The 144,179-nt window shown below is 40.4% G+C and overlaps 7 protein-coding genes and 1 pseudogene across 9 annotated transcripts in view; 2 read left to right on the forward strand and 6 right to left on the reverse strand.

Moving 5' to 3' along the window:
• Nucleotides 1–8,654: 8,654 nt before the first annotated feature.
• On the reverse strand, nt 8,655–22,285 carry LOC135507015 (neuropilin and tolloid-like protein 1; annotated as a pseudogene).
• LOC135507989 (cerebellin-2-like) lies at nt 16,044–26,178 on the forward strand. Of its 2 annotated transcripts, XM_064927859.1 has the most exons (4): nt 16,044–16,054; nt 25,349–25,604; nt 25,694–25,813; nt 25,902–26,178. In XM_064927859.1, exons 2-4 carry the CDS (start codon nt 25,353–25,355, stop codon nt 26,097–26,099), a joined length of 570 nt encoding a protein of 189 aa, XP_064783931.1. In that variant the 5' UTR covers nt 16,044–16,054; nt 25,349–25,352; the 3' UTR covers nt 26,100–26,178. The 2 variants fall into 2 exon arrangements, with proteins under 2 accessions (XP_064783931.1, XP_064783921.1); XM_064927849.1 differs by lacking the exon at nt 16,044–16,054 and having other exon boundaries at nt 25,353–25,604.
• A 7,708-nt stretch (nt 26,179–33,886) lies between these two features.
• On the reverse strand, nt 33,887–38,128 carry LOC135513677 (suppressor of cytokine signaling 6-like). 2 transcript variants are annotated; one of them, XM_064936544.1, is made up of 2 exons: nt 38,018–38,128; nt 33,887–37,158 (listed from the first exon to the last, which is right to left on the reverse strand). In XM_064936544.1, exon 2 carries the CDS (start codon nt 37,077–37,079, stop codon nt 35,538–35,540), a length of 1,542 nt encoding a protein of 513 aa, XP_064792616.1. In that variant the 5' UTR covers nt 37,080–37,158; nt 38,018–38,128; the 3' UTR covers nt 33,887–35,537. The 2 variants fall into 2 exon arrangements, with proteins under 2 accessions (XP_064792616.1, XP_064792608.1); XM_064936536.1 differs by lacking the exon at nt 38,018–38,128 and adding an exon at nt 37,466–37,960.
• A 6,670-nt stretch (nt 38,129–44,798) lies between these two features.
• On the reverse strand, nt 44,799–56,769 carry LOC135513690 (cysteine-rich secretory protein LCCL domain-containing 1-like). The gene is made up of 15 exons (XM_064936556.1): nt 56,531–56,769; nt 55,789–56,108; nt 54,064–54,182; nt 53,673–53,805; nt 53,458–53,573; nt 53,201–53,301; nt 52,933–53,103; nt 52,726–52,786; nt 51,217–51,283; nt 50,481–50,611; nt 47,911–47,954; nt 47,748–47,820; nt 47,588–47,657; nt 47,341–47,474; nt 44,799–46,891 (listed from the first exon to the last, which is right to left on the reverse strand). The coding sequence occupies exons 2-15, from the start codon at nt 56,044–56,046 to the stop codon at nt 46,840–46,842; spliced, it is 1,530 nt and encodes a 509-aa protein (XP_064792628.1). The 5' UTR covers nt 56,047–56,108; nt 56,531–56,769; the 3' UTR covers nt 44,799–46,839.
• A 1,466-nt stretch (nt 56,770–58,235) lies between these two features.
• pi15b (peptidase inhibitor 15b) lies at nt 58,236–61,603 on the reverse strand. The gene is made up of 7 exons (XM_064927869.1): nt 61,318–61,603; nt 61,032–61,164; nt 60,519–60,807; nt 59,928–60,046; nt 59,625–59,757; nt 59,297–59,412; nt 58,236–58,979 (listed from the first exon to the last, which is right to left on the reverse strand). The coding sequence occupies exons 3-7, from the start codon at nt 60,783–60,785 to the stop codon at nt 58,844–58,846; spliced, it is 771 nt and encodes a 256-aa protein (XP_064783941.1). The 5' UTR covers nt 60,786–60,807; nt 61,032–61,164; nt 61,318–61,603; the 3' UTR covers nt 58,236–58,843.
• A 12,852-nt stretch (nt 61,604–74,455) lies between these two features.
• On the forward strand, nt 74,456–99,910 carry LOC135513695 (junctophilin-1-like). The gene is made up of 6 exons (XM_064936569.1): nt 74,456–75,047; nt 85,065–85,827; nt 96,989–97,107; nt 98,429–99,117; nt 99,298–99,394; nt 99,612–99,910. Exons 1-5 carry the CDS (start codon nt 74,669–74,671, stop codon nt 99,376–99,378), a joined length of 2,031 nt encoding a protein of 676 aa, XP_064792641.1. The 5' UTR covers nt 74,456–74,668; the 3' UTR covers nt 99,379–99,394; nt 99,612–99,910.
• An 11,613-nt stretch (nt 99,911–111,523) lies between these two features.
• Nucleotides 111,524–114,505, reverse strand: LOC135508010 (transmembrane protein 70, mitochondrial-like). Its single transcript, XM_064927882.1, has 3 exons — nt 114,231–114,505; nt 112,285–112,396; nt 111,524–112,170 (listed from the first exon to the last, which is right to left on the reverse strand). The coding sequence occupies exons 1-3, from the start codon at nt 114,426–114,428 to the stop codon at nt 111,722–111,724; spliced, it is 759 nt and encodes a 252-aa protein (XP_064783954.1). The 5' UTR covers nt 114,429–114,505; the 3' UTR covers nt 111,524–111,721.
• A 9,334-nt stretch (nt 114,506–123,839) lies between these two features.
• LOC135508015 (potassium voltage-gated channel subfamily B member 2-like) overlaps nt 123,840–144,179 on the reverse strand; it is a 21,423-nt gene continuing 1,083 nt past the window's right edge. The window contains exon 2 of the mRNA XM_064927895.1: nt 123,840–125,723. Within this exon, the coding sequence (XP_064783967.1) occupies nt 123,840–125,723 (1,884 nt within the window). The remainder of the gene's footprint in view (nt 125,724–144,179) is intronic.

Raw genomic sequence — 144,179 nt, forward strand, 5'->3', positions numbered from 1 at the left:
GTGGTGTTTGTGGAATTACAATATGTCCCTGATGTGTTCCTCTTTCTGTTTTGAACGACTGCATCATATACCCACACAGTGCCTATTTCTTCTCCAGTGGTGCCATCAGGTGCCCCCGGTTGGGAAAGAAGAAATGGCAGGCCACCACTTTAGCTGCGCTCTGTAGTTCTGCCTGCAATTTGACCTCCAATTGATCCATCTGTGAAGTCATACAATCAAACATCCTATTGAGGGTCATATTGTTGATGCAGTGCCATGCATGGTGGCATTTACAAAATAACAAACTACCATTATTGTTATCAAGACTGGCAAAGAATAAAGCGTTCAAATCTCTCCATCTGAGGTACTCCAAGTATGACAACAGTCTAGTAGGCCTACTGAGCAAAACTGACCTGAAATGGGAACCAGGGCATAACTATAAATGAAAGACCAAACAGTTGTTCCCTGTATTGGGTATTGGCTACATTTTCTTAAAAACAAGAAAATAGTGTTGTCTGATTTGCTTAATATAAAGAATTTGAAATGATTGATACTTTTACTTTTGATACTTAAGAATAGTTTTGCAATTACATCTACCTTTAATTCTTAAGTATATTTAAAACCAAATACTTTTAGACTTTTACTCAAGTAGCATTTTACTAGGTGACTCACTTTAACTAGAGTTATTTTCTATTAGGGTATCTTTACTTTTACTCAAGTATGACAATTGGATACTTTTTCCACCACTGGGTACATCATTTACAAAAAAATGTGCATGTTAGCGAGACAGCAGATCTGACCCTCTTGCTTACTGCTAGGGTCGGACAGACTTCCTATGTAGATTGAGACACCGTGGAGCTGGCGAGAGATATGGCTCGGAAAATGTATCTCGATCCAGGGATGAGAAATGCGTTGTCCCCCGAATTGTCCCATAATCCCAACTGTTACACCAAGAAAATTGAACAACTGCAAGTTTCATCTTCTTGGTGTAACAGTTGGAATAATATGACAATTTGGAGTACAACAGAATTCTTATCCCTGGATTGAGGTACGTTTTCCGAGCCATGTATCATGCCGGCTCTGTTGTGTCTTAAAGGGATACTACGTGATTTTAGCAATGAAGCCATTTATCTACTTCCCCAAAGTCAGATGAACTCATGGATAACATATTTATGGCCATGTCTAGATTTGAAAGTTCATGTAGCTTTAGTATTCTGATAATAGAATTCTAATCTTGAAATTCTGAACTCGTCACGCCTCTACACCTACATTTAAATGTGTCTACCGTGTCCACAGCATGTCCGGGTTCCCTTTTCCCGCACTATATTCAAATGCCAGTAAGTAATCTACAAACGGTGGAATAAACAAAATATGATAACACAACAATAACTGAATGCAGTAGCCAACTAGCCAGGTAACCTCTGCAGCTAGCCACCAAACTCGCAAGCAACGCTAAAGGTATAGCAAACAGGTTAACATATTCGCTAGCTGACTAGCATTTATGAGCCCAGCAAACACATTCCTCACACGCTAGGAGCATATTTTCTCCGACGGTATAATGAGGGCTGATGACATCACCCACTGTACAGTGGGGCAAAAAAAGTATTTAGTCAGCCACCAATTGTGCAAGTTCTCCCACTTAAAAAGATGAGAGAGGCCTGTAAGTTTCATCATAGGTACACTTATACTATGACAGACAAAATGAGAAAATCACATTGTAGTTTATTTGCAAATTATGGTGGAAAATAAGTATTTGGTCAATAACAAAAGTTTATCTCATTACTTTGTTATATACTCTTTGTTGGCAATGATAGAGGTCCAATGTTTTCTGTAAGTCTTCACAAGGTTTTCACACACTGTTGCTGGTATTTTGGCCCATTCCTCTATGCAGATCTCCTCTAGAGCAGTAATGTTTTGGGGCTGTTGCTGGGCAACACAGACTTTCAACTCCCTCCAAAGATTTTCTATGGGGTTGAGATCTGGAGACTGGCTCGGCCACTCCAGGACCTTGAAATGCTTCTTACGAAGCCACTCCTTCGTTGCCCAGGCGGTGTGTTTGGGATCATTGTCATGCTGAAAGACCCAGCCACGTTTCATCTTCAATGCCCTTGCTGATGGTAGGCTTTGTTACTTTGGTCCCAGCTCTCTGCAGGTCATTCACTAGGTCCCCCCGTGTGGTTCTGGGATTTTTGCTCACCGTTCTTGTGATCATTTTGACCCCACGGGGTGAGATCTTGCGTGGAGCCCCAGATCGAGGGAGATTTTCAGTGGTCTTGTATGTCTTCCATTTCCTAATAATTGCTTCCACAGTTGATTTCTTCAAACCAAGCTGCTTACCTATTGCAGATTCAGTCTTCCCAGCCTGGTGCAGGTCTGTTGTTTCTGGTGTCCTTTGACAGCTCTTTGGTCTTGGCCATAGTGGAGTTTGGAGTGTGACTGTTTGAGGTTGTGGACAGGTGTCTTTTATACTGATAACAAGTTCAAATAGGTGCCATTAATACAGGTAACGAGTATTAACTTCTTCTTAAAGAAGAAGTTACAGGTCTGTGAGAGCCAGAAATCTTGCTTGTTTGTTGGTGACCAAATACTTATTTTCCACCATAATTTGCAAATAAATTCATTAAAAATCCCACAATGTGATTTTCTGAAATTCTTTTCTCATTTTGTCTGTCATAGTTGAAGTGTACCTATGATGAAAATTACAGGCCTCTCTCACCTTTTTAAGTTGGTGAACCTTCACAATTGGTGGCTGACTAAATACTTTTTTGCCCCACTGTATGTGCTTTTGGTAGCCTGATTGCATCCAGACTGAGGAGAAATGTGCATACAATGCATCCATAACCACCTCCTGAAGTGATAAGCCAGATCTGAACACAATCAGACCACAAAGCAACTTTTGTGCATCTAGACTGTTTTCTTTTTTTACATTTTTTTATTATTATTTTTACCCTTTGTCTCCCCAATTTCATGGTATCCAATTGTTTAGTAGCTACTATCTTGTCTCATCGCTACAACTCCCGTACGGTCTCGGGAGAGACGAAGGTTGAAAGTCATGCGTCCTCCGATACACAACCCAACCAAGCCGCAATGCTTCTTAACACAGTGCGCATCCAACCCGGAAGCCAGACGCACCAATGTGTCGGAGGAAACACCGTGCACTGCGCCTGGCCCGCCACAGGAGTCGCTGGTGCGCGATGAGACAAGGATATCCCTACCGGCCAAGCCCTCCCTAACCCGGACGACGCTAGGCCAATTGTGCGTCGCCCCACGGACCTCCCGGTCGCGGCCGGGTGGGAACCCTGGTGGCACAGCTGGCGCTATAGTACAGCACCCTTAACCACCGCGCCACCCGGGAGGCCCTAGACTGTCTTTTCCATGTGCTCTTTGTATTCTGATAGCAGTGTCAAGTGTAGACACGACCTCTCTGCATCCAATATGAAGGAACGCTATCAGTTACCATAGACTTCTAGTCATTGCGCTAACAGTAGTTTGCAATTGCACTAATGCTAGTTAGCAACTTCCTTAAAATTGCACGCGAACACTTAAAAACTATATCCACTAGGTCATCTTGCCAAAATCCCGAAGTATCCCTTTAATTGAGACAGGAAGCCTGTCTGACCCTAGTGCAGCTTTAAGCAAGTGGGTCGGATCTGCTGGCTACATGCTAGCTAACCCATCGCCAACCTTAACCCCTAACCTAGCTAATTTTAGCCATGACACATTGGAATTCGTGAAGATAAGTATTTAAAATTCGTTACATATGGTGCGAATTGCAATTGATAACATATCATATGAATTGCAATTCGAAACATATCATACAAAATGTATGATGGTCATCCACAAATGAATACATACCTTTTTCCACATTTTGTTACGTTACCGCCTTAATCTAAAATGGATATAATATTTTTTTCCACATCAATCTACGAAGAATATCACATAATGACAAAGCGAAAACATTTTAAGAAATTGAAAACTGAAATACCTTATTTACATAAGTATTCAGACCCTTTGCTATGAGACTCAAAATTGAACTCACATGCATCCGGTTTCCATTGACCATTCTTGAGATGTTTCTACAACATGATTGGAGTCCACTTGTGGTAAATTCAATAGATTGGACATGATTTGGAAAGGCACACAACTGTCTATATAAGGTCCCACAGTTGATGGTGCATGTCAGAGCAACAATCAACCCATGAGGTCAAAGGAATTGTCTGTAGAGCTCCGAGACAGGATTGTGTCGATGTTTTGGAAGGTTACCAAAACATTTCTGCAGCATTGAAGGTCCCCAAGACCAAAGTGGCCTCCAAAATTCTTAATTGGAAGAAGTTTGCAACCACCAAGACTCTTCCTAGAGCTGGCTTCCAGGCCAAACTGAGCAATCGGGGGAGAAGGGCTTTGGTCAGGGAGGTGACTAAGAACCCGATGGTCACTCTGACAAAGTTCCAAGAATTCCTCTGTGGAGATGGAAGAACCTTCCAGAAGGACAACCATCTCTGCAGCACTCCACCAATAAGGCCTTTATGGTAGAGTGGCCAGAAAGAAGCCACTCCTCAGTAAAAGGCACATGACAGCCTGCTTGGAGTTTTCCAAAAAGGCATCTAAAGGACTCTCAGACCATGAGAAACAAGGTTCTCCAATGAAACCAAGATTTTACACTTTGGCCTGAATGCCAACTGTCACATCTGGTGGAAACCTGGCACCATCCCTACGGTGAAGCATCGTGGTGGCAGCATCAGGCTGTTGGGAAGTTTGTCAGTGGCAGGGACTGGGAGACTAGTCAGGATCAAGGGAAAGATGTACAGAGCGAAGTACAAAGAGATCCTTGATGAAAACCTGCTCCAGAGCGCTCAGGACCTCAGACTGGGGCGAAGGTTCACCTTTCAATAGGACAACGACCCTAAGCACACAGCCAAGACAATGCAGGAGTGTCTTCGTGACAAGTCTCTGAATGTCCTTGAGTTGCCCAGCCAGAGCCCTGACTTGAACACGATCGAACATGTCTGGAGAGACCTGAAAATGGCTGTGCAGTGACACTCCCCATCTAACCTGACAGAGCTTGAGAGGATCTGCAGAGAAGAATGAGAGATACTCCCCAAATACAGGTGTGCCAAGCTTGCTGCGTCATAACCAAGAAGACTCAAGGCTGTGATCCCTGCCAAAGGCGCTTCAATAAAGGTACTGAGTAAAGGGTCTGAATACTTAAATGTGATATTTTTTATATAAGTTATATAAGTTTGTTATTTTTAGATTTGCAAAAAAAAAAGGCAAACTATTTAATCAATTTTAGAATAAGGCTATAATGTAACAAAATATGGAAAAGGTCAAGGGGTCTGAATACTTCCCAAATGCACTGTACATATTTTTGTACAGTGCATATCATTGTGGTTTGTGAATTATTATTATTTTTTGTAAAAAAGAAAATAACATGGTGATTTGATCTCTGATGTCCCCTTGATTTTAATTCATGTATGTTGTGAATATGTAGTGTTTTAATTTATCCATATTACCTATTGTATATGTTTCTTGTACACAGTCAATCTAAATGTGTTTGCACCTGTTATGATTTAATGTTTAGCTTTTTATTGTTGCATGGTGTTGTGTGTATTTATACAGTGTGTATTAATTTCAGTTATCATTTATCTGCAAATACTTCTGTTTTGTTATTAAACTAACAAATGTATTCTCAAATTTTATATCAACATTATATTATTAAAAGCTTGGTTTTGTAACACATATGGAGCTTGTAAAAGGGTTGTATGTTGACCAAACGTTTGTGAAAAGGAAAAGGCAAGTCGATTGAGTGGAATTAGGAACTAAGGAAACTGCATGTTGTATCAATTCCGGACAAACGATGTGCAGCATACCTTGGTGCAGAACGAGGTTTCACTTGTAATACAGTATTTTTGACTTGTTTGACTTTCAAATGTCATGCCAGTTCGCTATTTTCTAATTTAGCTACATTCCCCGTGTTTAAGTGTACTTTCAGAGTATAGTCTCATAATTTCTACATGTTCTTGATGTAGCTATCAAGGCATGTCCTTGAATGAGTAGCTACTGTGGGAGGATTCGTTTCCAGCAGCTCGCAGCCGTCAAACATCATTGATCCAAAGTAGCGAGTCATGACACAACACAATCTACTGGAAACGGAGGCGATATAATTTAACGTTAATGCTAAAGACAGAGGCTTCAAAAAAGTTTAGAAATTATCGCAACTGGGATTGTTGGGGGTCATAGCTAGCGCTCTACGCTGTTGCAGGACCATTTGTTGCACCTGCTTTGAGAAGGGTGTCTACCTTATGTCTCCACAACCACAGCACAGGTGGAAAATGTCCTGAGAGTGCTGCAGGCGAGATCCCTCGTGGACATCGAAGTGGGAATGGAAGACGACCAGCCATTTTACGACCAGCCATTGTCTGAATGTATGCTTGTGAAGTTAGATCCTTCGGTTTGTGCAGTTAAATGTGCAGTCTTAACTTCAATTTGCAGAGGCTGCACACTCAACCTGGACTCAGGCGTAGACGTAACATAGTAAACGTTAATCTGTCTCCTTCCATTTAGTAAGATACTGTGCATTTGGAAAGTATTCAGACCCCTTCACTTTTTCCACATTGTTATGTTACAGCCTTATTCTAAAATGTATTAAATAGTTTTTCTCCTCATCAATCTACACACAATACCCCCTAATGACAAAGCAAAAACAGACTTTTAGACATTTTTGCAAAATTATACCAATTAAGAAACCGAAATATCACATTTACATAAGTATTCAGACACTTTACTCAGTACTTTGTTGATGCACATTTGGCAGGAATTACAGCCTCAAGTCTACAAGCTTGGCACACTTGTTTTTAGGAAGTTTCTCTCATTATTCTCTGCAGATCCACTCAAACTTTGTCAGATTGGATGGGGAGTGTTACTGCACAGATATTTTCAGGTCTCTCCAGAAATGTTCTATCGGGTTCAAGTCCAGGGTCTGACTGGGCCACTTGAGGACATTCAGAAACTTGTCCCGAAGCCAATCCTGCATTGTCTTGGTTGTGTGTTTAGGGTCATTGTCCTGTTGGAAGGTGAACCTTCACTCCAGTCTGATGTCCAGAGCGCTCTGAAGCAGGTTTTCATCAAGGATCTCTCTGTACTTTGCACCACTCTTTCCCTCGATCCTGACTAGTCTCCCAGTCCCTGCCGCTGAAAAACATCCCCACAGCATGATGCTGCCACTACAATACTTTACCGTAGGTATGGTATTGGCCAGGTATTGACCAGAGAATCTTGTTTCATACTTACCTCACTATTTGTGATGTAAATGGAGTATATAGTATGCATATTAGTCATAGAATGGATATAGTTAGTATGCCAAAAGTTCCTGGAAGTTGTACTAAATTCACCAAAATCCGAAGTATACAAGCAGTGGACACTATTTCCATGCTTTTAGGGTCCAAAATGCAATTCTTCAGAAAATGGGCGTGGCTTTACATCGTTTTCAGATTATTATTCTAAAAATGTTTTACCTTTATTTAACTAGGCAAGTCAATTAAGAACATATTCTTATAACACTTGAAGAAAATGGCGGAAAATATGCAGCCGAAGTCCAACGAGAGCGGATTTAAATTCATTGCTTTAACTTTTTTTTATGACAAATGTGAAGAAAATGTTGAGCAATGTAATAAAGTAATGACTTTTCAAATTACTTGCCTCACACGTTATGTTGGCTGACAATTTGTTAGCTACACTATCCTTACGAACCACATAGCATATCATTACAGCAGTATGTTAGCTTGCTACTGTCATAACGTTAAGGGGCTACTACATCAAACTTGCCAAGCAGCATATTAACTATATGCTATCTAACCAACTACCCAACTTGATTATTAACGTAATTCTTAGCTAAGTGGTAGAGTCGTTGTGCGTTCTAAATGGGCATTGTAAATTCTGGCTATCTACTTCAATTTCAGAGCACTCTCGTCTCATCTGTGTGCCAGAGCGAAGAAAAACTGATGAATTTACAAAGGCTCAACATGATATTGGCCGGTGTCAATAAAAGTCTGCAAAAAAAAGCTGAATTAAATTGTTGCCAGGAGCACACTTACAATGCATTTTCAAACATTTCTAAAATCTACAGCTGTGTAGATTGATGAGGAAAACAATTAATTTAATACATTTTAGACATGGTGACAAATTTTCTAAAACAACGTAGTATGGTAGAGAAATTAACATTAACTTCTCTGACAACAGCTCTGGTGGACATTCCTAAAGTCAGCATGCCAACTGCACACTCCCTAAACATTTGTGGCATTGTGTTGTGTGACAAAACTGCACAATTTAGAGTGGCTTTTTATTGTCCCCAGCACAAGGTGCACATTTGTAATGATCATGCTGTTTAATCAGCTTCTTGATATGCCACACCTGCCAGTTGGATAGATTATCTTGACAAAGAAGAAATGCTCACTAACAGGGATGAAAACAAATTTGTGCACAAAAGTTGAGAAGAAATATGCTTTTTGTACATATGGAACATTTCTGGGATCTTTTATTTCAGCTCATGACACATGGGACCAAAACTTTACATGTTGCGTTTATATTTTTGCTCAGTATATATATTTTTTTAAATGGAAAAAGCAAAGAGAAACAGATCATTTTTGTGGTTGTGGGGCATGCATGTTCCTCATACCTCAGAATTCATTGGATATTGTCCGGTGGGCAGCCAGGACATGGTGGCTGGTGGTGGGACAATCATCCGCGTTGTCATCTTGGTCACAGCCATCCTGCCCGCCCTTTGAGTAACTGTGCTTCATCATCAGTATGTTCCTGCGGCTGTCGGTTGTGGTGGGACTGGGAGAGAGGCACATCTGATATGATGGCTGCGTCCTGCACATTCAGGTTACTTTGGCTGACACTGGACACCTGGGAGTGAGGACCGCCGCAGTTGTGGTCACGGATGCATTTGGACGAAGATCATCTGAGTTTGTTAAACTTCTCAAAGTTCATGTGATCGGCAGAAGGTGCCCTCCGCAGGGTACACAGTTTGTAATGTGGAGGTTTAAAGTCCTCGTAGTACAGTGTGGCCTCAAAGTCATCTCTTCTGATGATGTATTTTTTGCGTGGCTGTTTGACTTGAATGATAATTGCCACAATTAGAAGGACAACCACCAGACCACAAGTGACTAGAATGATTGTGACATTGGTGTGGCCAAGATTGTCTAAGATGCTGGCTTTCCTCTTCTCTGGGGACAGTAAACATGACATACCATCAAGTTTTCTAGACTTGAATAGTGTGATGAAAGTCACACAAATAAATTTAGATTTATCAAGATTACATTTACATTGCACCATTAACTTGTACTTTTGTCTTACAGGTAAACCTAAAACATTGAACCATGATTCATATTTGTCATCTCAAGATCCAAATGGAGCAGGTGTCTCACCTTTGCAGTTGTTCTCATACCAGGGGTAGACACAGTTCTTGATCCCGTTGCACACTAAACTGGTGTTGATACACATGTTGCTATGGCAGAAGAAAGCCTCTCCTTCACATGGAGCTGAAAACAAGGGGAATGTAACTTTACTCCCTAACATTAAATAAGGTTTGAAAATCATACATTTAGATTGAAAAGCAACTAATAAGGCTTAAGCTGGTTGCACACTGCACACTGTCAGCATACGGAGGCCGAGTGCAAGCGACTTTAGATCAAGGTCGGTCCATGAGTGTTGTTTCTTCTCTATAACCCAGAGAAGAGAACTTTGTATTTCCTGCTGCTGCCTCTCCTTACAAACTAATCGGAACTTTTCAAACTGTGTGTCAACAACTGAACATAGCTGTAGATTGGGTTGAAATTCCGTCAAATGAATCCACTAACTCTCTAGGAAGGTTGTGAAAAGAATCCGGTAGCAGCTTTCTCGGCTGCCCACATTCGCATGACCCCCACCAAGGTCACCAACATTACACCGTTGACCACTTTGCTGCAGAACTTGTTCTTCCGGTGCTCCACTGAGCTACTTCCGTCATACACAGCTTACGTTATGGGTGCACTCATTGGAGTTGCACATCTCATATTCTAAAAATCACAAATAGATCTGCAAATAAAGGCATGAAATAACTGGTTTTCAACCAAGTAAATGGGAACTTAACTTGTGTATATTTTCTAATTATATTGGATAATGTAAGTCAGGGACATTGAACTGCACTGAAGTACAGTTTCGGAAACTCTTGTTATATCTGGAGTACTTCTCCTGTCCTATCCGGTGTCCTGTGTGAATTTAAGTATGCTCTCTCTAATTCTCTCTCCCGGAGGACCTGAGCCCTAGGACCATGCCTTAGGACTACCTTACATGATGACTCCTTGCTATCCCCAGTCCACCTGGCCATGCTGCTGCTCCAGTTTCAACTGTTCTGCCTGTGATTATTATTATTTGACCATGCTGGTCATTTATGAACATTTGAACATCTTGGCCATGTTCTGTTATAATCTCCACCCGGCACAGCCAGAAGAGGACTGACCACCCCACATAGCCTGGTTCCTCTCTAGGTTTCTTCCTAGGTTTTGGCCTTTCTAGGGAGTTTTTACTAGCCACCGTGCTTCTACACCTGCATTGCTTGCTGTTTGGGGTTTTAGGCCGGGTTTCTGTACAGCACTTTGAGATATCAGCTGATGTACGAAGGGCTATAGAAATACATATGTTCAATGACATATGGATCAATCAACTTCACAAGTGAAGAAACTGCCATAATTTAACAAGGATCTGAAATCTAAATCAGAGCATCATTTGATGCAGGTAAATGATGGAGAAACACATAATGCATTGTGGTCCATAGTTCAGCAGGTTGGGGGTCCAGTCCATTTCCAGTCAATTCACAAAGCAAACCTAATTCCAAATGTTCAGGCCAGTCCATTGCACAGTGTGCTGTTACAATGGGAGACGTATATACTGTATGTTTACATAGGTGATATAAGAACAACTGTGTACCTACAAGGCAGAGGAGGTAGGGCACCCATGTCTTTAAATTCAATGTCTGAAAAGAGAGCACACAACAGTAAACCTATTGTATAATCATTCTGCCATTTTACAAATTACATGTTCAGTGTCGGAAAGGGTAAAGGCCAACAATGCATCATCTTGATCATGTGAGCCCTGTGCTTAGTTTAATCCATAAGGCAATCATAAACTTGTTCTTCATTAAAAGAAATAAAGAATGTAGAGACAGAGAGAACAGAAAGGGTTTCACAATTATGATTTGTAGATGGATTAATCCTTTTTAGACCAGCTTTATACAGATTAGGCTGTGCAGGCAATACGAACCCGAGTAATAAAATGGGACTTCTAAACAATGTTTCATGATAACCCTCATCGTTTTGGATTTTGAGGGAGAATCCAGTTTGCTAAAATAAAACAGTTATATTTAGAGGCAGATCATTGCAAAGAGACAGTTGAACTCTTAAACCGAAAATAACCCATTAATCCTTATTAATCCTCTTGTTTCTTACCTCTGCATCATGGATTATTAACATTGTGTGTATGTGTGAGGGTGTATTTACGCATGCATGCATGTCTGTGAGAAAATGTGTCAGCATTTAGGGAAAATGTACTGACATACAGCACCAGTCAAAAGTTTGGACACATTTACTCATTCCCAGGTTTTTCTTTATGTTTACTATTATCTACATTGTAGAATAATAGTGAAGACATCAACACTATGAAATAACACATATGGAATCATGTAGTAACCAAAAAAAGTGTTTAACAAATCAACATATATTTTAGATTTTAGATTCTTCAAAGTAGCCACCCTTTGCCTTGATGACAGCTTTGCACACTCTTGGCATTCTCTCAACCAGCTTCCCCTGGAATACTTTTCCAACAGTCTTGAAGGAGTTCCCACATATGCTGAGCACTTGTTGGCTGATTTTCCTTCACTCTGCGGTCCAACTCATCCCAAACCATCTCAATTGGTTTGAGGTCAGGTGATTGTGGAGGCCAGGCCATCTGATGCAGTACTCAATCACTCTCCTTGGTCAAATAGCCCTTACACAGCCTGGAGGTGTGTTTTGGGCCATTGTCCTGTTGAAAAAACAATAATAGTCCCACTAAGTGCAAACCAGATGGATGGCGTATCGCTGGATGGCGTAAGTGTGCTTTGAATTCTAAATAAATCACAGACAATGTCCCCAGCAAAGCACCCCCACACCATCACACCTTGTCCTGCATGCTTCATAGTGGTAACCACACATGTGGAGATCATCTGTTCACCTACTCTGCGTCTCACAAAGACACGGCGGTTGGAGCCAAAAATCTCAAATTTGGACTCATCAGACTAATGGACAGATTTTCACCGGTCTAATGTCCATTGCTCATGTTTCTTGGCCCAAGCAGGTATCTTGTTCTTATTGGTGTCCTTTAGTAGTGGTTTCTTTGCTGCAATTCAACCATGAAGGCCTGATTCACACAGTGTCCTCTGAACAGTTGATGTTGAAATGTGTCTGTTACTTGAACTCTGTGAAGCATTTATTTGGGCTGCAATTTTTGAGGCTGGTAACTCGAATGACCTTATCCTTTGCAGCAGAGGTAACTCGGGGTCTTCCTTTCCTTATGAGAGCCAGTTTCATCATAGAGCTTAATGGTTTTTGCAACTGCACTTGAAGAAACTTTAAAAGTTCTAGAAATGTTCCGCATTGACTGACATTCATGTCTTAAAGTAACGATGGACTGTCGTTTATCTTTGCTTATTTGAGCTGTTCTTGCTGTTCTTACCAAATAAGGCTATCTTCTGTATACCACGCCTACCTTGTCACAACACAACTGATTGGCTCAAATGCATTAAGAAGGAACAAAATTCCACTAATGAACTTTTAACAAGGCACACCTGTTAATTGAAATGCCTTCCAGGTGACTACCTCATGAAGCTGATTGAGAGAATGCCAAGAGTGTGCAAAGCTGCCATCAAGGCAAAGGGTGGCAATTTTGAAGAATCTCAAACATAAAATATATTCTGATTTTGTTTAACACTTTTTTGCTTACAACATAATTCCATTCCATAATTTTGATGTCTTCACTATTATTCTACAATGTAGAAAATGGTAAAAATAAAGAAAACCCTGGAATGAGTAGGTGTGTCAAGACTTTTGACTGCTATTGTATGTCCATCTTGTGTTTCAAACTTGCAATTTAAAACAAATATTTACTGCAATCACTCACGCTTATGTAATAGTGTAGTAATAAGACGACATCAGGTCAATTAATTATCCTTCCACTGATGAGAGGAATTAGAACAGATTAGCATTTGGGGCTAAAAGATTCATTACTTCTTAGGTAAACACTGGGTAATCAGCATCTATCTAGTAGTACAGGCCTGTAAAGTTTTCTATTGGCTAGAGCAGGGATGGGCAAATGGCGGCCCGTGGCATGACCCCCTTTTGTAGGCTCACGGACCAGTAAGTTGAGACCCAGGAACTCAGTCTGGGTCTCAATCTATTGTTGAGAGTTGGAATAGTAGAAAGCAGAAAGTGTAATTTAGAAATGTGGTTGTACATCAGCAATTTTTCTCTTGTTATGTCAGTCATTGACAGTCACTTACCCATGTCAGCTAAAAAAAATTTGATTAGTCTAAACTTGTAGTAATCGTGGTCGAATTATAGACTGTGGGGCCCCCATGGATATTGCTCGTCACTCTCATTAACATATCACATTAAAAACAGCTAACATTTCTCTCTACCCTATGGCAAAATGGGTTGAAATTCAGGAAATTCACTGTAAAACTGCACGTTTTTCTTCTCTGCTCAATGGCGAAATGCAGGAAATCCACTGTAAAACTGCTTATTAGTTATAAAACTGCTAAATCTTCACTCTGCCCCATGTAAAGATTTGTGGATTTGCAGCAAAAATGCTTTAAAACTGCAACAGTCTCTCCACACCCCATGGCAAAATGTGTAGTATTGGAGGAAATGTGTCTAAAACTGTCAAGAAGGGGTCTGACAATATTTTGCTTAGGGCCCCCAAAGAGGCTAGAGCTGTCTCTGACTGCATGTGTAGGTATGGATGTGGGTACGCAGACAAGAGAGCCACCGCTGCCCCTCTAGAGTTCTTATGGCTCCATCCCGCTCAAAGTTGCCCATCCCTGGGATAGAGTATTGCTGTATAGATACTTTTTGTTGTATTGGTCCTGCAACAGGTACCCTGTCATCCTCACTCATTCCTGAAAACGGGCCACCATTTTTCAGGGAGAAACTAGCTGGGAATCTATTGCTATCAATATATATTCATATTTCATATTTTGCCACTGAATTATCTCATTGGAATTTGTGCATGATACACTCCCACTTTAGATCTTGACTCCAATGCAGGGCAGGCAGTGACATCGTATTGAAATAGAGATAGCTATGTCAAAACCTTCACAAATAAAGTCCCTTCTTCAAATCTATCTGTTGTTTAGCCTGTATTTTTAGTCTGCAGAAGGTGAACAAGAATGTGAGGTTACTGAGACACATTTTTTTTTTTACAAATATTGATATGGTGAACTGCTTTGATGGGGGAAAAGGGAAGCTGATTAATCTTTGCTCCTATTAGGTAACCTATAAAATCTGCTAGTAAAACATTCTCGACTGCATGTGTACCCCATGTGTATGCCTTAAGCCGAGGCTCAGAGCTGACAAGCTGTACTCCCCTGAAGACAGGCTTTCATTAACTGGGCTGGGTGAACTGGGTGAACGCCCTTGTCACCAGTTAGCCTTGAGCCAGGCGCATCTCCCGGCTAGCAAACAATATTACTCCAGCTACATTATCTCTTTTGCCAATTGGCCTGGACCCTTTGTCGACACAAAGCCCCGCAGATCCATCACGACTGGTCTGCTGACGTAATTCCATCCGATGTGCCCTCAACCGGCCTTTGTCGGACGAAGAAGACGATGAAGACGTTTCTGCTAGCCCCGGCCTGCTAACTTTATGAACGCCGTGTCTCCCGTTTGCTAGCGAAGTAACGGCTTCCCTGTTTCATCTACTGCTGTTCACTGGACCCTATGATCACCTGGCTACATAGCTGATGTCTGCTGGACTGTTCATTAATCACGGTAGTCCATTTAGTTTGTTTTGTTTATCTGTCGGCCCCAGCCTTGAACTCAGGCCCTGTGTGCAGTTAACTGACCCTCTCTGCCCATTCATCGCCATTTTACCTGTTGTTGTTGTCTTAGCTGATTAGCTGTTAATGTCTTACTCGTTGTCTTAGCTTGCTCTCCCAATCAACACCTGTGATTGCTTTATGCCTCGCGTTATGTCTCTCTCTCTAATGTCAATATGCCTTTTATATGTTTAGGGTAGTTAACATTGTTTTATTTTACTGAGGAGCCCCTAGCCCAACTCAACATGCCTCAGATACCTCTTTTGTCAACTCAACATGCCTCAGATACCTCTTTTGTCCCACCTCCCACACATGGGTTGGCCTCACAGTGGGGAGAACAAGTATTTGATACACTGACGATTTTGCAGGTTTTCCTACTTATAAAGCATGTAGATGTCTGTAATTTGTATCATATGTACACTTCAACTGTGAGAGACGGAATCTAAAACAAAAATCCAGAAAATCACATTGTATGATTTTTAAGTAATTAATTAGCATTTTATTGCACGACATAAGTATTTGATACATCAGAAAAGCAGAACTTAATATTTGGTACAGAAACCTTTGTTTGCAATTACAGAGATCATACGTTTCCTGTAGTTCTTGACCAGGTTTGAACACACTGCAGCAGGGATTTTGGCCCACTCCTTCATACAGACCTTCTCCAGATCCTTCAGGTTTTGGGGCTGTCAATGGGCAATACAGACCTTCAGCTCCCTCCAAAAGATTTTCTATTGGGTTCAGGTCTGGAGACTGGCTAGGCCACTCCAGGACCTTGAGATGCTTCTTACGGAGCCACTCCTTAGTTGCCCTGACTGTGTGTTTTGGGTCGTTGTCATGCTGGAAGACCTAGCCACGACCCATCTTCAATGCTCTTACTGAGGGAAGGAGGTTGTTGGCCAAGATCTCGCGATACATGGCCCCATCCATCCTCCCCTCAATACGGTGCAGTTGTCCTGGCCCCTTTGCAGAAAAGCATCCCCAAAGAATGATGCTTCCACCTCCATGTTTCATGGTTGGGATGGTGTTCTTGGGGTTGTACTCATCCTTCTTCCTCCAAACACGGCGAGTGGAGTTTAGACCAAAAAGCACAATTTTTGTCTCATCAGACCATATGACCTTCTCCCATTCCTCCTCTGGATCATCCAGATGGTCATTGGCAAACTTCAGACGGGCCTGGACATGCGCTGGCTTGAGCAGGGGGACCTTGCGTGCGCTGCAGTATTTTAATTCATGACGGCGTAGTGGGTTACTAATGGTTTTCTTTGTGACTGTGGTCCAAGCTCTCTTCAGGTCATTGACCAGGTCCTGCCGTGTAGTTCTGGGCCGATCCCTCACCTTCCTCATGATCATTGATGCCCCACAAGGTGAGATCTTGCATGGAGCCCAGACCGAGGGTGATTGACCGTCATCTTGAACTTCTTCGATTTTCTAATAATTGGGCCAACAGTTGTTGCCTTCTCACCAAGCTGCTTGCCTATTGTCCTGTAGCCCATCCCAGCCTTGTACAGGTCTACAATTTTATCCCTGATGTCCTGACACAGCTCTCTGGTCTTGGCCATTGTGGAGAGGTTGGAGTCTGTTTGATTGAGTGTATGGACAGGTGTCTTTTATACAGGTAACGAGTTCAAACAGGTGCAGTTAATACAGGTAATGAGTGGAGAACAGGAGGGCTTCTTAAAGAAAAACTAACAGGTCTGTGAGAGCCGGAATTCTTACTGGTTGGTAGGTGATCAAATACTTATGTCATGCAATAAAATGCCAATTAATTACTTACAAATCATAAAATGTGATTTTCTGGATTTTTGTTTTACATTCCGTCTCTCAAAGTGGAAGTGTACCTATGATAAAAATTACAGACCTCTACATGCTTTGTAAGTAGGAAGACCTGCAAAATCATAGGAAAACCTGCAATATCAAATACTTGTTCTCCCCACTATAGCATAACTAGTGCCTCCAGAGATGCAACCCCTCTTGTCATCACTCAATGCCTAGGTTTACCTCAACTGTATCCGCACCCTACCGTACCCGCACCCTACCATACCCGTATGTACATTATGCCCTGAATCTATTCTACCACGCTCAGAAATCTGCTCCTTTTTTTCTCTGCCCCAACGCACTAGACAACCAGTTTTGATAGCCTTTAGCCGTACCCTCATCCTACTCCTCCTCTGTTTCTTGGGTGATGAGGTTAATCCAGGCCCTGTGTGTCCCCAGATGCTCTCATTTGTTGACTTCTGTAACTGTAAAAGCCTTGGTTTCATGCATGTTAACATCAGAAGCCTCCTCCCTAAGTTTGTTTTACTCACTGCTTTAGCACACTCCGCCAACCCTGATGTCCTTGCCGTGTCTGAATCCTGGCTTAGAAAGGCCACCAAAAATTCTATTCTGAGATTTCCATCCCCAATTACATTTTCCGTCAAAATAGAACTGCCAAAAGGAGAGGAGTTGCAATCTACTGCAGAGATAGCCTGCAAAGTTCTGTAATACTTTCCAGATCTATGCCCAAACAGTTCGAGCTTCTAATTTTAAAAATAAATCTCTCCAGAAATAAGTCTCTCTGTTGCTGCCTATTATAGACCCCCCTCAGCTCCCAGCTGTGCTCTGGACACCATATGGGAATTCATTGCCCTCCATCTAGCTTCAGAGTTCATTCTGTTAGGTGACCTAAACTGGGATATGCTTAACACCTTGACCGTCCTACCAACTAAGCTAGATGCCCTCAATCTCACACAGATCATCAAGGAACCCACCAGGTACAACCCTAAATCCGTAAACATGGGCACCCTCATAGATATTATCCTGACCATCTTGCTCTCCAAATACACCTCTGCTCTTTTCAATCAGGATCTCAGCGATCACTGCCTCATTGCCTGCATCCGTTATGGGTCCGCGGTCAAATGACCACCCCTCATCACTGTCATACGCTCCCTAAAACACTACTGCGAGCAGGCCTTTTAAATCGACCTGGCCCAGGTATCCTGGAAGGATATTGACCTCATCCTGTTAGTTGAGGATTCCTGGTTGTTCTTTAAAAGTAATTTCCTCATCATCTTAAATATGCATGCCCCTTTCAAAAAATGTAGAACTAAGAACAGATATAGCCCTTGGTTCACTCCAGCCCTGACTGCCCTCAAGCAGCACAAAAACATCCAGTGGTGTACTGCACTAGCATCAAATAGTCCCTACGATATGCAACTTTTTAGGGAAGTCAGAAACCAATACCCACAGTCAGTTAGGAAGGCAAATGCTAGCTTTTTCATCCTGTAGCATCCTGTAGCTCTAACTCCAAAATGTTCTGGGACACTGTAAAGTTAATGGAGAATAAGAGCACCTTCTCCCAGCTGTCCACTGCACTGAGGCTAGGAAACACTGTCACCATCGATAAATCCACGATAATTGAGAATTTCAATGAGCATGTCTCTAACCCTGGCCAACAGTTCCACACCTCCACAGCTACTTTCCAAAGCCTCCCCAGCTTCTCCTTCACCCAAATCCAGATAGCAGATGTTCTGAAAGAGCTGCAAAACCTGGAACCGTACAAATCAGCTGGCTAGACAATCTGGACCTTCTCTTTCTAAAATGATCCTCCGCCATTGTTGCAACCCCTATTACTAGTCTGTTCAAACTCTCTTTCGAATCGCAGAAGATTCCTAAAGATTGGAAAGCTGCTGCGGTCATCCCCCTCTTCAGAGGGGGAGACACTCTAGACCCAAACTGTTACAGATCTATATCCATCCTGCCCTGCCTTTCTAAAGTCTTCGAAAGCCAAGTTAACAAACAGATCACTGACCATTTCGAATCCCACAGTACCTTATCCGTTGTGCAATCCGGTTCCTGAGCTGGTCACAGGTGCACCTCAGCCACGCTCAAGGTACTAAACGATATCATAACCTCCATCGATAAAAGTCAGTACTGTGCAGCTGTCTTCATCGACCTGGCCAAGGCTTTCGACTCTGTCAATTACCGTATTCTTATCGGCAGACTCAACAGCCTTGGTTTCTCAAATGACTGCCTCGCCTGGTTCACCAATTACTTCTCAGATAGAGTTCATTGTGTCAAATCTGAGGGCCTATTGTCTGGACCTCTGGCAGTCTCTAAGGATGTACCACAGGGTTCAATTCTCGGGCCGACTCTTTTCTCTGTATATATCGCTTATGCTGCGGGTAATTCCTTGATCCACCACTATGCAGACAACACCATTCTGTATACATCTGGCCCTTCTTGGACACTGTGTTAACACACCTCAAACGAGCTTCAATGCCATACAACACTCCTTCTGTGGCCTCCAACTGCTCTTAAAAGCTAGTAAAACTAAATACATGCTCTTCAAACGATCGCTGCCCGCACCCACCCGCCTGACTAGCATCACTACTCTGGACGGTTCTGACTTAGAACATGTGGACAACTACAAATACCTAGGTGTCTGGCTCGACTGTACACTCTCCTTCCAGACTCATATTAAGCATCTCCAATCCAAAATTACATCTAGAATCAGCTTCCTATTTTGCAACAAAGCCTCCTTCACTCACGCTGCCAAATATACCCTTGTAAAACTGACTATCCTACCGATCCTCGACTTCGACGATGTCATTTACAAAATAGCCTCCAACACTCTACTCATCAAACTGGATGCATTCTATCACAGTGCCATCCGTTTTGTCACCAAAGCCCCATTTTCCAACCACCACTGCGACCTGTATGCTCTCGTTGGCTGGCCCTCGCTACATATTCGTCGCCAGACCCACTGGCTCCAGGTCATCTATAAGTCTTTGCTAGGTAAAGCTCCGCCTTATCTCAGCTCACTGGTCACAATAACTACACCCACCCGTAGCAAGCGCTCCAGCAGGTATATCTCACTGGTCATCCCCAAAGCCAACACCCACTTTGGCCGCCTTTCCTTCCAGTTCTCTGCTGCCAGTGACTGGAACGAATTGCAAAAATCACTGTAGATGGAGACTTATATCTCCCTCACTAACTTTAAGCATCAGCTATCTGAGCAGCTTCCCAATTGCTGCAGCTGTACATAGCCCATCTGTAAATAGCCCACCCAACTACCTACCTCATCCCCAAATCGTTTTTGTTTACTTTTTTACTCTTTTGCACACCAGTATTTACCAGTATTTCTACTTGCACATCATCATCTGCACATCTATCACTTCAGTGTTAATTTGCTAAATTGTAATTACTTCACTACTAAGGCCTATTTATTGCCTTACCTCACTCTATTTGCACACACTGTATATAGATCTTTCTATTGTGTTATTGACTGTACTTTTGTTTATCCTATGTGTAACTCTGTGTTGTTTTTTGTCGCACTGCTTTGCTTTATCTTGGCCAGGTCGCAGTTGTAAATGAGAACTTGTCAACTGGCCTACCTGGTTAAATAAAGTTGAAATAAAAAATAATATTTAAAAAGCTGAAGGAGGAGACCACCCCCATCAGCTGCATCATGTATGCCTGCACTACAAAGGCAGCAGCTGGACAATTCCACAGAAACAGAATGAAGATTTATGCTGTGTGTCCATATCAGCTGGGCAATTCCATGTGTACAGAGTTACGCTGAGACTAAGATATTTCATATTAAAATGTATGCCAAAAAAACTCTATATGGTTTGTTAAACTTTAAAATCAGTGTTTTTTAAAATTTGATATACATTTTAAAGTGAAAAATCAGTCTCAGCGTAACTCCGTTCACATCGAATTGCCCAGCTGATATGGGCACACAGCAGAAGTCACCACACCAGTCTCCTATAGCTGAAACTCAGAGTCACTGAGCTGTGACTGTTTAACTTTTCTCTCACTGTCCTTTCAGCTGTTTGTCCTGAATTTGAATGTGTACAACTTTATGTGAATATTGTGTGTGTCTGCATGCGTTCTTGTGTGAGGTAATCAGTTATCCTATTGGAGTCATATATTTGTCTACTGTATGTTTGTTTTACTCCATGTGTAACTCTGTGTTGTTATATGTGTCGAACTGCTTTGCTTTATATTGGCCAGGTCGCAGTTGTAAATGAGAACTTGCCTACCTGGTTAAATAAAGTTAAATAAAAATGAAATAAGTCAAATAAATAAATATATTCAATAACCTCAGAATAACACCAAAAAACACATAATAAATCAATGTATTTGAAACAATACCTTACCTTGAGTGAAGTTATATCGTGCAGAAAATCCAATTGCCTCCAATTCCCTGTCTACTACAAACTTTATATGTAGGTATCGCCCACTTGATTTAATATACAAAGGGCTTTCCTGGCTACAGTATCGACCAATTAATGTGGAGAAGGAAAAGTGCCCATCGCGGACTTCAATGTGGTCAAATTTTCATTCCCATGAAGCCTCTATTGAAAACTTCTCGCCAAAGAAGAGGTTGATGCATTATCTTGGTGAAGCTGAGGGAAAATAGCGGGGAAATGTAAGCAAAAGTAACACAACATCCAATAAAAAAACTCTTAATTATTGAGATGGTGTTAATATGTCTTACCCTCAACGATGTAAATTCACATTTGCTCTGGGGGTAGTTGGGAGAGGTAAACCGACCTCCTTCAGCCTCCTTTATCCAGATGCCAAATTGACCAATTGCGGTCACCCCTGAATTGTTCGTCACTGAAGCACAAGAGTCATTTTAACGTTTCAATCAGACAGAACATTTCTGTTCCATTATACCATTCAGCTTTGTTTAACATGAAAAATGTGTCAAATGTATTTTATTGGTCTAGTGTGTCATAGTCTTCTTCGCAGCACATTCATTAACACTCATTTTCACAGGTGTAGATTTCAACAAAACAGACAAAAATAAATAGTTATGTGTATAAGCTAATTCAGTGTTACCTGCTTTCTTTTCAGGTGTACCAGGCAACCCAAGAGTGATTAGACTTGCAACTACTGCTGTAAAAATCAAAGGAAATTAATGTTGTATATTAAATAAAATCACAGTAAAACAATTGGCTACAAAAATTGTGTCTGTTCCTAAACCGCCAAATAAAATGATGTTCCACAATAGCCAGAAATTACAATTTCATTTCATAGCATATTTCAGTCACATTTAGCCTTTATAAATAATGTGTCACTGCTGGAAAGTCCAATGGCAAGCATTAATATAAAGTACTACAGTTGAGCATCTATCTATGAATTTGATGAGATGCAATACAAAAGACTGAATTTACCAAGAGGCAAGTCAAATTTGTCCACCATGTCTAGCCTAATCATCGCTGTATTTCCAAAACCAAATGACCGAATCATTATTTTGTGTAATGGGACAATTCAACAATGTATCGGAGAAATTATGCCCACGATATTCCGATTTTATGTCCACATAAACACAGAAATACAAAGGTACCGGAGGAACAACTGTCTCAATCCATCTGCTGCTGCTGCTTTGAGAGGTCTAAACGTTCTCCTGAATACTGATTTCCATCTAAGTGCAGCGATGACAATTCGACCGATTGACAGCAACCTTCAATCCTCCAATGAGTAGCCCAGCCATAGCGATATACCATGTGTTCTGTATATATGAGCCTAGACTTCACGCGTGAAAATTTTCCGCGTTAAATCTACCACATGCCTTAGTAGTCCTAGTGCACATCATCATCAGTGCTTGTGGTGTTTATTTCCCGTGGACATTCTGCATAAAAACGGTCTAGACACTAATTCAAGAAACATTTTCCTCTCAAATATACAATGAGTAAACAAAACATTAAGGACAACTGCTCTTTCCATGACATAGTCTGTCCAGCTGAATCCAGGTCCCCTATTGATGTCACTTATTATGTCCACTTCAATCAGTGTAGAGGGGACCGGTTAAAAAAATATTTTTAAGCCTTGAGACAATTGAGACATGGATTGTGTATGTGTGCCATTCAGAGGGCGAACGGACAAGACAAAATATTTAAGAACTGCAACGTTGCTGGGTTTGTCAACAACAGTTTCCCATGTGTATGAAGAATGGTCCACCGCCCAAAGGACATCCAGCCAACTTGACACAACCGTGGGAAGCATTGAAGTCAACATGGGCCAGCATTCCTTGGGAAAGCTTTCGACACCTTGTAGAATCCCAATGAACTGATGCTGTTCTGAAGACAAAAGGGGTGCAACTCAATATTAGAAAGGTGTTCCTAATGTTTTGTACACACACTCTGTATTCAGACCCCTTTACTTTTTCCACATTTTGTTACGTTACAGCCTTATTCTAAAATGGATTAAATCGTTTTCCCCCCTCATCAACCTACACACAATACCCCATAATTTCAAAGCAAAAACAGGTTTTTAGAAATTTGGGCTAATAAATTAAAAATTAAAAAATGAAATATCACATTTACATAAGTATTCAGACCCTTTACTCAGTACTTTGTTGAAGCACCTTTGACTGCGATTACAGCCTCGAGTCTTCTTGGGTATGAAGCTAAAAGCTTGGCACAGCTGTTTTTCGGAGTTTCTCACATTCTTCTCTGCATATCTTCTCAAGCTCTGTCAGGTTGGATGGGGTGCGTCGCTGCACAGCTATTTTCAGGTCTCTCCAGAGATGTTCAATCGGATTCAAGTCGGGGCTCTGGCTGAGCCTCTCAAGGAAATTCAGAAACTTGTCTTTGGCTGTGTGCTTAGGGTCATTGTCCTGTTGGAAGGTTAACCTTCGCTCCAGTGTGAGGTCTTGAGTGCTTTGAGCAGGTTTTCATGATGGATCTCTCTGTACTGCCAAGAGTATGCAAAGCTGTCATCAAGGCAAAGGGTGGCTACTATGAAGAAACTAAAATATAATATATATTTTGATTTGTTTAACACTTTTTTGGTTACTACATGATTCCATTTGTGTTATTTCATAGTTTTAATGTATTCACTATTATTCTACAATGTAGAAAATTGTAAAAATAAGAAAAACCCTTGAATGGGTAGCTGTGTCTGTCACGGATCCTTCCAGAAACTGTCATTACGCACACCTGGCCCCTATTCCCATTGATTAGTAATTGTATAAGTGGGCCCTTTGTTCACCATTTGTCCTGTCGATTCTTGTTACAATGTCTGTTGGTCGTGTGAGTACCTGTGCTTTGTTGTTTTGGCTTCCGTGCCACTTGTTGTGTGCAGATCATTACGGGTTTTGTCCCATGTGGAATCATTGTGTATGTTACGGGTCTCGCCCCAGTGTATTTATTTGAGGTACTCATCGCTCTTTTGTTTGGGTCTCAACCCTGTGTTTTGTATACGTGTTTGTTTGTTTGGTCTTTGTAAATTTGGGTAAATAAAAAAACCTATTACGCATTCCTGCGCGGTCTCCCGACCCTTTATGCCAACGGGACAGTGTCCAAACTTTTGACTGGTACTATAGATGTTTTGAACAGCTAATTCGTTAAATTTGATCCATAGCTAATTGTTATGCAAATATTTTTGTTAATCATTCAAAGTGTTTCTGTGATACTCAGAGGCTGATCACTTGGTGATTGAGCTAATCTGATATACCGGTACAACCTAAGATAGCCATGAGCACTGGTGCAGACCCCTGCATGCACAGTCTAGCCAATCCGAGACCCCTGCATGTACACTAAGTATCACATCTGTAATTACACAATATTATCTGTATGGAGCCACATGCAATTGCAGCAAGCTTGGAATATCAGGGAAAGTGTGGTGTATCTTTCAGGAGTCCCTCCACTCTCCCCACTAAACATTATTATGGAGCTAATCCAAAACCAGAGATTGAAGTCTTGTTTTAATAGACTTCAGAGATTTGAGAAGAAACAAAATTATTGCCAGACATGCCATCTGTTTCAATATGGTAAGCAATCATTTTAAGAATAAAAAGTAGGTCATATTGAGTGTAAATGTGATATAATACAGATCAGTCTCCATTGGACATTCTATGAATGTCAGAACATTGTGTTATACCTACACACAGAGACAATGAAAGTCTGCAGACTGGATGAAGGATTCAGAGCTCGACTGGGGCCAAACTGAGGGGTAACGTTGTTTGAGAACAGACTGTTACTACCATATATTGTCAACTCCTTTTATATAGACAAACTTGCAGGCCTACATGTTTGTTGCATTTGTCAGCCACTTGATGGTGCAAGTGTAACTCATATCACAGCATTGACACTGCACAATGCGTACTGTGTGTGTGTGTGTGTGTGTGTGTGTGTGTGTGTGTGTGTGTGTGTGTGTGTGTGTGTGTGTGTGTGTGTGTGTGTAAGGAGAGAGAGGGGTGAAGGGGGACTGATTGCCTGAAGCAGAGCAGTCGCACCCAATAAACTGTAACAGTCGATCTTGTGCCATGCTGCCGTTGGTCCTTCTCGGTTTTGGCGTTGCCTTTTCCTTGGGACAGAATGACACGGGGCCTCTTGTTTTGGAGGGAAAGTGTCTGGTGGTTTGTGACGGGAACCCGTCTGCAGAGAGAGCGCTCACCTCTTCGTTCGGGATATCTGTCCGGGCAGGCGATGCTAAAGTGGCTTTCTCTGCGCTCAGAGGAACCAACCACGAACCTTCTGATATGAGCAATACGTCTCTGACCATCTACTTTGATCAGGTCAGGGATTAATTCTGTCCATTATTATTTGTGTTTACAAATTAGCATAATCTTCATAATGTCCGTGTGTACTATTGTATTTTTTTCAGTTATTAGTAAACATTGGCAACCATTTTGATCTGCAAGCAAGTGTATTTCAAGCACCAAGAAGAGGCATTTACAGTTTCAGCTTCCATGTGGTGAAGGTTTACAACCGGCAGACTATACAGGTGAGCGCACAGAGGTCTTGATTTAGTTGAGACACCAATTGTGGACTTGTTTTTTTGTATCACATATCCATGGCATTGCATTCTGCAGGTGAACTTGATGCACAACGAATACCCTATCATATCAGCTTTCGCCGGGGACCAGGATGTCACTCGAGAGGCTGCGAGCAATTCAGTTCTTCTGCAAATGGAACGGGAGGACAAACTCTACTTGAAGCTTGAGCGGGGAAATCTAATGGGTGGATGGAGGTACTCCACATTTTCTGGATTCTTGGTTTTTCCACTCTAAGTCTCAAAACAAGTGATTCTTATTTTATTCAAGGACGTTGGCCACCCTTTGGGCTTTAATTATGAAGAAATGTATAACTGACTGAGATAAAGTAGGCTATTTTAGTAATTTATTATGAAATTATTCTGTGCTATAATGTTGGGATTTGTATTGCTGAATGTGACTGATTGTTGGTATGATATTATATAAACTAGTTCAAGCGAATGTCAGTTGCACTCATTCAGTAGCTATCCAAGGTCCTGAATCCGCAAACACAGATCTACTCGGTAGCTGTCAGTGGTGCTGAAATCGCAAAGCGCATCGAGCCAACAGGTGGCGATTGAATGTTGGCTCTGGTATCAAAGTTGTTGCAGTAGTGTAATTGAAATACTGTAATAATAAAAACAATTTCCTCCTCATGCTGGCAATTGGACCTATTCTGCACATTGAGATTATGTACTGAACAGTTTAACCTCTAAATAAAACGACTGACGAGAACCTGTGTGTGTGTGTGTGTGTGTGTGTGTGTGTGTGTGTGTGTGTGTGTGTGTGTGTGTGTGTGTGTGTGTGTGTGTGAGATGAGACAGAGAACATAGTTTTCATTACACCTACAGTTGAAGTCGGAAGTTTACATACACCTTAGCCAAATACATTTAAACTCCGTTATTCACAATTCCTGACATTTAATCCTAGTAAATATTCCCTGTTTTAGGTCAGTTAGGATAACCACTTTATTTTAAGAATGTAAAATGTCAGAATAATAGTAGAGTGATTTATTTAATCTTTTATTTCTTTCATGACATTCCCAGTGGGTCAGACGTTTACATACACTCAAATAGTATTTGGTAGCATTGCCGTTAAATTGTTTTACTGTTTGTACCTGTTTCCTTGATGTGAATTGAATTGAATTTCCTTGAATTGTGATACAGTGAATTATAAGTGAAATAATCTGTCTACAATTGTTGTAAAAATTACTTGTGTCATGCACAAAGTAATGTCCTACCCGACTTGCCAAAACTATAGTTTGTGAAGAAATTTGGAGTGGTTGAAAAACAAGTTTTAGTGACTCCCAATCTAAGTGTATGTAAACTTCCAACTTCAACTGTATCTATACACACTTATAAAAAAGGTTATCTAGAACCTAAAAGGGTTCTTCAGCTGTCCCCAAAGGATAACCATTTGAAGAACCCTTTTTAGTTCCAGGTAGAACCCTTTTGGGTTTCATGTAAAACCCTTTCCACAAAGGGTTCTAAATGGAACCCAAAAGGTTCTTCTATGGCGACAGTTGAAGAACCCTTTTGGAACCCTTTTGTGTATTAGGATGACACATGTATCATTTACATTGACATTATAAAATCACTCTTTCTTTCTCTCTCTCATTCGTGGTGATATCCCTCTTACCCCAGCAGCAGTCACGTCTGGTGAGCGTGCACCCCTGTGCCTTCAGGATAAAGTACTCAGATTGTGAAAAGCACCAATTGAACAGCTCCTCAGCGTGTGACCATGGCTGTAGCCTTTTGATGTCTGTCCTCTGCCTCTGAGTTCACACAGAGAGCAGTAGAATGACCAAGGAAAAAAACTATCTGCACTATGCTGACAACTGGCATGTAAAAGTCCATAATCATTCCTCTTTGAAACATCATGTGGATTTGCCCTTTCTTGTTGAGATGGAAAGTATCCTTTTCCCAAAAACCCAGCCGACCTTGATCCTGGCTGTACCTAGTAAACCCTGACTTAACTCTCTTGGGAATCACTTGGTACACAGAATGCTGGTTATTCTTTAACTGGCTTCAAAAAGGTATCATAAACTGCGTTTACACAGGCATCCCAATTCTGATCTTTTGACAGATTATTGAAAAAAGGAGATTGGTCAAATGATCAGAATTAGGCTGCATGTGTAAACGCAGCCATAGACATTTACACTGAGTGTACTAAACATTAGGAACACCTTCCTAATATTGAGATGAACCCATTTTGACCTCAGAACAACCTCAAAACGACAAGGTGTCTAATTCTTTCCACAGGGATGCTGGCCCATGTTGAGTCCAATCCTTCCAACAGTTGTATAAAGTTGGTTGGATGTCCTTTGGGTGGTGGAACATTTTTGATACACACAAGAAACTGTTGAGCATTAAAAACCCAGCAGTGCTGCAGTTCTTGACACACTCAAACTTTCTACCATACCCGGTTCAAAGGTACTTAAATTATGCCCATTCACCCTCTGAATAGCATACATACACAATCCCTGTCTAATTTGTCTCAGGGCTAAAAAAAAATCCATATTTAACCTGTCCCCCTTTCCTCTACACTGATTGAAGTGGATTTAACAAGTGACATCAATAAGGGATCATAGCTTTCACCTGGATTCACCTGGTCAGTCTGTCATGGAAAGAGCAGGTGGTCATAATGTTTTGTATACACAGTGTATATGACCATTTCTTTGCCATTATTATATTCATATTCTTCATTAGATCTTACTGAATTAATCACAAGCCCATTTCCGCATGGCAACTCTAACATGTAAGTTGAATCCCAGCCCCCGTCCCCACAGGAGGCCTTTTGCCTCTTGGTAGGCCGTCATTGTAAATAAGAATTTGTTCTTAACTGACTTGCCTGTTTAAATAAAGGGGGGAAGATAATTATTTGTATATATTTACAGTTGAAGTTGGAAGTTTACATACACTAAGGTTGAAGTCAATAAAACTAGTTTTTCAACCACTCCACAAATTTCTTGTTGACAAACTATAGTTTTGGCAAGTCGGTTAGGACATCTACTTCTGTCACGCCCTGACCTTAGTTCCTTTATTATGTCTCTATTTTGGTTTGGTCGGGGCGTGAGTTGGGGTGGGCATTCTATGTTGTTTTTCTATGTTTTCTTTTCTATGTGTTTGGCCTGGTATGGTTCCCAATCAGAGGCAGCTGTCTATCGTTGTCTCTGATTGAGAACCATACTTAGGTTGCCTTTTCCCACCTGGTATTTGTGGGTAGTTGTTTCCTGTTTTCACCTTTCAGGACTGTTTCGATTTTAATTTCTTACATTCACTTTGTTATTTTGTATTTTCGTGTTCTGTTATAAAAAAATAATCATGGACACTTACCACGCTGGGTTTTGGTCCGATCCTTCCTACTCCTCATCCGATGAAGACGAAGATCATTACAACTTCGTGCATGACACATGTAATATTTCCAATAATTGCTTACAGACAGATTATTTCACCCAATTCCAGTGGGTCAGAAGTTTACATACACTAATTTGACTATGCCTTTCAACAGCTTGGAAAATTCCAGAAAATGATGTCATGGCTTTAGAAGGTTCTGATAGGCTAATTGACATCATTTGAGTCAATTGGAGGTGTATCTGTGGATGTATTTCAACACCTACCTTCAAACTCAGTGCCTCTTTGCTTGACATCATGGGAAAATCAAAAGAAATCAGCGAAGACCTCAGAAAAAAATATTAGACCACAAGTCTGGTTCATCCTTGGGAGCAATTTCCAAAAAGCTGAAGGTACCATCTGTACAAACAATAGTATGGAAGTATAAACACCATAGAACCACGCAGCCGTCATACCGCTCAGGAAGAAGACGTGTTCTGTCTCCTAGAGATGAACAAACTTTGGTGCAAAAAGTGCAAATCAATCCCAGAACAACATGAAAGGCCCCTGTGCAGATGCTGGAGGAAACAGGTACAAAAGTATCTATATCCATAGTAAAACAAGTCCTATATCGACAACCTGAAAGGCTGCTCAGAAAGGAAGAAGCCACTTCTCTAAAACCGCCATATAAAAAGCCATACTACGATTTGCAACTGCACATGTGGACAAAGATCATACCTTTTGGAGAAATGTCCCGATGTTTTGTTCCCTGAGCCACTTAGTTATCACTTTTGCCTTACGGCAAGGTGCTCCATCATGCTGTAAAAGGCATTGTTCATCACCAAACTGTTCCTGGATGGTTGGGAGAAGTTGCTCTCGGAGGATGTGTTGGTACTTCCGGCACCGACAGAGAAGGCCCCCTCGCTTCACATTCCTAGGAAACTATGTCATACCCTATATTACTCATCTCATATGAATATAGTGTACTCTATACCATCTACTGCATCTTGCCTATGCCGTTCGGTCATCGCTCATTTATATATTTTTATGTACATATTCTTATTCATTCCTTTATATTTGTGTGTATAAGGTAGTTGTTGTGAAATTGTTAGGTTAGATTACTTGTTAGATATTACTGCATGGTTGGAACTAGAAGCACAGGCATTTCGCTACACTCACATTGACATCTGCTAATCATGTGTATGTGACAAATAAAATTTGATTTGATTGCCATTCTTTATTCATGGCTCTGTTCTTAGGCAAAATTGTGAGTGAGCCCACTCCCTTGGCTGAGAAGCAACCCCACACATGAATGGTCTCAGGATGCTTTACTGTTGGCATGACACAGGACTGATGGTAGCGCTCACCTTGTCTCCTCCGGACAAGCTTTTTTCCGGATGCCCCAAACAATCGGAAAGGGGATTCATCAGAGAAAATGACTTTACCCCAGTCCTCAGCAGTTCAATCCCTGTAGCTTTTGCAGAATATCAGTCTGTCCCTGATGTTTTTCCTGGAGAGAAGTGGCTTCTTTGCTGCCCTTCTTGACACCAGGCCATCCTCCAAAAGTCTTCGCCTCACTGTGCGTGCAGATGCACTCACACCTGCCTGCTGCCATTCCTGAGCAAGCTCTGTACTGGTGGTGCCCCGATCCCGCAGCTGAATCAACTTTAGGAGACGGTCCTGGTGCTTGCTGGATTTCTTGGGCGCCTTGAAGCCTTCTTGACAACAATTGAACCGCTCTCCTTGAAGTTCTTGATGATCAGATAAATTGTTGATTCAGGTGCAATCTTATCCGCAGCAATATCCTTGCCTGTGAAGCCCTTTTTGTTCAAAGCAATGATGACAGCACGTGTTTCCTTGCAGGTAACCATGGTTGACAGAGGAAGAACAATGATACCAAGCACCACCCTCCTTTTGAAGCTTCCAATCTGTTATTTGAACTCAATCAGCATGACAGAGTGATCTCCAGCTTTGTCCTCGTCAACGCTCACACCTGTGTTAACGAGAGAATCACTGACATGCTGTCAGCTGGTCCTTTTGTGGCAGGCGGAAATGTTTTTTGGGGATTCAGTTCATTTGCATGTCAAAGAGGGACTTTGCAATTAATTGCAATTCATCTGATCACTCTTCATAACATTCTGGAGTATGTGCAAATTGCCATCATACAAACTTGTGTCATTCTCAAAACTTTTGGCCACGACTGTACAGTTCCAGTCAAAAGTTTGGACACACCTACTCATTCAATGTTTTTTCTTTATTTGTTCTATTTCCTACATTGTAGAATAATCATGAAAACATCTAAACTACGAAATAACACATGGAATCATGTAGTAACCAAAAAATAATCAATATATATTTTATATCTTTGATTCTTCAAAGTAGCCAACCTTTGCCTTTATGACAGCTTTACACATTCTTAGCATTCTCTCAACCAGCTTCATGAGGTAGTCACCTGGAATACTTTTCCAACAGTCTTGAAGGAGTTCACACATATGCTGAGCATTTGTTGGCTGATTTTCCTTCACTCTACTGTCCAATTCATCCCAAACCATCTCAAATGGGTTGAGGTCAGGTGATTGTCGAGGCCAGGTCATTTGATGCAGCACTCCATCACTCTTCTTGGTCAAATAGCCCTTTCATATCTTAAAGTAATGATGGACTGTCATTTCTCTTTGCTTATTTGAGCTGTTCTTGCCATAATATGGACTTGGTTTTGTACCAAATTGGGCTATCTTCTGTATACCACCACTACCTTGTCACAACACAACTGATTGGCTCAAACGCATTAAGACGCAAATAAATTCCACAACTTAACTTTTAACAAGGCACTCCTGTTAATTGAAATGCTGGTTGAGAAGATTTTGGTTGAGAGAATGCCAAGAGTGTGCAAAGCTGTCATCAAGGCAAAGGGTGGATACTTTAAAGAACCTCAAATAGAAAATGTATTTTGATTTGTTTAACACTTTTTTGGTTACTACATGATTCCATGTGTTATTTCATACTTTTGATGTCTTCAATATTATTCTACAATGTACAAAATAGTAAAATAAAGAAAAAACAAACAAATTAGTAGTTGTGTCCAAACTTTTGACTGGTGCTGTATTTATATACATATATACACACTATCGTTCGAAAGTTTGGGGTCACTTAGAAATGTCCTTGTTTTTGAAAATGTTTGTCCATTAAAATAACCTCAAATTGATCAGAAACATAGTGTAGACATTGTTAAAGTTGTTGCGGAAGGTTGCAAGTTCAAATCCCCGAGCCGACAAGGTACAAATCTGTCATTCTGCCCCTGAACAGGCAGTTAACAAACTGTTCCTAGGCTGTCATTGAAAATAAGAATTTGTTCGTAACTGACTTGCCTCGTTAAATAAAGATAAAAAATAAAAAACACTATTGTAGCTGGAAACGGCAGAATTTTTATGGAATATCTACATAGGTGTACAGAGGCCCATTATCAGCAACCATCACTCCTGTGTTCCAATGGCACGTTGTGTTAGCTAATCCAAGTTGATCATTTTAAAAGGCTCATTAGAAAACCCTTTTGCAATTATGTTAGCACAGCTGAAAATGGTTGTGCTGTTTAAAGAAACAAAACGGGCCTTCTTTAGACTAGTTAGTCAATAGTCATTTACAACATTAACAATGTCTATCTACACTCTATTTCTGATCAATTTGATGTTATTTTAGTGGCTTCGTAAGAAGCATTTCAAGGTCCTGGAGTGGCCTAGCCAGTCTCCAGATCTCCACCCCATAGAAAATCTTTGGAGGGAGTTGAAAGTCCGTGTTGCCCAGCAACAGCCCCAACACATCACTGCCCTAGAGGAGATCTGCATGGAGGAATGGGCCAAAATACCAGCAACAGTGTGTGAAAAACCTGTGAAGACTTACAGAAAACGTTTGACCTCTGTCATTGCCAACAAAGGGTATATAACAAAGTATTGAGATAAACTTTTGTTATTGACCAAATACTTATTTTCCACCATAATTTGCAAATAAATTCATAAAAAATCCTACAATGTGATTTTCTGGATTTTTTTTCTCATTTTGTCTGTCATAGTTGAAGTGTACCTATGATGACAATTACAGGCCTCTCTCATCTTTTTAAGTGGGAGAACTTGCACAATTGGTGGCTGACTAAATACTTTTTTTGCCCCACTGTATATATATATATATATATACTTGGAATTTTTTGGTCCATTAAAATAACATGAAATTGATCAGAAATACAGTGTAGACATTGTTATTTTTTATATATATCTATATATATCCTTTCCATATCCACCAAGGACAGATTCAATCTTCATCCTGCTTGGCAAACATGATTATTGGTCACATCTGCATGTATAGGCAGCCAGCTCAAAGTAATCTCCTACTTGAGTGAAGCTGTCACTGGATGAGCATGCATGGCGATTCACATTATTATTCATAACTGTGCTGCATAAGAAGCCCTCTAATGTGAAGATACATGCAGCGCTGGATAAGAAGCCCTCTGGGGTTAGTGGTGGCAGATGGCATGACTTTCAGAACAAAGCATCAATGTGACAAACTTCTGCAGGGCCAAGAACCCGATGTAAGTACTGAGATTGCCATTTGACTCTGCAGCCTATGGGTGGTTTGATGGAAAATAAAACATACAATGATTATCGGTAATTACAGCCTCTACTATTAAACAATTAAAAAATGTTTTTATTTTATTTAACTTGGCAGGTCAGTTAAGAACAAATTCTTATTTACAATGACGGCCTACCCCGGCCAACGCTGTGCACCGCACTACGGGACTCCCAATCACGGTCGGATGTGATACCGCCTGGAATCGAACCAGGGACTGTGGTGACGCCTCTTGCACTGAGATGCAGTGCCTTATAGAATGCTGCTCCACTCGGGAGCCCAAATCATATTAGGCTTATTCCTGCTGTTTCAGTGCCATCACCTGGGATTAAAGCCACAAGAGGGCCGACTGCCACTTCCTCTTTTGTTCTCAGAGGGCATTCATAAAAATGTAAAAATACTCAACCTCATCTCAACATTTCACCCTTAGAATGATTTGTTGTATAATCAAAACTGTTAAACAAAAGAGCGATGTTAGTAGTTAAAAGTTGGTTATGAAAATGCATTGTTCATAGATAAAGATAGTAGGCCACTCTGGTGATTGGGGCAGCTGGCAAGGCTGAGGCTACTTTTCAGTTGCCTTGAGAGATACAGGATCCAGTGGCATGTTGAGAAGAGGAGGGAGTAGCTGGCAAAGACGGGGTGGGATTAAGTTTTAACACCACTTTAACTGAAGGATTCGTGATCTCTGTAGACTGAGAAGCACGGACATTTTAAATATGTATTGCGTCATTTTAAGTTCAGAGTCACATTTTCAAACAAAAACTTTCTGTATGATGATTAACAATATACAGACTTATCTGTGAATAAGTCTTTTATTAACAGTAATAAACACCCCTCCTTTAACTGCATTCAAGATGTGCAATAAAAACGGTGTACAGCCGTTCATAAAAGTATGTTTAGGTGATACCAAGTATTTTACCATAGGTAGCAACTTATGATCTGGAAAGTAACAAGGTGAAGCAATTTTCCTTATACTTAGTGACAGGCAAACAGTCAAGTTAAGGCTACAAAAACAAGCCATTATCCCTATATGGTTATACACAGTCAATGCCGATTAGTTCTCCCAAATCAGCTTCAAGTGTGTGGTGATCAAATATTAGTTCTCCATATACGCAATGTAATTCACATGCAATGAGTAACCATCAATGAGGCAAAAGAAAAAAACCTCTAACTAAAGACTCAGCAGAGGCGACTTTCAGGTATCAAAATCATACTAGCTACAGACCCCTAACAAAAACTGGTTTAATGTAGGACAACAAACCACATAGGATAATGAGGAAAAGTTGAGTGTAGTAATGATCAGATAATGTATGTGCTTTATATAACAGTCTAGTAAAAAACATGAGTTGGCGCACACCCAAAAATGTTTGCAGAGGTGCTGACTGACACCCTGAAGAAAGCACTGAGTGCTGAAACGTTGGTTGTACCCAAATTGTTGGGAGCATATTGAGTGTACGAAATTCTTTCTTTTTACATGCTTTATATAACAAAACACTTGGTCTATCAAAACAGAATTTACAGAAATAATTCAATGTAACAAAAAGCTGATCAAGATTCAGCTTCAATCCTTGGCTTTGAGGTGGGGAGTATAACTGTATGGCTCACAAGACATGTCAGTTACTGGCATTGGCTGGTGGACACATCACTGGGTTAGGGTCATGTCCAAAAGATTAAAAACTAGGCCTATTTCATTATGTTGCTGATCTAAAATGTGCAAGAAAGTCCAACTGGGTTTCATTGATCTTCTTCAGTAGTGCTTTTCCTGCAAGTAATCTTTCATCTTGTTTGGCAAAGGCAATTTCTGGATAAGGTCAATCCGTGTGTACTGACGGATGACAAACCGACAGAGGTACTGCATGGAGCGCACCTGCATAAACCTTGAGATAGGGTTTGTCAGTCTGACAGGATACGTGGCAGTCCCTGGTGTACGAGATCGTGAATAGCAGAAGGCTCCACTCTCAGAATCTCTGATGGAATGTTCAATGAGTTCCACTATTGATATGTGACCCTCCACATCTGGCTGTTCGTAGAAACTGAAACTGCCATTGGAGTGTTCGATCCTGGTGTGGAGGGTCTTACCCTGTGAACGAAAGCTCAAGCTCAAAAGATAACGATCATCTGAGCTGTCTCGCACCAAGAATGACCCATCTGGTAGGCTAGCAAGTTTTTCCTCAGCTTCCCAACGCGTTATAGGACCCCAGTACCAACCCTGCTTGGCCAGTTTCTTTAGCTCTACTGTAAGGCTGGTTACAATCATGGGCCCGCTGTGCTGAACAGCATCATAAACCCTGCCAACGCCAGGGGCTGAATTGGGGTCAAAGTTGAGATGGTGCATCACTCTCTCTGCACCATGCGAATGAGAAGAACCACCATATACTTGGAAACTCCTTCGGATGTGACTGCCAGGTAGCTGAGGTAGCAAAGGGGAGAGAGGAGAATCTATTCTAGAGTCTGGAATAAAGACACCTGCAGATTCATAGAGCAGTCTATTCACTGATGGGTCCATGAATATGTCTGGTGACATCAGCTCTTCCTGGTCAATGGGGTCTTCCGCTGCATGAGGAGGGAAGCCCTCGGGCTGAGGCACCCCATCTACTGGAGAGGAATTATCCAAGCCTTTTTCAAGGTCATCATCTAAAGGCATTGCATAGTGAATATAGTTCTGAGGTGATAGTCCAATAATCGCAGGCACATTTTCAACATCAATATCTAGATGCAAATCACAATTCTGAGGCTCAGTGCTCTCAGATGAATCCTGAAAAGGCCTATCCATCTGGGGGTCAGGGAATACTTTCTGAATGCCATAAAGAGATGGGCTGGGGTCTGATGAGTGTATCATAGCTTTCACTTTCCCATCCATTCTAAGGCATGTTTCCTCAGAATTCGCTGCCCTGAGGGCCCATGGCGTAGGGCTATAATGGTGACTACTAGATCTTAGATGGTGCTGTGATTTTACGTCGTTAAAGAAAATGGGTGCCGAGGAGCACGAGAATGTGTCATCTTCACAGGTTACGGATGTGGAACTTTCTTTTATTTTACTTTTCTGTTTTGCCGAAAGCCTCCTTTTCAGTGATCCCATAAGACTCTCACTTTTTGAGCCGTTCTTACGGCCTTTCTTCTCCTCGTGATCAAAATCGTTACAAACAAGTTCTTTGCTGTAACATTTTCCAAACATTGAGTCTGTTGAAAAGTTGGTATCTGAATTTGGCTGTGGTACAACATCCTCTTCCTCCTCTTTGCCTTTTAGGTTGAATGACTTTCGTATTGTTTTCAGACTAATTTTCTTCATTTTGGAAGTCCCTCAGACATGTGGGGATCTCATAGATGTGTGGATGGCCACAAAGGTTGTCCTTCAAAAGCAGTCATCCCTGAAGAAGAAAAAAATCCCATTAATTTATTCCACATCAAGACAAGACAAATAATACATATCCTCAGTAGTTGTCATAACATTTCGAATACCGCAGTCTTATCAATCATGGCTAGCTACCTTTCTACAGTAGCCTGTTTTTCCAACTGCTGGCGATATCTATGAAAAAGCCCAACACTACAGATACATCCTGCTGCTAGTACAAGTGTTTGGATGCTAGCTAGCTAGCCAGCTAAGGTGGCCACCCAAGAAACAAAGAGGGCTAGCTGGCTAGCTTCTTTCATACTTCGATTAACTTTTGATATTACCTGTGATCCTCTGTTAAAAACGGTTTTCCCAGTAAACTGTCAAGATCGATGCATTTTGAATTCGCTGGGAAATTAAAGCACTTGGCTTGGTTTTGACAGCTAACGTTACTGCCTAACGACGTTAGCTAGCTTCTGACAGGCTGCTAGCCAGGCATCTAGCTAGCTAACTGGCTTTAGAGATCCCACACGATACAATGTAGAAAAAGCAATACAAACTATGTCTAACTGGTTAGGAAGCTAGCTAAATAACGTTATATATTTGTTTTTAATAGTCCTTGCAGAACTGCTGTAGCTAATACGTTGCACATTTGTAGCTATACTTAGCTAATGCTAGCTATCTAGCTAGAACTTTTCAGTCTCCCTTCCTGTCGTTGTCCTTTGTTTACATGACTATTGCATTGTGGGAAAAGAGGTAAGGAATTCCCCAGATCTGAACGCATTGATAGTCACTTCAATTTACATGTACATTTTCATATTTAGCCTACACAATACATTTGGTGTCACATATTTGATTTAAATCAGCACAAAACCTTTCCAAAATAAAACCTTAACCTTTGTTTTAGAATTAGATTCCAAGGATGTATTCATTCTGCCAATTATGTTGCAAAACCTGAATTTGTCAATATAAACTCTCGTTTTACTCTGTTTGCTTCGATTTCCTTATTGATGGTAACCGGTTTCCGTAATGAATACGCCCCCGAGGTTTATTCATTAGTAGGATTTGCAAAACGTTTTGTAAAGGAAACCGTTTCCCGTTTATTCTAGGAACCAAATGGAAGCAAACAGAGAAAATGGAACGAAACGAGGAGGGACCTACCTGAAACTCTCGTTTTCATTGAAAATGTTTTTCGTTTGGAGTAAACGGTTTTATTGTAAAATTATTGTAACAGTACTTAGGCTATATAGGATATTTGGGCAAAATACCTAAACCCTCTAACACATAATGAAACAGGCATGGTATTTAATTTTAATATTGATCCTGCATGTTAGTTTCCTACTTTATGTCCTTCCATGCGGTGGAAGTCCACTGCTTCATGTCTCATAGGCCTAGGTTTGAATGTTTGCTTAGTAATGGAGGATACATAGATTATTAATGTTCTACAGAACTGTTGCTTTTGGACAGCATGAAATAAAAAAGAAAACACAGCAATTCCACTCCCATATCCACAAGAGCTCCCAAATGAACTTCTCAGACAATGACAGCACTGTCCATAAAAAGGGCTTCAGGCACTGCTTTGTGCACTGTATGGTCCCAAAAGTAAAACATGTTTGTTTTAATTGGAAAGGATGTAAAAGATGCCCAATGCGTATTTCGTTGAGGAACTATGTTATGCTCTAGAAATTTTCTTTACCCTTAAAATTACAGAACAGATTGAGGTAGACATTGCTTTCATGCTTTTGAGGAGAATGAGTTTTTTTCAATATCATCTGACTTTATACTGAGTCACGAGGCAAGTGGTGGTGCAGCCAGATGGGAAACGAGCATGAGTAATTTGTGTGGTCACTGGGTCAAAACTCAAAGCCCTGACAAGTCATTCTTTAACACAGACATGCACCATGGCGGCTGTATAATGGGAGCAGACAGCATACGCGGCAATAAGGTTAATTAGACAGCAATGAAGCTCAGTATGAGAGAGCTCCCAATGACTCAAATCACAAGCTGTTCCAATCTCTCCAAATTAAGTATATCCCAGCATCTCTGAGTGAGGTGAATGACAGATCACAAATTAACACTGATTGTTCATGTGAACCCTCATTCTGTTCACTTTGGGGGCAGTTTAACTAAGATCTTGATCACTGAGGAACATGGTTAACTTCTTGAACTTGTAAGAATAATAGACAAAACGTTGTTGGATATAATGAGCTGTAAATTAACAAGAATTGGCCAGGTCCCCCCCCCCCCCCTCTCTCTCTCTCTCTCTCTCTCTCTCTCTCTCTCGCTCTCTCTCTCTCTCTCTCTCTCTCTCTCTCTCTCTCTCTCTCTCTCTCTCTCTCTCTCTCTCTCTCTCTCTCTCTCTCTCTCTCTCCCTCTCTCTCTCTCTCTCTCTCATTATTTCCATTTCTCCACCTTGATCATTTTGTGCACTTTGAGCTTGAGGGTAGGTGTTAAAAGTAACTCATGTCAGCAGAATGAGTTTGATCTCTTCTCATCTCTTCCTCTCCCAGTCCTAGTCGGTTTGTTTGTTCTTTTGACCCCTCACGTTTCTGTATCTGCTTCCTCTCCAATATTTTTCTGCCCGCCCAGGCCTGGTGTGCCACCCACTGCTGGAGAAAGGCATCCTGGGAAAGTGGGATGCTGCCACCAAGAGGTGCAATGTCATCTCCGCTAAAACATAAAATATTAAAGTAATTCAAGAAATTTAACTGTGTAGAACCCCCAGAATGTAGCTGGTACATTTAGCTATTTCTTTACTTTCTTTGATTAGCAATGATTATTATAAATTTTGGTTTGATCAGAATGAGACAACACTTGAGATATTCCATAGGGACCTTTCTCTGTGCCCTGTATGTTCCCCTAATGGTACATGAGTATACATACATTACATTATCTTCAGTGCTTTGACAGAACTTTTATCCTGCAGAGGGCATCATTGTCATTGTTCGTTTGCACATACCTCTAGACATAATAAGTGTACAGTCCCACTGGGCAAAACTGGTTGAATCAATGTTGTTTCCACGTCATAAAAAAAAAATCAATGTGAAAACTGATTGGATTTGAAAAAAGTCATCAACGTAAGGGAATTTCTTCAAACTTTTAACCTAAATCCAATGATATGATCAAATTCTTTGTTGATTTCACATTAAAGTTGACAACTCAACCAAATAAATAAAAACTAGATGTTGAACTGACGTCTGTGCCCAGTTAGGTGACTCTAAGTAACGGAAGTAAAGTACATGAACTCAGGTCTATTTTCTAGCCTGGTTCCTTATGTAGGCGGAAATCGTAATAAAAAACAGGTGAGGGCTGGAGCTGGCAATTGGTGCTGGTTGTTGGCACCATTCTTTTATGGCTTGGCAGCTGCATGTTGATCCTGCACCCCCATTTCATCAAGACAAAAAGCTACTATTTTATACTCCTCATACTCCACGATTCTAGAATGGTTTATGTGTGAATGGTGAAAAAAATGAGAAATCAAAACCCTCCTGTAAACAGAAAAAGGTCAGAGATGACGTGGGGAGTGAGGCCCAGCCCCTTGGTGACTATATTCTTAAGTGTGTAAATTCTATTTGTAGCCTTGCTTGTTGTTTACAGTCTGCACTCCAAACCCAAGAAACTAAATAAATATGGAGGCTTGGACGAATTCTTATGTCACTACAGAGGTTATTTTGAGTCTCTACTGTGCAGTGAAAATGCAAGTGGGTGATATATTGTGTAGATTATAACTTTTATATACGCTACCGTTGAAAAGTTTGGGGTCACTTAAAAATGTCCTTGCTTTTGAAAGAAAAGCACATTTTCTGTCCATTAAAATAACATCAAATTGATCAGAAATACAGTGTCGACATTGTTAATGTTGTAAAAGTCACTTCGCTCCCACAGACTGACTCGGTACCGGTGCCCCTGTCTCTAACCAGAATAGAAAGAGGAGTGGGAGGCCCCGTGCTCAACTGTGCAAGAGGACAAGTACAATAGTGTCTAGTTTGAGAAACAGACGCCTCACAAGTCCTCAACTGGCAGCTTCATTAAATAGTACCCGGAAAACACCAGTCTCACGTCAACAGCGAAGAGGCGACTCCGGGACGCTGGACGCCAAACTTTTGAACGGTTGTGTATTTCATACTGTAGGGCACAGTATCTACAATTACTTTCAATTGCATTCACAATGCAGGTCTCCAGTCAGAAAGCATATTGTGTTTGTCAAAAGAAGTAAAGAGTAAACCAGTTGCCCCACAGAGGGGCTAACTGATGCAAAGCTGAATGTTTGTAAGACGTACTGTATACTGTACTGTACTGTACACAAGTGACTAATTAATGTGTATTAGTATAATGAAAGTGGAGGCTCCACAGAGGAGGAAAGAGAGGACCATCCTTCTCAGTGAATTTCATAAAAACAAAAATAGTGAAAGATTAAAAAAGTTATTATTTTTTAGATAAAACTATACTAAATATATTCACGTCACCAAATAATTGATTGAAATACACTGTTTTGCAATGAAGTTCTACAGTAGCCTCAATAGCACTCTGTACGGTAGCACCATGGTGTTGCCGGAAGACAGCAAGTTTCCATCCTCCTCTGGATACATTGACTTCAATACTAAACCTAGGAGGCTCATGGTTGTCACCCCCTTCCATAGATTTACACGGTAATTATGACAACTTCCGGAGGACATCCTCCAACCTATCAGAGCTCTTGCAGCATGAATAAAAATGTTCACCCAATCAAAGAATCAGAGAATGAATCTAGTACTGAAAGCATGTACTACAGCTAGCTAGCACTGCAGTGCACAACATGTGATGAGTTGTTGACTTAAAGAGAGAGAAAGACAATAGTTGAACAGTTTTGAACAAATACATTTCTTTAAAAATGTAGAAGAAGAAAGAGAAAGAGAGTGAGCTAGCTATATTTCATTGTATTTCACTTTCACTTAGCTAGCATATGCCGCTAGCTAGCTTAGCCTACTCAAACACCAGGCTCAAACAGAGAGGGTTGCTATGTTAGCTTGCTGGCTATGGCTATCCAACACTGGAACTCTTCCAAGTCAATGTAAGCTTTTGGTTTTATAGGTGTAATGCCACCGAGGCTGCCGGTGTAACCGCTAAACTGCTTGCTGACTGTAGACTGTACTGTATGATTGTAGCAGGTTCTCTAACATGTTAGTTTTGGTAGCTATGTTGTCTAAGACATTAGCTAATATGGTGAAAACGATGTAGGCTGTGTGTAGCAGTTCGCGGTTATGATATAGTTTACCTTGGAAAAGTTTTTTTGCCTGGTCACAGACAGCTGATGTGTTGTTCACAAGTGAAGGGAAAGGTGAGAGGAGGAGAGCGCATAGATGCAAGAAGGAATTTATACAACAAGCAAAATTATCATGCTGTTTGTATGTGATGATGTGAAAGTGAACTGTGTTTGAGTGTGGTCAGGGGTGTATTCATTCCACAGATTCTGTTGACAAATGTTTCTTAGACCAAAGCAAACGGAGATGAACATACCAGAATTTGTCCAATAGAAACTCTCATTTGCAACTGTTAGACTAATGATTACCAACTAGAACAGCCAGATGCAGGCAGGAGTATGCAAGGTGGTATTGAATGTGCCACTGTCTGTCATTACTCTAATTTATATCACAACCTGTGCACCTTTCATTCATAGGCTGGGTTGTAGCAACCTCATGATGGGTATAGGGACAATTAGAGTATCATGTAGTAGCCTAAACCTATCACTGTTACATTGAACTGGGTGAATGCGATATGAATGAGAGTCATTCAATATGCTGTAATAGAAATAAGGCCATGCTCATAAAAAAAAAAAATGTTCTCCCTCATCTTAAACGTCACGACCGCCACTGGTGAACACTTATCCTGCAGTGTGCTGCATGGGGGGTAGCCTAATAACAGATGTTACAAAAACAGATTTAATGAATTTCATAAATATTAAGATGAAAATAGTCTCGCCATTTATGTGTACTCTGCTCAAGGCAGCGACAGGAGGGCACCAATAAAGTGTGCCAAGACGTTAGACAACTATTCTGGGATTTACGGAAAAAGTTTCATAGGGTTCTTTAGGGACAAACAGTAGGGGCATGAAAAGAGTCCATAAAGAGTTGACTGGTTCTACTATTGCAGTGCGAGGCTGTGGGGAATATTGCACGGTTGCCACACTGGCAGTGGAAGTCTGTGTGTGGGATACCAACAAATAGGGAGAGAAAGAGAGAGGTTTGCCATCATCACAACTGGGTGGGTGTGTGTGGAGGAGGAAGGGTGATGAGGTCAGAGCAGGAGGCTGCACATGTTTGATCCACTATGTAGAGATGCAGGAGAACCTTATTCTAACTCTGAAATGCTCATGTTGTGAATAAAAACTTGCGTTTTAAATGGAAATTGAGAATAGTTTGTTGTTGTATTTCCTACTTCAGAATATGTACCCTATGGGTTGTAAACTCTATAGGCTACATGTTCTGGAATTGCAGTGTTGGGGTCAGAATTGAATTGAGTGGGAAATTGCTCTTTGATTCCAATTCAATTCTTGCATTTGAATTGAACACATCTCACAGGACACAGAATTTGAAATCATTTCCAGACTATTGTAATTCTTAAAAATAAATTGGGGGGGGGGGATTCTGTGACATGTATCCTATCTATTGCATGTGAGAGTGAATTTAAATTATCGCTGTTATAAATAACACATTATCATTATAAAACCAGTAATGCAAATATAATTACTCTCTTCCAACTAAACACAGCTGGCAACTATGTTACCATAATAATGGTTAACTCTCTCAGGGAGTACAGGAATGAGGCACTAACCACCACAACACTTCTTTTTCTGGAGTTAGTGATTGTTGCCCCATATACAGTACATTATATATGTCCACCCAGAAGTCAACCTCAGGAGCAAGCTATAAAGCATGAGAATGATTGTACAAGTCATATTTAGAAACCACTCACCTCTACACACCAGCTAATGTTTCTCTAGCGGTTAGCTGCCTTGACATTTCAAACATACTTCAAAACTCATATAATTACTGACTATATTTTACATACAGTAGTTGTACTGTACAATAAACCAACATCCACAATCAAAAATATTTTAAAAGTTCTCACACTCTAACTAGTAACATAAATGATGTCATTAGAGGCTCAGGAGTAAATTGGATCAAGTGAGATAATTCTATAAAGATATAAAGTATCATGATTGCACAGAACCCAATGGGCAAAAACTGGTTGAATCAACATTGTTTCCACAACATTTCAACAAAAAAACTCAATGTGATGATGTTGAATCAACGTGCAAAAATGATTGGATTTGCTAAAAGTCATACATTTTTTCCCACCAAATGTTTTACCTAAATCCAATGGCATGGTCAATTTTTGTTGTTTTTGATTTCACATTGAATTCACGTTAGTTGACAACTCAACCAAATGTAAATCAAAACTAGACGTTGAACTGATGTCTGTGCCCAGTGGGAACACTGTTCACTGTACTGTACTGCACTGTACTACAGTGTGTCAAATTTAGGAGGGTTATACTATAACAACATTCAATTGATGGAGCTGATTTCTACTCACAGTAACCACAGACATTGGACAAGATTAACAAGTACTGGAAGACCTTCATCAAATACATGATAAACACATAATATTCTCCAACTTGTTTGATTGATTATTATTTTATTTAGTATCAGGTATACTATTAGCAGTCGCTACAGTTCAAATGAATAATCTAATTTCACCAAACAGCACCTCTGAGATGGTGATGTATTGATCCTTGTGCGGGTCTGTGACGGTGGGGTCTTTTCATGTTGTATAACACTCCTGCAGCAGTGAACAGTTGGCGTCTTTGCCAGTGGACTCCTCTGCAACACTGCCCTGTGAATTTTGACAGTGTTCTGATGCATGCCTCTTCCCTCTGGAGAGTGGTGCGGAACTCAATGAGGCCATCAGCAGCTCTCTATCAGCCCTGGTCCTCTTCCTGGAAAAGTTCCTCTCAGTCCAGCCCCCCGGTCACTCAGCAGAATGGTGGTGATAGTGGGGGTTGTGTGTTATAATGGGTCACCACTACAGTACAGTGTATACAATGTATTAACCATAGCTTTGCACTAGCAATGGAAGCTAATATGTAATATCTATTTCTAAAGAATGGATAAAAGTTTATGGATAAAGGTCAATATGTCTGTCCTGTTGGATTCCCTTGTTTCGATTCCATATTGAAGTAAGTCTGACCCACTTACAGCTTTAATATTTAACCATCTCTTATGTTGACTGACTATATACGTAGTCTAACAAGAGCTTTTGACAAAATTAGAGAATACAGTACATTATCTTAGATATGATCTTGCCCCTTTAAAAAAGTTACAGCATTAGTTAAAATGCGTTATCCGAAGCAAACTCCTTTCAGACAAAACTATTGAGTAAAATATACTGAACTTGAATCTCAACCCTTACATAAAGCATCCCACAGAGGGTATGTGTGTGTACGGGTGACTGACAGAGACCTTTCAGCTGGGGTTGACCACATCTGTGGCAGGCGTGGGGGAAATGCATCCAGGGAAGTGAGATCGAGATCAACACACACAAAGTCACTCTTTGTCTGCTCTACCTAGCGCACAGCCAGTGGGCCCGAGTAGTTTAACATAAGGGCTTGCTCAGCTTTCATTCTTTACTGCTCCTGCCTGGAAAGGATATGGGCTTTCTACAAATTCTGTTTTTGAAATGTTGAATATGAGTGCCTGAGTTCTGTGTATAGATGAACATGTGTAATAGCTGTATAATGTATATAAAAAATATTATTAATGTTTCAACCAGATAATTGGGTTTTGGGGGGGGGGCTGTAGAAATATGAAAAGCTACTACTGAATACACCAGGATTTAGCCCTTTATCACACAGTAACGCCCTGTGAACCTGACAAACACATGTTAGATCTAGGACAGTAAGACAGCACTCTCTCTGCCATCCAGACAGGGTACCAGTAATTTCCAGTACATTAATGGTGCCTTTCTAACAACGTGAGGTAGTGCTTTATAAACTACATACCATACAGCTACTGTATTATGAACAGTAGCAATCAATGGAGAACTGATAAGGTTTTCATGAAACATATAATAATTGCTATACTGTATGTTCAGCTAAAAGACATGCTATGAAAATCCCAACTGTCCTTCCAGAATTGACCATTGATAACAATGATTTCTTCACAAATGTAAATAAATAATGCATATTTTGGGTGTCTCACCATGTGGTTCGTGCTATGAAATTCTCTGACGCACTCCTGGCCAGCCAGGCTTAAACTGTAAAAATCTATGAATAAGGGCTATACAATTTTGTATCATGAAATATAACATCAACATCAGTCATCAAAATGTATAAAATACTTACAAATTTTAAAAAACAATACAAGATTTGAAATATCATAGAATTAAAACTTTTACCATGCATGCACATTACATATTTTTCTGTTCTGATACAAATCTATGAGAGATTGCAATTTGTTAGACATTCAACTTATTTACAACATGTTATATACATCCAATATACAGTCTTAAAAGATCTACATTTGAACAGTGTATCTTTGTATATGTCGTGATCAAAGTGAATTGAACAGCCTTGAGAAGCTGAGGTGCAGCTTAGCAAGAGAAGGAAACCATAAGCAGTGTAATTACTGGCTGTGAAATGACAAGTGCTCATTTTCATTGCCAGTGTCCTTGCAATGTGGATTCAAATGACTGCAAATACTCTGAATGCTTTGCCACCTGAGGGATTCTGTAGGCTGGGAGGAAGAATGGACACTTGTGTAAGTTTGCATTCAGCTAAGAACAGTTTACATAGTCAAGCCAAGGTACAGTATATGACACTGATACTAGCCTATAATGTATCTTTTATTTGAGCTTTATTTAACTAGGCAAGTCAGTTAAGAACAAATTCTTATTTTCAATGAGGGCCTAGGAACAGTGGGTTACCTGCCTTGTTCAGGGGCAGAACAACAGATTTTTACCTTGTGAGCTCTGGGATTTGATCTTTCAACCTTTCAGTTACTAGTCCAACACTCTAACCACTAGGCTACCTGCCGCCCCAAATCTGACAGGGCAAAGAGTTTTTCTGACCACATGAGCCGACCAAGAAAAAATCCTGGTCCCTCGCCATTACGCATCCAAAAGCATTTGCAACAGAGTCAAACCCCCACAATTGGCACACGTTTCCCTTATTCATGTCCCTTACCTTTCTGAAGAGATTCCGTTCTGATAGCTACCGCTGTACTGTCTCCTCTTGTCCACGGGCTGCACATCCAGGTAGCCTCCTGAGTCATTCTGAATGACACCAGCATGGATGGCTGCTCGACATATACTGGATTTCTAGAAAATAATAAGGTAGGTTAGCGTAAAACACATGCCGGTTCTATGAGAGAAATAAAATATTTGGAGGCCATTGTCAGACATACAGTATATGCATACATACAAGGACTTACATCTGAATACCATTGTGTTCCAATGACTCTGGCACGGGTCTCATGCAGACAATTGCGGGGGCAATACATCCTGGTGGGGGAAAAATATCTATTAAACACGGTATCAACTTTACAGTAGAAGGTCAAGTTCGGTTTATTAGAAAGTGACCTCTTTCTTTACCTTGGACAGTGCCGTGCAGGTTTTTTGTAGGGACAAAACCGTGCAACGGTGGTCTCACATGTGACTGCTTTTACTGAGGAGCAAAGATGCCACAATGTCATTTAAACAATACACGCATTACTGAGACATAAAGGTGCACAACATGATATTAGACCAGACATACCTGGTACAGTAAATACGTTGAAGGCATTTGCACTCCTGTTCATCCTGTAAATTTGAATCATTTGGTGTGAAAACGTGTCACTTGTTGGTTTGGCTTTATGACAAACATAATGGAATGAGTAAAACACACATAGTGGAATGAGTAAAACACACATAGTGGAATGAGTACAACAAACATAGTGGAATGAGTACAACACACATAGTGGAATGAGTAAAACAAACATAGTGGAATGAGTACAACACACATAGTGGAATGAGTAAAACAAACATAGTGGAATGAGTACAACAAACATAGTGGAATGAGTACAACACACATAGTGGAATGAGTAAAACAAACATAGTGGAATGAGTAAAACAAACATAGTGGAATGAGTACAACACACATAGTGGAATGAGTAAAACAAACATAGTGGAATGAGTAAAACACACATAGTGGAATGAGTACAACAAACATAGTGGAATGAGCAAAACAAACATAGTGGAATGAGTACAACAAACATAGTGGAATGAGTAAAACAAACATAATGGAATGAGTAAAACAAACATAGTGGAATGAGTAAAACAAACATAGTGGAATGAGCAAAACAAACATAGTGGAATGAGTAAAACAAACATAGTGGAATGAGCAAAACAAACATAGTGGAATGAGTATAACAAACATAGTGGAATGAGCAAAACAAACATAGTGGAATGAGTAAAACAAACATAGTGGAATGAGCAAAACAAACATAGTGGAATGAGTAAAACAAACATAGTGGAATGAGTACAACAAACATAGTGGAATGAGTACAACAAACATAGTGGAATGAGCAAAACAAACATAGTGGAATGAGTAAAACAAACATAGTGGAATGAGCAAAACAAACATAGTGGAATGAGTAAAACACACATAGTGGAATGAGTAAAACAAACATAGTGGAATGAGTACAACAAACATAGTGGAATGAGTACAACAAACATAGTGGAATGAGCAAAACAAACATAGTGGAATGAGTACAACAAACATAGTGGAATGAGCAAAACAAACATAGTGGAATGAGTAAAACAAACATAGTGGAATGAGCAAAACAAACATAGTGGAATGAGTAAAACAAACATAGTGGAATGAGTACAACAAACATAGTGGAATGAGTACAACAAACATAGTGGAATGAGCAAAACAAACATAGTGGAATGAGTAAAACAAACATAGTGGAATGAGCAAAACAAACATAGTGGAATGAGTAAAACACACATAGTGGAATGAGTAAAACAAACATAGTGGAATGAGTACAACAAACATAGTGGAATGAGTACAACAAACATAGTGGAATGAGCAAAACAAACATAGTGGAATGAGTAAAACAAACATAGTGGAATGAGCAAAACAAACATAGTGGAATGAGTACAACAAACATAGTGGAATGAGCAAAACAAACATAGTGGAATGAGTAAAACAAACATAGTGGAATGAGCAAAACAAACATAGTGGAATGAGTACAAGAAACATAGTGGAATGAGTAAAACAAACATAGTGGAATGAGCAAAACAAACATAGTGGAATGAGTACAAGAAACATAGTGGAATGAGTAAAACAAACATAGTGGAATGAGTAAAACAAACATAGTGGAATGAGTACAACACACATAGTAGAATGAGTAAAACACACATAGTGGAATGAGTAAAACACACATAGTGGAATGAGTAAAACACACATAGTGGAATGAGTAGAACACAAATAGTGGAATGAGAACAACACACATACTGGAATGAGTACAACACACATAGTGGAATGAGTAAAACACACATAGTGGAATGAGTAAAACAAACATAGTGGAATGAGTACAACACACATAGTAGAATGAGTAAAACACACATAGTGGAATGAGTAAAACACACATAGTGGAATGAGTAAAACACACATAGTGGAATGAGTAGAACACAAATAGTGGAATGAGAACAACACACATACTGGAATGAGTACAACACACATAGTGGAATGAGTAAAACACACATAGTGGAATGAGTAAAACAAACATAGTGGAATGAGTACAGCACACATAGTGGAATGAGTAAAACAAACATAATGGAATGAGTACAACACACATAGTGGAATGAGTACAACACACATAGTGGAATGAGTACAACACATAGTGGAATGAGTAAAACAAACATAATGGAGTGAGTAAAACAAACATAATAGAGTGAGTAAACAAACATAATGGAGTGAGTAAAACAAACATAATAGAGAGAGTAAAACAAACATAATGGAGTGAGTAAAACAAACATAATGGAGTGAGTAAAACAAATATAATGGAATGAGTAAAACAAACATACTGGAATGAGTAAAACAAACATAGTGGAATGAGTAAAACAAACATAATGGAATGAGTAAAACAAATATAATGGAGTGAGTAAAACAAACATAATAGAGTGAGTAAAACAAACATAATGGAATGAGTAAAACAAATATAATGGAGTGAGTAAAACAAACATAATGGAATGAGTAAAACAAACATAGTGTAGTGAGTAAAACAAACATACTGGAATGAGCAAAACAAATATAATGGAGTGAGTAAAATTTTAACTCACGCAACAGACTGAACACCATTTTTGTACGACTTTGTGAAATGTGATTTTCTTCCTTGTCTTGTAACGTCCAGCCAGCCTCCGCCATCGTCTATGATTCCAGCGTGCAAACCAGCTCCGCAAACACTTGATTGCTGAAAAATTTAAATATGTTTCACTACTCTTTATACCAGGGTTCCCGAACTGGCGACCCGTGGGCCAAATCATTTTATTTGGCCCCCCAAGTTTAATGAGCATATTCATTTTTTGTGTGTGAATTCTCATTGTTGGACATAAAACACCATAAAAACACCAGGAAATCAGCTCCAACTGATTTTATTTGAGGGAATATGTTCCCAAGTTTTCACACAAATAAATAGAGAGACATATGTGATCGTATCCCAATGTAATCACTATGTTTTTGTCAGGTACTATATTGGTTTGCGCCTCTTCTTATTGTGGTCAATTTGCAGTGTACAAATGATTTATAATTATGTTCCGGCCCCCTGACCATCCTCGGCCTGCAGTTGAATTTAGTTGGGGACCCCTGCTTTATGTATTATGACAGTATACTATGGCCATCCCCAACTGTTCAACTCCCGCTCTGAGGCGTGTTATCCAATACTGTTCAAGAATTAGAATATGTGAGCAAAATGACTAAAGTTGTTTTATATCATCATTTTATATCCTACAACTTGTGCACTGAGAATAGACAAAACAAATTGACATATGCAAAATTGTGTTTTCTTTCTTTTCATACCATATCATAATACCCAGTCCCTATTACTTTTCCTGGGCTAGACAAGCATCCAGGAAGACACTCGTACCTGCAAGAAGAAACAATAGTTATAACTCAGCTTTGACCAATTCACAGGAATGAGTAAGAACTGGTAAGTGAACACCTTAGGCCTACCTACAGTATTACTTATTTTCAATGACAGCCTAGGAACAGTGGGTTAACTGCCTGTTCAGGGGCAGAACAACAGATTTGTACCTTGTCAGCTCATGGGTTTGAACTTGCAACCTTCCGGTTACTAGTCCAACGCTCTAACCACTAGGCGACCCTGCCGCCCCAAACAAAACGGAATGAGTAAAACAAACAGGCCTACCTACAGTATTATTAGTGTTTCCTTTACAACGTAGGCCTACCTACAGTATTATTAGTGTTTCCTTTACAACGTAGGCCTCCCTACAGTATTACTAGTGTTTCCTTTACAACTTAGGCCTACCTACAGTATTACTAATGTTTCCTTTACAACATAGGCCTACCTACAGTATTACTAGTGTTTCCTTTACAACGTAGGCCTACCTACAGTATTATTAGCGTTTCCTTTACAACTTAGGCCTACCTACAGTATTATTAGTGTTTCCTTTACAACGTAGGCCTACCTACAGTATTACTAGTGTTTCCTTTACAACTTAGGCCTACCTACAGTATTACTAGTGTTTCCTTTACAACTTATGTCTACCTACAGTATTATTAGCGTTTCCTTTACAACTTAGGCCTACCTACAGTATTATTAGTGTTTCCTTTACAACGTAGGCCTACCTACAGTATTACTAGTGTTTCCTTTACAACTTAGGCCTACCTACAGTATTATTAGTGTTTCCTTTACAACGTAGGCCTCCCTACAGTATTACTAGTGTTTCCTTTACAACGTAGGCCTACCTACAGTATTACTAGTGTTTCCTTTACAACTTAGGCCTACCTACAGTATTATTAGTGTTTCCTTTACAACGTAGGCCTACCTACAGTATGACTAGTGTTTCCTTTACAACTTAGGCCTACCTACAGTATTACTAATGTTTCCTTTACAACGTAGGCCTACCTACAGTATGACTAGTGTTTCCTTTACAGCGTAGGCCTACCTACAGTATTACTAGTGTTTCCTTTACAACTTAGGCCTACCTACAGTATTACTAGTGTTTCCTTTACAACTTATTCCTACCTACAGTATGACTAGTGTTTCCTTTACAACTTAGGCCTACCTACAGTATTACTAGTGTTTCTTTTACAACGTAGGCCTACCTACAGTATGACTAGTGTTTCCTTTACAACTTAGGCCTACCTACAGTATTATTAGTGTTTCCTTTACAACGTAGGCCTACCTACAGTATGACTAGTGTTTCCTTTACAGCGTAGGCCTACCTACAGTATTACTAGTGGTTCCTTTACAACTTATGTCTACCTACAGTATGACTAGTGTTTCCTTTACAACTTAGGCCTACCTACAGTATTACTAGTGTTTCCTTTACAACTTAGGCCTACCTATTACAAGTGGTTCCTTTACAACGATCACGCAGCTTGGTCTCACAGTCCATCTGTTGACCTTTAAAAAGAAGAAAACCAATCTCACTTAGATCTTCTGGCAGTCATTCCAAATATAAACGTATCTGTCTGGTGACAGACATGTCCTACTGTACAATGACATTGTATATGAAATACAGTTCAATCAAATGAGAGATAAATTCTTACACATTTGCACTGTGCTGACCACCTCATTCCTCTCCACGTTGTCATTGGATGATGGTGTTGGGGGCAGTGGTCTCGCCCGAGGCTCTTGGGCCCTCGGTTCTGGCTGCGACTCTGGCTCGATGTAATTTGTCTCTTCTAGTTCAGGGGCAGGACGTCTCTGTACTCCGTTCTCTAAAGAAGAACAAGAGCCACATCACATGTTATATGCCCTGCAAAACAAAAAATGTGAAAAGCAACCAATGTGTTTTGCACCAAAAAAGCAGCCTACCTTTGTAGCAGAGATTGTCCCTACAGCCTCCACCATAGCTGGGCGGACAGGCAGAGCACGGGGTGCCATGTTTGTATGGGGCATGCCCCCACCAGTTTCCCCTGCACACAAATGACATCATAAAACACACTGAACCTTTTGACTCAATCCCTCCCAGTTCCAATACACTACATAATATACAGCAATTTGAACTTAATAAAACATTTTTGTGGGAGGGATAAACATAAGAATATATTTTTTTAAACTGGAAAACTTACGGCGGTGAGTAGTTGCAAACCAAGTACACAGCTTTAGTCCAAATCATGCCCCACACATTCATATTGTAGCACACATTGATAGCGCATCCAATATGGCTGCTTGTTGCCCAAACCATCTGCAAAGACAGACAAAGTAGCTCCCTTCAGATAATGGTCCTCTCAGACTTCTCTGTCCTTAAATAAAGTCTTATGATATTGTCATAGGAAACTCTTACCTGTGTGTAGTGTGTGCAGACTGGACCAGAGCATCTGAAAGGGCAGTGTGGGTTACATTCCTGTGGATAGGGATAGCTGTAGTCTCTCACTTCATCATACCAGGCTTGGACGTGAAATGTTGGTGGTCGGTCTCTGAGGAAAGTGGAAACAAAACGATTGAGCTAACTGGACACAACCCATGGCAATATGTCAGTACTCTGTACTCCACTGTTTAATCACACATTTGTTGCCTCATGAGTTTATATGACCACACAACTGTCATTCATCCTGTTGAAGCCACCTAAAACAAAGTATCTAGGAGTAATCATCTTAGGAAATGGATATACAGTACTACTCTATAATGACATAATGCATATAATCAATGGTCATCTCTTCTGTTATTATACAGACCTTCCCCAGTGGGCACCCAGGTTCTGTCCAATCTGGGTTAGCATGTGTTGTGGTCCATGCTCCCACAGGCAGGTGTGTGCCCAGTGTTCAGCACTCCTCTCCAGCTCCGTATCCCAAACCTTTCAAATGTGAAAGTCAGAGTTACTCTGATAAGCTAAACGCATATCTGCAGGCTCATCAGATTGGTGCTAGAGCTACTGAGACTAAAACTTAAAAATGCTTGTATTAGTGTTACTTAGACTCTAGAAATACAGCATTCTTGATAAACAAACATTGGAAATGCAAATCTTAACATTCTTCCCAGAACGTATTGGGGGACCTGATGGCATTTTTAGTACTACTGGCCTCTTTGCAACAACTCTGCACTAAAGTGCACCAATCTGCACATGATACAGATCTTGTATTGGGTCAATTGACACTATAAACTATTTGTGCGCCACTTGTTTCTGACAAAGAGCTAAGTAGATATGATGTGAGGAATTCTAATGTTTCTGCCAAGCTGTAGTAAAATTGTCCATTAGAAGAATAGGTGTAGTGTGCTGCTGTTCTGCTGTTTAACTGCACTAACACCCATCAAGGTTAATTGAAAAAGGTGCCAGTCGGCTTCCCTGTACAGTCCTAATGTCTTCCATGTGTAGTACATTACATTAGTGATATATGCATTATGCACTGTTTAGGGTTAGTGCAATGGGTTTGAAGGAAATGGACATACTGTAAGCCTGGATACTAATCTCTGTTTATACATGGAAATCGTCCAAATTGTCCAAATAGTGTTGGATATTTACATTAAGACATCAAAATGATGTCCTCTAAATGGCAAATCCTTTGTGTTCTTCTCAGCATTTACAGTTAACCCCTCCACCTGGGAACAGTACTTTACATTGCTTCCTGGAATCCTTTGCAGAAACCTATATTTGATCAACCATACTTCAAAGGATGATGCTCAACTGTTAAAAGTTGGAGTCAACACAGACCCAGCTCTGTTGCCAAAGGCAATTAAATAAAGACTAATATTTGAAAATGTGAGTTTAAATGGTTGAGGCAGAGTGCACAATAACAGTGGAAGAGAGAGCTGGTCAGTAGCCAAGGCAGGGGCCAGAGCTCGAGGTTTGACAGGGGCAGTAACATACTGGCTTTATTGCTTGGCTGTTGGTCAGGCTTGTTTTTAGGTTTTGAAAAAGTACTCAATTTTCATACTTGAGTAAAAGTAAAGATACCTTGATAGAAAATGGCTCAGGTAAAAGTGAAAGTCACCCAGTAAAATACTACTTGAGTAAAAATATTTGTTTTTACATAAGAATAGTTGTGGAAAATTCACTCAATTGTCATACTTAAAAGTAAAAAGTAAATGCTAGATGTCAAATTCCTTATATTAATTAAGCAAACCAAACGGCACAATTTTATCATATTTTTAAATTTACGGACAGCCAGGGGCAACACTCCAACACTTAGACAAAAATGTACAAATGCAGTATTTGTTAAGTTAATCTGCCCAATCAGAGGCGATTGGGATGACAACGCATTATAATGGTAGGTGTGTTGTGAATTGGACCGTACTGCTGTCCTGCCTGAGCATTCGAAAGTACTTTTGGGTGTCAGGGAAAATGTATGGGAGTAAAGATCTACATATTTTCTTTAGGAATGTAGTGGAATAAAAAAATATCAATTCTCAAGTAAAGCACAGATATTTCTACAAAACTGATGATCCTGGTTTAGCTTTCTTACCATATACTCCATATTTGAAGCTTGAGGATAAACTTGACCTCTGAGCTTGTTGTGCAAATCGAGGATGAGGTGCATATCACCGTCAGTGATGGCTCTCTTCCCTCTCTGCTTGGACACCCACCACTCATCATCTTTGTTCATATACTTCTCCAGTATAGCCTCCAGCTGAGTAGAGTTAGGGATCACCATAGAAAGTACTGTTTGGGCAAAGAATAGCAACCCAAACCCTCTCAGCCAGTCCTGAGGTACACCCTTCATGATGATGATCAGCCTCTCCAGCCTCTGTGATTCACTCCAATACAAAATCTGTATTCTGTCGGCTAAACACAATTAAAAATGAAATAGAATATGATGGTGGGTCAAGCATTCAGAGATCTTTATTCAATTTAATATAAATGGTTATTGATTTATGCATTCACTTGAATGTGAGAACTGATGAATTTTCACATCTCTGGCACAAGGATATCACACATTACAATTAGAACGATAATACTGTACATGGCTTTGGTGTATTTTAAGCTCTTGACAGTAGGTCAATTGCACTGTTCACACAAAAAATACGTTTTTGCCAAGCACATGCAATATTTCATGAGCGTGCGTATTGCGTGCGAAATTCTCTCACAGGCTACAAGGCAAGGCAATTCACCTCCGATCCTGTTGTAATACAACGTTATAATTCAAAACAGTATTTTTCGTTATCCCAGTGTCGATATATATATATATTAATATATTTTAAATGTACCTTTTACCAAAACGTTTTGTTCAATCTGGTCAACTATCCCCGGGAAACAATGTCCATCCAGCTCCAAAAGTTGTATTGAAGCAGAATGTTGAACATGAAAGCTACTCTTTATACATCCTAAGATTTAGGAAATCTATAGGAGCCTAAATATACGAAATAAGTAAGTAAGTTCGGATATCGTACATCCACCAAGGAATCTCGAACGTACCTGTATAATCATTCAAGTATGAGCGCTCCCTGCGTTTATATGCCAAATTTAGATTTAGCGATGCGTAACGCCGCAGACCCCGCCCTTGGCCTCCTCCTGTGTTCCCAGATTGAACTATTGGAAGACTGGTTCTGATCCCAGCCATCCCACTCAAGTTACAGCAAGGTAATCTTTGGGTAATAAGAGCCCACTCACATGTAAATGTAGTATTTCTTTAGAATAGCATTTCTGTTTATGTTTGTTGGTAAGATTTTGAGATGTTCAATTATCACATTTACTGTAATGGGATTTGAGTTGAATGGATGAATTAACTATTACTGTAATGTACACCCCAAACATCACTGTCTATGTTATTACAAGCCTCTCTAGCTTTGTGCCTGCATCCATGACACAAAGAAAAGCTTCACTCTGAACTTGCTGTCCTCCTAAACTCCCTGTTAAGCAACACAACCCAACTGAGCTCTTCAGCTTAAGGATGGCCAAACCCATCAAAACTGATTAGGCTTTTTCCACTTCAGTGAGCATCAAGCCAAGTTTGAGAAACAGACTCTGTTCCTCAGGTGGGTATCATGGAGATAGCTGGTATCCTATGGGTAGAGGGCATGCTGTGCTCCCTGTTTTATGAGTGCCTTCCTGGGCATCAGACTCTCAGCACCTTAGGTCATGCTGACTTCAATCCTGCCTTCCGAGTAAGATGTCGAGAGGAATCAACCCACATGACCAAGAAAAGTCCACTCAGGTGGAAATGAAGTCAGTGCCCAGCTAAGACCTGTAAAAGGTTGCTGTACAGTGCCATGGTTGCTTCCAGGTGACTGCATTGATGGGATAACTTGTACAAGCAAATACATTTTGGGTGAATAAGTACCACTGCCAATTCAAAGTTGCCTACGAAGGGAATTTTAATCCCATTGATAGTCCTCTTCAGTGCTTTACAGTAGAGATGCAGACACTCCATGCTAGGGGTCAATTGGGTTCTAGCACTGCAAGACTCCAAGTCAGTGGGGAACTGAACAGATCTGAGAGATAATTGGCTTATGGGCTGGGCCTAAACAAATTCTCTGTAATGATGTTGACCAGGGACATGCTTTTGATTTGATTTAGCAGTGTACAGAACGTTTCAGCAGATAGTTGACATTGTGTCTGAATAACCTTTTCCTGTGTTGTTTTCCCTATTATTGATTTCATTACTTGTCTTTGTGTGACTTATGTGCAACATTTCCATAATTATCCGTCTTCTGTCTTCAGTCACAGGGACATTGTTGAATATTCACAAGGGAATATTCCACTGCAGGCAGTTTTTTCGCTGCACCTTTTATACCTGCTGTAAACTGTGTAGCTCATGTGACAAATACAATTTGATTTGAGAAAAAAAAGGTTTACTTTGTCAGGCTTGCCCTCTGGTGTTCTGCTTTCCTCACTACAGCTGCTAAAACCTCCTCTGATGCAGTTGGACATTCCAAACACACTTTCTCAAGCAAGACATACAGTTCAGCAGTCTTTATTCTATAACAATGGTAACAGGCCATAGCAATTACATAAACACAAATATAAGTGACATTCAATGGTGTAAAAATATGAAGCTTCATGCAAAAAAAACAACAACATGTAATTCATGTTCTGGAAAACACTTCAGAAGTACTTACAAAAATACAGTACATCTTCAATAAAACAATATTTATCAATGTTGAAAATGCTACTGACATATGGTACAGTGAGCTGGAGTCGATCGATCCAATATACTCTTGTCTTTATAATTATGAGGAAGCTAATTAACCACTGCCTTAGTGGAGGTATTTGTAGGTTTGACCTCTGTACCAAATAGTCAATCAAAAGTCACCAACAAAAACAACATGATTGCTGATCAATACATTTGACCATCAATATGATGGTAAGACTAGGATAAGTTGTATGCTACAACATAACAATGTATGATACTCATTTACATCTCAAAACCAAATCAAATGTAGCTTATAATTCAAAATGTGTAATTGTGTAAAAAGCTACATTGTACACATAAAGTACTTGGGGGAAATACATCTGACATTTGAAGCAATGTGAAATTATGATATCTGACAGTTCATTATTAAAACAGATGTCGAAATGGTTTACTTGAACCAGTACATGTAGTTGGACGTTATTGCAGGGAAACATAGGTTGTTACTACATGAGCCTCCGTAGCTTGGTGGGCATGCTGAACATGGGATGCCAACTCTGTAGGGAGGTTCTCCTACCCAGTTCCCCCTGGAAAAGAAAGAGTAATAATGTGTCATTCTTGTTGAAGTTGAAAGATGCTCCCTTGGGCATTGAACATATCATTTTCCAACTTGAATGAATGTAGTAGTCATTTCCCATTTCACAAATCTAAAACATAATAGCAGCTATACTTTTTTATTTTGCATAAAATAGCCTTGATGCTTTCATAATGACATCAGTTTACGCGGACACCTATACATCTGTTCTCATTCGGTCTGACAATGAGTTTCTGAAATGTAAGAGAGAGGATGTCAATCATTCAGCTGTGATAAGTGGAGCTTGTTAAGGTATTAAGCAGGACTCACTTTGGGGAATAATTACAGACCAGGTATGTTGCTTGTCTCCACATGGCTCCCCAGACAACCATGTTATAGCACGTTTGAACTGCACAGCCAACTCTGTTCGTTGAAGCCCACACCATCTGAATATCAGTCAGATAAGTCTTTTGAGGATAAAAATACTTTCCTGAAAAAGAAGAAACTCCAGCACCCTGGTTATCCTGAAAACTGCACAAATGATTGAATTAATCTCGTAGAAGCAATGTTTAGGTCAATAGACCTTCATCAGGGTCTTCGTCAGGAGTAGACTACCCCAAACATTCCCACATCTGAAGTGCCTAGATGGCTACTGTACCTGAGTGTAATGTGTACACATCGGTGCAGAGCACCTCATTGGACACCTGGGGTTGCAGTCACGAGGGTATGGAAACATGTAATCGTTGACTTCGTCATACCAAGGTTTGATCAGCTGCAGAATGGAGCGATATCTGGAAGAAGCACATCAAGTACATTCATTTTGTGCCATAGTCAACATTGCATGAGGTTGGACTCAAAGAGGGCATTGCTCGGATCCCCCTCAATCTTTTAAAACAAATAGAATATTGTATCAACACGTGGTCAGTTGATATATGATTGACACATGCCAGGCTTTACATACCCCCCTGTTCTGACCGACAGGTTCTGTCCCAGGTATCTCAGTAGAAATGGTGGTCCATGTTCCCAGAGACACGTGGCTGCCCAGGCTTCAGCAGATCTGGCAAGGCCTTCATCCCACACCTGTATGTGTTGCAGACATGATAATGCATTCATTGGGATTGCACCTAAAAGTGCACAAAAACCATGCATTGTGAACTGCTCTCATAAATATCTACCTGAATTACCTTGCATGAATACAAAATGCACAAAACTTCTCATCAGTTATATGTTGATACCGAATAGAAAGAGTAAAGCTCCTTGCAATGATATCCCCCCCCCCCCAAAAAAAGAAAAAAAATTCTGTGACCATGAGCACACTGATTTTATGTAGTAAACTTATGTTTCCAGCAGGGTGAGCCATAGACCAAGCCATAGTAGGCACATGACTCATGATGCATACCTACATTTTAATTGCCAAAAAAAGTTATACAGTAAGTTTTCGGATCAAATCACAAAGACAACACTACGCCAACAAATCTCAAATAAAAAGTAGCCTACTAGTTTAGCATGTAAAACATTTTCAATTGAATCTCAATTAAAAACTTGCTCTCACCATATACTCCATATTTGCAGCAGGTGGAAAGACGTTTGCTCGGACTTTATTGTGATAGTCAAGGATGGCAAGCATGTCACTTTGTGAAATCCAGCGTTTCCGTCTAGATTTAGGGATGAGCGCAGACACCTGCGCGTTTAACGTTGAGTTCATGTCGGTGAAATTGGCTATTGAAGTGGAATTTGTCGAGTTCTGGATGAGCCATCCACTTGCTCCACTGGCTATGCAGAACAGGACCACATTGGTAAAATAGCACATGCCTCTCATTCTTCTCCAGTTTAGTCACGTACTGTAAAGAAAAACAAAGAAATAACAGTCTCGTTTGAAATAAAACAGGTAGCCTACATCACTCTGGATAATTATGTCATGCTCTTGAATAAAAACGCAAAGGTAGAAAGAGCACATCAATTCTTTAAATAACTATACTATTCAAACTATCACTTCCCTGGTTAGATTCAAAATATAACACGAACGTTTGATCCAAAATACATTGTTGAATAGCTAAGGTCTTACCCGCAATTCAGAAAGTCTCAGATGCAGCCTATTCAAAGTTGTACAATTCCCTTCTCTGCGTACACTGTTCAGTCCCTCTCACTCTACTGCGACATGCCTCTGCCTTGGCCACGGTTTTTATCATCTGTCATTGCTCAAGGAGCATATGGTAAACAGTGTCTGAGGTGTTACTGTCAACATTATATCATTTGTATGCTACTTGTAACATTGTTTATTGCATGCTTATTTATTGAAAATCAAATTGCATTACATTTAGGTCAAGTTAGGATTATATCCTTTATATTACTGTAATAGTAAGGTGTCTTCTTCATGACTTCACTTAGTTGGTTGTCAGCATCACAATACCATGCTTGTTGTTCCCGATGATATTGTATTAGTTATCAGTCCATGGTGCAGTTAACTTTCTGCTCTTATTTGAAATTGGATCAGGCTCATGCCCTTGAGCAACAAAACCTTGCCAGGAAGAGAACAAACACTGATTTAGATAGTCTCAGGTTTTCCAACTACAGTATTGCAAGTCATTTTCTGGTCTGAGGTCTCCTGTGCCTAGGGTTTCTTGTCATGTTCATTGTAATGGAAGGATTACACTTGTTCAGTGGCCAAATCTACTCCCTGGACACTCTCCCCCCTCCCCCTAGAATAAAACAAGTGCCAAGTTGAAAAAACCTCAAGAGGGTCATACATTTCTTTGCCATTTGGAAATGAACTGAAGCAAAGTGCTTCAGTGATTTACTCCATCGTTTCTGTTATTTTGCTTATTTTGCTTAGTGCTTTTGAAAGTTTTATTGGAAGAATGACATACTTGTTTTCTTCCAAATAGTGCAGTGATATAAAACTTGGCTGTTAACTCAGAGCCGTCTTTGTTCCATTGATTTAGTTAACTCAAGTTTTAATATTGCAACATCAAGAATGACAATTCATATACATCAAGGGAGCTGTGTCCTATTTTGTTGCCTGCAAAGAATAACATAAATAATACGTTAGGCTACAGCTTAGAAGAAACTAAAAGTACAGTTCAAGTGATGTTCATTCATGGTAATTTAATCGTAGCCTACCATTCAAGGCAGTGTTTTCCCTTCTGAGCCACAAGGACTTAGTTCCCTGTGTGATTGATTGTACAGTGGAGCTAGATCACTAGGCAGTAGCTTTTGGTGTGACATCATCACTCTTTACACAAGAAGAGTGTAATTAGCCGCTTGGAATAACTTCCTGTACTGGTTGAATGTTTGTTATACTATGGATTCTAAAAATCTATTCATGCCTGTTAAGATTTTGACTCTCTCCCATTGCAGCTGTTCAAGGGACACAGGATTTTGACTGTTACCATTGACTTAGTTTTGTCCAAACCAAATATATTATTTTGGATAGTTTAATTTAAGATGAAAAAATATTTATTTTAATTTTATTTTTCATTTTATGGTATTGGAGAAGTGAAGAATATTCCAGTAAAGCTGACCAAATTGGAGACACACATGAAACTATGTGGTGGTTTAAAAGTATACTATACTCTTCAATTTGCCACTTGTGCACTCCACCCAATTATATTCTTACCCATTGGCAGGGGTTAGTCTAGAACCGTAGACTTGACCATTTTGAAAGAATGAGATGTTAAAACTATACAAGCTCACATCAGTTTTGGTATTTTTGACCCATTTTGGGCTTTATTTCATTAGAAATCACAACTGCATTCACATCAAATACATTATATAAAAAACTAAACTTTTTTCCCCATCTGGCTTGTGTTTTGGTATTACCCTTAAAACATTCATATAAATGTACAATTAGTATAGACCAGTAAGATGTGTAAATATAAAAGCTTGATGCATAGTAAGGCTGTAAGCAACCCTAAATGAGATCTCCAGCTGCCAAACAAATTACAAAGTTAGAATTGAAGGGTGACCTATATAGCTTAGTAAACCATGTAATTGAGGAATGGGTTCTTCAGGGATACAATGCCTATTCTCAAATATTCCATTGTCTATTCTCAAATATTCTATTCCATTCCAAACCTCTCATGCGTTCTATTTTCACAATAATAATAAAAAAAGATCAGCAACTGGGGCAGAATGAGATTCCTCCAGGGACATAAAAACTAAGACTACTTCTGCAGTGCATTCAGAGTCCCATGCAGTCCCAATAGATCTGAACCGGTGGCATAGGCCCATCTCCCACCTCCGAGCGAAGGCGAGCTTGATTGATCCCCTTTTCTGTCCAAGAGAAACAGTCCAGTTAAACCCACAATATTTCTCTGTGGACTTAAGCATTCATTTTTTTTTTAAATATTAGAAACAGGTTTCAAGCTGTTTCAGAAGAACCAGACAGCATGGGCAAAATGCATTCTCCCAAAAGGTTGGTTTCAAGACTTACTGTAATTTGTGACTGAACTGACAAATGTAGTTTCTGTGATAACACTATCCCAATTTCATACTGAAATAAAACAATTGGAGCAAAAACTATGTTTTTGAATGACTCATATCCAATATGTTATAGCTTGACTTTCACGGTAATAAAATGGTATATTGCACATGTTCAAATTCTCAATATTATTCTATACAGAATTAGTCATATTTTGTAGTGAAATCAAGCAATCAACACACTCCTTTACGTACTGTATATTTCCCCTTTGTTGGCTTGTTCTAATTGAGATAATGGGCTTTCTATGGCTTAGTATTCTAAATTCAGGTTTGGCCTTCTCACAGATTATCGAGACTTGGCAGGCCCGTGACAGCAAACTGGCCATCAACCAAAGATGATGACCGTGAGATTGTTTTTTCAGATCCTAGGCCTGTCTTACCTCAGACCCCACACTCCTGTGGCCAGTATGTTACTCAGACGGGCAGGGCAGCTCAGCTCTATTGGCACGCACCCTCAAACCTGCTTGGCAAATTAGCAGATCCAACCCAAATGTTAATGCCAATGAAATAAGCTGCATGCCAGACAGTACAAACGGATTATTATATAATTTTATTAAACTTATTCTAAGCAAAAATGTAAGGTCTTATCATCTCTGGACAATGTTCTGGTTGATTTAACATGCTTTGCATAATGTGAGTAAACAGGTGTGGATGCTGTGGGAGGAGGACTGTGAGAATATTTAAAAGGAAAGCATCGATGGTTGGCTGCCACTCACACAGAACCAAACCTCTCAGCCAAAGCAAATCTGACCAGCTGGTGAAACACATCTGCTGGGTCGCATATATCTCGACTGTGTTGAAGCGAGCAGTACAAACAGGGTCCACTTTTGCTGTGTTGCCGTAGAATATCAAAATGCCCCTGACATCATAGTGGCCCTGGTTGTTTCCTAGAAGAGCAGATGTTTGCATTTACTGACTGACAACCTTTTCTGTCATTTCTGTTTTCATTAACCTCAAGCACAAGGATGCAACAATGATTATATGATGGAAGAACCAAGAAGAGTAAGAAATAATGAATCTCATTCGCATTGATTGTAAGCTAGCTGACAACTGGAAAAACACCCGATACCCACAGCCCCCTCCCTCAAGTACAGTTTCAAAGCCTTTCTCCAAAATCTGTTACAAGTTACAGTACATGAAAGTACTGTAAGTCTAAACTTCTTTAGTGGTTCTGAAATCACTTCCATGAGAATGAGATACACACCATTGTCCCATTTTGTGCCAGAGCCTCTCAACTTCTATAATGGGAATCAGCTGTGAATGCTGGTTGTTTATCAACCAATTGCTCCTAATAAAAACCTTTCGGATGAACAGAACAATTAGCAAAGATTTTATATCTTGTTCTTTTTTTGTTTTGAAATACAGTAGGTGATATTGGAAAAATAGTTTTTCTCTATATATTGTAATCTTGGGAGTGTTTTCAAGAGTTTGACTGTAACTCTCGTCTCAAGAAGAGGACCAAACCACAGCGTGGTACGTGTTTATGATTATTTTTTCAAACTGAACACTGAAACAAACTAACAACGTGGAAATAAAACAAAACAGTTCTGTCTGGTGCAGACACAAAACAAAACAACTACCCACAAAACACAGGTGGGAAAAAGCTGCCTAAGTATGATACTCAATCAGAGACAACGATAGACAGCTGCTTCTGATTGAGAACCACACCCGGCAAAACACAAAGAAATAGAAAACATAGAAATAAAGAAACTTGACTGCCCATCCCAGTCACACCCTGGCCTAACCAAAATAGAGAATAAAAACCTCTCTATGGCCAGGGCGTGACATTGACAAATGTTTCGCTCCAGTTATCATGGTTTTGTTATACAGTAACAAGTCAGAATAGTGAAAGTTTAAGCACTACATCCTCTGCACACATAAGAATAGATTTATTGCTTGTTTTATAGCACAGTAGTTACTTTGGTTTGGCCTGAAGCTGGACTGGGAATGCAGTGCTGTCCCAGCATAACCTCTGCATTGCTTTGTCAGTAAGGGTTACTGGCTGAGGAGGTACCCCAAAACCTTCTATCAAGTGGGCAGTTTGAAGGTCATACACCTACTGTATGAAATGCATTGCAATATGGGGGTTAGAAACTGTACACTAACATTATGATTGCACGCATATAATTCCTGAAGTTTTACTGAATCTTTAGACTTTTTTGGATAATTTGTCAAACATGGTTGATTTGATCTAATTATGGATAAATACTCTCTTTTCCATTTGGTCTACCAAATAGTTGCATGAAGATCCCATCAACTCCTTAACACACAGAAAACTATGTGTGGGAATTGTACAACTTCTTTCCTTCGATGACATACTACTGTTTAACAAGAGCTATCACTGTTTTGGTGGCTATAAAGCATCATTCAGAGGCATGAGAATCTGGCATCCTTTCGCTTTCCAAACCAGCCTAAAAAGTCTATAAGTCTTTGGTAGGAGTTGGCATAAAAACAATTCCAACATTTCCATATACAACAACTCCATGTGCCTCACAGAGAGCTAGAAGTAGCTTAGCCTTTGCTCTTTTAGCTCATATAATAGGACCAAGGGGAGTTGTGTAAGTGTATCAGTAATACCAAATCACCTATTCTAGCTGCAGGGTTGGGTAGGTTACTTTCTAAATGTAATCCGTTACAGTTACTAGTTACCTGTCCAAATTTGTAATCAGTAACGTAACTTTTCGATTACCCAAAGTTAAATAAAGGTTAAATAAATTAAAAAAAACAATTAAAAAAAAGTCTATCAGAATTCCAATCATTCCAATGCATGTTATATCCCTTGATCTTCAAGAATAGGATATGGAAATACGGAAGTATAGATTAGCCAAATTGTTTGACCTGAGCATAATCCCAAACTAAGGATTTATTAGCCAGCCCAACTCTGTTGTTTATGATTTTGTTGTCATGGAGGACTGATTGGGCTCATTGAATCGAATTGAAAAATAAATGCTGCGATCATAGAATGGTATGCATTGACCACTACTGAAAAGGGCTATTTACATGTGAAAAATGAATGCCATATGCTGCATTTGATATTTGCCTATTGTTTCCCTTTTTGTTGGTGACACTTTGATATCTTGATAATATGCAGCTGTTTAAATGGCAAATCCACAGATCAAATCAAATTGTATTTGTCACATGAGAATACAACAGGTGTAGACCTTACAGAGAAATGCTTACTTACAAGTACTTAACCAACAATGCAGTTAAGAAAAACAATTTTTTGTTGTTGAAATATAACAAATAATTAAGGAGCAACAAGAAAATAACAGTAGCGAGGCTAATATACAGGGGGTACCGGTAGAGTCTTCATGCGGGGGCACCGGTTAGCCAAGGTAATTGAGGTAATATGTACATTTAGGTAGAGGTTGAAGTGAATATGCATGGATAATAAACAGAAAGTAGCAGCGACATAAAAATGGGGGGTGGGGTGGGGGACAATGCAAATAGTCCGGGTAGCCATTTGATTAACTGTTCAAGAGTCTTATGGTTTGGGCGTAGAAGCTGTTAAGCCTTTTTGACCTAGACTTGGCTTTCCGGTACCTCTTGCCATGCGGTAGCAGAGAGAACAGTCTATGACTACGGTGGCTGGAGTCCTTGGCAATTTTTAGGCCCTTCCTCTGACACCGCCTGGTATAGAGGTCCTGGATGGCAGGAAGCTTGGCCCAAGTGATGTACTGGGCCGTACTCACTACCCTCTGTAGTGCCTTGCGGTCCGAGGCAGAGCAGTTGCCGTACCAGGCGGTGATGCAACCAGTCAGGATGCTCTCGATGGTGCAGTTGTAAAACTTTTTGAGGATCTGAGAACCATGTCAAATTTTTCAGTCTCCTGAGTGGGAATAGGCGTTGTCATGCCCTCTTCATGATTGTCTTGGTGTCCTTGGACCATGTTCGTTTGTTGGTGATGTGGACACCAAGGAACTTGAAGCTCTCAACCTGCTCCACTACAACCCTGTCGATGAGAATGGGGGCATCCTCGGTCCTCCTTTTTCTGTAGTCCACAATCATCTCCTTTGTCTTGATCACATTGAGGGAGAGGTTGTTATCCTGTTACCACAGGGCCATGTCTCTGATCTCCTCCCTATAGGCTGTCTCATTGTTGTCAGTGATCAGGACAAACACTGTTGTGTCGTCTGCAAACGTATTGATGGTCTTGGAGTCGTACTTGGCCATGCAGTCATGGGTGAACAGGGAGTACAGGAGGGGACTGAGCATGCACCCCTGAGGGGCCCCTGTACTAAGGATAAGCATGGCAGAGGTGTTGTTACCTGAGGGCGGCCCGTCAGAAAGTCCAGGATCCGGTTGCAGAGGGAGGTGTTTAGTCCCAAGGTCCTTCCAGGTGGGAAAGGGCAGTGCCCCCCCCCCAAATACACTTTTTTCACTGCTATTACTCTCTGTTTATCATATATGCATAGTCACGTTAACTATATATTCATGTACATACTACCTCAATTGGGCCAAACAACCAGTGCTCCCGCACATTGGCTAACCGGGCTATCTGCATTGTGTCCCGCCACCCGCCAACCCCTCTTTACACTACTGCTACTCTCTGTTCGTGATATATGTATTGTCACTTTAACCATATCTACATGTACATACTACCTCAATCAGCCTGACTAACCGGTGTCTGTATGTAGCCTCACTACTTTTATAGCCTCGCTACTGCATATAGCCTGTCTCTTTACTGTTGTTTTATTTCTTTACTTATCTATTGTTCACCTAATACCTTTTTTGCACTATCGGTTAGAGCCTGTAAGTAAGCATTTCACTGTAAGATCTACTACACCTGTTGTATTCGGCGCACGTGACAAATAAACTTTGATTTGATTTGATAATGGTGTTGATGTGAGCCATGACCAGCCTTTCAAAGCACTTCATGGCTACAGTCATGAGTGCTACGGGTCAGTAGTCATTTATGCAGGTTACTTTGGTGTTCTTGGGCACAGGGACTGTGGTGGTCTGCTTGAAACATGTAGATATTACAGAATCAGTCAGGGACAGGTTGAAAATGTCAGTGACGACACTTGACCAAGCTCTAACCACTAGGCTACCCTGCCGCCCCATATAACACATATGGAATCATGTAGTAACCAAAAGAGTATTGAAAAATCAAAATATATTTTATATTTGAGATTCTTCAAAGTCTCCACCCTTTTTGCCTTGATGACAGCTTTGCACACTCTTGGCATTCTCTCAACCAGCTTCATGAGGTAGTCACCTGGAACACATTTCAATTAACAGGTGTGCCTTGTTAAAAGTCCATTTGTGGAATTTCTTTACTTCTTAATGTGTTTGAGACAATCAGTTGTGTTGTGACAAGGTAGGGTTGGTATACAGAAGATAGCCCTATTTGGTAAAAGACCAAGTCCATATTATGGCAAGAACAGCTCAAAGAAGCAATGAGAAACGACAGTCCATCATTACCTTAAGACAGGAAGTCAGTCAATACAGAACATTTCAAGAACTTTTCAAGTTTCTTCAAGTGCAGTCGCAAAAACCAGCAAGTGCTATGATAAAAGTGGCTCTCATGAGGACCGCCACAGGAAAGGAAGGCCCAGAGTTACCACTGCTGCAGAGGATAAGTTATTTAGAGTTACCAGCCTCAGAAATTGCAGCCCAAATAAATGCTTCACAGAGTTCAAGTAAAAGACACAATCTCAACATCAACTGTTCAGAGGAGACTGTATGAATCAGGCCTTCATTGTAGAATTGCTGCAAATAAACCACTACTAAAGGAAACCAATAAGAAGAAGAGACTTACTTGGGCCAAGAAACACAAGCAATCGACATTAGACCAGTGGAAATATGTTCTTTGGTCTGTAGAGTCTAAATTTGAGATTGTTGGTTCCAACCGATGTGTCTTTGTGAGACGCAGAGTAGGTGAAAGGATTATCTCCGCCTGTGTGGTTCCCACCATGAAGCATGGAGGAGGAGGTGTGATGGTGCTTTGCTGGTGACACTGTCGGTTCTTTATTTAGAATTCAAGGCACAGTTAAACAGCATGGCTATCATAGCATTCTGCAGAAAATCGCCATCCCATCTGGTTTGCGCTTAGTGGGACTATCATTTATTTTTCAACAAGACAATGACCCAACACACCTCCAGGCTGTGTAAGGGCTATTTTACCAAGGAGAGTGATGCATCAGATGACCTGACTTCCACAATCACCTGACCTCAACATAATTGAGATGGTTTGGGATCAGTTGGACAACAGAGTGGAGGAAAAGCAGTCAACAAGTGCTCAGCATATGTCGGAACTGTTGGAAAAGCATTCCAGGTGAAGCTGATTGAGAGAATGCCAAAAGTGTGCAAAGCTGTTATCAAGGCAAAGGGTGAAGAAACTAAAATATAAAATATATTTTGATTTGTTTAACACATTTTTGGTTACTACATGAGTCCATATGTGTTATTTCCTAGTTTTGATGTCTTCACTATTTTTCTACAATGTTGAAAATAATACAAATAAATAAAAACCCTTGAATGAGTAGGTGTGTCCTAACTTTTGACTGGTACTGTATATATAGAATTTATCAATCCAAAAATTAATGTGGCAACTACTGGTTGCCCCTTTAAGTCTATCAAAAGTGTACAAGTTTGAGCATGTGTCCATTATGCCTATGGATTTTTTAAAAATCAGCATGAATTAGATTGAGTAATAAAATCCCCACTTTTATTCCATAGACTGGGATCCGCACTATGCAGATGCTGCAAGATTGCATTTTTCACAGGCTGTCCATTGGTTTCCAAAACTGATTGATAGGCAGCTTAAACTTCTTGAATTCAACCATTATTTGGTTCAAACACACAGTTAGATTTGTGAACATCCATCCACAACAGCCACCATCTGTAAGACTCAAATTGCTAAATGAGAGAGCAGCAGTGTGATTCACATCAATGTGCTATGTAGATATCAATAATAAGTGATATTCGTATCATAGTAGACTACACCACTTCTGTCATCCTTACCTCCAAGTGTTTCTACAAATTGGATAATCTATGGATGCCGACAGCAGTTGCACCATTGGAAGACATAGCTTGGACTGTAGTCTACAAAAGCCTATTCCTGCTCTTTTCCCGCGTTCCATCAAACACATTTGGTGTGTCATCATAGTGGTCTCTGACTTGGGGTCCGACTCGCTCAGCTGGAACAAACTTAAAGTTGCGGCTTTTCTCAATACTGATTTGAATGTCATTGAGAAAACAGGAGTGTCAAAGATTTTTCGCAAACATCCTTTCTGAATTTCAAAGTAATCCTCGAAGTAATCAAAAGTGTGCGCTGAGATTTGGGAAGCAAGTTCAGGGACAGAGTGTTTTAATAAATATAAGAAACAATGAACACAAACAACGCACCGACATGAAAACAGAGTCAATAACACCTGAGGGAAGAACCAAGGGGAGTGACAGATATAGGGAAGATAATCAAGGAGGTGATGTAGTCCAGGTGAGTGTCATGAGGCGCAGGTGCGTGAGACGATGGTGACAGGTATGCGGGATAATCAGCAGCCTGATGACCTAGAGGCCGGAGAGAGAGTATCCATGACAAAAAGTATCTGTAATCTGATTTCAATATTTTTGCTGGTAACATAACAGGTTACAGTTACTGTTTTTGTAATCCCTTACATTTAATCCCCGACCCTGCCAAGCTGTATCCATCCATGTAATTTTGAGTCGTGTTCATACAGGGCATTTTGCATTTGGTGAATGACATCATGGATTGAATAATTCCCATTAGCATTCTCCAGGAAGTGCTATCTTCAGACCTTTTGTAACTGAACCATTGAAAATCTAACAAAATCAGTTATTCAAAATCTTTAAATCGTAGTGTTTCTAAATATGTTCATAACATTCATCAGGGAGTTGAGACTATAAATCTCTCATTGTGCTCAAATGTTTAAATCTCATGCCATATATCATTGCTCAAGATCTTGGAAGAACATGAGTAGGACTGTGTCTCAGAGGAGAGAAATGATTTTATCACCATATATAGAGATATGTAAAAATAGTAGTCCTCTGCACTGCAGGTGTTTCACATTGTTGCACAGTATATTTGTTCAGTTGTGTTTTGTTAGTAAAAGTAATTCCAGTTGTTCGTATCCATTGGGCACACACTGGTTGACTCAATGTTGTTTGCACATCATTTAAATTAAATTATGTTGAACCAACGTGGAATAAATGTTGAATTGACATTATGCCCTGTGGGTACTGATGTAAGGCCTGCATTGGGCAAAAATGTAGTATGCTATCTTGTTTGGCCAATACATCTTTACATAAAATAGTACTTATGCCATTGCTTCAGCTGACAAGGGTTAATAACAACAGTTAAATGAGTTAGCAAAGTCTTACTTCTGAATACAATCCAAATATACTTAACCTACTGTAAGTTACAGCAAATAATAGGCGATTGCTGTTGTTCTGTATGCTGGAGAAGGCACGAGATTAGAAGAAGTACACTGAGTTCAGCTTCAACAATAACAGCCTGAACAATAACATCTGACATAATAGCAAGAACTTACGTTCCCCCTGCTGAAATCATTGTTTCTATAAATGTTAATGATGTAATTCACCCATGTTTATACAAGCTGATACACCAGGGGCGATAAGAAACATAAATGTCAGAGTTACCCCTGCAACTCTCGACTGTACATAAATATGAATACAGTGACTCATTATTATTGACTTCTTTGCCATGTTAACTTATTATTATATAGTATCTTCCTATCAAATTCAGTACAGGTCCACAAAAGACCACAGAGTGACTGAAAATGGTATTAGTTTCCTCACAACATTAAAGCTTCCATATACTGCCCTATATACAAGCTACTATCACATAAGCTACTACACACACAGTACATATAAATTGTAAAGAATAATAAACTAATTTTCCCTGTAAGGATATGATGTGTTCCTTCGCACCATGTTTTGCCTGTTATCTAGAAACCAAAACCTGTTGCTGGTGGGAATTCAGGCTCCCATTGTGGACTGTTAGGTAACTCATGCAATACAGGGCTATAAAGTCAGTGGCAGACTTTTATAGGAGGGGTTATATGTAATAACAATGAATCACCAAAGAGAAACATAGTGAGGCGTATTACCTGCTAAGTCTGTTTTTACATTCAAACCACATACAAACCTATGTAATTTATGGTAATAATAACAGTGTCAAATGTTGACCTGGTATCAGCTGAAACTAATCTATATGATGAGTGTCAGATAACATATTGTATAGGTCACACTTTATGCTGATATAAGGAGTTCATTTGTATAGTTTCTCTGACCATTAATCCCACCACGATAGAGGTAATAATAATAACATGGTTCTGAAACTAATTGCTTGCCAAGCTCATATCAGTTACACTTAGTTTGTAAATTTCTCATAATTGCTTAGCTGGTGTTATTGTTGGCCAGCATGTCTTTACCTCCTGATGTAGAGAGCTGTACTCTGTAGTATTACAGTCTGTAGGGATCTGTAGACCCTACAAAGAAGCATGGATTCAGTTCTAGTGATGTAACTAAAGCCAAAACCTTTACTGAAAAAGGTGAAGAGGGTCTGTTTTGCCAAAAATGGACACCACAGTAAATGCTTTGATCATGAAATACATTTGTTTGTATATTATTTGACATGGTACTGTACATCATGCCAAAGAGTCTACATCGTGATTTCTTCCACGGATTAATATTCAATCAACATACTATTGTTGTAACATGTACACACATATTTATTTTTTTACACTTTAGTCATTTAGCAGATGCTCTTATCCAGAGTGACTTACATTTTTCATACTTGTCCCCTGTGGGTATCAAACCCACAACTCTGGCATTGCAAGTGCCATGCTCTTCCAATTGAGCCACACTGATGGTATAGATTAAGCTTGGTCACATGTATTGTAGACAGTGGCATGGGAGAAAAATGGAACATGGTTGACATGCAAAGCGATAATAAATGTAAGGGTTAACCTGTCAATGGGATGCTGGTAAGTCCCCTTAGTTTGTCCCCAGTGGCATAATTAAGATCCAAAAAAAGGCAATTGGGGATGAGGCATTATATTGAAGATCTACTGTGTTTGCAATGCAGATTAACAATGTGTTCACTGACACCCAGTGGTGAGACCTGCCTGTTGCCACATCCTTCCTATATAGGCTACAAACTCCAAACTCCCAAAACTTTTAGAGCCAACATGATCAAAAACTATAGCAGGTTTTGTAACCTATTCATTATGTATTTGAGATTTTCAAAAATAATGACTTCTTCTGACCAAAAAACATTAGTCCAACACCCATCAATGTCCTGATTCATGTATAACGCTGCAGGATTAGCAGTGCTCAGTAGATGTCACTATTGCCTTGTAATCAGTCAGTAAATTAGTTTTATCTTAATTTGATCACAGTTGTCACAGAGAATTTGTAGAGAAATGCAAATTCAAAACAGCTTCTAAATGTCAGACTTGACTTGCCCTTACAAAAAATTTATTAACTACTACAAAAATGTTAATTAATTATAATCCACATAATTCACATTTACTGTTTCCTGCTGTGAGAAGCAGGGTCAAATTAAGATTTAGCTACTAATTTATGTTTGCTACCACCACCACTGGCCAGTTCAATGTCTTTTATCTGACTGTTGAGATTCATATAATCATCTTGTCATTTATCAACAGTAAATCAACACTGATTTCACAGGTAAACTGAATTCTTAGGGGGTCTATAACCACAGAACTAGAATGAAGGATTCTACGTCTAAATCTAACAGCTACATTTTCAGAAAGGCTCAATTAAAATCAGGGGCGATTTTGCGGATTTTGACAATGAATTATAATTAATCAATCAATTAATGGATGAACAGGTTAATCTCGAATGGTTGATCTAGAACTACAGATAAACTCTCTCTCTGTGAGAAAGAGAGAGAGAGCGAGAGAGAGAGAGAGCGAGAGAGAGAGAGCGAGCGAGCGAGAGAGAGAGTATCATAAAATAAACCAGGAGCTATTCTGGCAGCGGTAGTGGTGCTCTCTCTCCCTCCCACGTACCGCTTTAGCCGACAACCACAAATCCACACAGTGACAATCATTCATCTCGGCTTGGAACAACAACACCTCAGTGCGACCAAAGAATCCACCGGACTCTCACTTCAGCGCTCCTACTTTTCTTAGAAAATCCGCTCTGGACTCGCAAGCGACAGCACAATATTGGGCAGCTACCGCGACTCGTTCTTCTCCCCTCATCATCTGAATGACGGGCGGACGGTTCGACTTTGACGATGGTGGCACATATTGCGGTGGCTGGGAGGATGGGAAAGCCCATGGGCATGGCGTCTGTACCGGGCCCAAGGGCCAAGGCGAATACTCCGGGTCCTGGAACAATGGTTTCGAGGTAGTGGGGGTTTACACCTGGCCCAGTGGAAACGTGTATCAGGGTTACTGGGCACAGGGGAAACGACACGGACTCGGTGTGGAATCGAAGGGAAGATGGATTTATCGTGGCGAATGGACTCATGGATTGAAAGGTCGATACGGGGTCCGGCAAAGTCTCCACACGCCTGCCAGGTACGACGGGACGTGGAGTAATGGTCTGCAAGATGGATATGGAGTTGAAACGTATGGTGATGGAGGTAAGAGTGCCAGTAACAGTTTGTGGTTAGTAGATGTATTGCCGTTTGAAAGAGCAGTCTCGCTTTTTACAGTGTAGCAGGGGGCACAAATGTTGTTGAGCAATTCAGTTGTATCAAAGTTTGATAAGAGTAAAGAAGCCTGCCTGAACTATGTGCCAGTGCCACACCACTGTGCTCTATTGATATAAACTGGACTGGTCAGTCAGCACTGAGCTCTCCCATAGAGGTCATGGCTAAAAATAGAAACATCACTCAGCCACACTTGAAAATCAAAGTGCTTTTTAACCAGCACATACCTATTGCATTGATCTTTGTTCATTTGTTGAAATATGGTAATTGAGTGTACAGTAGTTTCTATAGAAAGTCGTTTTAGAGTATATCAAAAATAAAGATTCAAAGATTGTGTTTGAGACAGAAATGGTGATGAAGTTGTAATGTCAGGGCACACAACCATAGTCATACACGCACAGTTGCATTTAACTTGTAGGTTATATCTATTCCAGAGAGAAGAATCCATGTTTTGGTGACTCAGCATTAATTGATAGGCTTTTATATATTGATTAATACAGGGGAAAGCAAGAATGGATTGTAGAAAATTCAATAGATGTTAATAGATCAGTAATAAACACACCACAATATCTTATTTCACATGAAGTGTGACATCAATAGATACTGTGGCATAATAAACACATATCAAAATAATTTGATTTGCCAAAGATAATGTGGACATTGATTGCAGTCTGAGGGCTGGATTTGCAAAAGATAAAGTGAACATTCATTTCAGTCTGAGGGCCAGAGCCAACAAAATCTTAGCAAACTTCATTAGCCAGTTCCCCCTGGGCAAGCTTGGCTTCTAGAGCTTTCTTTTGTGCTTGGGTCGAGTACTCTGATATCTGTCACTCACTGGTTCAATTTGTAAAGAGAAAAATTCACAGTTCCTATCAGTCTGAAGCTGCAAGAGGTACCTGCAGGGGCATCATTTCAGCTAAACCTTACTGCATTTCGACACAATTTAAAAACGTTCAAATTCAATTTGAAGAACAGCAAAAACAAGCAAAATTGTCTCCAGCCATTATCACCTTGTTGTTGTAGCTTCATTCATCTCAGTCAATGGGGGACTTAACATTCTACAAATACAACTCATACAAGAATTAGCTGCTACGCACTAGCTCAGCACCAGGATTAAAACTCTAGTTTAGTTTCATGTCAAGTCAAACAACAGTTGCCCAGCCAAAGCCATCTACTACAGCTATCTTTACCTCTGCACCAGTGGCGGTCGGTGCCTTTTAAGATGAGGGAGGACACTTTTTTTCATGAACATGGCCTTATTTCTATTAGAGAATTCCATTCACCCAGTTCATTGTAACAGCGACAGATTTAGGCTACTACGATACTAGAATTGTCCCTATTCCCATTATGAGGTTGCTACAACCTAGCCTATGAATTATTATTTTTTTCTTCTAAGGGGTGAATCAGCTTAATATTGCGGAAAGATTGTTGCTTCCATCAATGTAATTGTCTGCATCATTTCCAATCCCCTATATATATATTTGATAAATATATATATCCATATACATACACATATGCATACATATACACCTACAGTGGGGAGAACAAGTATTTGATACACTGACGATTTTGCAGGTTTTCCTACTTACAAAGCATGTAGAGGTCTGTTATTTTTATCATATGTACACTTCAACTGTGAGAGACGGGAATCTAAAACAAAAATCCAGAAAATCACATTGTATGATTTTTAAGTAATTCATTTGCATTTTATTGTATGACATAAGTATTTGATCACCTACCAACCAGTAAGAATTCCGGCTCTCACAGACCAGTTAGTTTTTCTTTAAGAAGCCCTCCTGTTCTCCACTCATTACCTGTATTAACTGCACCTGTTTGAACTTGTTACCTGTATAAAAGATACCTGTCCACACACTCAATCAAACAGACTCCAACCTCTCCACAATGGCCAAGACCAGAGTGCTGTGTAAGGACATCAGGGATAAAATTGTAGACCTGCACAAGGCTGGGATGGGCTACAGGACAATAGGCAAGCAGCTTGGTGAGAAGGCAACAACTGTTGGCACAATTATTAGAAAATGGAAGAAGAATCACCCTCGGTCTGGGGCTCTGTGCAAGATCTCACCTCGTGGGGCATCAAAGATCATGGGGAAGGTGAGGGATCAGCCCAGAACTACACGGCAGGACCTGGTCAATGACCTGAAGAGAGCTGGTACCACAGTCTCAAAGAAAACCATTAGTAACACACTATGCCATCATGGATTAAAATCCTGCAGCGCACGCAAGGTCCCCCTGCTCAAGCCAGCGCATGTCCAGGCCCATCTGAAGTTTGCCAATGACCATCTGGATGATCCAGAGGAGGAATGGGAGAAGGTCATGTGGTCTGATGAGACAAAAATAGAGCTTTTTGGTCTAAACTCCACTCGCCGTGTTTGGAGGAAGAAGAAGGATGAGTACAACCCCAAGAACACCATCCCAACCGTGAATCATGGAGGTGGAAACATCATTCTTTGGGGATGCTCTTCTGCAAATCGGACAGGATGCACCGAAGGAGGATGGATGGGGCTATGTATCGCGAGATCTTGGCCAACAACCTCCTTCCCTCAGTAAGAGCATTGAAGATGAGTCGTGGCTGGGTCTTCCAGCATGACAACGACCTGAAACACACAGCCAGGGCAACTAAGGAGTGGCTCCGTAAGAAGCATCTCAAGGTCGTGGAGTGGCCTAGCCAGTCTCCAGACATGAACCCAATAGAACATTTTTGGAGGGAGCTGAAAGTCCGTATTGCCCAGCGACAGCCCTGAAACCTGAAGGATCTGGAGAAGGTCTGTATGGAGGAGTGGACCAAAATCCCTGCTGCAGTGTGTGCAAACCTGGTCAAGAACTGCATGAAACGTATGATCTCTGTAATTGCAAACAAAGGTTTCTGTACCAAATATTAAATTCTGCTTTTCTGATGTATCAAATACTTATGTCATGCAATAAAATGCAAATGAATTACTTAAAATCATACAATGTGATTTTCTGGATTTTTGTTTTAGATTCCGTCTCTCACAGTTGAAGTGTAACTATGATAAAACATTACAGACCTCTACATGCTTTGAAAGTAGGAAACCCTGCAAAATCGACAGTGTATCAAATACTTGTTCTCCCCACTGTATATACATACACATACCTATATTGATATACATACTTTTTAAAGAATATACCTTTAAAATCCCCGCAAACCCTACCACCCTTCCCCCAATTGGAGTCTACTAATAAACACTTAGGCTTCTACCTTCAGTTTATACATCTTATACACATTTTACAGACACAACCTATTTTACAATAGTTATATTTTGTTTGTTTTTAGTCCTTCCTCTATTTCCATCCAGTTTAATTTCTATTTGTAACTGTGCTATTTTGAAACATTTCTGAACCTATATACATTTTACAGACCCCGTATGCTTTACATTGGTTATCTTGTTATTAGTCCCACCCTTCAGCTCCATTCAACCACTCCCATCTATCTCTCAACATCATCCATTTTGGATTTCTATTTGCCATATATATTTTAACTGTACTGTGATGCTTCACAAAAGTACTGAACATTTCTATTCTCATAACTTCTATAGATTGTAAATTAAAAACGTATTTTTTTGCTAAAATAATTACATTATTGATTGATTATGGCTTTTCAAATCACACCGTATTGCTATCTGCAGCGTTAGTTCTAGGCAAATGCTGCAATTCTTCAGCCTTTCCTGGACCTGTGACCAAAAACGAGCTACATATGGACAATACCAAAATAAATGATCTAATGACTCTGCCTCCTCACAGCAAAATCTGCAGAGCTGGGAAGATTGTATCCCCCATATATAACATTCTATTGGTTGCTAGAATTTTGTAAAATCATTTAAATTTAACATTTTGATGTTTTTTGGTTGTTTTGCATATCATTTCATAAACCATGTGCCATGGAATGGGTACATCGAAAATCTCTTCCCAACAATTTATATGGCACAGCTGTTTTTAGGTCCTTAATTAAATGAAATTGGTATATGTTTTGTATTTATCACACTTTTATTTAACCATTTATGTTCTTTAATACAGGGCAGACATACAAGTTCCTTACTTTTTTCCCCTTCGACTTGCCTCTTCCATTTTTGTGGTAATGCTGCAATTAATTGGTTGTAACTTTAGGTAGAGCAGACCCACCACAGACGGATGCTGGCACTAAGACCGCACTCAACCAACTCTATAAGGCCAAAAGCAAACAAGAAAATGCCCATCCAGAAGCGGCGCTCCTAGTGGCCGGGGATTTTAATGCAGGCAAACTTATATTCATTTTACCTAATTTCTACCAGCATGTCATATCTGCAATCAGAGGGAAAAAATAGATAGATAGACCACCTTTACTCCACACACAGAGATGCATACAAAGTTCTCCCCCGCCCTCCATTTGTCAAATCTGACAATAATTATATCCTCCTGATATAATGCAGGGAAACTTAAATCAGTTTTACCTCGTTTCTACCAGCATATTAAATGTGCAACCAGAGGTTAAAAAAGTCTAGACCACCTTTACTCCACACACAGAGATGCGTGCAAAGCTCTCCCTTGACCTCCATATGGCAAATCTGACCATAATTCGTAGTATCCTTCTGATTTCTGCTTACAAGCAAAAACTAAAGCAGGAAGTACCTGTGACTCGCTCAACACGGAAGTTGTCAGAAGAAGGGGATGCTACGCTACAGGAATGTTTTGCTAGCACAGACTGGAATATGTTCCGGGAGTGATCCAATGGCATTGAGGAGTATACCACCTCAGTCATTGGCTTCATCAATAAGTGCATCAACGACATCATCTCCACATTGACCGTACGTACATATCCCAACCAGAAGCCATGGATTACAGGTAACATCCGCATCCAGCTAAAAGTTAGCACTGCCACTTTCAAGGAGCGGGACTCTAATCCAGACGCTTATAAGAAATCCTGCTCTGCTCTCAGACGAACCATTAAACAAGCAAAGCGTCAATACAGGATTAAGATTGAATCCTACTACACCGGTTGATTCTACACCCAAGTTGTTCTGGACGACTGTGTGATAACGCTCTCGGTAGCCTATGTGAGCAAGACCTTTACAGGTCAACATTCACAAAGCCGCGGAGCCAGATGGATTAGCAGGACCAGGACGTGTACTCAAAGCATGCACAGACCAACTAGCAAGTGTCTTCACTGACATGTTCAACTTCTCTCTGACCAAGTCTGTAATACTTACATGTTTCAAGCAGACCAACATAGTCCCTGTGCCCAAGGAAGCAAAGGTAACCTGTTTAAATGATTACCGCCCCGTAGCACTCACGTCGGTAGCCATGAAGAGCTTTGAAAGGCTGGTCATCAACATCAACAGCATCTTCCCGGATACCCTAGACCCACTCCAATTCACATACTGCCCCAACAGATCCACAGATGATGCAATCTCAATCGCACTCCACACTAACTTTTCCCACCTGGACAAAAGAAACACCTATGTCAGAATACTGTTCATTGACTACAGCTCAGCGTTAAACACCATAGTGCCAACGAAGCTCATCACTAAGCTAAGGACTCTGGGACTAAACACCTCCCCCTGCAACTGGACCCTGGACTTCCTGATGGGCCATCCCCAGGTAGTAAGGGTACGCAACAACGCATCTGCCACGCTGATCCTCAAAACTGGAGCCCCTCAGGGGTGTGTACTTAGTCTCCTCCTATACTCCCTGTTAACCCATGACTGTGTGGCAAACACGACTCCAACACAAGCATTAAGTTTGCTGACGACACAACAGTGGTAGGCCTGATCACCGACAACGATGAGACAGCCTATAGGGAGGAGGTCAGAGACCTGGCAGTGTAGTGCCAGGACAACAACCTCTCCCTCAATGTGACCAAGACAAAGGAGCTGACCGTGGACTACAGGAAAAGGCGACCTGTACAGGCCCCCATTAACGTCGATGGGGTTGTAGTGGAGCGGGTCTAGAGTTTCAAGTTCCTTGGTGTCCACATCACCAGCTATCATGGTCCAAACACACCAAGACAATCATGAAGAGGGCACGACAACAACTTGTCCCCTTCAGGAGACATGGCATGGGTCCCCAGATCCTCAAAAAGTTATACAGCTGCACTATTGAGAGCATGGTTGCATCACTGCCTGTTATGGCAACTTCTTAGCATCTGACTGTAAGGCGCTACAGAGTGTGTATGGCCCAGTACATCACTGAGGCCAAGCTTCCTGCCATCCAGGACCTATATAATAGGCGGTAGCAGAGGAAAGCCCAAAAATTTGTCAGAGACTCCAGTCACCCAAGTCATAAACTGTTCTCTCTGCTACCGCACGGCAAACGGTACCGGAGCACAAAGTCTAGGACCATAAAACTGCTGAACAATTAATAAAATGGCCACCGGACTATTTACATTGACACCCCCCCTTCCATTTGTTTTGTACACTGCTGCTACTCGCTGTTTATTATCTATGCAGTCACTTCATCCCTACCTACATGTACAAATTACCTCGACTAACCTGTACCCCCGCACATTGACTCGGTACCGGTACGCCCTGTATATAGCCTCGTTATTGTTATTTTATTGTGTTACTCTTTATTATGTTTTACTTTAGTTTATTTGGTAAATATTTTCTTAACTCTTCTTGAACTGCACTGTTGGTTCAGGGCTTGTAAGTAAGCATTTCACGGTAAGGTCTACACTTGTTGTATTCGGCACATGTGACAAATAAGGTTTGATTTGATTTGATTTAACGCATTAGTAAACCCGCTACCATCATGCAGTAACATTACAGTGTACAGTCAGTAAGCACTTTAGCACTTACACTGGCGGGCCCCAGTGGCAATAAATCAAACCAAAAGCTTACCTTGACTTGGAGGAGTTCCAGTGTTGTGTTGTATAGCCATATTCAGCTAGCTAACATAGCATCCCTCTGTTTGAGCAGGGTGTTTGAGTAAGCTAAACTAGTAAGTGATACTGAAAGTGAAATGACGAAATCGCTCTCTCTCTCTCTTGCCTCTATTTCACCTTGGAAGAAATTCATTTGTTAAAAACTCTTCTAACTATTTTCTTTCTCTCTGAGTCAAATCAAATTTTATTTGTCACATACACGTGTTTAGCAGATGTTATTGCGGGTGTAGGGACTACTCACCACATTTTATGCACTGCAGTCCTAGCTAGCTGTAGCTTATGCTTTCAGTACTATATTCATTCTCTGATCCTTTGATTGGGTGGACACCATGTCAGTTTATGCTGCCAGAGCTCTGATAGATTGTTGGACGTCCTCCGGAAGTTGTCATAATTACTGTGTAAGTCTATGGAAGGGGGTGAGAACCATGAGACTCCTAGGTTTTGTATTTTTAGTCAATGTACCCAGAGGAGGATGGAAGCTAGCTGTCCTCCAGCTACACCATGGTGCTAGCCTACGGAGTGCTGTTGAGGCTACCAAAGACCATTGTAAAACAGTGTGTTTTAATCAATTATTTGGTGACGTGAATAACTTTAGTATAGTTTTATCTAAAAATGATACCTTTTTAAATGTTTTACAATTTTTATGAAATTCATTGAGGAGGTTGGGCCTCCCCATCTCCACTGCTCTGCACTGTTTTAAGAAAAAGTTGCGCTGTTCACTGCAGCTGCATTGATGTGCTTTCCAGCTTTCCCTCCAGCTCCCAGGCATATGCATGGTCCTAAAGTCAGCTCGCTAATACTGCTAAACTGCATTAGCCTTTTAATTGGGATTGGAATGATTTTATTAGCCTAATTTAAATGGTTGGTGTTGAGCTAGAGTCTGACTGCCATACCCAATTGACGCCCCTGGGTACCTGAGTCAGCATAGAATCAGTCAGCTTAGGAATCTGTGGGACAGTGGGAGTGTCACTCAACGAAATATAAATACTAGTCACTGACAAAAAAGTGGCATAATCTATCCTCCTAATGTGTTCAGAGTGATTTTGTTCTGTAACCTAATTGTGTTTAGACTGATTCATTTCACATAGCAAGACAGATGGAGTTAAGTTTGGCATGACCAACAATCTTCCCAATGTCTCAAGTTACTTCCATATTTTAAAATAGTACATTATTCTCTGTGGAAGCTATGATGGACAGAGTGGCATATCGCCTTGAGTGCACACCAGAATGCAGTATGCATTTACAAATGTAGACCTCCCTTTAGTCGCTGAAACGGCGGGAAGGCTTGAGATATCACAATTATGGTGGAAAGTCTATTTTGCACTTCCACCTTCAAGCAAATATCTGAATGCCAAAAATACAGTTGGAGTGTCAACTGAGACTGTGAGGATGTCAAGTTAGTTAGTGTTATGGTGGTGGGATCAGCGTTACTGTTAGTGTGACAGAGTTGTTTTACTTCCACCTGAGCGATGTTTGAAATGAGTGACTTCTGCCGAACTGCAGTTCTTCCAATGGATCCTGTGTGCAGGAGGCATAAGGAGTGCCAAATCAACCCCTAGATCCCTATGCATTTGTGGACATCGCAGAGGATTTAACAGGTGTAAGCTATATGCTAATAGCTCAAACTTGCCCTCTGATAGGCTAGGTGGAAGTTTCACTACATTGCTTCAATACCAATAAAATGGTATTAGATCTCCACTAATACATAGGGCATAGGGCCTAGTGGTTGATTTGGGATTGGGTGTAGAATAAGTAGCCTACACTTCCCAGTCCCTCCTGACCTCCATGCCACGACCTGTTGCAGGACAGGTTGTTACCGTGGATGGGAGCGCATCTTACGAAATATTTTAAGGCTAACATATTTGGACAACTGCACTTGTTGTAACCTCAATAGGCCCTATCTAATCATGGATAAGGGCACTACATAGTAATGGCTTCATTCTTGCCAGCTTTCCCTAACCTAAACAAACAGTGCAACACACCACTGGTACATAACTTAAATGATATACCAGTGGTACCCTATGCTTGCCTAGTATGTCTACTGCCATAAAGGCCATGTCTAGACTTGACAGTTCATGCAGCTTTAGTATTCTGATCATGGAATTCCAAATATGTCATGCATCTACACCACAGTGTGTCTGGATTCCCTTTTCCTGCTCTATATTCAAATGCCAGTATGCATTCTACAAACGGTGGAATAGGCTAAATATGATAATAACACATCAACAACCTCTGTAGCTAGCCAGCAAGCTAGCAAGCAATGCTAAAGTGATTGCAAATGGGTTAGCATAACTCTAGCCAAACATTTTTTTTCTTCTAAATATTATTTAGCTGGCTAGACGGTAGACCACTCTGGTAGGCCTACATTATGATCAAATAACCACAGTAGCCTACTTTGCCACTGTTAAAGCTGCAACTTAAAGCATGTACAGCCTCAGTGTTCACAGTAAATGCCCACAACGGAAGTTGGACAGAACATTCAAGTTTGAGCTCAGCAGACCTTAAATTTGGTCAGTGCCAAAAAGACATTGAGGGAACATTGGTCTGGACCCATCTTTTCAATGCGATCTTCGTATTTTGATAGCAGAAATCACATGTAAATGCCAAGTGTAGAAACGACTAAAGACTGCCTGGTTTGGCATAACGCCAAGAGTATATTAATAGCAAATGATGAAGTGATAGTAAATCATGATACAAACAAATACTGAAATATGAATCTCATCATAGACATGGTATCTTGTATGTGGTTTGGAAACACAGCTCTGTCTGATTGACAGGAGAATCACAGTATCTGGGTAAAATTAGGTATTGGATGTGATTTTAATCCATTCAATGGAAAGGTCCAATTGTAACAGTGATATTATGGACTTGTAGATATGTTTTCCACTTCAATTCCTTGAATTGACATTGGGCCAGTGTAAATAGATTTTCTCATCAACTCTAATATTAAAATGTTTTACACCAAGTGATTATTCTGTGATCATGACAAAAATGTTGTTCATGATTTTCTTAACGTTTGTATTCATTCTTGACATTTTTTGTTATCCTAACAGGTACATACCAGGGGCAATGGACAGGAGGAATGCGACACGGATACGGTGTGAGACAAAGTGTGCCTTACGGGATGGCTACGGTTATTCGTTCCCCTCTCCGAACCTCGATGGCCTCGCTTCGCAGCGAACAGAGCAATGGCACCGTCCTCCATGCCAACCTTGACCTGTCAGACAGCCCAGCCGGCATTAGAGGAGGCTTTGTTCTCAACTTCCACAGTGAAGGCGAAGGTGAGAAGAAAAAGGGCCTGTTTCGTAGAGGGTCCCTGTTCGGAAGCCTCAGAAACCTCCGAAAGTCAGACTCCAGGTCGTCCATATCGAGCAAACGCAGCTCTGCCCCCAGTGATGCCGCCAGCTCCATCAGCCGAATCAGCTCCAGTGATGCCAACTCCACCATCAGCTTCGGAGATGGAGTTGATGAGTACATGCCCCTGGAGGACAATGTAGATGCCACCACCACAGAGTCCTACATGGGGGAGTGGAAGAATGACAAGCGGAACGGCTTTGGTGTCAGCGAGCGCACCAACGGGATGAAGTATGAGGGTGAGTGGATGAACAACAAACGCCATGGCTACGGATGCACAATGTTCCCAGACGGCATCAAAGAAGAGGGGAAGTATAAAAACAATGTGTTGGCGCGAGGCATCAAGAAGCAGCTCATTCCTCTCAAAAACACCAAAACTAAACAGAAAGTGGATCGGGCTGTGGAAGGAGCCATACGGGCAGCAGCTATTGCCAGAACAAAAGTAGAAATAGCCACATCAAGGTAATTAGTTTCTCAATGTGTATGGATGGTTGCATCCAAATTGACACCCTATTTCCTATACTGCTCTACCAAGCAAAAAGGCAGTAACTGCTCATTTGGTCGAAAATTAGTTAGTCATTTTTGCTACATTAAATACATGCTTAATCATGTGGAAAAGTATCCTGCCTCTATTGTTTTGTGTTTTGGAGAAAATGGGGGTAATGTTAGCAGTAACTACATAAAGTTACTGTAAAACCAAGGTAAATAGAAGCCATTTTTCTCAGTTCCACGCTATGCGCAGTTACTGCCTTTTTGCTTGGTAGGGCAGTATATGGTTGACAACTTTTGACTAGAGCCTTGTTGGCCCTGGTCAAAAGTTGTGCACTATATGGGGAAGGTTATTGCTATCTGGGATTCTTGGGACATACTTACCTTAAACCCTAACCATAACCCTTCCCTAACCTTAATCCTTACCTTAACCGTTTTAAATGTCAACTTCAGTGGGATGAAGGCAGAGTTGGGACATCCCAAGAATTCCTTTCAGACTTTTCCATATGGGGAATTGGGTGCCATTTTGGACACCAATGTTGTGGTGTTGTTGGTGGTAAATAATCCAAAAACCCTACTGCTGCATGGGTTTCCAGGTTAGGTCTGCTGATTGGGTTAAGTTGAATGGCTGACAGGTTGGAATTCTCAATGAGGGGTCAGGTTTTTATTGGTGTCACCTCATCCTACCTCTCCCATCTCTCTCCAACATTCTCCAACTCTTTTTTCTCACCCACTCTCTCTCTGCCTCTCTCTCACTCACACACACTAGAACCTAATTGTGTTTAGACTGATTAATTTCACGTAGCAAGACAGATGGAGTTATGTTTGGCTTGACCAACAAACTTCCAGATCAGATCTGCTGATTGGGTTCAATTTAACCCGATCAGCCAAATAATACACAAAATAATAACATTGGTCAGGAGCCCGTAAAACGGCCGCCAATCCTCCAGCGCCATTGTTTGCCCAATTACGCGCTGGTGGGGATATTTAAAACAACCCGAAAGCTGGTCTTTGCGATAACGCGGTTGGTTATGGCATAGATTATGACAAAGGAAGCGCAGCCTATCCAGCCGTGAGGCACAATGCCCATATGCACATAGAACAAGAGATATGTGCTTTGTGTGCTTGTAAACCTCGTATTTAGAAACATAAAAAAAACGAATGTTTTTTTCCCATTTCGTTGTATTTGATTAAAAACCAAGCATAGCCTATCCTAGCTGTTTTTGTCATCCCCAATGCATTCGCCAAGTTGTCAAGACTATCGACAAATGGTTTGGTTTATGAGACCACTGAAATTAATTTTAACCGCAAAAGTTTTATAAAAAGCTTGGCAGCAGCAAAACAGTGAGCAATGAACCCCTTTTTATCCATGTAGACTATTACATTTTTTGGGATGTACGTTAAAAAAAATCCATGTAGGCTATATGCCTATTATGGTATATTTTGGTATCTTTCTTATCATGGCCATGCGTTAGACAAGTAGCCTATTTATAAAAGGTTACTAAATGGTCTACTCTTGAGGCTTTTGCCGATATGCTTTTGCATTATTCACATTTCACATAGACCTGCCTGCAGTGCATACTCCATTCTGCTTGTAGCCATCCCCATTTCTAAAGACGCGCTCCTCCAAACATAAGCAAATACATTTTGTCAGTCCTATAACGCCATATAATCGGTAGGCCTAGGCTAGATCTTGCTTATTGAGAATGTGCCTCACACGTACAATTGAATTTACTGGAGCCTAGTATTTTTTTTTATTTGAGAAGTGCGATGTGTAAAGGCCCATACTGGTTGAAGCCAATTACAACAATGTTTGTTGACTGTTAACTAGGGATGACCCCAATTAGTTGACTAGTCGATTGTTTGGTTGTTAGGCTGTTGGTTGACCGAGAGTGTTTTAGTTGAGCACTAACAAATATATATACACTAATCAGGTCACTTACATACATATATATATGTATATATATATATCCCATCTCAGTGAACTAATAATTTCGGAGGCCTAGACTAAAGTCAAATGTATCCTTTATTCGAAAATGTGGTCGAAGGCTTTGCATGGAGGCATGCAGAGGCCAAATCGAACCCTGTACTGCACCGCCATGCGCCTCCCAGATGTTGTAACAATGCAGAGGGCTCTGTATAGCTCAGTATTGATATGATTGGTTGACGGTAGGTGGGGGCGCTACATCCTATATAAACACAAACGCACTTTCTTGACAACACCTCTGCACGTTCTGCGAAGCGCAAGAAGTATGAATGCCCTGACTTTTGCTGACCCCATTCTTGCCCTGACTTTTGCTGACTCCATTCTTGCCCAGGCTTTTGCTGACTCCATTCTTGCCCTGACTTTTGCTGACTCCATTCTTGCCCTGAATTCTGCTGAGGCCATATCACCGTAAATGCTGCATGGCCAATGGTCGTGTTGACCATTCGCCCAGACGCAAAATGCACTTCTCTCTCCAGAAAGCGCTCTCTCTTGCCATTTTGTGCACATTCATTATTTCATAACTTCATTGTGTGAATTGCTTGCGTTTGATTGTTAGTGTATATCAATTTTCCATTACATATATCACCAGTAGTACATTTACCGTTAATTCCTATCATTTCTAATCTACAAGGTTTGTTACTTTGGTTACGGTCATTTATTTTAATACATTCAATATTATTATTCAAATCTTCCTGTTCTCATTGTCGAAGTGGACACATTGTTTGCAGTGCGCACAAACTATGCTACACTTGTGAGAAACAAGTTTTTGTTTATTTAATTCCATTTACGAGTTCTGTCAATTTAGTAATTGTCTTTTGTGTGGAGCGCTCCTGTCAATGTTGAGTAAGGAAGCGCAAGCATCGAAGTAGGCCTATAGGCTACCTGGTCTGCGCGCAAATATAGGCATATAAATTTGCCCATTTGGATATCTGATATTATTTCCGATTGGCTTAACGCACCACCACTAATGACCTGTGGAGCCAAAGTAATGTAATGTTTTCTTCACCTCAAATAGCAAGCAAACAAAGTCCGTTTTGTATGTATTTAAAAATCTTTCCAGCGCTATCCCTCGATAACCACTCAGCATGAAAGGGGAAAATGTCATGCTCTGATCCAGTGGAAACGTCATAGAATAGGCTTCTTATCAGTGCTTGACTTGGACTAAAATAGGTTCCGGTACTCATTTTGGGTGCTGGTACTGTTTATATTTATTTAGGTGCAGGAGCTCCACAATACTTTTGAGCTAATATTCTATCAGAGGGAAAGGGCCCCAGCCGAATTGGAGTTGATGACAACGCAAAAGTATTCGATAACCTACATAACTTGAGGGAAACCACATGCCGTATTTAGCCATGGAACACCTTGAGTGGCCAGCCCTACACCTACAACTTGTTTATTCACCAAAACCCAGGCCTTTAGAGCTACCGCTAACTATTGCTCTCATTATAATGGCTGTGAACATAGCACAAATATTTCTGACACCCCTCCGGACCTATAGCACTACTGCCAGCGCTTAGATTTACCATTGCATTAGGTTTGTTAAAATAGAGCCCATGTCTAAAAAGTCGTCATGACATGCCGTGGACTTGGAATTATTCCAAATTAAATTAAAGTTGAATTAGACATAAAGACTCACTTTGCGAGAAAACAATCATATTGTTAGTAGCCTATCTTGTCTATCACTTGGACAACAGTAAATTATGTTTTCTTTCAACGCTACATTAAACAACAACATTGATTTACTGTTTTATTGTCCTTTTATAGCATGGGGGTTGCATTATTTTCCTATAACGCACGGTATATCAACACGGTATAATTCAATTGCTAAGAAGTTCATTCTTACATGTTCTATTTTTGAGCTGCTTTTGAAAGTAAAGGTCGAATTAAAAACAGTATTGGCATTGTTGAATTCGATTTTCATAATAGCAAGCGAGGATGATGGTTTGGTTAGCTAAGCTAGCAAGTCTGGTTGGTTACCAAGGCAACTACTGTAGCTATCTAGCTAGATAGTAAGCTTAATTGCTACTTCAGTGGATGTTGTCAAATTTATACTGGCAAATTAATACATTTCTAGAGGCAAATATGTTAATTCATAGCCATGGTATAAAAGGGATAATCAACTCAGGGCTCCATGCATTCTCTGGGAAATAATACCACTCCATGGCGCAGTGGAACACACCTTCCACATTGTGCATTATTTTCCTGAAAATACATAGCCCCTCGTCTCACTGAATGCAATGCACAGAGATTAAATGATATACTACACCCACCCATATCTGTTTAAAGTATCAAAATAGAGACTTTATTGCCATATCATGCCCACCCATCCCCCCTTTCCTCATAATCTTCTTCTCTGATGAGAACCACTCATTAGCATGTTCTTTATCCTGATTTTCTGGCATCTGTATGAATTGTAATGAGGGCTCTCATATGTCACTACCACAACAACTCCTCCCATCATGAAATATAAATGTGTCAGAGGCAGAATGGCTAAAATTAAGGTTTCGGTCTTTGAAGACTGTATCTGAGTTGATACGTGTGGTAAGAGCTTTGGAAAGTGCAGACTGGGTTCGGTTTGCGTCACTTTTCCCATCATCTGGGTGGAAGCCCAGGGGAGCCAAGAAGGGAGGGAGTAGAGAGAGAGAGATGGAGAGAGAGGGGAGGGTGGAGGGGGGGGGGGGGGGTGAAGGAGGGCGAGCAGTTCCTAGACCAGACCGGACGGTGTGTACTATCTGTGCCCTGCTCACATGTGAGGCCAGCAGCCACTAGTGTGTCAGTCAGCACTGAGTTCTGACTAAATAAGGCAAGGCAGGACTTGGCTTATCAACAGTTTACAGGAATACAGCAGCAGCTGAGCTGATACATTAGCCCATCTCTGTCCCACCATCGACTATCATCTGTTGGACTAATCAGTCTATCTGGTTGGGACTAGGTGTTGGAGAGTTTATCACTCACCTTTCCTCAGAACTCTCCTTAGACTTGCTAACAAGCTTCCAGTAAAGTATCTTAAACTTTGTTTAAATCACCTTTTTTCAATGTGCCCTCGCTCACTATATTTTCTCCCCAAGCCACGTGATGTAGTATAGCCTAAGCTCACAGGCTTCAACGCTTTAAAGAAGCCCACATTAAATCGTATCATGACTCCATGATGATAATGATATGAGTATGGGATATTGGGGTAAGTTAAGCCTATTTTTACATTCAGCATCACAAAGGAAATATAGCATTCTTTCTGAAAAAGATATCTACATATATTTCAGAATGTTGTGTATACCTGGGGAAAAAAATCAGAATTCATGTAAACGTTAGTTTTGAAAACATCGTTTAAAAAAAAAAGTGATCTCTTGGCACAACTTACCCTGGGTATGGGGTTAGTTGTGCTGCGAGACAGGGTAAGTTAAGCCGCCTACACATTTCTTTAATTTAACACCAGGGCCTGGCCCATCTCATGTCCCAGAGATAATCCCTTGCATTACACCTGGGAAGAAAACACTTAAATTTGCTCAACTTACCCCAAGGCAAACATTTTGACTATATTAGCCCACACAGCTACAAGGATGCACTTTGATGCTAGGTTTAGGACCTCACATTGAAGTGTATAGAGATCCCAACTAACGTATAGAACAAACTTCAAATTATTTAAGTTGGTTTAGATACAAGCAGGGGGGGACGGACCTAAATTACTTAGGACTTTTCCCATGTGGTTTCTTCCTTCACAGACTATGAAATGATGACAGCTTCCTAAATATTTGGTCAAATTATCAATTTTGTGTATGATTTCCTAGAAACAAGGGTTTGCGCAATTTACCCCATTCTCCCTTACAACTGTTGTACTCCTCATTGTAACTATGTAAGTATTGGTACAATATAACAGAGTTCTACCATGATTCATTCAACAGCACAACGACTCTATATGCATATGAAGTTCTCATTATTCACAATGATTCACTGTCTGCGAGACTGTCAGCTGTTTACAGGCAGCAGTGCCAATTGCACATACAGTTATAAAGACTCCTCAATGCACACTAAGGTTCTGTAGTCATGTGCCCCCTACATTTGGTGAAATGCACTTTCATAGTCAATAGTTGAAAAAGAGAAGATCCACAATCTTGAAGGTTGAAAAAGCAAATGTTTCGTCTTTGTGAGCTTCATCGGTGTCAAACATGTCTGAAGTAAAACTTTAAATTATATCCACCTTAATTCAAAAAGTGAACCCCTCAAAGATGTTGAAAGGATACATTCAGTTGAAGAGACATAGTGTGAATCCTCCTGCGCTCTGTATTCAGAGGCCCTGAAGGACACTTATGCAAACAGATGTAAAACCAACTACCTCTTATTGAGCTGTTTATAAAGAAACACCATTGAACTAACCTTGAAGGTCTTGTATCACTGTACCATTGAAATAAATCATGATAAATATAAAGAAGTATATTATTGTGTTCCGTATGTCATCGCATGTAAATGGTTTGTTTTGAAAAAACATTTACTTGAGAGAAAGTGAATGCCACACATACACTACATGACCAAGACACCTGCTCTCGAACATCTTATTCCAAAATCATGGGCATTAATATGGAGATGGTCCCCCCCCCCTTGCTGCAAAAACAGCCTCCACTCTTCTGGGAAGGCTTTCCACTAGTTGTTGGAACATTGCTGTGGGGACTTGCTTCCATTCAGCCACAAGAGCATTAGTGAGGTCGGACACTGATGTTGGGCAATTAGGCCTGTCATGCTGAAACAGGAAAGGGCCTTTCGCAAACTGTTGCAATAAAATGGAAGTATAGAATCGTCTAGAATGTTATTGTATACTGCAGCATTAAGATTTCCTTTCACTGGAACTAAGGGCCCTGAACCATGAAAAACAGCCACAGACCATTATTCCTCCTCCACCAAACTTTACAGTTGGCACTATGCATTCGGGCAGGTAGCATTCTCCAGGCATCCACCAAACCCAGATTTGTCCGTCAGACTGCCAGATGGTGAAGCGTGATTCATCACTCCAGAGAACATGTTTCCACTGCTCCAGAGTTCAATAGCGGTGAGCTTTACACCACTCCAGCCGGCACTTGGCATTGTGCATGGTGACCGTAGGCTTGTGTGCGGCTGCTCTGCCATGGAAACCCATTTCATGAAATCTCCCGACGAACAGTTCTTGTGCTGACGTTGCTTCCAGAGGCAGTTTGGAACTCGGTAGTGAGTGTTGCAACCGAGGACGGACAATTTATAAACAAAAACAGCACTTGCAGTTGACCGGGGAAGCTCGAGAGGGCAGAAATTTGACGAACTGACTTGGCATCCTATGACTGTGCCACATTGAAAGTCACTTAGCTTTTCAGTACGAGCTACTCTACTGCCAATGTTTGTATAAGGAGAATGCATGGCTGTGTGCTCGATTTTATACACGTCAGCAACGGTTGTGGCTGAAATAGCCGAATCCCCTAATTTGAAGGGGTGGTCACATACTTTTGTATATATAGTGTATACAGTGCATTTGGAAAGTATTCAACCCCCTTGACTTTTTCCACATTTTGTTATGTTACAGCCTTATTGTAAAATTGACTAAATTGTTTGTATTCCCTCATCAATCTACACACAATACCCCAAATTGACAAAGCAAAAACAGGTTTTTAGAAATTGTAGTAAATGTATAAAAAAAATGAAATATCACATTTGCATAGTTATTCAGACGTTTTAGTCAGTACAGTCATGGCCAAAAGTTTTGAGAATGACACAAATATTAATTTTCACAAAGTCTGCTGCCTCAGTTTGTATGATGGCAATTTGCATATACTCCAGAATGCTATGAAGAGTGAGCAGATGAATTGCAAAGTCCCTCTTTGCCATGCAAATGAACTGAATCCCCCAAAAAGATTTAATCTGCATTTCAACACTGCCACAAAAGGACCAGCTGACATCATGTCAGTGATTATCTCATTAACACAGGTGTGAGTGTTGACGAGGACAAGGCTGGAGATCACTCTGTCATGCCGATTGAGTTCGAATAACAGACTGGAAGCTTCAAAAGGAGGGTGGTGCTTGGAATCATTGTTTTTCCTCTGTCAACCATGGTTACCTGCAAGGAAACATGTGCAGTCATCATTGCTTTGCACAAAAAGGGCTTCACAGGCATTGCTGCCAGTATGATTGCACCTAAATAATTTATCGGATCATCAAGAACTTCAAAGAGAGCGGTTCAATTATTGTGAAGAAGGCTTCAGGGCACCCAAGAAAATCCAGCAAGTGCCAGGACCGTCTCCTAAAGTTGATTCAGCTGCGGGATCGGGGCACCACCAGTAAAGAGCTTGCTCATGAATGACAGCAGGCAGGTGTGAGTGCATCTGCATGCACAATGAGGCGAAAGACTTTTGGAGGATGGCCTGGTGTCAAGAAGGGCAGCAAAGAAGCCACTTCTCTCCAGGAAAAACATCAGGGACAGACTGATATTCTGCAAAAGGTACAAGGATTGGACTGCTGAGGACTGGGGTAAAGTCATTTTCTCTGATGAATCCCCTTTCCGATTGTTTGGGGTATCCGGAAAAAAGCTTGTCTGGAGAAGACAAGGTGAGCGCTACCATCAGTCCTGTGTCATGCCAACAGTAAAGCCTCCTGAGACCATTCATGTGTAGGGTTGCTTCTAAGCCAAGGGAGTGGGCTCACTCACAATTTTGCCTAAGAACACAGCCATGAATAAAGAATGGTACCAACACATCCCCTGAGAGCAATTTATCCCAACCATCCAGGAACAGTTTGGTGACAAACAATGCCTTTTCCAGCACGATGGAGCACCTTGCCATAAGGCAAAAGTGGTAACTAAGTAGCTCGGGCAACAAAACATCAATATTTTGGGTCCATGGCCAGGAAACTCTACAGACCTTAATCCCATTGAGAACTTGTGGTCAATCCTCAAGAGTCGGGTAGAAAAACAAAACCCCACAAATCCTGACAAACTCCAAGCATTGATTATGCAAGAATGAGCTGCCATCAGTCAGGATGTGGCCCAGAAGTTAATTGACAGCATGCCAGGGCAGATTGCAGGGGTCTTGAAAAAGAAGGGTCAACACTGCAAATATTGACTCTTTGCATCAACATCATGTAATTGTCAATAAAAGCCTTTGACACTTATGAAATGCTTGTAATTATACTTCAGTATTCCATAGTAACATCTGACAAAATATCTAAAGACACTGAGGCAGCAGACTTTGTGAAAATTAATATTTGTGTCATTCTCAAAACCTTTGGCCACGACTGTACTTTGTTGAGCCACCTTTGGCAGCGATTACAGCCTAGAGCCTTTTGCGTATGACGCTACAAGCTTGGCACATCTGTATTTGGGGAGTTTCTCCTTTTCGTCTCTGCAGGCCCTCTCAAGCTCTGTCATATTGGATGGGGAGTGTTGCTGCACAGATATTTTCAGATCTCTCCAGAGATGTTCGATCGGGTTCAAGTCCGGGCTCTGGCTGGGCCACTGAAGGACATTCAGAGTCTTGTCCCGAAGCCACTCCTTGCTTTGTATTGGCTGTGTGCTTAGGGTCATTGTCTTGTTGGAAGGTGAACCTTCGCCCCAGTCTGAGGTCGTGAGCGCTCTGGAGCAGGTTTTCATCAAGGATCTCTCTGTACTTTGCTCCTTTCATCTTTCCCTCGATCCTGACTAGTCTCCCAGTCCCTGCCGCTGAAAAACATCCCACAGTATGATGCTGCCACCACCATGCTTCACCGTAGGGATGGTTCCCGGTTTTCACCAGACTTGATGCTTTGCATTCACGCCAAAGACAATCTTGTTTCTCATGCTTTGAGAGTCCTTTAGGTGCCTTTCGGCAAACACCAAGTGGGCTGTCATGTGCCTTTTACTGAGAAGTGGCTTCTGTCTGGCCGTCTGGCCACCATAAAGTCCTGATTGGTGGAGTGCTGCAGAGACGGTTGTCCTTCTTTAAGGTTCTCCCATCTCCACCGAGAAACTCTGGAGCTCTGTCAGTGACCATTGGGTTCTGAGTCACCTCCCTGACCAAGGCCCTTCTCCCTCAATTTGTCAGTTTGGCTGGACGGCCAGCTATAGGAAGAGGTGGTTCTAAACTTCTTCCATTTAAGAATGATGGAGGCCACTGTGTTCTTGTGGACCTTCAATGCTGCAGATTTTTTTTGCAAACCTTCCGCAGGTCTGTGCCTCGACACAATCCTGTCTCTGAACTCTACGGACAATTCCTTCAACCTCATGGCTTGGTTTTTGCTCTGACATGCATCGTCAACTGTGGCACCTTATATAGACAGGTGTGTGCCTTTCCAAATCATGTCCAATCAATTGAATTTACCACAGGTGGACTCCAATAAAGTTGTAGAAACATCAAGGATGATCAATGGAAACAAGATGCACCTGAGCTCATTTTTGAGTCTCATAGCAAAGGGTCTGAATACTTTTATAAATAAGGTATCTGTTTTTAATTTTTAATAGATTTACAAAAAAATCGAAAAACCTGTTTTCGCTTTGTCATAATGGGGTGTTGTCAATTTTAGAACATGGCTGTAATATAACAAGATGTGGAAGTCACTGGGTCTTAATACTTTCCGAATGCACTGTATCGAAATTGGAAAAAGAAGTTTAATCAGAAATGACAAAAATAATGGTTTTGATGAATGACAATGCTTTCTATAGAATATCACACAACGGATATGGCAAACTATTATGTTTTCAATATTCGTTTTACTGCTAAGAGTGTGAGACTATATGATAATTAAATAATTCAAGTGAATGGTTATCTACTTCTAATATTATTTAATGTTGGAAAAAGCTGTTGCTCCAACAGTATTTATTGGGAACACTGTAGAATCACTGAGCTCTCCGCCCTATAAGCTACTTAAGACAGTGTCTGTCTGGACGGGCCAGAGGCATGCAGTGCTTCTTCACCCTCTTAGATCTGCCTTCAAGTAGTATTTGAAATATTTGTTATACTTTAGCTGTGTCTGATTGGGCTTGTCTGGAGCAATGAACCCAATAGAATAGTCCCAGAAGTGCAACCCCTGGAGATCTTGCACTCTCAAACAACATGCTCAAACAAACACTCAAAGTATGTAAAAGTAAACAAATACTATTTGAACCTTGGTATGTACCCTTCCCAGTCTAACCAGCTCTTATTCTGCTTTGCATTCATACAGAACAGCTCACGCCAGGACTAAAGGCGACGCTGCTGACCAGGCCGGTCAGTCAGCCAGTCAGGACTCCGACATCGCCAGGGCAGTGGCCAGGGAACTGTCCCCCAACTTCCATCAGCCAGGTAACCCAACATACTGTACCCAACTAGGCCCCAGCATCTATCTATCTCACAGCCCCTTGTTATAATCCCCTTTGTTCAATTTCCTTTGTGTCTGGGTTGTGGGTTTCTCTTTATTTTCTGTCTGGGGCAGATGTATATGCACATTTTAAAATGCTAATCTATTTAGGGAGGAACATATAATTAGTATAATTTACCTTGGGGTCTTTTTTATGCTCAGAAAAAAATGTCATTTTTTTGGGGGGACAGGAAGTGTCACAGATTTATGAGTACAATATTTTGTATTAGAGTGAACATGTTTCTGTGGCATCGATGTATGTATACTGTACGTACATACTGTACAGCATATTCTTCTACAAATGAATCTCTTTTTTTCTGCAAGATAAGTATTTAAATATATAGATCGGTACTTTTGTCAGCCTGCTTAGTTTTATGAGAGGGTGGTTCTTCAGTGTTCGTGTTACATTTTAATGCATGTTCAGCTCCTGTATGCATGAAGGTCAGTGGTCTTATATCTTTATGCTTTTTGAGCATTCCTCTTTTTACCACATGGTCTTGCTCAGGTCTGGCCCATATAGCCTTGCTAAATCTGTGACACTTGACCTGACATCAGGATAGTGTAGATCACCGACTCCTAACAACCAGGTTCAATAGCCAGCCTGCCTGTAATCTGTAATCTATTTCATTTGAATGATGCCTTATAACGTTTTCTTAATGCCCCATAAATGTCTTAAATTATTTACCGTTGTGCTTTTTATGAACAACTGCTGAGCTTGTGGAGATGTAGTAAGTGATCTTAGCACTTGCTATTAATAGTAGAACAAATGTAATATTATGAACGATGATTCCATTTGATAACACTGCTTGCGTCAGAAAGGTGTTAACTTTGTTGGCTTGAGAGCTCGTGTCAGCTGTGTTATAGCGTTGGCCTCATCAGTGGTCAGGAGAATGTCGAGAATGCTTGGAACCTTTAATCGGTATCATAAACCAACTGGGACAGCTTTGAAACTCCATTAAGGAACAAATACTCGATATGTGAAATCATGGACACAGAAAAGGCATCCTAACCATGAGCTAACTGACAATGAATAAATGTGAATTTATCATTCACCAAAAGCAACACAAAATAATATGTAGGTGTGTGTATCTCTGTATCTCAAATTAGGATTCAGCACTAAATACTTGAGTGTTTGTTGATAGTGATATAAACACACAGCATTCATTCAAACGTTGTGATATTAGATCACTGTGTACATGCTACAAATTGACTAAGTATAGATAAAAGGACTGTATATCATGATAATAACGTCCTTCCATTTTCTAGGCCCTGATTATATAAAGCAGAGGTTCAACGAACCGATTGAACCTATTGTTCAAGAGGAGAAGAAAGAAAAGACCCCTTCAAGTAGCCCTCATTTCTACCGTAAAGGCACAACCCCAGACAACTCTCCCACCGTGAGTCCACAGTCCTCTCCCCCACCAACACCCCCGTCAACACATACCCCGGAGCCCAAGAAGAGCTTCTTCAGCAAGCTCGCCCCCAAGCCTGGGAAAGAGAACAAGACCCCTGTAGCAGAGAGCCAGCTCCCGGTCATCACAAAGGCAGTGTCTAAGACATCGTTGAAACAGGAAGTAAGACAGGAATTGCCTCAACCGAAACCGTTCAAAATGGAGGAGTCGGTCCCCGCCAGCCCTGGCAATGGACAGCTGCACACTGACACGGAGTACCACGGCTACTACGTGAAGGCAGACGTGAAGATCCCTCAAGACGAACCTGAGGACATAGATGAGCATGTTACCCCGTCCGCCCTCACCCGGATGCCACCGCCAGCAAAACCTATGGCGCAGTACAGGACACCCACCCCAAAACCTATAGCGCCAAAGTCGGTATCCAAAGAAAGCAAACCTGAATCAAGACTTAAGAAACAAGATTCGTATAAGCCAAGAAGTCTAGCAGAAACTAGGAAACAAGCCAGCTTGGAGATCACCACAGATTTCGTAGAGGAAGAATCAGTAAGTAACCAAATACTGTATGATGATGAAAATGGGAAAACTGAAGCAAAGAGAAATAAATGTGTAATTTCAGAACTGTGAAACATCAAAGGTAGTCTAATATTTTCAGTGATAATGCCTAGCTAACTTTAAAAATGCAATTTTTGAAATGTTCTCCTGTATCTCTTTTCTACTTCACAGGGTCCAAACTCAATACTGGTTGCCCTTGTAATGCTGTTGAATATTGGTCTAGCAATTATTTTTGTCCATTTTTTAACCTGACGGAATCTGAACTGAGGTAAGGATCAGCTCAATAACATCTATTCAGATGTTATAAATTGTAGAGCATTTTGATACAATAATTTATGTTCCATGACATTTTTAAATGTAACATAAAGTAAAAGAAAAGTTTACCTAAAGAGTAAATTGCAAGTTTTACATTAAATATTAAGATACAGTAAGCCTGAATGTGATTCAACATAACTATTGACCCTCCTACTGTTTTCAATCTTCAGGGAACTCATCAAAACTAGTGGCGCAGGCCCCTATCTCTACAGTTGCGTCAATGGCCTTTAAAAATGGCGCCGGTCAGGCACAGACACAGGCAAAGAAGGACTGGAAATAGAGTGAAACACCGGAGAAAGATGAGAACAGGACCATTCGGCCCAGACGCTGCCCCGTTTTGCTGGCGATGATTTGTGACGCGCTTAGGTTCTGTGAAAGCTGAAGCAAGCAGTCATTGCGAAAGCAAAAAGAAATATCTGCTGATCCAAGCTGTTACCAGTCAAGTGCATTGCCTCTCCATCTGCCCTGTCAGGAGGAATGTGGAGGGGGTGGGAGAGGGAGGGCTTGACAGGATATGTTCGGAGATGCACTTTTAGTTGACGGAAGATAACAGCTGCCTTACTATTTTACCATCTGACGTTTTAGTGGGTAGAGGCAGTGCACAAGGCTGCCAGAGGAATGTGTTTCGGCAGGCTTTGCTGCCGTGGGAGTGTGTCTCTGTATTTGCTATAATATTCACTTGGTACATAAGATTTTTTATTTATTTTTTAAGTCGCACTCACCAGTCTTATTCCATTCCCCAGCCTTATCTAACTTCTCCTTTTGGGACATGCTTGTGCAGTGGGCCGTTTCAAGTGCATTTGTTTTGTGTATTTGTTAGTAACTGTTAGTTTTTTCATGTTTTTTTCCTTTGTTTAACCTTAGGTATTACAAATTATTAAGAGAGCGTTTCATTTATTTTAGTCTAGTCCATGCATTTCTCAAACTTTTTTAAGATCCTTCAAATCCGAAAGGAATTTCCCTAACGCCTATGCTACACAAAGCAGTTCTCATTTGAAAGACATTGAAATGTTTAATTCCAGTTATTTCTACATTGTCAAATTTGAGAGTAATGTATATGAAATTGAAGCATCTTAGCAGTATACAAACACAGATTGTGCATTAACTTGACTAAACAGCTTGTTTTTTACTAACCAGCTATTTATTGGCTGGCTACATGTAACACAAATGTATGAGGTTACATAGTTAATCAACACTGATTTGTGATTGAAAAAAATTGACATTTATTTTCTGATTAAGGGCTAACTGGTGATATGGAATAACTTTCCTTCTGATTCAACGTGTATCTATCTTTAACCAGCCACTGATACGGTTTGTTAACATAGCTAGTCATTGTTCTTTCTGCACACTGACCCTATATTGCATCAAATTAGTTCTTTGTAATTTGATTGATTTTAACATGAAAAACAAAAGGGCTGTAGTTTTGGAAGTGGGTTGATATTTTTATTTTTTCATTGTGCAATCAAGGATCAATGTCCCCAAAAAATTGTGGCCTAAATTGTTTTGTGAGATAAAGGCTTAATGGTTAATTTTGCAATTGTACATTGTCAAATGGAGGCATAATGACTTGACAACTTGACTTCTTCTTTTGTTCAAATGTGTAGCAAATATGGCGTCCGACATTGATTTATTGCCACATGAATATGACATATACAGTAGATTGGCGCAGGAAGAGAATACATTAGAATAACGTGATTAGTTTGGTTTGAAAATATGCAATTGTGTCTTGTAGAATATTGTTGAGGAGTTGTTTGATTTAGTCATATATGAGTAAACTATTTGTGCATGGGTTGGTTAGTTGATGAATGTCACATTTTTTGCTTAATAGTTGAGTCTTTAAATTTGGCCGAGCCAACACCCCACCAACACTCTGGACCTCATACTAACTAACTTGCACGGTTGTGAAAGCAGTCCAATGCTCAGAGCCCCTCTCTGCAATTACACCTTGTTATGTGTGTTGAATACATTCAGATAGAGTAAATTGTTGGCTAAATGTTTGGATGAGTATCTGTGAGGACTGTTAGAACATTAGAATGTTCCAGTTTACTTTGGGGAAGACAGAGGAGAGGGTCTTAAATATGAAAGTCTAATTACTGTATTTTGTCGTCAATATATTATTAATATTATTTTGTGCCTAGTTAGCTAAGCATGAAGATTTATTTTTATTTTTGGAATAATAAGTGTAATTTTTTCTCATTTAAAGTTGAATAAATAGAATGAAATGTATTATATTTATAAAAGCGTACATTTTGGTGAACATGTTGACAGGTGTAGGAGATGCATTTTCACTGGTTATGGTAACATTTTCATTGCAGCAATGCTAAGAGTATGGTATGAGGAGTTAAAGGATGTGTTAGTTGGATTTCAGGGCAGTAACATTGCGATGTTTTACAGAGGTTTGGTCATAGACTGCCACAGAGAGTATGTGAGATGGGAAGAAGAAAGCATCAGAAGGGAAAATGGCTCCACATGTGTTTATTACTACTTCTCTGAATGTAAAGTCATAAAGAACATTTAGAGCACATCGTTAAAGAGAACAGGCAACGTTCAAAGTTGAAAGTACCACGATGAATGATCAATAATGTATTTTTCTTGTCTAAACTGTATTTGCACACAGCTATGTATAAGGCTATTTTCTACTAATTGTACCTGATGCTCCATACATTTTTTTGCCCAAAATGACGAGCTGTTGTTACTTTTTAAAGGCAAAGTAAGTATTTTTTAGGTGTGATTGTATTTTTCTAAAATGTGTTTTGGAGAACTAGTCTGTAAACTTTTGGAAAAATGTAACTTACCATTTGATAGATATTTTTAATTCGTGATTTTAATATCAATTCAATATTTATGAACTTTTGCCAGGCTTACAAAGAATATAACTGAATATAAAATAAACAACAAGAAGCTATATTGGACGACGAGTTTTGATATTTATGATCTTCTGACTACAATGATTTTAATGGATTTTGGGGCAGTTGTTCCCCCCCATTAAAAATTAAAAGAACGTTTACATCATTTTTTTTTGTGTCTGTCCAATTTTGTGTGGGGGCAGCTTTCTTTTGTCCATCATCAGAAGTTGGATCAGTGAAGGAAAGGAGGCTATCTGAAAAGAGACATTATTTGACCATAGATATACAGGTGTTCGTGTTCAATCAGCAACGATGTCCAACTCAGTTTCATGTTAACGTTGTATGTTTTATAATTGTAGTCTAATTTTTTTTTAGATAAAGGCTTACATTTTTCAACTGTACATTGTCAAATGGAGGCATGACTGCCAACTTGATTTTTTTTTTGTTCAAATTTGTAGCAAATATGGCATCCGACATTGATTTATTGCCACGTGAATATAACATATACAGTAGATTGGCGCATGAAGAGAATACATTAGAATAACGTGATTAGTTTGGTTTGATTTTAATTTGAAAATATGCAATTGTGTCTTGTAGAAAATCGTTGAGGAGTTATTTGATTTAGTCATATAGGAGTAAACTATTTGTGCATGGGTTGGTTGATGAATGTCACATTTGTTGCTTAATATTTGAGTCTTTAATTTGGCCCGAGCCAACACCCCAACAACACTGGACCTCATACTAACTAACTTGCACCGTTGTGAAAGCAGTCCAATGTTCAAAGCCCCTCTCTGCAATTACACCTTGTTATGTGTGTTGAATACATTCAGATAGAGTAAATGGTTGGCTAAATGTTTGGATGAGTATCTGTGAGGACTGTTAGAACATTAGAATGTTCCAGCTTACTTTGAGGAAGACAGAGGAGAGGGTCTTAAATATGAAAGTTTAATTACTGTATTTTGTCGTCAATATATTATTATTACTTTGTGCCTAGTTAGCTAAGCATGAAGATTTATTTTTATTTTTGAATAATAAATATATGTTCTGTTTTCTCAGCTAAAGTTGAATAAATAGAATGAAATATTTCATATTTATAAACGCGTACATTTTGGTTAACTGTTGGCAGGTGTAGGATATGCATTTTCACTGGTTATGGTAACATTTTCATTGCAGCAATGCTAAGAGTATGGTATGAGGAGTTGAAGGATGTGTTAGTTGGATTTCAGGGAAGTAACATTGCGATGTTTTACAGAGGTTTGGTCATAGACTGCCACAGAGAGTATGTGAGATGGGAAGAAGAAAGCATCAGAAGGGAAAATGGCTCCACATGTGTTTATTACTACTTCTCTGAATGTAAAGTCATAAAGAACATTTAGAGCACATCGTTAAAGAGAACAGGCAACGTTCAAAGTTGAAAGTACCACGATGAATGATCAATAATGTATTTTTCTTGTCTAAACTGTATTTGCACACAGCTATGTATAAGGCTATTTTCTACTAATTGTAACTGATGCTCCGTAAAAAAAAATGTTTTGCCCAAAATGACAAGCTGTTGTTACTTTTTAAAGGCAAAGTAAGAATTTTTAGGTGTGATTGTATTTTTCAAAAATGTGTTTTGGAGAACTAGTCTGTAAACTTTTGGAAAATGTAACTTAACATTTGATAGATATATTTTTAATTTGTGATTTTAAAATCAATTCAAAATTTATGAAGTTTTGCCAGGCTTACAAAGAACATCACTGAATACAAAAACAGCATGAAGCTATATTGGACAACAAGTTTTGATATTTATGATCTTCTGACTACAATGATTTTAATGGATTTTGGGGCAGTTGTTCCCCCCCATTAAGAATTAAAAGAAAGTTTACAGCATTTTTTCTGTCTGTCCAATTTTGTGTGGGGGCAGCTTTCTTTTGTCCATCAGAAGTGTTAGTGATATTGTTACGGTTTTCTTCTAACTCCTCCTCTGACGAAGAGGTTAGCAAGGATCGGACCAAAATGCGGCGTGGTAATTTTCATACATGTTTAATGAACGAATAAACATGAACAATACAAAACAACAAACGTAACGTGAAAACCTGAACAACCTATCTGGTGACAACAAACACAGAGACAGGAACAATCACCCACGAAACACTCAAAGAATATGGCTGCCTAAATATGGTTCCCAATCAGAGACAACGATAAACACCTGCCTCTGATTGAGAACCCCTCCAGACAGCCATAGACTATGCTAGATACCCCCACTAAGCCACAAACCCAATACCTAACAAAACCCCAAGACAAAACACACCACAATAAAGCCATGTCACACCCTGGCCTGACCAAATAAATGAAGACAAACACAATATACTTCGACCAGGGTGTGACAGATATCCCACTCAGTTTCATGTTAACGTTGTATGTTTTATTGGTCTCACTCCAAAACCCTGTGTAGGGTGTAGCGTTTTGAATTTGCGGTCCATTGTTTTTACAAGCATACTGATGTACTACTTCATATTATTTAACTTCTTATTAACGTTGGTGGCGAGAGGATAGGGGGAATTCCCCTTTGCTTAAACTGGTACAGAAGGGGTACTATTTTATTAGGAGCAGTCTAACTCCCCCCCCCCCTCCCCCCAGAGTGAAAATTGGCCCTGGGCTCAGAGATTGCTGCGGTTATCCTGAGTCTAAAATAGTGTACAACAGCTGCTGCTGGGAGAGTGTCACATTTGAAGGCAATGGAAGAGGTTGCGGATTTCTTTCTGTATGTACTCTGCTCACATCGTAGTATGTATCAGTGAATGGAAGGAAGGTCACTGACAAACTGTTTTTGTTCCATTCTCTTTGTGTTTTCAGAAATGTAAATGACAGCGGTTCAGTGGAAACAGACCTAGATAATGAATGTATTGCAGCCATGGTAACTCCTTATACTGTTCATCTAGGGGAGAAAGCCTCCTGAGAGTCCATAAGCTTTGAAGCACTATAACGTTTCACACTGAGTATTCTATTTCTCTGTCCCCACTGTCCTCAATTTTATCAACAGTCATTACTCCACGCATAAGCCTGACTGACCATACTGACAGGAGTACAGGAGTACGATTGACACGTCTTTAACAAATCCTGCATGCATGTACACTCCATCCCCTTGCTACACAAGGAACATGTGATGTGAAAAGTATTCATGGAAACTGGAAAGAAGCAGCAGGACTCTGGATGATTCTGGCATTGCATTTATTAACTTATGCCAGAAACATAATTGCTCTTACACAGTTGGGAGACCTGTTTCAGACAATCCTACACAGGTGTTATTTTATTTCCAAATGCCCTCCCATCCAACAATCTCTTAACTAATCTACTCCAAGTACTGTTCTCATCTGATCTTTGGTCTCGGCTGAACTCTCAAACAAAAAGGGTTCGTAAGTATAGTCTGTGAGCAATTTCAGAGATCTTTTTGTGGGAATAGCCAAGGTCAAACAGCGTAAGTTACAGGCGTATTGCTGGCATGTGAATGGGAGACAGTGACAAACCCCAAACATCTCCAACTATACACACACACACACTTCATCACTTCTTGTGTGGGATACCAGACACATTTACTTTTCACCAAGTCAACGGTGTCAATTCTCATTGTGCTCAAAGTTTAAAGCATGTTTATTTATTCAAGGTAATAGATACATTTAAATCATATTAAATCATATTAAAAGTATAGAAAATAACACATTTCACATGTATTTATTAGTTGAAGGTGTTGAAAGCCGCATCATATTTAAAACTCAACTTCATAAAAAACATCCTTGGAAAAAGTTGCTTCTCCGTCCTGGTCAAAAAGGCAGCCGTTACAGCTGGTAATACATTCTGGGGGCCTGAGGAGGCTCCTTAATTAACCCTGCCCACTCCAGCCCATTCACCCCCCAACTCGCATGCTTGTTCTGCTCCATTAAACTTCAACCCCCCCTTTTCTCCAATAGAGCGAGATTGATAGACCCTGGGGGTCAAAACTCTGAGGTCGTCCCGTCTGCACGGTGGCACCTGCTCTTCCCTGTCAGGAGCGCAACATTGCACCCACTGGCTGCCGGCGGGGCTGCTAGCTACCACTTCAAATCCACTGTCAAGTTCCTCACAGCCAAGGCAGGCTTCATATATAGTACCAGTCAAAAGATTGGACACACTTACTCATTCAAGGGTTTTTATTTTTTACATTGTAGAATAATAGTGAAGACATGAAAAACTATGAAATAACACACATGGAATCATGTAGTAATCAAAAGTGTTAAAAAGATGAGATTCTTCAAAGTAGCCACCCTTTGCACACTCTTGGCATTCTCTCAACCAGCTTCACCTGGAATGCTTCTCCAACAGTCTTGAAGGAGTTCCCACATATGCTGAGCACTTGTTGGCTGCTTTTCCTTTACTCTGCGGTCCAACTCATCCCAAACCACCTCAATTGGGTTGAGTTTGGGTGATTGTGGAGGCCAGGTCATCTGACACAGCACTCCATCACTCTCCTTATTGGTCAACTAGCCCTTACACAGCCTGGAGGTGTGGTGTTGGGTCATTGTCCTGCTGAAAAATAAATGATAGTCCTACAAAGCAAAAAAAAAACAGATGGGATGGTGTATCGCTGCAGAATGCTGTGGTAGCCATGCTGCTTAAGTGTGCCTTGAATTCTAAATTAATCACCAACAGTGTCACCAGCAAAGCACACCCACACCATCACACTTCCACGCTTCAAGGTGGGAACTACACATGTGGAGATCCTCCATTCACTTACTCTGCATCTCACAAAGACATGGCGGTTGGAACCAAAAATGTCAGATTTGGACTCATCAGACCAAAGGACAGATTTACACCAGTCTAATGTCCATTGCATGTGTTTCTTGGCCCAAGCATGTCTCTTATTAGCGGTTTCTTTGCAGCACTTCGACCACAAAGGCCTGATTCACACATTCTCCTCTGAACAGTTGATGTTGAGATGTGTCTGTTTCTTGAACTCTGAAGCATTTATTTGGGATGCTATTTCTGAGGCTGGTAACTCTAATGAACTTATCCTCTGCAGCAGAGGTAACTGTAAGTCTTCCTTTCCTGTGGTGGTCCTCATGAGAGCCAGTTTCATCATAGTGCTTGATGGTTTTAGCGACTGCACTTGAAGATACTTTCAAAGTTCTTGACATTTTCTGTAATTGAGTGACCTTCATGTCTTAAAGTAATGATGGACTGTTGTTTCTCTTTCCTTATTTGAGCTGTTCTTGCCATAATATGGATTTGGTCTCAAACGCATTGAGGAAAGCAATTCCACAAATTAACTGAAATGCATCCCAGGTGACTACCTCATGAAGCTGGTTGAGAGAACACCAAGAGTGTGCATCGTTGTCAAGGCAAAGGGTGGCTACTTTGAAGAATCGGAAAATGTAAATATATCTTTAACACTTTTTTGGTTACTACATGATTACATATGTAATATTTCATAGTTGATGTCTTCACTGTTATTCTACAATGTTGAAAATAGTAAAATAAAGAAAAACCCTTGAATGAGTAGGAGTCCAAACTTTTGACTGGTACTGCATATATATATATATATATATATATATAAAGATTACAATTGATGAGTTTATCAAAAAGGTCACAAACAGTGTGTGCTGGAGTTTAATATCTAAGTATTGCTCCTCCTTCGTTTGGTTAGAGCAGCGCATACAGAAATCAAATCTGTATCAGATCAGTTCCTCAATGAATGACACTACTCAGCAGCTGATAATGTGCATCCCCATGAGTCACAGTGGAGGACTAAAATGGCCGGCTGATGGGCTGGGAGTCAGGGAGGGGATAGTGGCTTTCCTTTCTGGCTGATCCTCACAGGCTGAAAATACTTCCACGTGTTCCTGCCAGTGCCTTCAACTGGCGTCATGAAAAGTCCCTTTTGTGGTATTTATTGATTTGTCCAAATAGCAAAGTATTTTTAATTTTTAAGAAACAAAACATTTTCTGAATGACTTATTCCTTAGCTACATGCAAGATATGTTATTTGGTTCATGATTGTTGAATACCACACTGTTCCTCTTTTCACTTGACTTACAGTGCACCCTAGTGGATGTAGTCAAAACATCCTTTATAGTACATTAGTGACTCAATATCCTGACTTGAATATAGTGTTCGTTGGCATGAAGGAGCTTTCAGAGCTTAAGTTACTTAGTTGTCTTGCATTTGTATTTATTATGGATCCCCATTAGCCAAGGCAGCAGCTACTTTTCCTGGTGTCCAGCAACATAAAACAATTACATACAGTTTAAAATACTACAAGACATTACATCTCATAACAACTTACCTGACACATTCAGTGTGTTCCCTCAGGCCACTACTCCACCACCACATATTTACAATACAACATCCATGTGCACATGTGTGTAGTGTGTCTTATATTGTGGTCTCTGGCACATCAGGATTAGCATTGCAATAAACTAGTACTTGAACAACTTTGCTGGAAACAAACTACACTGCTCAAAAAAAATAAAGGGAACACTTAAACAACACAATGTAACTCCAAGTTAATCACACTTCTGTGAAATTAAACTGTCCACTTGGGAAGCAACACTGATTGACAATAAATTTCACATGCTGTTGTGCAAATGGAATAGACAACAGGTGGAAATTATAGGCGATTAGCAAGACACCCCAAATAAAGGAGTGGTTCTGCAGGTGGTGACCACAGACCACTTCTCAGTTCCTATGCTTCCTGGCTGATGTTTTTGTCACTTTTGAATGCTGGCTGTTCTTTCACTCGAGTGGTAGCATGAGACAGTCTACAACCCACACAAGTGGCTCAGGTAGTGCAGCTCATCCAGGATGGCACATCAATGCGAGCTGTGGCAAGGTGGTTTGCTGTGTCTGTCAGCGTAGTGTCCAGAGCATGGAGCCGCTACCAGGAGACAGGCCAGTACATCAGGAGACGTGGAGGAGGCCGTAGGAGGGCAACAACCCATCAGCAGCCTTTGTGCAAGGAGGAGCACTGCCAGAGCCCTGCAAAATGACCTCCAGCAGGCCACAAATGGGCATGTGTCTGCTCAAACGGTCAGAAACAGACTCCATGAGGGTGGTATGAAGGCCCGACGTCCACAGGTGGGGGTTGTGCTTACAGCCCAACACTGTGCAGGACGTTTGGCATTTGCCAGAGAACACCAAGATTGGCAAATTCGCCACTGGCGCCCTGTGCTCTTCACAGATGAAAGCAGGTTCACACTGAGCACGTGACAGACGTGACAGAGTCTGGAGACGCCGTGGAGAAAGTTCTGCTGCCTGCAACATCCTCCAGCATGACCGGTTTGGCGGTGGGTCAGTCATGGTGTGGGGTGGCATTTCTATTTCTTTGGGGGGCCACACAGCCCTCCATGTGCTCGCCAGAGGTAGCCTGACTGCCATTAGGTACCGAGATGAGATCCTCAGACCCCTTGTGAGACCATATGCTGGTGCGGTTGGCCCTGGGTTCCTCCTAACACAAGACAATGCTAGACCTCATGTGGCTCGAGCACATCATGTCTCGCTCCATCCACCAACGCCACGTTGCACCACAGACTGTCCAGGAGTTGGCGGATGCTTTAGTCAAGGTCTGGGAGGAGATCCCCCAGGAGACCATCCGCCACCTCATCAGGAGCATGCCCAGGCGTTGTAGGAAGGTCATACATGTACGTGGAGGCCACACACACTACTGAGCCTCATTTTGACATGTTTTAAGGACATTACATCAAAGTTGGATCAGCATGTAGTGTGGGTTTGAGTGCGACTCCAAATCCAGACCTCCATGGGTTGATAAATTTGATTTCTATTGATCATTTGTGTGATTTGGTTGTCAGCACATTCAACTATGTAAAGAAAAAAGTATTTAATAAGAATATTTCATTCATTCAGATCTAGGATGTGTTAGTTTAGTGTTCCCTTTATTTATTTGAGCAGTGTATACCCATTTTACATTACACTACAGTTTAACAGTAACACCAATACATGCAAATCGTGAGAATGTCATTCTCCACTCACATGCGTTTCCCGCTATTTCACTTCAGTTGTAACGTTGACTTTCAATTTTTCCAGTTTGGCTATCGTCTGAATTCCACAGTTTCGACGAAGACCTCATAATTCCCCTGTAATGAGGCAAATAAAATGTACCACATGTTATTAAAACTCACATTCTTAATAATAACATATCTTAAAGCCCTTCACACAGAGGAGTACAATGTGAGGGTAAACTAACCATGGAGGCAAAGCTGTGTGTCTTTAAAATATGTATATTTTTAGAAGACAAAGAATCTGGTTTTCAACAGTAAGACTTGTACTCACTTTTGGCAACACATCATAGGCCCTGAGATAAAAGAGAACAGTATCATGTAGAGATTCTGCAAAGAGGATGACCATCTGTTAGTCACACCACCCACCAGAAGTGAAATTTAACAGCATATAATTTCTGACAGTTGGAATGGTGGGTGAATATGAATATTTCTGGTACATTCCTCCTTTGAGATTACATATTTTCAGATCCGGGCAAAAGCAATCTTTGAGATAACTTGTTCTATTTACTTTCAATTTTTATACCAGACACATACCTCGAAACCATTGTGGCTCTATTGAAACAGAGTTAAAATAAAGAAAAAAAAGGTATGGGTTTGGTCCTAAACCGTTTAAACTGTCAAGAATGCAACACGACTAAAGAGAAGTGTTTAGCAAGAAACATTAAATTAGAGTATCAGAGGAAATATAAGTAATGACATTTCCAGACATCGAGTAGTTCTGGTACTTAATACGTAGTCACAGCGATATACTAGACAGTTATCTAAATGTTCTGATTAAATTCAGTATATACGTTTTACATTCTTCTCTATATGATCACTAGATAAGTAAATAAAAAGGTCTTACCATGCCAAGTATACCAGGTTGACACTCTCTGAAGAGCAAAGTTATCTTTTCTGTCCAGAAGCAGCCAAAACACAACAAAATAGTACCCAGAATTTGAAACATCATGGTAAAGTTGATACTCAGCAATGGTTTGACTTACTGCTGGTCTCCTGTTTTCATGCAATCAACACTGTTTGATAGTGCCCAAGCTCTCAAAACATCAGAAGTAGCAACTTCTCATTTTGCCCACAGACTACTGGTAGTGTTTTTCTGAAGAGAGGCATTGTTTGAAGCAGAAGGAAGGGAAGTTACAATTGCAATCACAGTCATGTCACAAGGTGAATTTAGTTTATATTTAGTGATGAAATTAATCCATAAGCTTTGTTTAAACCAATTTTATTCATATACTCCATGTCTATACATTACCTCTTACTAGTGAAAGGAAGAAACCAACATCTCTCAAAGGTTCTCTTTGATATCATATAATTTATAGCCTACATTAACAACTAAGACGTACATACACACACACGCTCCATTCAACAGTTCAGACTGCAATTGGCATTATCTGTAGAAATCCGTTAACTCTTATTAGGTTTACCATTCAAGTCTTCCGTATCAAATGAAAAGGGCTGGTCGTAACCCATTAGGTGGTTATAGTCATGAGGAAGTGGGAATAGCATCGGATTCACAAGCATCGACTTCTTGTCGGCATAGAACGTGGTGAACATTTTGCTGACACCCGGTATCTTGACCTCACTCTGACGGAACACAGTCTTTTTCTCCATCAGAAGGATGTTGTAGGTGACAGCTGTGTACGTGTCAGTGTCATGGTTGTGGTACAGGCGAACCACATAGCCTTTGGTGATGATGTGGAGGAGGATGGGAGTCAGGAATGTGAAAAAACCAATGACACCACAGAAGGCCCCCTTCAGGACAAGACTCTGAACGCTGATGCCAGTCTTCAAAAGAATGTAGGGCATCATACACAGGCTGGCCCCGCTACTGGTGTAAGAGAACATCTTCACACCTGCAACATACAAAAAATACAATTCTTGTTTAGGCCTAGTTATTCAATGATGATAACAATGTTGATGATGAGGAGACAATCATGAGAGATTGTTTAAGGTGATTAAAGTAATACCTCGGACAGAATTGCCGAGGTTCCCTGAATAGATGAGCGTCCCCTGCTCAGAGTGGTTTGTGGAAGATGTAGAGAAGCAGCAGACCATCCGTAGTACAGAGGCTGGCTGTACCTGGGCAGAGACAGACAAATGAGAAACTAGGCCATTTCTTTCCATACAATGCCTTTAACTGCTACAATTAGACCAGAACAAATAATATCATTTTAAAAAGAACTTGGTCCAATTTTTAATTACCTTTCAGATGAGATCTTACAGAGTGTGATCAAATATGTCATAACGCAATTTGCCATGGGGGTTGTAGAGATTAATTGAATCTAACGCACTTGCACAACCAGGCCAGTGCAGATCATGCCTGATCACACCGCTCGCATATTGATTTTGTCCACCCACACCAGACGCGGTCAGGACACACTGGTTGAAATATCAAAATGAACTCTGAACTAACTATATTAATTTGGGGACAGGTTGAAAAGCTACCCTGCCACATCGGGGCGGCAGGGTAGCCTAGTGGTTAGAGCGTTGTACTAGTAACCGGAAGGTTGCAAGTTCAAATCCCAGAGCTGACAAGGTACAAATCTGTCATTCTGCCCCTGAACAGGCAGTTAACCCACTGTTAACCCCTAGGCTGTCATTGAAAATAAGAATTTGTTCTTAACTGACTTGCCTAGTTAAATAAAGATAAAATTAAAATAAACATTTAAGGCAATTTAACTAGCTAGCTTGCTGTTGCTAGCTAATTTGTCCTGGGATAGAAACATTGGGTTGTTGTTTTACCTGAAATGCACAAGGTCCTCTACTCGGACAATTAATCCAAAAAGGGTAAACCTAGTTCATTTCTAGAAATCTCAACTCCTTCAGGATTCTTCTGGACTTTATATGGCGGTTGGCAACCAACTTTAAGGTGCATTACCACCACCAACTGGCCTGGATGTGGACTTCAGTTCACCTTTCAATCACCAGTGTGGGTATATGCTCCTAAAAAACAATGAGGAGATGGGAGAGGCCAGACTTGCAGTGCATCACAAATAGAACCAATGATTGAATAACATGCTGACCACACCGCTAGCGTCAGATGCACGTTGCAAAAATAAATGTACACATACATGCTATTCAGTCATTGCGTGCACACGACAGCAAGCATGGTATGGCCAGGTGCTAAAATAAAAATTGGTCCTATTTGTGATGCTGAACTGCAAGTCCGGCTTCTCCAATCTCCTCATTGGCTTTTATGAAATAAGTGTTAATTCAGTATTGTTGTAATTGTCATTATTACAAATCCATTTTTTTCTTTTCTAAATCAGCCGATTAAATCGGTATCAGCTTTTTTGGTCCTCCAATAATCGTATCGGTGTTGAAAAATCATATTCGGTCGACCTCTAGTTGTAATGCACCTTAAAAAGTTGGTTGCCAACCGCCAAATAAAGTCCAAAGTAAAAATAGAAGCCTGGGGAAGGAGCAGAGATGACGACAAAGGAATTCAGTTTACCGTTTAATCTGTGGAATAATTGTCAGAGTAGAGGACCCTGTTATTTTACCTGAAATGCACAACCCAATGTTAATATCCCAGGACAAATTTGCTAGCAAGCTAAATTGCCATCAAAGTTGAATGCTTTTCGACCTGTCCTCAAATTATTATAATTGGTTCAGAGTTTGTTTTGATATTTCAACATGCATGTGCTGATCGTGTCTGTTGTGGCTGTACAAATTCAACATGCGCGCGTCCGGTTTGGTCAGGAGCATGTAAATCATACATAGAACTATCGAACGCAGTGTCGAACTATCGAGTGTAGAACTATCGAACGCAGAGCCACTAGGCTAGCCAGTTAGCTAACATAGCTTCTTTCAGCCAAAATAAACCTACGTAACTAGCATAATAGGGCATATATCCCAGGATTGGAAGTATAACTATCTACCAGACAAGTGAGGACAAAATAAAGCCACATACCTGTTTAGCCGCATCATTGAGAAACGACCTTTTGGCAGCGTGATACAAATACCCTTCGGTCTTCATTGGCAGCCTTCTACACGCGTGAGCAGCAGGCCTCCCATTTCGGAGGGCAGCAAATTGTATACTAAACTTTTGAGAAATAGCAGTACGTAATCCACGTGCAAAGTAATGCTGAAACATTATACAATCATACATTTAAGCCACTTTAGTAGCTTCTTTGCTAACAGCACTGCTATTAACCCCCGCCCCTTTCTTCTTCTGTGGCAGTGGTACGCACAAGATTCCTCTTTGAGGTTTATTGGCAGACTGCACTAATACGGTGTAATGCTGCCACCTACTGTACGGGTTAGAAAAAAATACTACAAAAACAAAATATGTTTTGGATGAACAAATCCATGCTAATTACCCCCCCCCCACACACACATTTTTTTTATTTTTATAAACAAATTCACAAAAAATGTGTTGTTACCTACCCTTACCACCTGGGGACGGCATGTCAGGAAGTCCAGGATCCAGTTGCAGAGGGAGGTGTTTAGTCCCAGGGTCCTTAGCTTAGTGATGAGCTTTGAGGGCACTATGGTGTTGAGCGCTGAGCTGTAGTCAATGAATAGCATTCTCACGTAGGTGTTCCTTTTGTCCAGGTGTGAAAGGGCAGTGTGGAGTACAATAGAGATAGCATAATCTGTGGATCTGTTGGGACGGTATGCGAATTGGAGTGGGTCTAGGGTTTCTGGGATAATGGTGTTGATGTGAGCCATGACTAGCCTTTCAAAGCACTTCATGGCCTCAGACGTGAGTGCTACGGTGCGGTAGTCATTTAGGCAGGCTACCTTCGCTTCCTTTGGCTCAGGGACTATGGTGGTCTGCTTGAAACATGTTGGTATTACAGACTCATACAGGGAGAGGTTGAAAATGTCAGTGAAGACACTTGCCAGTTGGTCAGCACATCCATTATCTTTCGTCTCTCTGTGTTTCATAAATTTCCTTCAATTCGCTAGAGGCCGTCAGCAATAAGCATCCGAGCGAGCGAAACAGCGCCCATCTGTCTCTATGTGTAGGCCATCTGTCTGATGCTGTCTGGTCCAAACGAGTATGACATTGTTGCCGCATGTAGCATTGAAGGCAAGAGAAGCCAGCGAGCATCTGGCCTCCCTTGACAAAAAAATAATAATACAAATTTGCCAATCAGCGTTGACCTAAACTGAGCGAGATCAACTGTGAATGATCCTGGCGTACCAAAAAAAGGGGCAAGGGAAGCCAGCTTGGATTTGGCATCATTCCTATCAAATCCCATTGAGTGCATAAGTCATTGAAAGAAAAACTTTAATTGTTGCATCTCATTGTGCCGTTGTCCTCCGGTGGCTAGCTAGCCAGCTTGCTAAAATTGTCCCTTTCCTAAATTAGCCATGGAAGTAGATAGGGATTGTCACTTGTGGTTTTACTTAATTCTCCACACTGGCAAATGATTATAACGGTGATGCTGATCCAACCATTAATTCATACATTGTTGTGCCCCTGGTCTGAGAGGATGTAAGTTCAATATGTAGCTTGATGTAGAAGGCTATTGTTAACTAGCTAACGTTGCTCATGAATGGAGGTTAGGCTAGCGAGCAAGCATTTAGCCAGTTAGCCTAGGACCACATAAAATAAAAGCTTGTACTGTATGACAGAGTGATAGACCGTTTCATCAACATGAAAGAGATGAGGATGGCATTGGCGTTTCTCTACAAGTAGGGTGAGTCAACATGTTTTTCAACCTGCACGCACGCACACACACACACAAATCAGAACCATGGACAGCCACATCATATTTATCTTACGTTGATTGGACTAAATTGTTTTGGTGATATTTTGTTACTGTATTAGACTAAGCAGAGGTGACTTGATGATGTTGAAATGTTGAAGTTGAAAGGGTTTTGGAATAATGGAGTCAGCTCCTGTTTTCTTTGCGACTTTCGGTAACTCTTTTCTCTCTCTCTTCTAAATCAATAGTTGTTTAGTGGTCCAAATATGTCATAAACATTAACTTTCTTGACCATGCGGTAGGTCATGTAACTGTCTCTTACTGTACACGCAATATGCTTTGTGATCTTCGCTGGACAATGGCAGCTATCCGGTTTTGTGATAAAATAAAGGTGTGGTTGATTTTATTCTGCCACTGTGTCTTCTTATTGTCTCGGCCTTTAGGCCTCTATATCACAGTCTCAAGACATATGAATTAACTGGTTAGAGAGCAAACAACTCAATTATCACAATAAATAGGTTGTAATATGGAGGGGGGGGCTTGGCTTTATCCCTAAACCTCACAGCCTTTATGTCCAGCGAGACACCGGAGGTTACACCTTTAACTGGTGCCCAACTTTGAAAATCATAGCTTTCCAAATCTTACGCCAACATCTTGTTGAGCCACAGAGCTTTCTCCTTTTTAACTTATATACCCTAGCATGACTTTATCCTGCAAAACTCAGAAGGACAGGCAGGGTCTCCTTAGTCTCCCATGCATCACAGACACCCGGGGATCCTAAACTTCAGTCGATCCACCTCAACTCAACGTCACCCCAGTTATCACTCCTTTCAGTGGCGCTCTGTTTCTGGAGAGTAAAGCAGGACACCGCTCTCAGTCCGAGTCGCAAAATGCGTAGTGCTTTCTCCCCCAGGGCAGCAGACGCACAAAAAATCTTGACAAGTCCACTTATGGGTACAGAATTCAACTCCTTCTTCACCCAGCCTGATACCACAGACGGAACCGACCAGAGTCATCTCAGGCATTTTCCTGATCATTGGGGTGAGGTTTGGAAGCCTTCAACTCACCTGACAACGCATGTTGGTATACAGCAGAGGTAAATCTGGGTCTTCCTTTCCGGTGGCGATCCTCATCATAGCGCTTGATGGTTTTTGAGACTGCACTTGAAGAAACTTTTAAAGTTCTTGAAATTTTCAGCATTGACTGGCCTTCATGTCTTAAAGTAATGATGGAGTGTTGTTTCTCTTTGCTTATTTGAACGGCTCTTTCCATAATATGGACTTTTACCAAATAGGGCTTTCTTCTGTATACCACCCCTACAGTACCTTGGCACAACACAACTGATTGGCTCAAACGCATTAACAAGGAAAGAAATTCCACAAATTAACTTTTAACAAAGCACACCTGTTAATTGAAATGCATTCCATGTGACTACCTCATGAATCTGGTTGAGAGAATACCATGAGTGTGCAGAGCTGTCATCAAGGCAAAGGGTGGCCACTGAAGAATCTCAAATATAAAATATATTTTGATTTGTTGAACACTTTTTGGTTACTACGTGGTTCCATATGTGTTATTGTATAGTTTTGATGTCTTTACTATTATTTTACAATGTAGAAAATAGTAAAAATAAAGAAAAACCCTGGAATGAGTATGTGTAACTTTTGACTGTGTCATGACGTGGCCCTCTTTGGATATAGCAAGCACCAACTCTCTCTCACCACCTCTCTCTTCCCCCTACACCCAGGCTCTGTTATCTCAGGTTGTAAATTCCTGGAGGAGACTCTCCCCCTCATGCAGTATATAGAGAGAGGGTTCACAGTAGAACAAAGGAACTTCTTCTACATCACAGAACTTGAGAACTGAACATTGTCCATGTTTTGTTAGAAGGCGTAAACGGTCGGTGGAGAATCCAGCTACGACCAGTCCATTTTGTTTTATGATTGTGACCTCAGGAAAGACAATACAGCCACATTACCATAACTCTGCTTATACAGGAGCCTCCGTTCTGAGGCTTGCATCTAATTATTGTATAAAATGAATGAGTAAAGATGAAACTATTTGTGAAATTGTGCAATGTGATTTTAAACCGTTAATGTGAGAGAATTGTATTTCTGTTTAAAGTTTCATTAAGTCATTGGGCCGCCCCCATGAGCACAGACATCAATCTGGCGTCATGGGACAGCCTTTTCTGCTGTTCCGAATAAAAACCCCACCTAGAGAAGCCCACTTCAGACCATGCGTACCTCAATTACCAAGTGGTCTAAGGTTTGAGTAGTGACCATGCAATCCTCGGTCATCTGAGGGAGCTAATGTTGTAATGATTGTTGAACCACGTGGAGCATTGGCTACACTGGTGGAAATGGTTCAACTCTGAGACTATCGATACCGACAGAATAATAGCAAATCTTCGATACTAATTACTAGTCTGCAGCTAGAATTTATGTTGACCTGGAATGCGAAGACCGACAACCTGCCAAAACATCAGATGAACTTTTCAACAGAAAGACTGATGATTCCAACAGAGATCACGACGACACACTGAGCGTAAATATATTGATTGATTGCAATTATTCCCGAATGAGTGAGCGTTCATGTGCAAAGGATTGGCATTTCAATTAATATAATTATTAACAGTATAGTGTCTTTTGTCTATTGCGCCCTTCAGTCCCTTTGTCTACCAAGCCGTCATACCAGTTTAACCCACTAGGGCACATCCCCTATCATCCCCTACCTTGTAACCATATCTACTTTGTTTGTTTGTTATGCATTTCTGTGATTAGTTAGTAAATACATTATTACGAATGAGACTAATGTGAGGTAAAGAATGATTCATTAATTAGAAAACAAATTAATCAGATATTAAAACATCTGAAAAATTATATTAGGAAAATTATAACTTTGTAATCTGAATATTTTCCTTGGTGCCCGACTTCCTAGTTAATTACATTTACATGATTAGTTTAATCACGTAATAATAATTACAGAGAATTGATTTGATAAAATAAGTCTTCACTTTCATGATGACAAAGACACGACAACTGGTATAGTCTAGTAGTAAAGGCCAAATTAAATATTTTATCCCCAAAAATATGTATTTATTTTTTTATACCTAAAGGGTTGTAATATTCATCATGAAATAGCTAAATTATCCATGGTATGACAATCCATATGTTAGCTTGGTACCATTTATGCAGCAAGACAATGATCCAAAATACACAAGTCTACTGTACATGAAAATGGTTAAAAAGCAACACATTTTAAGTTTTGGAATGGCCTAGTCAAAGCCCAGACCTAATCCCAATTGAAATGTTGTGACAGGACTTGAACAGATAAAACAGTTCTGCATGCAAGAATGGTAACATTCAGTATCAAAAATATACAAAAATAGAGAAAATCTTAAAGTGGACAAATACTTTATTACGTATTTGTCCCCAATTACTATTCAAAAATTCTTTATTCATAAAAAAATAAAACTAATCATATCTTCCATCTTATGGTGGTGCTCAAAACATGCGCAAATTCCCATAGGAACCCAGCCCTAAAAGTGCAGGGCTTGTGCAACGTGCCATGCCTTTTATTTATTTCTTACAGGAATGATATACATATGAGGAGAAAGCTGAAGAAACTTTCTCACTGATATAATCAGATCAGATGTCTGATTCCCAGCTTGTCCACTAGGTAGTACCTCACTGTGCGAAAATGGCTAAAATTAGTTTTAATTACTGAAATCTTAACACGAGCTCTAGGGTCATTTTATCATGTTTTTTGTTTGCGGGGGCATTCTTATGACATCGCCAGCAGTAAGATTTTAGCTCGATATGATATGTCACTTTCTATTTTCTGACTGAAATTGACAGAGTGAGTACTAGGAAAGCTCTGCGGGCCTGGGCCCAAAACAACCGATCAGAGTTTCATAGAAATATAATTACCACTTTTGGGAAGGAAAATTATTTCACTCACATTGTAATTATTTATAGGTCATATTTCATAGAAATTTGGAAATACTGGACAGTTTTTAAAGGCTGACTTTGGTCAAAATGCTAAAATAATGGCTTTAAACTGATCAATGCAACATCATACCAGGTAGTTGGTAGTTTAACCTTGTAGTGTTTTCAGTAGTTAAAAACTTTTTACCATGTAGCGGTGTAACTAACTACTAGAACTACACACTACTTTTCTTTACGGATATAAAATATGGGTGAAGCAGGCATTTTCAGATCTGCCCAATTCTCATTTGAAACATCGTTTTTGTGTTTAAAGGTGCTACATGTAGAATGTCTCACCCATGTGGAAGCTAGGTGAATTGCAACAACACTTAAAGCCGATTTATGGTCATTCTGGCGTCTGCATTGGCCGTACAGCTTTTAGATGTGGCCTCTGCAGAAGTTAGGGCATTCATACTTGCGCTTCGCAGAGCTGTTGTGAATGAAGTTGTCAAGGAAGTGAGTTTGTGTTTACACAGAACATACAGCCCCCACCTACCATCAACCAATCATGTAAATGCGGAGCTATACGGAGCTATAAAGAGCCCCTCCGCATTGTTACAACATTTGAGGTACACGGCGATGCGGTACAGAGTTCAATTTAGCCTCTGAAGGCTCCGCTATTGCATTACACCCTTGGTATGGAGCCCCTGGACCTAATTTCTGGAAACACGGGTGGAGAGGTTAGTGCTATGCGACTTCCCAAGGTTTCCAGATAGCATGGACCAATGGTGGTTGCGTTCCAAGGATCCCGGAAATCATGGTGGAGCTATTTTACTTTCAGTTCCATCCACCAACTTCAAACAGCTGTAAAATATGATGTTTTTTTCAAAGTAATTTAGATAGTACAATGATACCTTACACTATTCACCGGTCTGGCTTTTGTTGTCAAATAGAAAGTCTGCATTTTAGACTGCGGTTTTGTATTGGCCCAAAATACATTTTCTGTGAAAAATATTGTGAACCAGTATCATTCCATTATTACTGCAGATATGCTATGAACATGTTCTGCAAATACAGTGCACAATTTCTAAATGTAGATCCTTTAATAAGCTAAATTAGACATTCTGTTAACATATGACCCCAAAGTGATCTGTTCTTGCAATTTGTAGTCTAGGACATTTCATATTTACATATGATATTTTTTCACAAAGTAGTTTGGATGTAGTGAACTACTTTTTCAAAGAAACTTTAGTCAAGTAAACTATATTTTTAGGGTAGTTCAGTTTAGCTTAACTTCTCCCAATGTGAAGTAATTGGTAGCTTGGTAAACTATATTTTCTGTTCACTGTTCAATCATCACCAAAGGATCTCCCCTTAAACATATCCTTGGTTCATTGCTGTTTTATGAATTTGTGAATTTGATAACAGCCAGTGATTGATTGATTATCACTGATTTGAGCGTTCGCCATGATGAACTTGGTTATACAGTTCCGAGATAGAGCCGACTACACAGTGTCATTCGATAGGGAATGTAACACATTTTCCCCCCAAAATGTTTTATTTGTCCTCATACTGTATATGTCTAGTCTATTCACCTTTATTATTGAAAATGTCCATGACATGTAAAGAGAGAATCTTGAGGACCACTCTGCAAGCAGACACATTACAAAGGGTCACATGAACAAATTTTATTTGTCTTGCATATGGTAATAAACCTATTGTAAAACAATAAGTTACTATTCATTCACTATCAAGTTATGTTGACTAACAATTAACATGACTATGGTCACATACCGTTAAAACAACCAAAGTATATTGGGATGGAGGGAACATCAAAAAAAGCAGGCAGAAGAAAAATATCTGCGGAATTGACCCTAGAGTTACCTACAGTATATTGTGGTTGTAAGTATTGATTTGAGGATGTGAGTATGATCAAGCTAACTGTACAAAAGAATGTAAGATAATTACAACAAAAATACAAATCGTTTTACAGATGACTTGGTGGATAAGAGGTGGTGTCATACCAGGGTGTGTCAGTGCAGTAACTTTTCCTGTTTTCCCTGACATCTCAATTATGATCTAACATAAGCCTACTGCACTGTACTGTACTGTACATTACTGACAGCAAATGGTACTTTGAAAGGAGGAAGTAAGCCATGATTTGATAAAGCTTTCAAGTTATACAAAACCCGAGAACTTGGTACAATAGCTATTTGCTCATCATCACCTCATATGTATCCCTACTAGAAATACATTATTTATAGATCTCTATGTACCAGCCAAATTATGTAGGTTTTCGCCTTCTCATAAATGTCTATTTATGAAAAGGCACACAATTCAAAAATGTACCAGGAAATATTACAATCCTGATCTATTTTATCTTAGAAAAATAGAATCAATCATACGAGTGAACCAACAAAACATAATATGGTAGCATCATCTACTTTAAATAGAATATAAGCACAGTAGTTTATATAGTTAATACACTGTAGTATTACTATTGTCCGCAGTAACCCTCGTGATTCAGTTCAGACTTGTCGGCATAATTTTTTTTTAAAGCTGCAACAGTCGTCTACCATTTACTGAGTAGATCAGCCATGCAAAACTTAAAATGCACAATGAATCAATAAAGATGTTACTTTGTTCAATATTAAGAGGAACTCCAACTAGAGATATGCATGAATTCTTGGATTAGTGCCTTAAAATCCTCCGCCTGTAGAGGGCAGTGTTATACTTTCTACCTGAGTACTGTACTGTATTGGACCTAGCAATCAGCCCCATACAATATAAATTCAACTTGACACATCAAACATCACATACACAGTATTTGTTCCAACTAGCATACATACATACCCAACACATGTTCTGCACTTCTCGAAGGCAGCATTATAACAACATGAATACAGTGAGGAATGTAACAGATTTCCTTTGATCAGAATGGAACTGGTACTCAGCAATAATGCATGTCCATTTTAGTGAAGAACTTGAATAACCATTCAGTTGATATGATCTGTATCTAAGTGAATGAAGTGCAGCTGTATGATACTTTTTTCCCCTTAAGTATAATGGTTGTCATTATCTAATCACTTTTGCCATAGTGTAAATCCTTGGTTGCCTTGCAATACTTATATGGCTTGTCCATTTCCCATTGCATGGATGAAGGGTTGCACAACAACAGAGCTAAACACAGAAATTAGGGACGTAAGCTCATTCACGAACAGAATATAAAATAGTAGAATATAAAGTATTAGAAAGCAATCATAGATAGTCATGTATAGGCTACTATTAAAACTGTCGTATTGGTCTATTTCCATATAGATTTGCTATATAATATGCTGCACTTTCTTTTTGCTTCCCTGATCTAAGAGACTGTTGCTTGTTCCATATATCTCTTGGTTGACTTGATTGAGAACAATGCAAAATCTAAACAGACACAATAACATGAAAAGTAAATTAAACTTAGCAAATGAATGCAAGTCATATCAAGTAACAGAATATGATATGACATTGATACTGTTTCACAAATGATGAGCCCTTATATAAAAATCCCAAAGCCTTTCCTCATTTCTCTCTTCAGATGATGTCCTTGTCCCAACACACTAGCAAGCTAAAACAAAGAAACTTGCAATAAATAACTTGCTATGTAAAAAGTCCTGGACCATAATGTACAATTTGTTCATAAATGTCCTCATTCATACTAGGTTGTTTCTTTGCTCACATTGGAGCCTTATAGTAAAATCCACTGTTATAAGTTCCACGTCTGCAGCAAAAAGCAGTTCTCATAGGTCTTCAGAAACAGTGATGTTATCAGAAATAATACTTGTCAAGTCATGCAGACAACTTATTATTCACTACATTAGTGTGCTTCTTTTTCTTCTTCATACACAAACAGAGAGTCTGTTTCCTCTTTCCTTGACCTTCCACCTATACTAGTCACATGCTTGTTTCACAAGGTGGAGATAGACTTCCATCCAGAACTATGTGGTTTTCCTTTTGGCTGTTGCCTGTCTCTCTTTCCCCGTTGCCGGCGACGACCACTTCCTGAGTAGTGCAGTTGAGGGATTTAGGTGACAAAGGGCTGAAGACGGCGGCCCTGTCCATGTGATTCCCACTATGGCTTAAAATGGAAGGCGGACCTTCTCCCTCTAAGCCCTGGGCTCCATCCTCTCTTTGGCCTGACTGTCCTGGAGACCATGGGCTGGTCACCGGGCCCTGGCCTGGGGGTGGGGAGGGCTGGTATCCTGGTGGAGACAGAGTTGCACTGAGAGACTGAGGGGACTTAGTGCTGGGAGGTGTTAATGGCACCTCTCCCTGAGATTCATTGAAATTGACTTTGAGAGATTTTGTCTTCTGTGGGTTGTTGCCTCTGAGAGAACTGCGGATGCTTTCGACGCTCATGTCAAAGCTTTGATTATCCTCCCCCTGTGAGGCCCCCTCTGGATTGCTTGAGACAAACTCATAAAGACCCTCCTTGATGATGGTGGCCGGCTGAACTTTGCCTGTGGTTTTTGGTTCCACAGAGGTGATCTGGCTGAGGTCGAGGGGATGAGGAGCTCTCCGTCCTGCTACGTTGGGGAGGAGGGAACTGCTCTCTGCCACAGTGAACTCCGTAGTGCAGCTGGCAAAGCTGTCCACACTGGATGGGCTCCTGAGGTCACCCATGGCTCGTTCCTTGATTGGGGGGGGCTTTAGTCCAGAAGACACTACCTTCATTTCCATTACTTCCTCAAGCTTCTGTCCTTGTTCATGTGGAGCTCCAGAGCCAATGTTGGCAGTGGTCGTCATCTTGTTGTACATCTCCTCCAATATCTGGGCGTTCAGGTGCTGTGGGCTGGTTCTTGGTGGATTGACCCTATCTGGAGATCCCAGTTGAGCAACCTCTTTATACCTCGCCTGGGATTTTGGACTAACCTCAGAGTTGCCGTGCCTACTGCTCCACCTACTAGGCGAGAGATGGTTATCCATCGGCCGTTTCTCGTCACCTTTCTCCACCATAACATCCGTCAGCTCCATACTGCGAGCAAACGCATCTTTCAGATTCATAGAAACAATACTGCCATTCCTCTTGGCCCGCTCCAAGGCCTCTCTCCTCTTGATGGCTTTCTCCTGTCTCTTCTGCTCTCTGTAAAACTCTGAGAAGTTGTTCACAATGATGGGGATGGGCAATGCAATGACCAATACACCTGCAATACAGCAGAGCCCACCGACTATTTTACCAAGAAGAGTTTGTGGATATATGTCCCCATAACCTACAGTTGTCATGGTAATGGTAGCCCACCAGAATGAAGCTGGAATACTAGTGAATTTTGTGGCATCTTCATCTTTTTCAGCAAAGAATACCAGGCTGGAGAAGATCATGATACCCATAGCCAGAAACAATATTAACAGACCCAATTCATTGTAACTGCGCCGAAGGGTGAACCCAAGGGACTGCAGTCCAGTGGAATGTCTGGCCAGTTTTAGAATTCTCAAGATTCTCATGATACGAAATATCTGGACCACTCGTCTGACATTCTGGAACTGCAGAACACTCTTGTTGGATTCGGTCAGGAAGAGAGTTACATAGTAGGGCAGGATAGCGAGTAAATCAATGACGTTCAGTGGGCCTTTGCTGAACTGCCACTTGTCAGGAGAAGAGAGGAAGCGGAGGAGGTACTCCATCGTGAACCAGGCGATGCACACAGCTTCAACATGCGCTAGGCTGGGATTGTCATTGAACTGGCCAAACTCATCAACGACTTGTAGCTCCGGCAAGGTATTGAGTGATAATGAGATTGTTGATAGAACGATGAAGAATACGGAGACAAAGGCCAGGAACTGAAAGACAAAGAAAGAATTTAATATTAGTCATGATGAGAGAGTTGAAACAACTCCATTTACGTGTGTGTGTGTGTGTGTGTGTGTGTGTGTGTGTGTGTGTGTGTGTGTGTGTGTGTGTGTGTGTGTGTGTGTGTGGTGCACATGTATGTGTCATGCGACTAGAAAATGCCATAGTATGTGGTTGGATTGATTTCATCATCTCTTGTGTTTCATCCACTAAACAAGGGGGTACACAAAAGGTCCACTGAACATAAAAGAGATGAATGTTAACATCTGGAATAAGAATTTGAAATAAACAAGGTTCATATCAGCATGTCACATTAGCATTGCTTGATATAAAGGATGACCAACTTTGGGAGGTAAAGCAACAATAACATTATGTCTTCTACATACATAGACAATCCACAAAGTGATATCATATTTGTCGGAGGTTAACAGTTTTGATTAAGTAAACAAATAACTTCAGCATTTTGCAAGTGGTTCTTTCATGTTTCAATGTGTTCTCTTGATGAAAGAAAATATCCTCCATTCATTGAAAACAAATCATTGCGAAATGTCAAGGGCCATGAATCAAACTGATTAGAGATTTCCTGTCTCTAAATCTCTGAAGACTTGATTTGGTATCAACATGTATACAAATGCATAATTTCCACCTGACATGGTCTGATATCGTCTTAATTCTAGTTAACTTGTTTCTCAGAACTAAGCCTTCCTTTCTGAGGTACCTGGAAAACCTTCATTATGCCTTCAAGTGAGCAGATAGTGAGTGACTTCAATATTTGTTTACATTTAGCTTTGCCAGGAGGATCAATAAGAGCAGGTATAAGCATTTAAAAATCAACCAGTAAGTTGACTGCTGACTTTGCTTAAGGTCTAATAATTTTCTATAAGTAAATCAACTACCACACCTCAGCTATCACTGTCTTCACAGGGTCTAGAATTGTTCTCCCAATGCAAACCCTTAACCCTACAGTGGGGTACTCATATTGGTCTGGCAGAGGCAGAGCAGCCTCGTAAGGTGCCCTGACCTTAAGGGGGAGATTTGTTAGTGTATCCATCTAACTATAAAGTCATTTTTAGTTTTACTATGATATTACTGGTACGTTACTTAGTGACAGTATAGTGACCTATTTTTTTAAATTTATTACACAACATCCTTTGGTTAGATGGAGCTGCCACTTAAACTTGTATATACTGTATAACCCAATGGGTATGATGATGTGAGCAATACCAGAAATGGTTGTGTAAGGCACAGATGACCGAGCAGAAGGCAATATTTCCTCCCATCCAGCTAAATGTGGCCGGTAGCAGAGGCTCGCTTATGGATTGATAATCAATGCTTAAAGCAGATATCCTGTCAACTTTCTGCAGCCCATAGGCCACTCTTTCCTTACCCCAAGAAACACTTAAATCAGGGATATCTGACTGATGGAGGAAACAAACAAATCACCACATCAGTTAACGCTAATTAACAGTATTTATATTTTTGTCTGCACTTTATTGTGTCACGGTTCTAAGAAGTCTTTGTCAATGACCATCTTTCTCAGATTAAATAAGCACTACATAAGCACATACCAAAGGTTGACAAAGGTCAAACCTGTGAGGTGTGTGTATGTTCACTTTGTCATCAAGACAAGGGCACAGGTTTAGTGCCCTGTGGAAATAGACGCTTATTATATCCCTCTTAGCTATACCTGGTCCGTCCAGCCTCCCTCCCTCCTTCCCTCCCCCTTGGCTTGGGTTCCCAAGGCCTGTGACACTGTCATCACATGGGCTTTACCTCCCTGAAACACTCTCTTAATCATGGCTTTAGAGGAGAATTAACCCCAGGTTACAAAGGACTCCGACACCGAAATAGATCTGTATCTCCAACGCCTCTGTAGAAAAAAAGTTCATTGTGATTAGCAGACAGAGACAACAAAAAACTATGGCATAAAAGTATAGTTAGGGCTGCAAAGGGAGCGGATATTACTTGAAACTTTCAAAGTGTACCAGTAAACTACCAGAATGTTGGTATCTTTTAAGGATTTTATGTAATCTATGACAAGACATCTAGTGGCCCTTTTGGGTATTTCAGATTATCACAGGTGTCTGTAATTATCTCTAGCCCTCTGGTGATTTATCAAATGTAAAATATATGAAATAATTAAATAAGATATTAAATTAAATGAAAAACGGAATGTCAAAGCTCTAAAACATTATGCTAAATATAAGCCATCAAATTAGTGAATACCAGGGTTTCAGCATGAAATCCTTTTAACACACTTACAGTACCTTCAGAAAGTATTTATAACCCTTGACTTATTACACATTTACAGCCAGAATTCAAAATTGATTAAATATATTTTTTTCTCACCCATCTACACACAATACGTTTTAATGATTTGTTTTATTTTTTATTTACTGAAAATGAAATACAGAAATACCTAATTTGCATATGTATTCACATCCCCGAGTCAATGCTTTGTAAAAACACCTTTGGCGGCGATTTCAGGTGTAATTTTTTTTGGTAAGTCTCAAAGAGTTTGCACACCTGGATTGCACAATATTTGCCCATTATTCTTGTGGTAAAACTTTTTTCAAGCTCATTGGTTATTGACCATTACTATTCATCCATTTTCAAGTCTTGCCATAGATTTTCAGGCCGATTTAAGTCAAATTTAACTAGGCCATTCAGGAGCATTCAATGTTTTCTTGGTAAGCATCTCCAGTGTAGATTTGGCCCTGTGTTTTAGGTTATTGTCCTGCTGAAAGGTGAATTCATCTTCCAGTGTCTGTTTTAAAGCCGACTGAAGCAGGTTCTCCTCTAGGATTTTGCCTGTGCTTATAGCTGTATTCAGTTTATTTTTATCCCCCCCAAAACTCCATAGTCCTTGCCGATGACAAGCATACCCATAACATGATGCAGCCACCAGCATGCTTGAAATATGAAGAGTGGTACTGATATTTTGTGTTGGTTTTGGCCCAAATATAACGCTTTGTATTCTGGACACATTTTGTGCAGTAATACTTAAGTGCCTTCATGCAAACAGTATGCATGTTTTGGAGTATTTGTATTCTGTAGAGGCTTCTTTCTTTTCATTTAGGTTAGCATTGTGGAGTGACTGGGTGTTTTGATACACCATCCAAAGCCAAATGAATAACTTCACCATGTTCAAAGGGATATTCTGTGTCTGCTTTTTTATTTTTTTTTACACATCTACCAATCGCTGCCCTTCTTTGCAAGGCATTGAAAAACCTTCCTGGTCTTTGTGGTTCAATCTCTGCTTGAAATTCACTACTCGATTGAGGGACCTTACAGATAATTGTATGTGTGGGGTAAAGATATGGGGTAGTCATTCAAAAATGATTTTAACCACTATTATATAACATGGAATGAGTCCATGCAACTTATGCGATTTATTAAGCACATTTTTACTCCTGAATGTATTTAGGCATGACATAACAAAGGGTTTGAATACTTATTGACTCAAGACATTTCAGCTTTTAATGTTTTATTAATTCCTTGTTCTACAAACAAAATTCTACTTTGACATTATGGAGTATTGTGTGTAGATCAGTGACACAAAATCTTAATTTAATCCATTTTAAATGCAGGCTGTAACTCAACAGTGTGACTCAAATTCAAGAGTGTGACTACTTTCACAATAGCACTGTATATATTTCACAATGTCAATATGTATTTGTTCTCAAGGTTTTGGTGTCAAACTGGTGGCAGTTGAGAAGAAAAGTCAATAGTTGCAGAGTTAATAGAAAATAATACCATTATTGATTAGATGCTATTTTCTCTTAAACCATATGGTCTATCTACTAGAAACTCATGGACACAGACATATTTTTATATACTATATATGAATACATCTTTTTACAAGTTATTCAAGTATAAATTACCAAAATTACGATAGATTGCCATAGATTTTCTGTTAATTACCAAAAATACTGAAGATTCCAGTAACTTTGGTAAATTACAGGAGCTTTGCAACCCTAAATACAGTATTGTCTGTTGGAGATTCAGTCACACAGACAGTTGGCAATTTAATTTCAACTCATCTAAAAGATGCACAGGTGTTTGAATGGGAGAACTAATGACGTAAAAAGACAGATCCCTCATTGCAGATAATGCAGTTAGGAGTTAGCAGTAACATTTCCTAGCAGAACACCCCTCCCCCCCCCCTTTTCCCTCAAGGTGACAAAATCATTTCTATAGGGATACTGGCCCATGTTGACTCGAATGCTTCCCACAGTTGTGTCAAGTTGGCTGAATGTCCTTTGGGTGGTGGACCATTGTTGATGCACACGGGAAACTGTTGAGCGTGAAAAACCCAGCAGCATTGCAGTTCTTGACACAAACCGGTGCACCTGTGCCTGACACCTACTACCATACCCTGTTCAAAGGCAATCTTTTGCCTTGCCCATTCACCCTCTGAATAGCACACATACACAATCCATGTCTCAATTGTCTCAAGGCTTAACAATGTATTTCTAACCTATCTCCTCCCCTTCATCTATGCTGATTGAAGTGGATTTAACAAGTGCCATCAATAAGGGATCATAGCTTTCACCTGGATTCACTTGGACAGTCTATGTCATGGAAAGAGATTAATGTTCTTAATGTTTTGTATGGTCAGTGTATATTGGTATATCCCAAACAGGCCAGGCCATACTGTAGTATTTAGCACAGAAAGATTTTGGGGGGAGAGCTATTGACTGGCTTGGAGAGCTAACGATGGGACTCTTGGCCTTGTGAGAGATGGTTACACAGAAAAATCCCTTTCTGGAGGGTTTCCATCATCCCATGAAGCAAATGCAATTATAGACTTTATTAACTGTCATGTATTCTTTCTCATTTGAAACATAAATATTATATGTATAGGCTAATACATGCTAACTTTGAGTCTCTACTCATAGCCCATAGCCATACAACCATACTGTATGGATCACAATGAGTTTCATTAATCAATTATTATACACAATCACCTTTCTATACACAATACACTGTCTGGCTGGCATTTTTCAATGAAAGTTTCCATGGGGGTGTTTAGAATTACAACGTTGACTGAAGAAGAAGTATCAGATTATTGGTTGATTCTTCCTGTTGAGGAAAGAATGAGTAACCATTTCTAACCTCTCTCTATCCTTACTATAGATAGCCACCAAATCCTATTATAATTATCCTGAAATGTCCTCCTCACAGAGACAAGACAACGCAAGCACATGCAGAAGCTCCTATACTTATGGCCCTCTGGAGGACAGGGGGTGTTATATTGACTTATTATACCTGCATCTACATATAAAGTGATAAAAATATATAATAAAAATAAAAAATGTCCAGGAGAGCACATAAGGTGATTTATAGTGGAGAGTGGCCATAGCTGTGACAGCCTGTTGATGCCACGTGAGTCGCTGACAACCGCCTGCATCTGCTGCCAGCTACTTTTGAGAAAGCCTCCTGCCAAGACGAGGCAAGAAATAAATGAGCCACAACTGGTGGTAAAACATAATATATATGTTGGTTCCACTTATAAAGTACCATGATCCATACAAGTATTGGTCATGTTTATTTTTATTTTACAGTGCTGTTTTAGATGGTATTTGACAGATTCTTACTAAGAAATTATGTGGTAAGTAGAAATGGGTTGGCCTGCTGTACTCCCAGGTGTTTACCTGTTATTTACTTAATGAAAATAATGTATAATTCAACACAATCAGTAGCTACCTACAATTAGTATCAATGATATTTGTACTTGGTTTTAATATTAATAAGGTGGAAAAGGTTAATATGCCAGAACAATGTAACAACTATGTTACTACATAAGTAAATCCCAAATAACCCAAATCATTGGAAAGATATCAGATGTAGGAACATTTCAAAACTTAAAAAATATATACAAATGTTCAACTGAGAACACATTAAAGAAAGGTGGCTTGCTATAGAGCTTTACAGAGAGAGACGTAGAGAGAGTCTGTCATTATGTGATGCAGTGGTACACTCTTAGAAAAAAGGGTTCCATAAGGGTTCTTCGGCTGTCCCCATAGGAGAACCCTTTTTGGTTCCAGGTAGAACCCTTTTGGGTTCCATGTAGAACCCTCTGTAGAGACGGTTCTAAATGGAACCCTGCAATCAAAACCTGTAACCAAAAAGGCTTCTTCAAGGGGTTTTCATATGGGGACAGGCAAATAACCTTTACATTTTACTGCAGTCGGCTAAATCAGGGTCACACAGAGTGTTTCTTGGGAGTCTTAAACACATCTACTTTGAAACTAAAGTATCCACCTCACACACATGGTTTTGGGTTTAAGAAAAAGAAGGCACCTGTACCATGTCAGATATAGAGTTTAAATGTATTCAATTTTGAGTTTGCATCCCAATATTACACTTTATATACATATAAATATCACAGAAGACTGAAAAATAACAAAACTGTTTGACATAGAAACATTGAATTTTCAGCGTTTATAAAAAAAGTGTATTAATTACGAATTTATGACAAATACTATAGTAACCTTTTCACGCGTGAATTCCAAATATCTCTAACATGCTGACCACACCGGCAGTGTTGCGTGCGCGAGCATTGAAAAATAAATGTACAAATACATGTTATTCAATAATTTCAACCAAACTGCTCATGAGCATCTGCATAGCCATGTGCTAAAATAGAACTTGGTTCTATTCTAGATGTTTGACGCGCTGGAAGTCCTGCCTCTCCCATCTCCTCATTGGTTTTTAGGAGCACATACCCACATACCCACTTGGGTGATTGAAAGATGGAGGTCCACACTCCATTCCAGTTGGTTGCAGTAATGCATCTTAAAGTTGGTTGCCAACGTCATATAAAATTCACAGAAGAAGATTGAACTAGGACAGATTATTAGATTTAATTGTGGATTAATTGTCGGAGGAGAGCTAAATGTCCATGAATGTTTCATATGTGTTTCGACCTGTCCCCAAATGAATCAGTTGGCTGAGAGTTCTTTTTGATATTTCAACCTGCGTGTCCTGATTGCATCTGGTGTGGATGGACAAAATCAAGAAGCCCACGCGGATACGCGCGTGCCCGGTGTCGTCAACATGTAATGGTCGCCTTAGCATGAGTTTTTTTTAATGCAGGTGATGTCAGAATCCACTCACTTTTTCAAAATGTGATCGTTAAGCATTAGGACAGTTAACCCGCGCTGCCCTCTAACCAAGGCACGCTGCTTGCTAATTATCTATAGGCTGTTTCAATTAGTCCAATTTCAAATTATTTTCTAACAGGTTTTATTTTGCAACAACAGTTTGAATTGAGGTGTGTTCAGCCTCCTCATTAATTCACATAAGAATTAATGAGGAGTCACCCATGTCACTGTGGAGTGACAGAGTGGAGATGTCGTTGCCTACCACCTGGGGGCGGCCCGTCAGGAAGTTCAGGAACCATTTGCACAGGGTGCATCGTCTGTGGACCTATTGGGGCGGTAAGCAAATTGGTAGTGGGTCTAGGGTGACAGGTAGGGTGGAGGTGATATGATCCTTGACTAGTCTCTCAAAGCACTTCATGATGACAGAAGTGAGTGCTACAGTACGATAGTCATTTACGTCAGTTACTTTAGCTTTCTTGGGAACAGGAACAATGGTGGCCATCTTGAAGCATGTGGGGACAGCAGACTGGGATAGGGATTGATTGAATATGTCCGTAAACACACTAGCCAGCTGGTCTGCGCATGCTCTGAGGACGTGGCAAGGGATGCCGTCTGGGCCATCAGCCTTGTGAGGGTTAACACGTTGAAATGTTTTACTCACGTCGGCCACGGAGAAGGAGAGCCCACAGTCTTTGGCAGTGTGCCGTGTAGATGGTTTTGTAATGTCCTCAAAGCGCACAAAGAAGTTGTTTAATTTGTCTAGGAGCAAGACGTCAGTGTCAGCAACGGGGCTGGTTTTCTTTTTGTCATCCATGCTTGTCTGTAGACCCTGCCATATATGTCTCATGTTTGAGCCATTGAATTGCGACTCCACTTTGTCTCTATACTGACGCTTTGCTTGTTTGATTGCCATACGGAGGGAATAACTACACTGTTTGTATTTGGGCATGTTTCCAGTCGCCTTGGCATGATTAAATCGGTGGTAAGTGCTTTCAGTTTTGCCATCAATCCACAGTTTCTGGTTAAGGAAGGTTTTAATAGTCACAGTGGATATAACATCTCCTATACACTTCCTTATAAACTCGCTCACTGAGTCAGCGTATTTCTGTACGTCGATGTTATTGTCAGAGGCTATGTGTAGAACCATGTTTTTGACATACGTATCTGTCAGACCAAAGATGTTATAACACATCAAGGTGAAGAGATGGTTCAATTGACTGACTTATGGTGCTTTCAAGACAACTGGGAACTCTGAAGAATATGAGGTCAAATCATGACGTCAGTGATCTTCAGGTCGGAATGTCAGAGCTCTAGAAAGAGGCCAAAGTTCCCGAGTTGGAATTCTGAGTTGGATGACCGTTCAAAAAGTGGCCAAACTAAGTTCATATATTTCGGGCAATGGGTGAAGCCATCTTTGACTTTGACTTAGTTTATTTGCATCTTATAGTGAATGACATTCTGGGATTAGGGAGTTCTCTTGTCAAACATGGCTGCCATCATAAAGAATTTAGCTGCTGTTAGCTTCGCTGATACGTGTCTCTTTTCTAAACAATATTACATTTCTCCCTTGTGCTCACCAGATATGTGGTACATTGTTAACAAGTCTAACTGTTCGGTCGCTACCTTAAGTATTGTATTTTTGTCAATGCAACCTGTTATTTAGATTGGTTTATGGAATGAGTTTGGCTGTGGATGTGTTCCGTATGATGCTTGGATGATGTTTGCATTTATCTTTTACAATAAATGGTGAAATTGAGGAATAGAGTTGTGAAGACACAAATGTGTGACCATACGAATCCAAGGGTTAATAACATTCTACCCATGAGGCCTCTAGAGGGAGATTTGGTCATTTGACTGCAGGAAAGGGCACAGTTCTATATAGCACCTTTTATTCTAAGAGTGTAGGGAGGGATAAGACAAAGCCTCTGAAAAGCCTTGGCTGTAGGAATTGCGTGACGCAGGGATTGTCTCGGGCATGTCAGGATGAACAACCCTTCAGGCTACAGTCATGGTTGCTGAGGTCAAGTCAATGGTCATCCTGCATTATGCCTATTGGGTGTGATGGCAGAGCTTCTTGAGGTCTCATTGGTCAACTGTGACCTGAATTATCACCCACCAGGTGGGTCAAAGTGCAAGTGCAACATCCACTAAAGTGGCGTAATAGTTGCCAAATGGTTTGACCTTTGCATCTTTCCACTTTGGTCTAATCTAAATTCATGCTGCTTCACGTAGAAATTTCACAGGGAAATTAGTGATAGCCTTGAGTGACTTGAGTTGCTCTGTACATGAAGAAACAACACAATGGCAAAGACTATGCTGAAAAGTTGGACTTTTTCACAGGCAGGACACTGAAGTCAGTATTCAACATTATACACTTACAGAACTTTTCTGTGAAAACCACACTAGTGGGCCACTACCATGTGTCTTTATCTTGTCTATGACACGACATGGCATTTACACCATTCATTGAGACCACTGTGCCTTGTTCAGCAAACACTCTATAGATTCTACCCTCACATTGCTGTGTGATATACTACCCAAGCACTTAATACAGAGTAATTCACTCACGGGCCTTGTGCGCGTGTGGTGCATATAGATATAGTCCAGGTAGACAGACATTGCTGGTGAGGGTGTGGGGGTGGAATGAGCAGGATTAGCTTCCTCCTGACCTTATCTTTAGATCTGCACCAACTTAATTACATGAACAGTGATCTGGATACAGAGAAATAGCTAGCCTACGTCTTGAGATCATTCCAGGGCAGGGCATGCGTGTACACACAGGGAGGGAAAGCCAACGGATCATCAGATACTCAGCCACAAGAATGCCCCTTCATGGCTAAGGTGTAAGAGTCTTCTTTGATACGCTGTGTAATAGTCATAAAACACCCGTATTGTTCTTCTCCTGCAAAACATTCTGGGTGGTTTTATCCCCCAACAGTCCTGACAGACAATCTTTACCCACTAAAAGAGCACAGTCTGACAAAGCTCTCATGAATTAAATAAATGCAAATGACAGAGCTTTCTCTTTGGCCATGGAGCTCTCAGTGGAGTGGAGCAATTACCATTGAGGCACATATGTTGTATTTTTATTGAATATGTAAAAAGGAAATAATAAGGTGTATCAATAGACAATGTACAGTATGTCACCTTCATTACTTTCTCAAGACGGATATCGCTATGGGAATCTACAAGAGATATTCTAGAGTATTTCAGGATTCATCTGTAGTCTACAGAAAATATATTTTTCACAGCAATAACAATTGACTATTTTCCATATAGATCATATATATTTTCATATAAACTAAAAGAAACTATAAACTATAAAAAAAAGTTCCCTCTAGACCTATTTGGTAAAAGACAAAGTCCATATTATGGCAAGAACAGCTCAAATAAGCAACGAGAAAGGATAGTCCATCCTTACTTTAAGACATGATGGTCAGTCAATGCGGAAAATGTCAAGAACTTTGACCGTTTCTTCCTGTGCAGTCTGATGAGTCCAAATTTGAGATTTTCGGTTCCAACCACTATGTCTTTGTGAGACACAGAGTGAACAGATTATCTCTGTATATGTGGTTCCCACCGTGAAGCATGGAGGAGGTGTGATGGTGTAAGGGGGCTTTGCTGGTGACACTGTCTGATTTATTTAGAATTCAAGGCACACTTAACCAGCATGGCTCCACAGCATTTTGCAGTGATACACCATCCTATCTGGTTTGCGCTTAGTGGGACTATAATTTATTTTTCAACAGGAAAATGACCCAACACTCCTCCAGGCTGTGTAACGGCTATTTGACCAAGAAGGAGAGTGATGGAGGGCTGCATCAGATGACCTGGCCTCCACAATCACCCGACCTCAACCCAATTGAGCTAGTTTGGGATGAGTTGGAACGTGGAGTGAAGGAAAAGCAGCCAAAAAGTGCTCAGCATATGTGGGAACTCCTTCAAGACTGTTGGAAAAGCATTCCAGGTGAAGCTGGTTGAGAGAATGCCAAGAGTGTGCAAAGTTGTCATCAAGGCAAAGGGTGGCTACTTTGAAGAATCAAAAATATTTTTTGATTTGTTTAACACTTTTTTGGTTACTAAATGATTCCATATGTGTTATTTCATAGTTTTGATGTCTTCACTATTATTCTACAATGTCGAAAATAGTAAAAATAAAGAAAAACCCTTGAATGAGTAGGTGTGTCCAAACTTTTGACTGGTATTGTAGATATAGGTATGTTCTGTATTTAGAAAATGCCCTTTGGAGATTTTAAAATCCAACAAGGGAATCCATTTGGGAGACCCAGTCGAAGAGCTTTGAGTATTATACCCTGATAATCCACATTTTCATTATAATATTCTTTGACAATAAATCCCTTTATTCATACACAGAAATCCCTCAAAACATAACCCTGAGCATGATGCTCTATGGTTATGAGTGGCGGAGATATCCAATACAGTATGTGAGAGGTGGGACCGCTGGACAATGGGGCTAGTACGCTGGCTGAGCTGCCTCAGCTGTGTTTCTCTCTGTCCCCACCAGGCTGCATGCATGTGTGACCTGGACCGGCATGGTGCAGTCCTTGAGAACATCTGGCTACTGAGAGGTAAGCAGATTAATTGAAAGATCTGGATTTCCCTCATTAAGCCCTGGCCAGTGCCTTCCTCCCACTCAGTTACGTTTAGCTCTTGGGTTGCTGCTAAACTTTAAACAAAGGCTCCCAGGAAATGCACAAAACATTGTCCCGGGAAGATTGTTTGTAGAGGTTCAATCTGGCAGAACACAGGGATTTGTTCCAGCTATAATCTGCGACAGGAGTTTGGATTTACAGCGACATCGGAGAGGAAATTAAGACGTGTGGAAGGCAGAGAACTGTGGCTTGACACAGCTGTTAGAGGGGAATATTCATCAAAATAATGACTGTATCACAATTGTTATGGTTATGACATAAAAGAGAAACACCACTTGTAAAATTTCATGTAAAAATGATGTGCAAATAACAGTAAATCCATCAGTCAAACAGTATTACAGTTCACCTCAAACCAACTTCACCTCAAGTCCAGTAGCAATATCGTGATCATAACTGCCAAAGGCAAAATGTAATTTACTAAAATAATTAATGATATGAAAGTATGCCTGTAAAATGTATGCCAGTATACAGCCAGCAAAAATGAATCCTACAGTATATGAAATATATATTCTGAACCAATAACAAAATGGCTGACCTACAGAGCCTACTTCCTCTGGGGTATACTTGTCATACAGCAAAGAGCTCACAGTTTATACATCTGATGGACAACAAGACAAAAAGCAGCAAGACAAACAACATGCTTTAACCCCCCCCCCCCCAAAAAAAATACCATCTCAATGCATAGGATGTAAGGACTGAAGGTTAGATTTCATCTGACAAATGTCTCGGAGGGGAAACAAACTGAGCACGGAAACTCAAGAACATATTGATCAATGTCAGGGGGTATTTATGGGAAAGTGATGTAGGATATATTGGATTAGCAGTGTTTTTATAGGTGAGATGTAGCTGGAGCCAACCCACCACATTTGTCACGTAGATTCTGCTGAGTAAGGGGCACAGCGGAGGAGTGGCATTTCAGGACATAGTACAACAATAGCAACTGGAAAATGGTTATATAACCTACATAAGACCATAACTTAACCAATATCAAGCCTTGTGTGTTTGTGTATATATGTGTGTGTACATATTCACTATTGATGAGGGATGTACCACTGGATTGGAAACCAAATATATCAGTGTTTCTTAGCAATGCAATGACTCAATTATCAATATACAGTGAAAATGCATATAGACTCTCAAAAATGTATCAATATAACATTGCAGTATGAAGGGAATTTGTATAGATTTCACAGTTCATTACTATGGTCAAAGACACCATGCTATTACCCCACAGAATAGGTTTTATTTAGACCATGTTGGCTCAGGCGATGGTCCCTGGCTGTGATCTATGTAGACCAAAGCCCACTGGATTGAGTTCAGTTTGTTGGTGAGGGTGTGATGGTGTCTCTTTGTGTAAGGGGAGAAGGGAGAAGGCCACGATTATAGTAATTAGTCAAATACGTGTGCCTGGTTGGTCATCACGATATACAGGCCAACCAAAAGCTTGGTTATTTAGGTGACATGAACATGTGACATAGATTCAGACAACGTGATGAGTGGCAACCTGTACTTCAACACAGCATGAAAACTGAACTGATATTTATGTCCAAGGTATTCTGTTTTAGGGACAAACATTGGATGTTGCAACGGCCACATGCTCACCGCACAGTATTGCATTGAATGGAGAAGAGCAGACTGCCACAGCATACTTATGCATCACAACAAAAAAACAACATGCGTATGTCATCTGCTAATGCAGAACTAATTTGCATATTACTGCGTATTCGATTGCCGCCCACTCCATAAATAGACTACTCAACTCAGGGCAATGATTTCCAACTATAGTAGAGTGCCCAGTTCCTTTCATGTGCCATTGTGCTGTAGGCCTACAGCCTGCCAACTGCAGTCAAATAAATCATATCACACTCCCCACCCTCAAGCCCCGCAATCAATTGTATGATTTCTCAAATAAGAATGACAAATAAGCAAAAAAGATTACATTTAAAGTACGTTTAATCGATCGCATGATCTTGACTTTCAAGTGTTTATTGTTGAGGATCAACAGACTCATTCAATCTGTACACCTCCAAAAATGAGGAAAAACAAAACGACAAAACATTTCACCTTTAAGACTAACCTGAGAGAGAAGACACTGTTTGGCAACTGAGTAATATTGAACAACCTCAGTGTCACTGATGATTAAGTCGAGCTCTAAAAAAGGTCCAGATGGACCCTCTGCCATAATGGAATGAAATTCTCTCAAAGTTGATATAAATCTAAGATAACCAGCAGTTTCTAAAAAGTAAAAGGACGGCTCATGCTTTGAATTTTAACAACTGGCTACTATAGTGGAATGTGAAGGACATTTTAAATGAAATGACTTAGCAACACAATGCATATATGAAGTCAGGGCCGGGGAAAGATATTTTGGGGGGCAGGTGCAACATTTGTTTAATAATGTTTAAGGCTTGTTGAGCAGTTATGACTTTCATCATTAAGTTACATAAAAACAATAGATGGCCATATCTTAATGGCTAATTAAATGTCATATATTTAACACACATATTTACGACAACTTGCAGTTAGTGGGATCAGAACAACAGCAACAAAAGGACACTTCAGAGACAGGAAGGGAAAAGGTGCTGTGCTCTGCACAGGTAGAGCCCGATCTGTGCATGTGCCTGTATTAAGTGACACAGGATGAGAATTGATGGGCTTATTTTTTCCTGTTTACAGCTTTTAATATTGAGGTAGTTGCAGATAGAGGAGATGGGAGGAGGGATGAGACAAGCAGTTATATAAAGGGTGGCACATTACCACACAGATGCAATTGACATTTTCCTGCGCCTCGCACTGCCATGCTTATACAAACTGAACTGCCATGCTTATACGAACTGAACTGCCATGCTTATACGAACTGAACTGCCATGCTTATACGAACTGAACTGCCATGCTTATACGAACTGAACTGCCATGTTTATACGAACTGAACTGCCATGCTTATACGAACTGAACTGCCATGCTTATACGAACTGAACTGCCATGCTTATACGAACTGAACTGCCATGCTTATACGAACTGAACTGCCATGCTTATATGAACTGAACTGCCATGCTTATATGAACTGAACTGCCATGCTTATATGAACTGAACTGCCATGCTTATATGAACTGAACTGCCATGCTTATATGAACTGAACTGCCATGCTTATACAAACTGAACTGCCATGCTTATATGAACTGAACTGCCATGCTTATATGAACTGAACTGCCATGCTTATACGAACTGAACTGCCATGCTTATATGAACTGAACTGCCATGCTTATATGAACTGAACTGCCATGCTTATACAAACTGAACTGCCATGCTTATACGAACTGAACTGCCATGCTTGCTTATACAAACTGAACTGCCATGCTTATACAAACTGAACTGCCATGCTTATACGAACTGAACTGCCATGCTTATACAAACTGAACTGCCATGCTTATACGAACTGAACTGCCATGCTTATACGAACTGAACTGCCATGCTTATACAAACTGAACTGCCATGCTTATACAAACTGAACTGCCATGCTTATACGAACTGAACTGCCATGCTTATACGAACTGAACTGCCATGCTTATACGAACTGAACTGCCATGCTTATACAAACTGAACTGCCATGCTTATACAAACTGAACTGCCATGCTTATACAAACTGAACTGCCATGCTTATACAAACTGAACTGCCATGCTTATACAAACTGAACTGCCATGCTTATACAAACTGAACTGCCATGCTTATACAAACTGAACTGCCATGCTTATACAAACTGAACTGCCATGCTTATACGAACTGAAGGCAAAATGGATTATGCTGAGAGGCGCAGTTTACTTGCCAAGACTCAAAATCCCTCATCCCATATATCAATAATAGGATAACATCCTTGGTATAATAATGATTCAACTTTGCCTGTGAATATATTCCCATGGCTGCTGAATATAGAAAGGCCCCTTAAATAAATGCTCTGAGTTGATCAGGTCCCCATGTCAAAATTGTGACCTTTCTAACCAGTGGGTAAATTGAGGTGGATTGAAAGACATCTCTCAAAAAAGATAAAATGTTGGAATACAGTTTTACCATGCACAAAATTCCAATCTAGCCCAGGCTAAGATAACCCTGTACTACTATAGTGCATGTTCCAGACCACAGCAATTGAGCCACATGGGAGAGTGAAAAACCTGTACCTTTCTTTGAGAACAATGCCCTTTGACCCATATGACATTATCAGCTCCAATTGAAGGTCAATCGATGTAAATGGGTGAAAGAATTTTAAAAAGGATACGCATCAACAACACAATTGGGAAAAACAATTCTGCTATCCAAGCATTCTGTCTAACCTGCCAAATGGACAAATTTAACTAACTCAAGCTTTTTAAGCATTCTTCAAGAGTAAATTGAGTGTGCTAAAGAAACAGGCTTCTGCCATATGCACAATCTCACAGTCATTAACTCAAATTAACCAGGGGACCCTCAACCAAGTACTGAAGGAACTCATCATGAAGCGAGAAGGAGACTACCTGTACTTCATTTGTTAATCTTATAGCAGCAGCAAACCCAACTCCAGTAATTGATTAACAGCTCTACCGCACACGTGACCCCTGCCCGGACCGACCGGCATATTGCAAACCTAGCTCACTGTGAGCCAGACGGTGTGCAGCCTTCGCAACAGTCTATTTGCAGAAGCAGCCAGGGTAAAACCCCCAAAGAAGATTAAGTCTCACTTCCATCACTCCCTACAGTACTGAGCCGTACAACCAGGCCTCAGCAAAACTAGGGACACATACCATTATGTAGTAGGCCTACCTGTATGATTTCCTGATGGCTTTTATAGCATATAAAAGTATGTTAAAACTGACAGATATTTAAGAACGGTGTGTAGAATGAAGGAGTTGATGACCAGTATGCCCAGGACACAGCAAGCTGTAAGCACTCACATGGAAGTTTCACATGTTCTGTGTCAAGAAATTACTCATATTCACAAAAGTTTCGAATGTTTGGTTGTATCATTGAAAATCACACAATAAACTTTTGACACCCGTGGTAAATTTGTTTCCAATAATTTAATAATACAAATGTAGATTTGATAAATATACCAAATCAAATACTGTACTAAGTAATAAACTGGAATAACATTTTACACTAATGAACATCCATTGAAGCCTCACAAAATTATGACTTCTAGAGTAGTCCGTGAGGTAATTTGATATGGTCAATGCAAGGCCCCTTTCCATTCCTGTCAGCAGTTGTGGGTGATGTAATGACAAGCGCTTGAGTGGATACTGTGTCACTGTGCTGACTCGCAAAATATGATTGACTGGGAGCCAAACAAAACATACTGCACTGTTGTGACAGGCCAGGTACAACCCATTGCCACTCCTCCAGTATATCACACCTAGAAGGATTTGGCGGTGCACACAGCCACTGTCCTTCCCTGTGCCTTTTGCTTTTCCATGTCTTTCTCAGGTCAAAGGGGGCAGCACACCCTGGGATCACCTCTGTGCTTTTAAGCACTCCCTAATCCCCATGTGCTAGCTAATGCTACCCCCATGCTTCCTTCTGCAAGCCAAGTGCCCATAAAGGAGGGGTAAGGGATGCCCTTTCTTACTTCACTGTTCACTCTATCATTACAAATCACCAAGCTAATTAACAAACACATTTAGTTTGGTGCTACTATACCCATCTCTGGATAGTCAGGTTTCAATGTAAATATAGTACAGGTATGTGAAGGAGGACATGTTTCAGGGTTTGGAGCCCATCAGCTTGAATTACATGATGTTCATAGTGGCTCAAATATTACACAGGGACAAAGTGAAATCAAAAGGATTGCCCAATTGGCAGTCTGTTGAGTGTCCTGCCAGTTTAGTGAGGCAGGATAATGGGGACTGACCAGTACTTGTGTGAGCCAACAGTGGGTTCCCCTGACCATCTGTCCTCTTACCTTCACTACCTCCTCCTAAAACGCTTTCCTATCAGGCCTACTCCTATAAGACACTCTCTGCACCTCCTCCAGAATTAGGTGACTAAATGTTATTGAATAAATTAAAAACTTGCACACTGCGCTTTACGGTATCACTTGTGTTTTTTAGCAAAACTAAATGTTCTGCTCATCCCTCCCAACTACTCTCCATAAAACTCCAGCATGGTCCTTCAGAAAACCTCCTGTACTGTATATACCATTTGAGGTTAGCATCTGTGTGAACCATTAGATGTTTTAGATTCTGCCCATAGAGAGGACAAATGTGCAATTGTGGGAATACAATGCATTACACTTCCCCACTCTAGAAAAAAAAGAAGATAAAAGCATGCACATTAAAGCTGTTACTAATGGGTTGACTACTTTCCTTGGCCTGAATTCTGGGAAGCCCAGTACACATGGTATACCATTGGGAGTGTGTATGCAAGACAAGGAATTAAGTTGCTGTCTGCAACATAATATTTCACATTAGACAGATTCATATAATAGCCTAGTCCTGGAGACATAGTTATTTGATTTAACTTGAACATGAATACCAAACCATAATACCTAACCGAACACTAGGCATTTAGTGCCCTAGTTCATATTCACCCCTTATTAAGCAACTGATCACCCTATACTGAAATGAACTAAATGTATTTAAGGATGAAAAATACTGTGTATCAATATGTGTGATATTATTAATATATATTTTTAAGTGT

The sequence above is a fragment of the Oncorhynchus masou genome, chromosome 3 (genome assembly GCF_036934945.1).
Source record: "Oncorhynchus masou masou isolate Uvic2021 chromosome 3, UVic_Omas_1.1, whole genome shotgun sequence".
NCBI classification, from domain to species: domain Eukaryota; kingdom Metazoa; phylum Chordata; class Actinopteri; order Salmoniformes; family Salmonidae; genus Oncorhynchus; species Oncorhynchus masou.

What these genes read in the sequence shown, in the direction of transcription:
- LOC135507989 (XM_064927859.1), top strand. Translation starts at nt 25,353, where the DNA reads ATGCTGCCGTTGGTCCTTCTCGGTTTTGGCGTTGCCTTTTCCTTGGGA. An exon ending in TGACCATCTACTTTGATCAG is followed by an intron (nt 25,605 to 25,693) that starts GTCAGGGATTAA and finishes TATTTTTTTCAG; the next exon opens with TTATTAGTAAACATTGGCAA. An exon ending in ACAACCGGCAGACTATACAG is followed by an intron (nt 25,814 to 25,901) that starts GTGAGCGCACAG and finishes TGCATTCTGCAG; the next exon opens with GTGAACTTGATGCACAACGA.
- LOC135508010 (XM_064927882.1), bottom strand. Translation starts at nt 114,428, where the DNA reads ATGTATGATTGTATAATGTTTCAGCATTACTTTGCACGTGGATTACGT. An exon ending in TCAATGATGCGGCTAAACAG is followed by an intron (nt 112,397 to 114,230) that starts GTATGTGGCTTT and finishes GTCTCTGCCCAG; the next exon opens with GTACAGCCAGCCTCTGTACT. An exon ending in CCTCGGCAATTCTGTCCGAG is followed by an intron (nt 112,171 to 112,284) that starts GTATTACTTTAA and finishes TGTATGTTGCAG; the next exon opens with GTGTGAAGATGTTCTCTTAC.
- pi15b (XM_064927869.1), bottom strand. Translation starts at nt 60,785, where the DNA reads ATGAGAGGCATGTGCTATTTTACCAATGTGGTCCTGTTCTGCATAGCC. An exon ending in CTGCAAATATGGAGTATATG is followed by an intron (nt 60,047 to 60,518) that starts GTGAGAGCAAGT and finishes CAACACATACAG; the next exon opens with GTGTGGGATGAAGGCCTTGC. An exon ending in GTCTGTAATTATTCCCCAAA is followed by an intron (nt 58,980 to 59,296) that starts GTGAGTCCTGCT and finishes TTTCTTTTCCAG; the next exon opens with GGGGAACTGGGTAGGAGAAC.
- LOC135513690 (XM_064936556.1), bottom strand. Translation starts at nt 56,046, where the DNA reads ATGAAGGGTGTACCTCAGGACTGGCTGAGAGGGTTTGGGTTGCTATTC. An exon ending in GGTCAGCACAGTGCAAATGT is followed by an intron (nt 52,787 to 52,932) that starts GTAAGAATTTAT and finishes TTCTTTTTAAAG; the next exon opens with GTCAACAGATGGACTGTGAG. An exon ending in CCTGCACGGCACTGTCCAAG is followed by an intron (nt 47,658 to 47,747) that starts GTAAAGAAAGAG and finishes TTCCCCCACCAG; the next exon opens with GATGTATTGCCCCCGCAATT.
- LOC135513677 (XM_064936544.1), bottom strand. Translation starts at nt 37,079, where the DNA reads ATGAAGAAAATTAGTCTGAAAACAATACGAAAGTCATTCAACCTAAAA.
- LOC135513695 (XM_064936569.1), top strand. Translation starts at nt 74,669, where the DNA reads ATGACGGGCGGACGGTTCGACTTTGACGATGGTGGCACATATTGCGGT. An exon ending in TGAAACGTATGGTGATGGAG is followed by an intron (nt 75,048 to 85,064) that starts GTAAGAGTGCCA and finishes TTATCCTAACAG; the next exon opens with GTACATACCAGGGGCAATGG. An exon ending in GTAGAAATAGCCACATCAAG is followed by an intron (nt 85,828 to 96,988) that starts GTAATTAGTTTC and finishes GCATTCATACAG; the next exon opens with AACAGCTCACGCCAGGACTA.